We start from the raw sequence: 144,179 nt of genomic DNA, 5'->3' as shown, positions 1-144,179 counted from the left end.
TATTTGACAGCAATCTTTCATTAGGTCACCCCAGCACCTCTCTCATTTTTATAGCTCTTTCCTGGCAATATGGCAACTCCCCTGGCATAAAATGAAAATGTTATCCCCATAGGAGATGTGGAGCCAGTTTATGCCAGGCAGAGCCGAGCATTTTACACCGTCGGTTGTGTGCAGAGCCTGTATATAATCTATTCCTCTGTCCTGGAGACGTGATTACTAATCAATCCTGAGATGATAATAACATTGTAAATACAGTCTCCTGAAAGTCTTTATATATTCTGATAATATAAGCATTCATATTCAAATAACAACAGGGGGCAGATAAGACGATGGTTGCTATTTCAGCGGAAGACTGAGCACTGAACTGTACTGCATGATAAGTTTTACAAATATTAAGTGTCTAGACAATCAGACAGGAGAGAGAAAAGAAATTACCTAAGGAAACAAATTGCAAAGATAGAAGAAAAATATCTTTCTTATTCTAGAAGTCCAACTCGAAAGAGAAAAGGGAGCCGGTTTGCCGTGCACAGTTCTATATAAAAGGCTTATTTACAAGTAGAACAATCGGCGCTCATCGCCAGCTTTCTACTAAACGTTTCTTATAGAGATATTGCTCATTATTTAACCCTCTTCCCGCTTTGGCTACTTTTGACCTTCCTGAGAAAGCCTAATTTTTCAAATCTGACATGTTTCATTTTATGTGGTAATAACTCCGGAATGCTTTTACCTATCCAAGCGATTCTGAAATTGTTTTCTGGTGACACATTGGACTTTATGTTACTGGCAAAATTTACTCGATACATTCAGTATTTAAATGTGAAAAACACCAAAATTTAGCAAAGAGTTGCAAAAATTTCCATTTTTCTCAATTTAAATGTATCTGCTTGTAAGACAGGCAGTTATACCACACAAAATAGTCGCTAATTAACATCCCCCATATGTCTACTTTAGATAGACATAATTTTTTGAACATCCTTTTATTTTTCTAGGACGTTACGAGGCTTTGAACTTTAGCAGCAATTTCTCACATTTTCAAGAAAATTTCAAAAGGCTATTTTTACAGGGGCCAGTTCAGTTGAGAAGTAGCTTTGAGGGCCTTATATATTAGAAACCCCCAAAAAGTCACCCCATTTTAAAAACTTCACCCTTCAAAGTATTCAAAACAGCATTTAGAAAATTTCTTAACCCTTTAGACGTTTCACAGGAATTGAAGCATAGTAGAGGTGAAATTTACAAGTTTCATATTTTTTTGCAGAAATATCAATTTTTTTTATAACACAGAAAGTTTTACCAGAGAAATGCAACTCAATATTTGTTGCCCAGTTTCTGCAGTTTTAGGAAATATACCACATGTGACCGTAGCGTGCTACTGGACTGAAGCACCGGCCTCAGAAGCAAAGGAGCAACTGGTGGATTTTGGAGCCTCCTTTTTATTAGAATATATTTTAGGCACCATGTCAGGTTTGAAGGATTCTTGCGGTGCCAAAACAGTGGAAATCGCCCAAAGTGACCCCATTTGAGAAACTACACCCTCAAGGAAATTATCTAGGGGTATAGTGAGCATTTTGAACACATAGGTTTTTTACAGAAATTATTGGAACTAGGCCATGAAAAATTAAAATCTACATTTTTTCAAAGAAGATTTAGGTTTAGCGATTTTTTTTCTCATTTCCACAAGGACTAAAGGAGAAAAAGCAGAAGATTTGTAAAGCAATTTCTTCCGAGTAAAACAATATCCCGCATGTGGTAATAAACGGCTGTTTGGACACATGACAGGTCTTAGAAGGGAAAGAGCGCTATTTGGCTTTTGGAGCTCAAATTTAGCAGGAATTGTTTGTGGCGGCCATATCAAATTTGCAAAGCCCCTGAGGGGACAAAACAGCGAAAACCCCCCACAAGTGACCCCATTTTGTAAACTACACCCATTAAGGAAATTATCTAGGGGTATAGTAAGCGTTTTGACCCCACAGGTTTTTTGAAGAATTTATTGGAAGTAGGCCCTGAAAATGACTATCTAAATTTTTTCAAAGAAAATGTAGGTTTAGGTAATTTTTTCTCATTTCCATAAGGACTGAAGGTGAAAAAGCACAATAAAATTTGCATGTCGCATTTGCAAAGCCCCTGAGGGGACAAAACAATGAAAACGCCCAAAAAGTGACTCCATTTAGGAAACGACACCCCTTGAGGAATTCATCTAGGGGTGTAGTAAGCGTTTTGACCCCACAGATGTTTCATAGAATTTATTAGAATTGGGCAGTGAAAAGAAAAACAATCCTTTTTATTCAATAAGATGCAGCTTTAGCGCAAAATTTTTCATTTTCTCAACAAATAAAGGAAAAAAAGAACCCAACATTTGTAAAGCAATTTCTCCCGAGTACGGCAATACCCCATATGTGGTCATAAACTGCTGTTTGGGCACACGGCACACGGCAGGGCTCAGAAGTGAAGGAGCGCCATTTGGAATGCAGATTTTGCTGGATTGGTTTCTGGGCGCCTGTGGGACCAAAACAGTGGAAACCCCCAGAAATGACCCCATTTTTTGAACTACACCCTCAATGCATTTACCTAGGGGTTGACCCTGCAGGTGTTTTGTAGAAATTAGTGTGCACTCCATGTTGCAGAGTGAAAATTTTATTTTTTTCCATAGATATGCCAATATGTGGTGCCCAGCTTGTGCCACCATAACAAGACAGCTCTCTAATTATTATGCTGTTTCCCGGTTTTAGAAACACCCTACATGTGACCCTAATCTTTTGCCTGGACATTCGACCTGGCTCAGGAGTGAAAGCGTACCATGTAAAATTTAGGCCTAATTTGTCAATTTACAAAGTATTGGTTCACAATTGCAGAGGCTCAGATAAAAAGATAATAAATAATCAAATAATAAAAAGAAAGTGACCCCATTTGTTAACTACACCCCTCAAGGCATTTATTAAGGGGTGTAGTGAGCATTTTTATCCCAGAGGTCTTTTCCATAAATGAATGCGCTGCGGATGGTGCAAATTCAAAATTTATATTTTTCCCTAGATATGCCATTTCAGTGGCAAATATGTCATGCCCAGCTTGTGCCACTGGAGACACACCCCAAAAATTGTTAAAATGGTTCTCCCGGGTATGGTGATGCCATATACCTGGAAGAAAACTGCTGTTTGGGCACACTCAGAGCGGAGGGAGCACCATTTGGCTTTTGGAAAGCGGTTTTGCTTGGTAGTAGATTTGTTTGAGTATTGCTGGTGTTTCCATTTATATTGTGGGGGTACATGTAAGCTGGGCAGAGTATATCAGGGGCATAGTCAGGTGGTATAATAATGGGGTAAAAAAACAATAAAATGATCCATAGATGTGTGTTACGCTGTGAAGCAATCCTTTCTGCACAGGCCGGTGTCACACTGATATATGGCATCCTTTCTTATGCCCCTTTTGGTCCACACTCCGCACCTTTGCAGTTTGGGGAATTTTGCTGGGAAGTGTTGTCCTAGTATAATACGGGCACCGTCGCTTCCAGCGGACATGTTTGGGCCCTCCCCTTCCTGGTTCCCTAATTTTAGGGCCTTGATAAATCGCCTCCTGAAACAGAAGAAATGTTCCCCTCGGGCCGGCACAACTGCATATTTTTTATTTCCTGACTTATTGGAGCCTTAACTAATTTTATTTTTTCATAGACGTAGTGGTATGAGGGCTATTATTTTGCGGGACGAACTGTAGTTGCTATTGGTACCATTTTGGGGCACATGCGACTTTTTGACCACCTTTTATCCTATTTTTTGGGAGGCCAGGTAAACAAAAAACGCAATTCTGCCATAGTTTTTTTAGGGTTTTTTTAAAAAGCGTTCACCACGCGTTATAAATTACATGTTAACTTTATTCTGCGGGTCAGTCTGATTCCGGCGATACATATTTTATAGAACTTTTTTATGTTTTACAACTTTTTGCACAATAAAAGTATTTTTGTAAAAAGAATGTATTTTTTCTGTCGCCAAGTTGTGAGAATCATAATTTTTTACTTTTTTGTCGACGGAGCTATATGAGGGCTTGTTTTTTGCGAGAGGAGCTATGGTTTATATAGGTATAATTTTTGGATACGTGCGACTATTTGATCACTTTTTATTCCAATATTTGTAGGGCAAAGTGACCAAAAAACAGAAACTCTGGTATAGTTTTTTACATTTTTTTTTTACGCTGTTCACCGTGTGCAATAAATAATATAATATTTTTAAACCTCAGGTCATTACAGTCGCGGCGATACCAAATACATATGGTTTATTAATATTTTTTTTCAATAATAAAGGACTTGATAAGGGAACACGGCGATTGTGTTTTATTTTATTACTTGAAACATTTATTATGTTTTCAAACTTTTATTTTTTTCCCTTTTTTTTTTACACTTTTTTATACTTTTTTTACACTTTTTTTCAAGTCCTAGGGGATTTGAAGGTCCAACGGTCAGATTTTTTTTTTCTAATACATTGCACTACCTACGTAGTGCAATGTATTAGATCTGTCAGTTATTCACTGACAACAAGCAGATTGGGCTTTGTCTTCTGGCCGGGCCTAATCGTTTCCGTAATGGCAGAGAAGGAGGCCATTGTGTCTCCTGTTGCCATAGCAGCAGTCGCCAGTCCTGATTGCCTGTCAGGGCTGACGATCTGCTAGCAACTGCTAAGACGCAGCGATCGCTTTCGATCGATGCATCGAAGGGGTTAATGGCAGGGATCGAAGATAGCTCAGCTTCCTACCATTACAGCTGGATATCAGCTGTAACATACAGCTGACTTCCACCGCTGATGACGCCGGATCAGCTCTTGAGCCGGCGCCATTTTGCCGGCGGCTACGGAAGCCAATCAGGCTCCGCCACCGGGCGGATCTTGACCGGCTTCCGTGCTAAGCAGCCCGGGAGGTCAGTATTAGGCCTCCGGTGTTGCCTTATGATAAAAAACAGATCTTCGTGTGTCATATATGGGCATATGGATGCCATAGAGGGAGTCACTCACTCAGGACCCTCAAAAAGGCATCAGAAAATACACTATCCACCAGTGCGAGATATGACCCACAAAGCCTGGCCTATGCATCAATGAATGCTTTAAAATTTACCATACCCCCACAGAGTTTTAGATTATTTTATTTATACACCCATTCATTTTACAAATTGGCCATTCTAAATTGATTTTTGAAGCTGAGTCATTTTATTTTCATATATTTTTGCCCACTTACTAAAATTTAAAAGAAACCCAAACAAAACTAAAAATTCTCGCTACACCCCTAGATGAATACCTTGAAGGGTAGAGTTTCCAAAATAAGGTCCGTTGGAATCACGGAAATAGCATACTTGAGATAAAAATGAATTTTTTTATTTGACAGCATCATTTCATCTAAATGTAATATTCCTTCAATACATATTTTTTTATAAGTTTACTGAGTTTGCCTATTATTATAACTATGTCCTGCCATATAAAGCTGTTATATAAATTCTTATAAACTGTTTGGTGATATGGGCATAGTTCTTTATATTTGAAGGTTACTCAATTTACGAGCTATTCCTGAATAATACATTATGGGGTTTTTTGTTGTTTTGTTCAGGTTTATGCACAACCTGTTAAACCCGAAAATACTTCCAAGAAAGCTGACAATATCTTAGGGGATTAGTGATCCATCACTGTCCATAAAGCTGGTGTTGGACACTGCCCTTTTATATATATTTTATATATATATATATATATATATATATATATATTTTATATATACACTACCGTTCAAAAGTTTAGGGTTACTTAGAAATGTCCTTATTTTTGAAAGAAAAGCACAGTTTTTTTTCAATGAAGATAACATTAAATTAATCAGAAATACACTCTATACATTGTTAATGTGCTAAATGACTATTCTAGCTGCAAACATCTGTTTTTTAATGCAATATCTACATAGGTGTATAGAGGCCCATTTCCAGCAACCATCACTCCAGTGTTCTAATGGTACATTGTGTTTGCTAACTGTGTTAGAAGGCTAATGGATGATTAGAAAACACTTGAAAATGCTTGTGCAATTATGTTAGCACCGCTGTAAACAGTTTTGTTGTTTAGAGGAGCTATAAAACTCACCTTCCTTTGAGCTAGTTGAGAATCTGGAGCATTACATTTGTGGGTTTGATTAAACTCTCAAAATGGATAGAAAAAGAGAGCTTTCATGTGAAACTCTACAGTCTATTCTTGTTCTTAGAAATGAAGGCTATTCCATGCGACAAATTGCCAAGAAACTGAAGATTTCCTACAACGGTGTGTACTACTCCCTTCAGAGGACAGCACACACATGCTCTAACCAGAGTAGAAAGAGAAGTGAGAGGCCCTGCTGCACAACTGAGCAACAAGACAAGTACATTAGAGTCTCTAGTGTAAAAGGATCTGCCAGGCACAACTTCTGTGTATACGCCCATAGGTAATCAGTCTGCACCTGAGTCTATGTCTTTGAGACTGACTTCAGCTTCCACCACTCAGGATGGCAGGCTTAGGAGTGGGAGAGCCTATCGCAGCCTGGCCAGACGGAGCTAGCTCCCGCCCTCTGTCTATTTATACCTGCCTTTCCTGTTCCTCCTTTGCTTGTGATTCTTCTCGTGTGGTTTCCTGGCCCAGCTACAGCTTCTAACTATTTGATCCTGCTCCATACTGACCCTGGCTTTCTGACTACTCTCCTGCTCTGCGTTTGGTACCTCGTGCACTCCTGGTTTGACTCGGCTCGTTCACCACTCTTGTTGCTCACGGTGTTGCAGTGGGCAACTGCCCCATTTCCCTTTGCTTTGTGTTCCCTTGTCTGTTTGTCTCATGCACTTACTGAGCGTAGGGACTGCCGCCCAGTTGTACCCTGTCGCCTAGGGCGGGTCGTTGCAAGTAGGCAGGGACAGAGTGGCGGGTAGATTAGGGCTCACTTGTCCGTTTCCCTACCCCCGTCATTACATAATCACAAGCCCATATACCTAGTCTACCCTGGTCCCTGACACTACTATGGACCCCCTTGAGACCCTGGCCCAGCAAATGCAGGGTCTCTCCCTACAGGTCCAGGCCCTGGCTCAGAGGGTCAACCAGCCTGACGCTACCATGGTAGTGCCCCTCACCTCACCTCCTGAACCCCACCTCAAGTTGCCTGACCGGTTCTCAGGGGACCGGAGGACTTTTCTCTCCTTTCGGGAGAGTTGTAGGCTCTACTTTCGCTTAAAGCCTCACTCCTCAGGTTCTGAGAGCCAGCGGGTGAGTATAATTATGTCCCGGCTCCAGGAAGGGCCCCAAGAGTGGGCCTTCTCCTTGGCTCCTGACGCCCCTGAACTTTCCTCCGTTCATCGTTTCTTTTCTGCTCTCGGAGTCATTTATGACGAGACTGACAGGACTGCCTTTGCGGAGAGTCAGCTGGTGACCTTACGTCAGGGTAAGAGACCTGTTGAAGAGTATTGTTCTGACTTTAGGAAGTGGTGCGTAGCTTCTCGGTGGAATGACCCTGCCTTAAGGTGCCAGTTTAGGTTGGGTCTGTCGAACGCCCTGAAAGACCTGCTAGTTAGCTATCCCTCTTCTGACTCCCTTGACCAGGTTATGGCTTTAGCGGTACGACTTCACCGACGTCTCAGGTAATGACAACTTGAACGTTTTTGTGTTTTCCCCACTGACTCCCCCATGATGCCTCCCGAGGTCCCGTTGCTTCGCTCTTCCACTAAAGACTCGGAGGTACCTATGCGACTCGGGGCCTCCGTGTCCCCCCCACAACGTAGAGAGTTCTGCAGGAAGAATGGTCTCTGCTTCTATTGTGGGGATGACAAGCATCAAGTGAACGCCTGTCCTAGGCGTAAGAATAAGCAGCCGGAAAACTTCCGCGCCTAAGTGATCATCGGGGAGGTCACTTGGGCGCACAGGTATTTCCCGTAAATATGAAACGTAATAAAATCTTGCTTCCCTTTCAGGTCTCTTTTGGTGGTAGGTCTGCTACCGGCAGTGCCTTCGTGGATTCAGGGTCTTCTACTAATATCATGTCTGTGGAATTTGCCATGTCTCTAGCTATGCCTTTTATTGATTTGCCTAAACCTGTCCCGGTAGTGGGTATCGACTCCACTCCTCTTGCTAATGGTTATTTTACACAGCATACCCCTGTTTTTGAACTCCTTGTTGGCTCCATGCATTTGGAGCAGTGCTCTGTACTGTTGATGCAGGGATTATCGTCCGATTTGGTTTTAGGCCTTCCCTGGTTGCAGTTGCATAATCCCACGTTTGACTGGAATACTGAGGAGCTTACCAAATGGGGTAATGAATGCTTGTCGTCATGTTTTTCTGTTAATTCTATTTCTCCCCCTGAGGAGGTGAACACGCTACCTGAGTTTGTTCAGGACTTCGCTGACGTTTTCTCTAAGGAGGCCTCCGAAGTGTTACCTCCTCATAGAGAATACGATTGCGCTATCGAATTGGTACCAGGAGCTAAGCTCCCTAAGGGTAGGATATTTAATCTTTCTTGTCCCGAACATGAAGCCATGAGAGAGTATATCCAGGGATGCCTGGCCAAGGGTTACATTCGCCCCTCTACTTCTCCAGTAGGTGCAGGCTTCTTCTTCGTAGGGAAGAAGGATGGTGGTCTTAGGCCGTGCATTGACTACCGTAACTTGAATAAGGTCACAGTAAGGAACCAGTATCCCCTTCCTTTGATTCCTGATCTCTTTAATCAGGTTCAGAGGGCCCAAAGGTTCTCTACATTTGATCTACGGGGGCGTATAACCTTATCCGCATCAAAGAGGTGGATGAGTGGAAGATTGCGTTTAACACGCCCGAAGGTCATTTCGAATACCTCGTCATGCCCTTTGGGTTGTGTAATGCTCCTGCGGTCTTCCAGAATTTCATAAATGAGATTTTAAGAGATTACCTGGGGGTATTTCTTGTAGTGTACCTTGATGACATACTGGTGTTTTCCAAGGACTGGTCCTCCCACATTGAGCATGTCAGGAAGGTGCTCCAGGTCCTTCGGGAAAACAAACTGTTTGCGAAAACCGAAAAATGTGTGTTTGGGGTACAGGAGATACCATTTTTGGGTCAAATCCTCACTCCTCATGAATTCCGCATGGACCCTGCCAAGGTCCAGGCTGTGGCGGAATGGGTCCAACCTGCCTACCTGAAGGCGTTACAGTGTTTCTTGGGGTTCGCTAATTATTACAGGAGATTTATTGCTAACTTCTCGCTCATCACTAAGCCTCTTACGGACCTCACTCGCAAAGGTGCTGATCTCCTCCACTGGCCCCCTGAGGCTGTCCAGGCTTTTGAGGTCCTTAAGAAGTGCTTTATCTCGGCCCCGGTGCTGGTTCAGCCCAACCAAATGGAGCCATTTATCGTGGAAGTTGACGCATCCGAGGTGGGAGTGGGGGCTGTCTTGTCGCAGGGTACCAGGTCCCTCACCCATCTCCGTCCCTGTGCCTGCTTCTCCAGGAAGTTTTCGCCCACTAAGAGTAACTATGATATTGGCAACCGCGAACTCTTAGCCATTAAATGGGCATTTGAAGAGTGGCGCCACTTCCTGGAGGGGGCTAGGCACCAGGTAACGGTCCTTACCGAGCACAAGAATCTGGTTTTCCTAGAATCTGCCCGGAGGCTAAACCCGAGACAAGCTCGATGGGCGCTATTTTTTACCAGATTCAACTTTTTGGTTACCTATAGGGCTGGGTCTAAAAATATTAAGGCCGATGCACTGTCGCGTAGCTTCATGGCCAGCCCTCCTTCGGAGGAAGATCCTGCTTGTATTTTGCCTCCTGGTATAATCATTTCTTCTATTGATTCTGATTTAGTCTCTGAAATTGCGGCTAATCAAGGTTCAGCTCCCGGGAACCTTCCTGAGGACAAGCTGTTTGTTCCTCTGCAATACCGGCTAAGGGTACTTAGGGAAAATCATGACTCCGCACTATCTGGTCATCCAGGCGTCCTGGGTACCAAACACCTCATTGTCAGAAACTATTGGTGGCCTGGGTTGCCTAAAGATTTTAAGGCCTACGTCGCCGCTTGTGAGGTTTGTGCTAGGTCCAAGACTCCCAGGTCCCGACCAGCGGGCTTACTACGTTCTTTGCACATTCCCCAGAGACCTTGGACCCATATCTCCATGGATTTTATCACCAATTTGCCTCCATCTCAAGGCAAGTCGGTGGTGTGGGTGGTAGTAGACCGCTTCAGTAAGATGTGCCACTTTGTGCCCCTCAAGAAACTACCCAATGCCAAGACGTTAGCTACCTTGTTTGTCAAACACATCCTGCATCTCCATGGGGTCCCTGTCAATATTGTTTTGGACAGAGGGGTACAATTTGTTTCATTGTTTTGGAGAGCCTTCTGTAAAAAGTTGGAGATTGATCTGTCCTTCTCCTCTGGCTTCCATCCTGAAACTAATGGTCAAACTGAGAGGACTAATCAATCTCTAGAACAATATTTAAGGTGTTTTATCTCTGACTGTCAATATGATTGGGTCTCATTCATTCCCCTCGCCAAATTTTCCCTTAATAACCGGGTCAGTAACTCGTCAGGGGTCTCCCCCTTTTTCTGTAATTTTGGGTTTAATCCACGGTTCTCCTCCGTTTCACCTGGTAGTTCCAACAATCCCGAGGTAGAGGTCGTTCATCGGGAACTGTGCACAGTCTGGGCCCAGGTTCAGAAGAACCTAGAGGCGTCCCAGAGCGTACAAAAAACTCAGGCTGATAGAAGACGTTCTGCTAACCCTTTGTTTATGGTCGGGGATCTGGTGTGGTTATCGTCTAGGAACTTGCGCCTTAAGGTCCCGTCCAAGAAGTTTGCTCCCCAGTTTATTGGGCCGTATAAGGTCATTGAAGTCCTCAATCCTGTCTCCTTCCGACTGGAGTTGCCCCCATCTTTTCGAATACACTACGTTTTTCATGCCTCCCTCCTTAAACGCTGCTCCCCGTCCTTGGCTCCCTCGAGGAAACCTCCTGTTCCCGTTCTCACCCCGGAGGGGGTGGAATTCGAGGTGGCCAAGATTGTGGACAGCAAGATGGTCCAAGGCTCCCTCCAGTACCTGGTCCATTGGAGAGGATACGGGCCTGAGGAGAGGACTTGGGTACCCGCCCGGGATGTTCACGCTGGGGTATTGGTCAGGAGGTTCCACCTTCGTTTCCCCAATAAACCAGGTCCACTTAGAAAGGGTCCGGTGGCCCCTCATAAAAGGGGGGGTACTGTAAAGGATCTGCCAGGCACAACTTCTGTGTATACGCCCATAGCTAATAAGTCTGCACCTGAGTCTATGTCTCTGAGACTGACTCCAGCTTCCACCACTCAGGATGGCAGGCTTAGGAGTGGGAGAGCCTATCGCAGCCTGGCTAGACGGAGCTAGCTCCCGCCCTCTGTCTATTTATACCTGCCTTTCCTGTTCCTCCTTTGCTTGTGATTCTTCTCGTGTGGTTTCCTGGCCCAGCTACAACTTCTAACTATTTGATCCTGCTCCATACTGACCCTGGCTTTCTGACTACTCTCCTGCTCTGCGTTTGGTACCTCGTGCACTCCTGATTTGACTCGGCTCGTTCACCACTCTTGTTGCTCACGGTGTTGCAGTGGGCAACTGCCCCATTTCCCTTTGCTTTGTGTTCCCTTGTCTGTTTGTCTCATGCACTTACTGAGCGTAGGGACCTCCGCCCAGTTGTACCCCGTCGCCTAGGGCGGGTCGTTGCAAGTAGGCAGGAACAGAGTGGTGGGTAGATTAGGGCTCACTTGTCCATTTCCCTACCCCCGTCATTACATCTAGTTTGAGAAATAGACGCCTCACAGGTCCTCAACTGGCAGCTTCATTAAATAGTACCCGCAAAACGCCAGTGTCAACGTCTACAGTGAAGAGGCGACTCCGGGATGCTGGCCTTCAGGGCAGAGTGGCAAAGAAAAAGCCATATCTGAGACTGGCTAATAAAAGGAAAAGATTAATATGCACACAGACATTGGACAGAGTAAGATTGGAAAAAAGTGTTATGGACAGACGAATCGAAGTTTGAGGTGTTTGGATCACACAGAAGAACATTTGTGAGACGCAGAACAACTGAAAAGATGCTGGAAGAGTGCCTGACGCCATCTGTCAAGCATGGTGGAGGTAATGTGATGGTCTGGGGTTGCTTTGGTGCTGGTAAAGTGGGAGATTTGTACAAGGTAAAAGGGATTTTGAATAAGGAAGGCTATCACTTCATTTTGAAACGCCATGCCATACCCTGTGGACAGCGCTTGATTGGAGCCAATTTCATCCTACAACAGGACAATGACCTAAAGCACACCTCCAAATTATGCAAGAACTATTTAGGGAAGAAGCAGGCAGCTGGTATTCTATCTGTAATGGAGTGGCCAGCGCAGTCACCAGATCTCAACCTCATAGAGCTGTTGTGGGAGCAGCTTGACCGTATGGTACGCAAGAAGTGCCCATCAAGCCAATCCAACTTGTGGGAGGGCCTTCTAGAAGCATGGGGTGAAATTTCTCCCGATTACCTACGCAAATTAACAGCTAGAATGCCAAAGGTCTGCAATGCTGTAATTGCTGCAAATGGAGCATTCTTTGACGAAAGCAAAGTTTGAAGGAGAAAATTATTATTTCAAATAAAAATCATTATTTCTAACCTTGTCAATGTCTTGACTATATTTTCTAGTCATTTTGTAACTCATTTGATAAATATAAGTATGAGTTTTCATGGAAAACACAAAATTGTCTGGGTGACCTCAAACTTTTGAACGGTAGGCCTTAATACTGGAAGAAGATATAGATATAGTTGGTGTTGCTGAAACATGGCTGGACTCTTCACATGACTGGGCTGTAAATCTACAGGTTTTTACACTGTTTCGGAAAGACAGGGCAAATAGGAAAGGTGGTGGTGTATGTCTGTATGTGAGAAGCGATATGAAGGTAAGTGTAAATGAGACATTAGAGGGTGAAGATTGTGAGGAGGTTGAAACCTTGTGGGTGGAATTACAAAGGGAAGTAAACACTGAAAAAATTACTTTTGGTGTAATCTATAGACCCCCCAATATAACTGAAGAGATAGAAGGTCAAATATATAAACAAATGGAGCGGGCTGCACAGGCGGGTACTGTTGTGATAATGGGAGATTTTAATTATCGGGATATTAATTGGTGTCATGGTTCGGCTTCAACTGCAAAGGGGAGACAGGAAAATTTTATGTGCCAGTTTGTGGAAGACCCGACTAGAGGTGAAGCTCTGTTGGATCTGGTCATTTCTAATAATGCAGAGCTTGTTGGGAATGTCAATGTCCGTGAAAACCTTGGTAACAGTGATCATAATATAGTTATATTTTACCTATACTGTAAAATACAAACACAGGCTGGGAGGGCAAAAACATTTAATGTCAAATAATGGGACAAATGATAAATGGGAGATTTTCAAATCTACTTTGGGTAATTATAGTGCAAAATGTATTCCTACAGGTAACAAGTATAAACGACTAAAATTAAACCCCACATGGCTTACACCTTCTGTGAAAGGGGCAATACATGACAAAAAAAGGGCATTTAAAAAATACAAATCTGAGGGTACATCTGCAGCCTTTGTAAAATATAAAGAGCTTAATAAAATCTGTAAAAACGTAATAAAATCAGCAAAAATACAAAATGAAAGGCAGGTGGCCAAGGGTAGTAAAACAAATCCTAGGACCCTTAGATAGTGGTAATGGGGACTTGGTCACAGGGGATCAAGAGAAGGCAGAGTTACTAAATGGGTTCTTTAGCTCTGTATATACAACAGAAGAAGGAGCAGCTGATGTAGCCGCTGCCGGTGCTGTTAATATATCAGTTGGTATACTGAATTGGATGAATGTAGTAGATATGGTCCAAGCTAAATTAAATAAAATAAATGTACACAAGGCCCCGGGACCAGATGGGTTACACCCTAGAGTTCTTAAAGAGCTTAATTCAGTTATTTCTGTCCCCCTCTTCATAATATTTAGAGAGTCTCTCATGAGTGGTATAGTGCCAAGGGACTGGCGCAGGGCAAATGTGGTGCCTATTTTCAAAAAGCGCTCTAGGTCTTCGCCGGGTAATTATAGACCAGTAAGCTTAACATCAATTGTGGGGAAAATGTTTGAGGGGCTATTGAGGGACTATATACAGAATTATGTGACAATAAATAGTATTATAAGTGACAGCCAGCATGGTTTTACAAAGGACAGAAGCTGTCAAACCAACCTGATTTGTTTTTATGAAGAGGTAAGCAGAAGCCTAGACAGAGGGGCCGCTGTGGATATAGTGTTTTTGGACTTTGCAAAGGCATTTGACACTGTCCCTCATAGACATCTAATGGGTAAATTAAGGACTATAGGTTTAGAAAGTATAGTTTGTAATTGGATTGAGAATTGGCTCAAGGACCGTATCCAGAGAGTTGTGGTCAATGATTCCTACTCTGAATGGTCACCCATTATAAGTGGTGTACCCCAGGGTTCAGTGCTGGGACCACTATTATTCAACTTATTTATTAATGATATAGAGGATGGGATTAATAGCACTATTTCTATTTTTGCAGATGACACCAAGCTATGCAATATAGTTCAGACTATGGAAGATGTTTGTGAATTGCAGGCAGATTTAAACAAACTAAGTGTTTGGGCGTCCACTTGGCAAATGAAATTTAATGTAGATAAATGTAAAGTTATGCATCTGGGTACCAACAACCTGCATGCATCATATGTCCTAGGGGGAGCTACACTGGGGGAGTCAATTGTTGAGAAGGAACTGGGTGTACTTGTAAATCATAAACTAAATTTCAGCATGCAGTGTCAATCAGCTGCTTCAAAGGCCAGCAAAATATTGTCGTGTATCAAAAGAGGCATGGACTCGCGGGACAGGGATGTAATATTACCACTTTACAAAGCATTAGTGAGGCCTCATCTAGAATATGCAGTCCAGTTCTGGGCTCCAGTTCGTAGAAAGGATGCCCTGGAGTTGGAAAAAATACAAAGAAGAGCAACTAAGCTAATAAGGGGCATGGAGAATCTAAGTTATGAGGAAATATTAAAAGAACTAAACCTATTTAGCCTTGAGAAAAGACGACTAAGGGGGGACATAATTAACTTATATAAATATATGAATGGCGCATACAAAAAATATGGTGAAATCCTGTTCCATGTAAAACCCCCTCAAAAAACAAGGGGGCACTCCCTCCGTCTGGAGAAAAAAAGGTTCAACCTGCGACAAGCCTTCTTTACTGTGAGAACGGTGAATTTATGGAATAGTCACCGCAGGAGCCGTCACAGCAGGGACAGTAGATGGCTTTAAAAAAGGCTTAGATAATTTCCTAGAACAAAAAAATATTAACTGCTATGTGTAGAAATTTTTTACTTCCCCTTTCCCATCCCACTTCCCCTTTCCCATCCCTTGGTTGAACATGATGGACATGTGTCTTTTTTCAACCGTACAAACTATGTAACTATGTAACTATGTAACTATATATATATATATATATATATATATATATATATATATATATATATATATATATATATATATATATATTCTGTATGTGATTGGTTGTTTTGCACACATTATGGTTCCTACTTTGCCGGGCAGGGACCTGTAATGGTGTGCCAACGTCTCTTGGCACGTTCGTCTCTGATATAGAGATTGATGGGGCTAAAGAGACGTTGTATGACCAGTCCCTTTGAAAAAAAGAATTGACATTATAAGCCCTGTTCTTTCATCCTGTGAACATGCTCAAGTTCTAAACTTTTTCCTCCAGTTCTCGAATATATTGCTCTTCAGTCCAATACAGTTCTAATTTTAATTCTCCCTGCTTTTTCTGTACTTAACAGCTATGGACTGACACATTTGTTAGTCATCTGCTTTGTTAGCACGACATAGTGACATACACTGGCAAATGCACTTCTACGGGTTAATATGCTGTGGAAGGCAACTATGCCCCAAAAATAATAGATTTGGTAAAAAAAAATACCACCTAAATCCCATGATTCCTGCTATGAAAACTGCCACACTGTGTGGGCATGCAGCAGATTACAGCCTAATTGGGGATATCTCTGAACACAGGAGAAACTAGGTAATAAATGTTGGGGTGCGTTTGATCAGTTTCATGTACTATGTTGGAAAAATATGTCCTAGAAATGACGCATTTGTGAAAAAAATTAAAATGTTATTTTTCATGCCAGATTTCCACAAGATTCTTCAAAAACACTATTGGGTTAAAAAAGTGATCACACCCCGAGAAATATTCCTTGAGGGGTGTAGTTTCCAAAATGGGGTCACATTGGAGGGGGGGGGGGGGTTCCACTATTTTGGCACCACAAGGCCTCTTCAAACCTGACATGGTGCCTAAAGTATATTCTAAACAAAGGAGGCCCCAAAATCCACTAGCTGCTCCTTTGCTTCAGAGGTCTGTGTTTCAGTATATTAGCACTCTAGGGCCACATGTGGGATATTTCTAAAAACTGCAGAATCTGGGCAATGAATATTCAGTTGCATTTCTTGGGTAAAACCTTCTGTGTTACAGAATTTATTTTTATTACTTATGAATTTTAGCATAAAAAATGATATTTGCTTTAATTCCTGTGACACAGTTAAAATGGTTAAAACACTTTCTAAATGCGTTTTTGAATATCTTGAGGGGTGCCGTTTTCAAATGGGGTGATTTATGGGGGTTTCTAGTATATAAGGCCCTCAAAGCCACTTCAGAACTGAACTGGTCCCTGAAAAAATAGCCTTTTGAAATTTTCTTGAAAATATGAGAAATTGCTGCTAAAGTTTTAAGCCTTGTAACGTCCTAGAAATATAAAAGGATGTTCAAAAAATTATGCAAACATAAAGTAGACATATGGGATATGTGAAATAGTAACTATTTTGTGTGGTATTACTATCTGTTTTAGGGCTGATTCAGACGACCGTGGTGTTTTTGCGCACGCAAAACACGCGGCGTTTTGCCTGCGCAAAAGCCACTTACCTGCTCCGTGAGGCAGCATCATATGATGCGCGGCTGCGTGCTTTTCGACACGCCCTTTGAATGTCTGTAAACAGAAAAGCACGTGATGCTTTTCTGTTTTCATTCATCCTTTTGACAGCTGTTGCGCGAAACAGGCAGTTCGCACGGAAGGGCTTCCGTGCGACCTGCGTGGTTTTCACGCACCCATTGACTTCAATGGGTGCGTGATGCGCGAAATACGGCCAGATATTGAACATGTCGCGCTTTTTACGCAGCGGACAAATGCTGCGCAAAAAGCACGGACTGTCTGTACTGCCCCATAGACTTCTATTTGTCCATGCGAGCCGCGTGAAAACCACGCGGCCTGCACGGACGCAATTCACAGTCGTGTGAATCCGCCCTTACAAGCAGATACATTTAAATTGAGAAAAATGCAAATTTTTGCACATTTTCTCTAAATTTTGGTGTTTTTCACAAATAAATATTGAATTTATCGACCACGTTTTCCACTAACATAAAGTCCAATATGTCACAAGAAAACAATCTCAGAATTGCTTGGATAGGTAAAAGCATTTCAGAGTTATTACCACATAAAGTGACACATGATTTAAAAAAAAAAAAATGGGGCTGGTCATGAAGGCCAAAATTAGCTTGGTCCTGAAAGGAGTTAAAGGCTATGTAAACCTTTAATAGGCTTTTTTTTTTTTTTTTTTAATAAGCAGGTCTGTCAGTGTGTTTGGTGTATCTTTTTAATTAGTGTTTATTATTTTTTTTAAACTTTTTTAGATACAGCTGATCTGTATTCTCTATACAAAGCAGCTTTATGTAGCGCCAAAACCTGTTCCCGACAAGTCTACGGGACTGACTGGTTCAGTGACAGCAGGAACTGCGTGTCTGACACGCAGGATCAACCTGTCATCCATCACATCTAAGTTCATAATTTAGAGGTGATAGATTACAGGTGGATCCTGCGTGTCAAAGACACACAGGACCCACTGACACTGAATCCGTCAGGTCTGCGGGATTGACGGATTCAAGTAATAGTGAAAGAAACAGCTGCTCTGTATAGAGAATATAGAACAGCTGTATCTAAAAAATAAGTAAAAATTAAAATTTAATTAAGACTAATTAAAAAGTTACATGAAACACACTGACTGACCTCTTTCTAAAAAATTTTTTTTTTTTAAAAATGCCCCACAAAGGTTTACATAGCCTTTAATTGGCTTCCTATGAAATTGGCTTTAGTATAAGTTTCATAGAGGAATTATAGACTCTGCACAGTTCTGCAGCATATGTTGGAGCCATAAAGTCAGATGTATTTATGAATTGAATGGTTAATGTCTTTTTCTATATGCATGAGGTGCCTGTTTTCCTTGCTTTTATATATTAGTCACCCCTATGAAACCATATAGGCATCTCATTAACCAATCTTTTTCCCAATTTATCTTAAAGGAGTTTCCCATCTTGGACAATTATGGCATATCCACAGGATATGCCATAAAAAAGTCTGATAGATGCGGGTCCCACCTCTGGGAGCCACACCTATCTCTAGAACGGGGCCACCTTAACCCCGTTCTAGCTTACTAGGCTCCCGCTGCCTCCCGGCCACATCCTGGTTAGGTGGTCGGGAGTTACGAAAACAGCCGAGCTCACTGAACTACGTTGTTTCAGTAAACTCTCATAGAGGTGAATGGGAGTTACGAAAACAGCGTAGCACGGCGAGCTACGCTGTTTCAGTAACTCCCATTCCCTTCTATGGGAGTTACAGAAACAGCATAGCTCAGCGAGTTCTCATCCATAACTCCTGACCACCTAACCAGGAAGTGGCCGGGAAGCAGTGGAGCCGAGTAAGCTAGAACAGGGTTTAAGTGGTTCCGTTCTAGAAATAGGTGGGGGTCCCAGAGGCCCCATATCCTGTGGATATGACAATATTAACAGCCCATCAAAACCCATGTTTTATCACCTCCCTAAAATCCATAAGTTCCTGACATCCCCCCTGGGTGACCAATAGTTTTGGGTATAAACTCGCTTACTAGTAATCTGCCCCATTATCTGGATATTTTCTTGCAAACGTATATGGTGGCTGTAATGTCGGGGTTGGGAGACAGACAGGTGAGCCCTTATCTACCCGCCACTCAGTCCCTGCCTACTTGCACGGCCTGTCCTAGGCGACGGAGTATAACTGGGCGACGGTGCCTACGCTCAATAACTGCACGACAGACAAACAGACAAGGGTACACAGAAGATAAGGGAAATGGGGCAGTTGCCCACGGCAACACCGTGAGCAACAAGAGTAGTGAACGAGCCGAGTCAAACCAGGAGTGTACGAGGTACCAAACGCAGAGAAGGAGAGTAGTCAGTAAAGCCAGGGTCAATTTGAAGCAGAGGTCAATAGTACTAGCAGGTACAGCAGAGCCAGGAAACCAGACAGAATCACAGGCAAAGGAAGAGCAGGAAATGAAGGTATAAATAGACCGAGGGCGGGAGCTAGCTCCATCTGGCCAGGCTGTGATAGGTTCTCCCACTCCTCAGCCTACCAGCCTGATTGGTAGCAGATCGAGTCACTCTATCAGACCTAGGAGCAGATGCAGACTGATTAACCACGGGCGTCGACACAGAACCTGTGTCAGGCGAACCCTTTACAGTGGCCCTACTAAGTTTCCTAAAAGACTCCTCAAACAACTTCTCCAGGAACTATAACAAATATCAATATCATAGACAACTCTATCCTTCTTACCTTGGATGTCACCTCTTTATATAGTAACATCCAACATGATTTAGGCCTACAGTATATCATCTATTATTTCACACAAGATATAAGAATACCTGAAATACAAAAAATTGTTTTCCATGAAGCAATAAACGTCATTTTGCGCAAAAAATGATTTTACATTTTTTTACCAATCAATTTACCACCAGCTCTTCGAAAACTGTGATGGCTACGAAATTGGAACCCAGTTATGCATATCTGTTTATGTAGCACTTTGAGTAAACCATATATATATATATATATATATATATATATATATATATATATATATAGTAATGACACCTGGAAGCAGACTATTGTTTTGTTTCATAGATACATAGATTAACTCTTTATCATCTGGAGGGGCAATGAAGGAACGGCCACTGATTTCTGTACCTCACTAAATAATAACAAATGAGGCATTAACCTCGGTCTAAATAAAACTAATATTGAGTTCCTTGATATTGTTTTCATGTACGAGGGCACAAACTTTATAAGCAAAACCTTTTTTAAAAAAGTGGACACGAATAGTTATTTGGGCTTTTGCAGTGGTCACTTAAAAAAATGGCTGCGCAACATACCATATAGTCAGCTCAAACGAAAAAGGAAGAACTGCACACAACCATCGGACTGAACTCAACAAGCAAAAATCTTGAAAAATCCTTTTAAGTAAAAGAATTACCCCAATCATATAATTTCCTCCGCATGCAGAACAGCCAAAACTCTCACTCAAAAGAAATGTTTAGCAACAATACCCAAAAACACCACAGTCACAGAAAATATTACTTCTATTAAAACCAATCTTATTGCAACTTTTAATTCTTCTAAATGCTCCATACGTAAAATACTAGCTGAGAACTGGCTGGGTTCTGGCACATTCTGGAAAAGGAACTATTTCTGATCCCCTAGTGCAGAAAACGCCACAAGTGACTTTCAAACCATCCCCCACAATAAAGAACCTCCTTGTTCCAAGCCGCCTGAAAAAGCACTATAAGGGCGTGTTCACACATTGCAGAATTGCTGCGTTTTTACCGTCCGGAATTGCGGACGGGAATAATGCAGCAGAATACAGTATACAGTAGCAGCAAAGTGGGTGAGATTGAACAAATCTCATCCACACGCTGCGTGAAAACAGCAGAAAATACTCTCTGAAATTGACCTGTGCTGCGGAAATTTATTCAGCAACATGTCCATTGTATTTGCGTAAACGCTGCTTATTTGTTGCAGGTTTTCCTCATTGAATTCAATGGGGAGCTAATTCCTGTAAGAAATAGCAGGGTTTTTTTGTGGCGGGTTCGCAGCGATCCCGACTCAAAAAACGCAACTCAGAAAAAAAAAGCCCAATACTTACCCAGAAGTCTGAGTTCCTCCCTCCAGCACGGCCTCCTGGGATGACAATTCATCACAAGTGACGGCTGCAGCCAATCACAGGCTGTAGCGGCGGTCACATGGGATGAAATGTCATCCCAGGATAATGACCTGAGTGGCGTCAGAGGGCCGGCCTCCTGGGATGACCCTTCGTCCCAGGTGACCGCCACTGCAGCCAAATCACAGGCTGCAGCGGTCTCCTGGGATGAGACATCATCACAGGAGGCCGACCTGCTAGCAGGCCCGCTGGGGCTACAGTTTTCCATAGCGGACATTCCAGACGACAAACTGCACCACAGTTTGGTGCAGTTTTTCACCCGGAATTCCCTGTGGCACACAGGGTGGATATGCTGTGTGGTTTTACGCAGTGTATCCGTCCCGTGTGAACTCAACCTAACAGAACGCCCCAACCTGAGCCTCTGAATAAAAAAAGAAGCTACAAGTGCTATAATATTCGCTGCCTGTGCTGTAAAACCATCAAACATAACATCCAATCACTCAAATTTATTTCCACAGGAGAAATTTTTTCAATAAAATATTTTTTAACTGACATTGAATGTGGCCGTCACCCGGGGATAATGGTGACCGGGCCAAAAATATGGGGCTTGGGCCCTGGGTGCCTGGTGTTAGCGATGCCATTGCCTCAGACAAGCCCTGGTGTCACGATATTTCCTAGAAAATGTTGGATGCCAATAAGAATCTCCTACTCCTCCCACATTTTACATAATTACATAGTTTGTACGGTTGAAAAAAGACACATGTCCATCAAGTTCAACCAAGGGATGGGAAAAGGGAAGTAAAACATTTCTACACATAGGAGCTAATATTTTTAGTTCTAGGAAATTATCTAAGCCTTTTTTAAAGGCATCTACTGTCCCTGCTGTGACGGCTCCTGCGGTGACTATTCCAAGGATTCACAGTTCTCACAGTAAAGAAGACTTGTCGCCTCTGCAGGTTGAACCTTTTTTCTCCAGACGGAAGGAGCGCACCCTTGTTTTTTGAGGGGGTTTTACATGGAACAGAATTTCACTGTATTTTTTTCTATGTGCCATTCATATATTTATATAAGTTAATCATGTCCCCCCTTAGCCGTCTTTTTTTCAAGGCTAAATTGGTTTAATTCTTTTAACCTTTCCTCATAACTTAACAGGGTTTTAGACAGAACGATTATCGGGCATACAATATAACGCTCGTTGCCGATAATTGGCCTGTGTAAAAAGGGCGAGCAAGCACTCAATCGTCTGCTGGTCATATCGTTTTGAAAAAGTAAAAGATTATCGTTGTCAGCAGCATATCTCCCTGTGTAAACAGGGAGATGCGCTGACGACATGATAATAATTTATGGGGATGAGCGATCGGTGTATTGATCGCTCGTCCTCATTCATAGCTCCATGTGACAGGAGCATGCGAGGGCCGATCAACAATGTTTCGTTAATCGTCGCTCGCTGCACCGGCCAAATTTTGGACAGTGTAAAAGGGCCCTTAGATTCTCCATACGCCTTGAAAGCTTCGTTGCTCGTCTTTGTATTTTTTTCTAATTCATAGGCATCCTTTCTATGAACTGGAGCCCAGAACAGAACTGCATATTCTAGATGAGGCCTCACTAATACTTTGTAAATTGGTAATATTACATCCCTTTCCCCGCGAGTCCGTGCCTCTTTTAATACACGACAATATCTTGCTGGCCTTTGAAGCAGCTGATTGATATTGCATGCTGTTATTTAGTTTATGATTTACAAGTACACCCAGATCCTTCTCAACAAGTGACTCCCCCAGTGTAGATCCCCCTAGAACATATGATGCATGCAGGTTGTTGGTACCCAGAGGCATAACTTTGCATTTATCTACATTACACCTCATTTGCCAAGTGGATGCCCAAATACTTAGTGTGTCCAAATCAGCTTTAATTTACGAACATCTTCCATAGACTGAACTATATTGCATAGCTTGGTGTCATCTGCAAAAATAGAAATAGTGCTATTAGTTCCATCCTCTATATCATTAATACATAAGTTGAATAATAGTGGTCCCAGCACTGAACCCTGGGGTACACCACTTATAACCGAGGACCATTCAGAATAGGAATCATTGACCACAACTCTCTGGATACGGTCCTTGAGCCAATTCTCAATCCAATTACAAACTATACTTTCTAAACCTATAGTCCTTAATTTACCCATTAGACGTCTATGGGGGACAGTGTCAAATGCCTTTGCAAAGTCCAAAAACACTATATCCACAGCGGCCCCTCTGTCTAGGCTTTTGCTCACCTCTTCATAAAAACAAATCAGGTTGGTTTGACAACTTCTGTCCTTAGTAAAACCGTGCTGGCTGTCACTTGTAATGCTATTTTTTTTGTCACATAATCCTGTACATAGTCCCTCAATAGCCCCTCAGACATTTTCCTCGCGATTGATGTTAAGCTTGCTGGTCTATAATTACCCGGGGAAGACCTAGAGCCTTTTTTTTTAACATAGGCACCACATTTGCCCTGCCCCAGTCCCTTGGCACTATACCAGTCACCAGAGACTCTCTGAAATAACAAAACTAAGCTCTTTAAGAACTCTAGGGTGTAACCCATCTGGTCCGGGGGCTTGTGTACATTTATTTTGTTTAATTTAGCTTGGACCATATCTACATTCATCCAATTCAGTATATCAACTGATATATTAACAGCACTGGCAGCGGCTACATCAGCTGCTCTTTCTTCATTTGTATATGCAGAGCTGAAAAACCCATTTAGTAACTCTGCCTTCTCTTGATCCCCTGTGACCAACTCCCCATTACCACTATCTAAGGGTCCTACATGTTCAGACCTTGGTTTATTTGCATTTATATGCTTGAAGAATTTTTTAGGATTTGTTTTACTATCCTTGGCCATCTGCCTTTCATTTTGTATTTTTGCTGATTTTATTATCTTTTTACAGATTTTATTAAGCTCTTTATATTTTACAAAGGCTACAGCTGTACCCTCAGATTTGTATTTTTCAAATGCCCTTTTTTTGTCATATATTGCCCTTTTTACAGCAGGTGTAAGCCATGTGGGGTTTAATTTTAGTCGTTTATACTTGTTACCTATAGGAATAAATTTTGCACTATAATTATACAAAGTAGATTTTAAGATTTCCCATTTATCATTTGTCCCATTAATTGACATTAGTTCTTCCCAGTCTATATCCTGAATTGCAGCCCTCATCCTGGGGAAGTTGGACTTCTTAAAATTAAGTGTTTTTGCCCTCCCAGCCTGTGTTTGTTTTTTACAGTATAGGTAAAATATAACTATATTGTGATCACTGTTACCAAGGTTTTTACGAACATTGACATATCCAACAAGCTCTGCATTATTAGAAATTACCAACATTTTCATGCAACAGGTTGAGGAAATGTCTCCCCTTTGCAGTTGAAGCCGAACCATGACACCAATTAATATCCCGGTAATTAAAATATCCCATTATCACTACTGTACTCGCCTGAGCAGCCCGCTCCATCTATTTATATAGCTGACCTTCCATCTCCTCAGTTATATTCGGGGGTCTATAGATGACTCCAAAAGTAATTTTTTTTCAGTGTTTACCTCCCTTTGTAATTCCACCCACAAGGTTTCAACCTCCTCACAGTCTTCACCCACTATTGTCTCTTTCACACTCACCTTCATATCACTTCTCACCTACAGACATACACCACCACCTTCATATCACTTCTCATATACAGACATACAGCACCACCTTCATATCACTTCTCACATACAGACATACACCACCACCTTCATATCACTTCTCATATACAGACATACAGCACCGCCTTCATATCACTTCTCACATACAGACATACACCACCACCTTCATATCACTTCTCACATACAAACATACACCACCGCCTTCACATCACTTCTCACATACAGACATACACCACCACCTTCACATCACTTCTCACATACAGACACACATCACCACCTTTCCTATTTGCGCTGTCTTTCCGAAACAGTGTAGATTTAGATTTACAGCCCAGTCATGTGAAGAGTCTAGCCATGTTTCAGCAACACCAACTGTATCTATATGTTCCTCCAGTACCAAGGCCTGTAGCTCCCCAATTTTGCCTGCTAGACTTCTGGCATTTGTGAACATACAATTAATTTTGATTCATTTCCTCAGGATTTCGAATTGAAATATCTAATGTTTGTGAGATGATTGCTTTTACTTCAATATGTATGTCGCAACATTGTGTAAACAGAATGTTTCGATATAACGTCACAACTACCGCCCATAACTTTCTCAGTCCCCCGTCCCCTTCACTTTGAGTTTTTTTTCCTTTTAAAAACTCCACATGTCTTCTAGCATACTTAAATGTTTTATTTTTCCCGATCAAGGGACCTTTCCGATTCCGAAACGCATTCAATTCTTTTATTTGTTACTAAATAAATCCAAGTCTGTCTACCTTTGAAAAACAACTGTTGTGAGCAGCCGCGCTGTCTCCTGATACCTCAACTTTGTTCAGCTCAGCTCTGTTGTGTTTTCTAACCATATCCTAAACGGCCCCGTGCATAGGGATCTCGGCGAGGTGACAAGTCTGCAGATGCCCTATATCCACGGAACGCTATTACAGGTGTTGTTCCCTGGTGCACAAACCTACAAGTTGAACAGTAATCTTTAGGGGATATGTCCCTAACCCTAACCAGTGTGTCTGCACTATAAAGCGCTCACCCTTTTTTTCCCTTTCTAAAAGGTTTAGAAATTACTTTTCTATATTGTCATTGGCAAGTGACTAGTCAGAAACAAGTAAAATGTAACAGCATCGGAGTCATCACTTTGTTTCCTGTGCTCTGTAAGTTGAGCTCCGTGTGGCGATATGAAGATCAACCATCCGTGAAATTATATGACTGGTATTTGAGGTTTTCCAGTGAGGGAGAATCTAGATGGTGTGCACTTGCTCGTAGTGCTTCTTCATATGCTATGGCTTTTCCAGCTTTCAATATATACTGACTACTTAAAAATTATTTAACCCCATAGCGACGTCTAATGTACAGTTATTTATTTATTTATTTATTAAATATATCAATGTTACTATTAGTCCTGCCCTTGACAACCCAATATTTTTGTCAACAATTCAAAGGCAACACTTGTATATATATCATGATAATGTCAACCACCAACAATAATCTGACAATATATTGCGCAATTTACCATAAACATATGTGCTACTCACTTGTTGTCGCTGGATGGCCGGGCCGCGGTCGTGGGTCATCTTCCTGTCCGTCGGGGTTCTTTTATTATTATTTTTTCATATTTCCGGCTCTATCTCGGGGTGGACGTCTCCCACTGTGTCGTATTTTCCTTTTTTTTTTGTTTTTTTTTGGACTGCCGAAATATACTTAAAATTAATTGCATTCAATCATGTACGGGACTCACTTTATGTACTCATATGACACAATTATGATCATGTTGATCCCAGTACATTTTGCCCCTACCTTAGGTCTATTCCAATGCGTAAGGATCTCTTTCTTTTGATTTCTTCGAAAATATGCAGTATATGAGTGTAAGAAATGGGCTTACTCTTAGTAATTTCGGTAGTATACGAATAGAGGCAAATTATAATCTCAAATCAATATTGTTGGACCACATACGTGTAACTGTCGTTAACATTATAGTCATTCACCTAACGTTCTCTTCTAAGACGTAACTTACATCAACTATTATGACACGTTATTTTCTTTTCCTCAAATGAGATTTGTGGCGGCGATATATTTATACTGTGGCAGAAGAATGGGGATCAACTTAGTTTACATGTACTCGTTTGGCCATACATGGTCAACTATAATACAGAATTAGGCCAACGAACATGTTACATATTCTTCATTGAATGCGTAATTTATATCTAACTATTGTGACATTGTGTCATTTTTTCTTATATCATACTATTATCGGCTGATAGCCAGCTTATATTATGCTCCTTTCATGAGAAAACGCACTCTATTCCTATATATTATAGGATCCAATTCACATCTACCCCGATGCGTTAATGTCTTTCCCTACAAGAAATTTAAACTATTTACGATTTCGAGATATTTCAATACCCTCACCAGCACATGTAGTCCACATTAATACTCATATCGGTTGTTCACATACAGAAGTCTCCTGCTGTGTTGATGATACGTTTCTAATGTATACACAGGCCAATGCTCTTGCCTTGCGGGTTTCGTTCAGTCCCGGGTCTAGTGAAGGTTTCCTAGTGGATGCGATGTTTCTCTATTCTGATAAGAGATCTATTATCCACTTGGATATTAATCAAGTACTTGCTCTATATGCAATAATATTAACATTAAATACAACCATATCCAACATATTCATAGAACAAGTTACATTAATAGATTAACACACGTTACCCCCGAAAAAAAACAATATTTATCATTCGCTGAGGACATTAGATTAGTATAAACATTTGATACGATAAAATACTAATAAATTCAATTCCAGACTAAGTGATTTACCTTGATACTTATAAATCTCACGATTATAGATTTCGAATAATGAATGCTGTACTATACAAATATATAGTTCTTTCTGTTTTCTTCAATTCTTTTTTAACCTCATCCATATACAAATACTTTTAATTCTTTGATATGTCAACATGTCATGTTTGCTTTTCATGTATGTACAAGTATATGTACAGCCGTGTGTCTCAGTCTTTTCTGTACGAGCTTACCAATGACAAACGGGCTTATTTATTACCACCCATACATAAGTTGTTATATTTATATATTATATTCTAGAATCGCTTTTGAAGAACACTGTACACTTGATGTACACATAATATCACTATATCGATTAGATTTTATGATATATATATCTACTTACTTGCCCACTGGGCGTTAGCCACTCCTTGACTGACTATTTCTACTAATTATTGTCATTTGCATACTGGCTCTAACAGCTGATTATTCAGCATATAAGAGAGCCTCAGACACACGGTCACTATCTTTCTCGCCATGATTAAGAACGCAGACCGCGTTCGAAACGCGTAGGCTTGGGCATATACCCTGACTACTTGCACTTTGGGACTGCGTCTCCCTTTCAATTTTACAAATTTTTTTCCAATAAACATGGGACTCTCATTTCCCTTTTAAACCAACATCAGTGCTGGATCACTCTTCCTTCTACATTGTTGTTTCATACCGCGGGCCGTCGCGGGGATCCGATGGACGCTGTCGGAGACGCAGACCGGTGAGCTGGAGGTTCTCTCCCTGTTTCTATTAATGTACAGTTATGTCAGATGTGCGCTACCCCAACATGGCACGCCCTCAGGAGCTGAGCCTACGCCATACGCAGCAGGCGCCGGCTGTTTTGAACAGCTGTGAGCTGCTTGCAACAGCTGGAATTGGAGATAAGTCTGATCCCGGCCATTTAACCCCTTAGATGTCACTCTCAAACTATGAACTAGTATAGTAAAATATCACATTATTTAACCCGTCGCAGTGAGTAAGAAAAAATATCACAATTTAAGCATTACTATTTATTGGTCATCTCGCTTCCCACAAAAAAAAATTAATACAAAAAGTGATCAAATACTCATATGTACCCCAAAATAGTAATAAAAAAAACAACATCTCGTACCTGCAAAAAAATGAGCCAGCAAAATACTCCATCAACAGACAAATAAAAAAGATATGGCTCTCAGAATATGGCGACACAAATCTTTTTTTTTTTTTTAAATGTTTTTTCTTTGTATAAGTAGTACATCATGAAAAAAATTATATAAATTTGGTACCGCCGTAACCTTTTCTTTATCCCCAATGCATCTTAAATAAAAAATATGATGACATTTTATAAATGTCTTGATTTAATCTTTAATACCCTTTTTGGTATACAGCACCTATGCTAACCTATGTGCGATTGGTCAATACAGCTTCTGCTCTATTGCTGCAGAACACAAGTAAAATCTATTTGTATTTCTATTCTGCTGTAATTTGTTAATCTCCTGCTTTTTGCTGATCTACTCCTGATCAATATAGAGGCATCTGTGGTAATGACAGTGCAGTGTTTTTTACACTGAAATTTCCCTGAGATTGGACCTAGATGGAAAGGAGCATAACTGCCAGATCAGACTACACAGGGTTTATTTGTAGTCTGTTACCATAGACCCATTTAGGTCAGTATATGTGCTGTAGACAAAATAAAAACGATATGAGATTTTTTTAAATTATAGGAGTTTTCCGACTTCAAAAAAGTGGCAGGTGTAGGAGGATGCTTTAAAAAAAAAAAAGAGAAGCATTCCTTACCACATAGATACCCAGCACTCCACGCCACCACTCCGATCCTCCCCACCGCAGTTTATTGACATGGCTGCAGCGATGACGTGATCGCTACTGCCAATCACTTTCCTCAGCGATCCTGTGCCATATACCCGCTGAGACCATTGATTGGCTGCAGCGATCATGTGGGTATACAGGCACGTCATGTTTTTTTAAGCATCTCTCCTACCTTGGCCACTTTTATGAATAAGTCAGAAAACCCCTATAAGACTATTAGATATATTGGAACAATAAAATTGGATGGAAGGTTGACCTGTCCTTTAGCTCCTACTTTGCTCTTTCTTTCAATCCACTACCAATATGTACTTGTCCATACATTTTTTATCGATGTCTTGATTTAACATGTTGTCCCAAATTTTTGGACATATTTAACAATGCAGGATGTAGTCTAGGGGGTCAAGGGTCGTCTACTAACCATCATAGTTATGATGCACTCGACCCAGATTAACACATTGCACTCCAGATGGAACTTACTGTCGATTTTTATTTTTATTTTTATTACAGGCCCTAAATAAGGGGTTGTGCGTCCAATCAGACCATGGGCATTGCTCTAATGTCCAAATGCTCAGTCTACCCTAATAGTTCTTGTTTTCTGTAGTCCAGTACAGTAAGTTGGTTGCAATCATTACCTCTCACATTACATCTCACATATATTTTTACAGATGTCTCCATTGTTTTGCTTCTTCCCAGGACCCCTATTTACTAGATTTCCCCACTCTGATTTAATCCTCAAGTCTTTTCTAACCATTACACATGCAGTCAATCATAGGACCTAAATCCCATTCCGTTCCAAAAACATACATAATTCTAGGATTTCTTTCTTTGAAATAAAATATACATGGTCATTTGCCTTATGTGTATTTATAGTTTCAATACAAAAGGCCAGCTATGGCTTGACCCTGTATTATATAACCCGTATTTACTATCTATGTAGGTATATCATTCAGTTCTATCATATTCCTTTTCGAGTGGACACCAAAATCCCATCCAATGAAATCAATAAAACATTTTCTCACTGTCGAGGATCATGAATATTTTATGAATTAAATTCTAATAAGATACACTCGGACCATGTGTGAGTATTATCCAGTACTTCTACCTTTTGTTACACAATAATATTTTATTCCATATCTCTGGTCATCAAAAGGTCTTCTGACATGGCTTTGTGGAAGAGCTAGTCACAAAAGTCAACTTGAGAGTTGTGGTATCTGTTTTACTTGGTTGCATTATTTATGACAGACCTTTCAATGTATGAATTGTGTGTTGTTTAGATCCCTGTGGTGTAGTCATATGTCACATACTTTATCTAGGTTCCTTATCATGTATTCATAGCTCTTACACTATGCAATCGCATCATCCAGCAATCTTCCCAAGACACAAGACCTCTTGAACTAATCATTTACTCTTCCCACATCTTAACAATGAAGAGGCATCCAGAGAGAAGTCATGTATTCAACAATATTTTCCAACCTTGTCATAAAGTTTGGTATTGTAGCTAAACTTTAGGCTTTGTCTGAGGCTCTCTGTACTAAATATCTAAATGTCACTATTACTAGCGGTAGATGTTATGAGCCTCAAAGAGATCACTAATGTTATTAATTCTACAATAATTACAAATATTTTTAGTCGTCTTCTAAAAATGCAAAAGAGCTAAAAATGTGCCTGGATCACTGGCTCAAACCATGTTGGTCGCTTCTCCATTTTAATGGGTGATGGAGAAGTTGACTTGAGTCATGTAAATAGGAAGGGGACACCAGAACCTCCTATCAATGGTGGTCAAAAGTGTGGTGGTGTCAAGCAGCATGTGAAAAGGGGCTTCATTTTTGTCTTTACTGTTTGCTCCCCCCCCCCCTCGATCCTTTATGCAAACCACTGCTGACCCTGAACATGATTTCAGCTCCGACAGGTGTTGTGATTTATGGGAACTTTTGTCATAGTAGTTTGGTCACATTATTAGTAGAACACCTTTATTCTGGGAATCTGATTGGGTTCAAGCTCAAATATTCCAAGTGATGCATGTTACCTGCTGATATGTTACATGAAAATAGGTAAAAGAGTAAAAATACTTTTTACGTTTGCAATATAGCAATTAGTGTGGTGAAACCTTCTTTAGGGAAGTTTGCAAATTTCGTGTTCCAATATCATGATTGATATGAGACATTTTCCCAGTACTGGTTATGGTCTTAAGACACATAGCCTAATCCTGATCTTCTCAAAAAAAATAAAAAATCTTGGCAATGAAGAAAACTTTGTTTTGAAGACGAACACCAATAGCATTTATTATTGTTTCCTGTAGTTTAACATCTTCCAACTACATATAGGATAGAGTTGGCCTGAAGAGATCCAATCCTGGAGACTTTGGAACTGAAAGGTAAGAACTCATCCAGATAATCTGAAGAGTATGCTGGTACACTAAAGAATTTCAGATTTCTTTAGTAGAGATGAGCGAATTTCCCGAAATTTGCTCCAGGACCGTTTTTGTAATGATGGGGTAGGGAGACAGACAGGTGAGCCCTAATCTACCCGCCACTCAGTCCCTGTCTACTTGCAACGGCCCGTCCTAGGCGACGGCGTACAACTGGGCGACGGTCCCTAAGCTCAATAAGTGCATGACAGACAAACAGACAAGTGTACACAGAAGTTAGGGAAATGTGGCAGTTGCCCACGGCAGCACCGTGAGCAACGTGAGTAGTGAACGAGACGATTCAAACCAGGAGTGTACAAGGTACAAAAACGCAGAGCAGGAGAATTGTCAGTAAAGCCAGGGTCAAAATGAAGCAGAGGACGAAATGTTCAAGCAGCAGCAGAGCCAGGAAACAGACAGAATCACAGGCAAAGGAGGAGCAGGAAATGCAGGTATAAATAGACAGAGGGCGGGAGCTAGCTCCGTTTGGCCAGGCTGTGATAGGCTCTCCCACTCCTCAGCCTCCCAGCCTGACTGGTAGAAGATCGTGTCACTCTCTCAGACTTAGGAGCAGGTGCAGACTGATTACCCACGGGCGTCGACACAGAAGCTGTGTCTGGCAGATCCTTTACAGTACCCCCCCCCTTTTAAGAGGGGCCACTGGACCCTTTCTAGGTGGACCTGGCATATTGGGGAAGCGAAGATGGAACCTCCTGAGCAATACCCCAGCGTGAACATCCCGGGCGGGTACCCAAGTCCTCTCCTCAGGCCCGTATCCTCTCCAATGGACCAGGTACTGGAGGGAGCCTTGGACCATCCTGCTGTCCACAATCTTGGCCACCTCTAAATCTACCCCTTCAGGGGTGAGAACAGGGACCGGAGGTTTCCTCGAGGGAGCCAAGGACGGGGAGCAGCGTTTAAGGAGGGAGGCATGAAACACGTCGTGTACTCGAAAAGACGGGGGTAACTCCAGTCGGAAGGAGACAGGGTTAAGGACTTCAATGACCTTGTACGGCCCTATATATCGGAGAGCAAATTTTTGGGACGGGACTAGAGATGGATCGCCGAATTTCATGAAAAAGTTAGATTCGGACCGAACTAGTTCTGACCGAACCTGTAATTCAAGAAAGCCCCTAAAAATGGTGTATAACACTGTTTAAAAGCCCTAGAAGCCCTGTATAACACTCTTAGGTCACCCATGAGTGTATCCAAGTATTTTTGAGCTGTCTTTAAGGCAAAGTTAGTGTCAAAGTTACGCCAACATGTATGGCTATAGGAAAACGGATGGGACACGGTGATAACTAACAGAAACCACTGCACTTGTGCATGTTGTATGCTTAATGCATTGTTAAAAAAGGTACAAAAATTAACCATTTTTGGCGGCAGATGCCTGCCAGGGTTCATACATATAAGGTGGTAAAAGAAGAAGCAATGGCTTTTGACAAGCCCTCCAAAAATTTACCCTTTTTATTGGCAGATGCCTGCCGGGGTTCATCCATACATGGATGTAAAAGCAACAAGCAATGGCTTTTGACAAGCCCTCCAAAAATGTACCCTTTTTATTGGCAGATGCCTGCCGGGGTTCATCCATACATGGATGTAAAAGCAACAAGCAATGGCTTTTCACAAGCCCTCCAGGCCTGCTTGTAGCAGACGGCAGTGGAGGTGTATTGGTGGTAGTAGAGGTAGCCAACGGACAGCAAGGGTGGTGGTAGTAGTAGTAGCAGCACATTAAAAGAGATTGGACAGTCACAGGACAAAGCCCTGTGGTGGGACAGGCCTGCTTGTAGCAGACGGCAGTGGAGGTGTATTGGTGGTAGTAGAGGTAGCCAACGGACAGCAAGGGTGGTGGTGGTAGTAGTAGTAGTAGCAGCACATTAAAAGACACTGGACAGTCACAGGACAAAGCCCTGTGGTGGGGCAGGCCTGCTTGTAGCAGACGGCAGTGGAGGTGTATTGGTGGTAGTAGAGGTAGCCAACGGACAGCAAGGGTGGTGGTAGTAGTAGTAGCAGCACATTAAAAGACACTGGACAGTCACAGGACAAAGCCCTGTGGTGGGGCAGGCCTGCTTGTAGCAGACGGCAGTGGAGGTGCATTGGTGGTAGTAGAGGTAGCCAACGGACAGCACAGGTGGTGGTGGTAGTAGTAGTAGTAGTAGCACATTAAAAGACACTGGACAGTCACAGGACAAAGCCCTGTGGTGGGGCTGGCCTCAGTCCTGCTTGTAGCAGACGGCAGTGGAGGTGTATTGGTGGTAGTAGAGGTAGCCAACGGACAGCAGGGGTGGAAGTAGTAGTAGTAGCAGCACATTAAAAAAAGAGACTGGACAGTCAGAGGAGGACAAAGCGCTGTGGTGGGGCAGGCCTGCTTGTAGCAGACGGCACTGGGGGTGGATTGGTGGTAGAAGTAGTACCAGCACCAACAGCGGCACATTAAAAAAAGAGTCGACAGGACAGAATCCCGTAGTAGCAGGCGGCAGTAGCAGGCGGCAGCAGCAGCAATGTCAGATCTAATCAGTGGCATCAGGCACAGGGGTTTTAAAATCCTCATCGATCCACGCTTGATTCATTTTCAGAAACGTGAGATTTTCCAAGCTGTTGGCGGACAATCTTGTTCGCTTAGGGGTGACGAAGCCCCCTGCCGCGCTGAATACCCTCTCTGACGCTACACTGGAGGGTGGACAAGACAGTACACCCATGGCAAACTGGGCCAGTTCTTGCCATTGATCCAATCTGCTGACCCAGAAGTCCGTGGGGTCAGGGATCAGGATTTCTGACGGTGAAAGGGCACAGTCCAGGTATGAGTGAACCTGGTTGGTTAGGTGCTGGTGAACATCCCTTTGGTGACTACGATGTGTGTCAGGTCGGGGTATTGGATGTAAAAATGTTGTCATCATATTTTCAAAACTGAATTGGCTGCTGCTGCTGGGGCTGCTGCCGCCTATTGCAGAGGTAGCTCTGCCAGAGGCGGTGGAACGATGAGACAGTGGGGAGCGGAGAGTGGCCCCCCCGGTCAGACATGCTTGCAGCAGGTGTTTGCCGTTTGAAACTCGTGACAAGCTGGCTGCATAGCTTCTCTCGATAATAAGCCAATTTTGCCTCCCTCTCGGAAGGCGCAAAAAACTCCCCCATTCTGGCTTTATACCGAGGGTCTAAAAGTGTGGCTATCCAGTACTCATCTCTTTGCTTCATGCTAACAATACGACAGTCAGCGAGCAAGTAACGAGGCATACAGCTCGCCATCCTGGCCAGCGTTTCAGAGGGCCCGGTTGGTTCCATCTCCGCCCCATACTGCCATGGTTGTCCATCATCAAGGTCGTCGTCAGACTCGTCATCATAATCACTGTCATGTTGTGCGGCTGCCTCGTCCCCTATCCCTTCCTGTGATTCCAGCTCCAAATCCAGCTCCTCTTCAGGTCCTGTTTCCTCATCTTCATCCTCCTCCTCCTCCTCCTCCTCAACATCCATAGCCAGATGTGATCCTTCCTCCATCCTTTGCTGAATCATCGCTGTGAGCGTTTGCACCAGAATGAATATCAGCGGCATAACATCGTTCATTCCGCTAGCGTCACGGCTCACAAATCGTGTGGCCTCTTCAAATGGCCTCAAAACGCGACATGCGCCTCTAACCAGCTGCCAGTGCCTGAGCTCGAAATTACACTGGCTCCAAACGCTGCCCGTCTGCTGCATCAGGAAATCATTCACGGCTTTCCGCTGTTCGTTCAGACGGTCCAACATGTGCAGGGTAGAATTCCAGCGTGTTGGAACGTCGCAAATCAGGCTGTGTTCTGGGAGATTGTTTTGACGCTGCAAGTCCAGGAGGGCGTGCTTAAATGCATACGAATGTCTAAAGCGAACGCAAACCCTCCTGGACATGGCCTGCACAACCTTCAAACCAACATATGACTTTAAAAAGCGTGTTATGACCAGATTGATCACATGTGCTATGCAAGGAGCGTGTGTCAGGTGACCTAGACGCAGTGCAGCCACAACGTTCTTCCCGTTATCAAAGACAACACTGCCCAGTGTGAGTTTCAGAGGAGACAGCCAGCGTGCGATTTCCTCCTTGATGCACAGCAGCAGCTCCTGCCCTGTGTGGCTTTTCTCGCCCAGGCTCAGCAGGTGTAAGACAGCGTTGTGGCGCTTCACCTTGCACCTATGAAAAGAGGAGGGAGGAGGAGTGGAAGATACGCTGCGTCCTGTCGGGGACGGGAAGACCTCCATTGAGGAGGGCAAGGAGGAGGAGTAGGAGGAGGAGGATGGTAGGCGCCTGGTGTCCGGAGTTAAACCAGAAAGATACAAGCGTGGAGGTGGTAATGCCTGCCATTGGTGTATCGGACTGCAAAATATTGACCCAGTGGGCCGTGAAAGACATGTACTTTCCCTGCCCATAGTTGCTGCTCCACGTGTTGACGGTGGCATGTACCCTGCTGCACACGGATAATTGCAAGGACTGGCCCACCTTTTCCTCCACGTGCTTGTGCAAGGCAGGGACAGCTGTTTTGGAGAAGTAATGGCGGCTAGGTATTCGCCACCTAGGCAGAGCGCACGCCATCAATTGCTTGAAGCCGGCGGAGTCGACCAGGTGGTACGGCAGCGACTGCACCACCAACAACTTAGCCAGGTGTGAATTAAGCCGCACGACAAGTGGATGACTGGGTATGTATTGTTGCTTATTGGACAACGATTCCGTAATGGATAACTGACGGGACGTAGGAGGAGTACTAGATGACAGTGATGATGATGACAACGAGATGGTGGATAAGGCCTGGCTACTACTTAGATGACAGGGACTTGGAGCAGCAGCAGCAGCAGCGGCAGAGGGGTCTTCATTAGATGTACATGATGGTGGGGCATGTCTATTGTCCCACATGGCCTTGTGATGCCGCTCCATGTGTTTACGTAGAGCGGTAGTTCCTACATTGCTGCCCTGCCCACGCCTTACTATCTGCTTGCAGATACGGCACGGTGCCATGTTTTCGTCCTCCGGGAAGGTACAGAAAAATTGCCACACGGCAGAGTACCGTAAAGAGGTAGTACCACGTCCACCACCACCACCACCACCACCACCACTCGAGCTTGCCCCTTGTCTGGCAGACTTTTTTCGGGAGCCTACACCAGTAGCAGCAGTGTCGCCGTCACCGTCTCCAGAGCTGTCCCTACCGCTGCAACGTTTTGCAGATTTACTTCTGCCCCTACCTCGGCTTGGCTGTTTATCACTGCCAGTGCCGCCACTACTACCCTCCTCCTCTGACGCCGTCATCACCTCGTCACCTGGTTCCCACGTCCTGTCTAAAACAACATCATCATCATAGCCTTCCTCATCATCCCCGCCACTTCTGTCACTGTGTTGTGAATGTGATGTGACATAATGGCGGGCTCCATGCCCCCCCTCATTACTGCGTCTGCCACCACGGCTACCACCAACACCCCCACTACTACAGCTATGCGTCTCGGACACCGCTTCCACCTCCACCGCCGCAACACACTCCGTTGGCTGACTCGCGGAAAACAAATCATCATCACTATGTTGTTCAGTATCTTCCTTCGCACCCGAGGAGATGTCTCTTAGGACTCTCAGGAAAGATGGCTTCCCGCTAGGAAGGGGGAGTGAAGACATAGATGATGGAATGGAAAAGCTAGAAATACCCATATTACTACTGTCACTGTGCCAAGGAACTATAGAGGATCTGGAATCCAACGAAACCTGGCTTGAAGCCAGATCATCAGAGTCTTCCTGCTGAGATGACCGCGAGCCAGCCAACCAGTCCACAATGGCCGCATTGTCTAAAATAACCCGCCCACCAGAGGAGATGGACAGCCACTGTGCACTCAGGGAATGCTGGGCGTTGTAGTACTACAAAGGCTGCCTATATTGCAAGTTGGATGTTAACCCATGCAACGGGGATGAGCCCCTTCTAAAAGCTTATTCACACACTGGCTTGGCAAATGGCAATGAATGAGAATTTCTATCAGCCACTGTGCACTCAGGGAATGCTGGGCGTTGTAGTACTACAGCTGCCTGCCTGGATTGCAAGAAGGATGTTAACCCATGAAACGGGGATGAGCCCCTTATAAAAGCTTATTCACACACTGGCTTGGCAAATGGCAATGAAGAATGGCAAATGGAGAATTTGTATTGCATTTTGGATGTTGAGAGTAGAGTAGACTCCCGCTGTAGTTGATGAGCCCCTTCGATTGCTGGATTCCTGGCTTTTAGATTCCTAAAGCTTTCCCTTACTGCACAGAGATGCTATCCCTACAGCTCCTGTCTCTAAAATGGCCGCTGAGCTTCGTGCATAGACTTTTATTGCATGCTTGAGGCCGCCCCTATGCTGCCTCCCGATTGGCTGGGAGAGCCGTTTGCAAGCCATTATGGCGTAGCCTGATGTCTGGTGATATTTTGAAATCCTCCATTTTTGATCTAACATGTGGCAGGCGCCAAAATGTAGCCGGGTTCGTTCAAAACGGGTTCGGCCGAACCCGGGGAAGTTCGGATTTGCTGCGAACCGAACTTTTCACGATGTTCGGACCGAAACCGGGTTCGGTTGTCCCGGTTCGCTCATCTCTAGACGGGACTTTAAGGCGCAAATTTTTAGAAGATAGCCACACCAGATCCCCGACCACAAACAAGGGGTTAGCAGAACGTCTACTATCTGCCTGAGTCTTTTGTATGCTCTGGGACGCCTCTAGGTTCTTCTGAACCTGGGTCCAGACTGTGCACAGTTCCTGATGAACGACATCTACCTCGGGATTGTTGGAACTACCAGGAGAACCGTGGATTAAACCCAAAATTACAGAAAAAGGGGGAGACCCCTGACGAGTTACTGACCCGGTTATTAAGGGAAAATTCGGCGAGGGGAATGAAGGAGACCCAATCATATTGACAGTCAGAGATAAAACACCTTAAATATTGTTCTAGAGACTGATATGTCCTCTCAGTTTGGCCATTAGTTTCAGGATGGAAGGCCGAGGAGAAGGACAGATCAATCTCCAACTTTTTACACAAGGCTCTCCAAAACAATGAAACAAATTGTACCCCTCTATCAGAGACAATATTGACAGGAACCCCATGGAGACGCAGTATGTATTTGACAAACAAGATAGCTAACGTCTTAGCATTGGGTAGTTTCTTGAGGGGCACAAAGTGGCACATCTTACTGAAACGGTCAACTACAACCCACACCACCGACTTGCCTTGAGATGGAGGCAAATCGGTGATAAAATCCATGGAGATATGGGTCTAAGGTCTCTGGGGAATGGGCAAAGAACATAGTAAGCCCGCTGGTCGGGACCTGGGAGTCTTGGACCTAGCACAAATTTCACAAGCGGCGACGTAGGCCTTAACATCTTTAAGCAACCCAGGCCACCAATAGTTTCTGGCAATGAGATGCTTGGTACCCAGGATGCCTGGATGGCCAGATAGTGCAGAGTCATGATTTTCCCTGAGTACCCTTAGCCAGAATTGCAGGGGAACAAACAGCTTGTTCTCAGGAAGGTTCCCGGGAGCTGAAACTTGATCAGCCGCAATTTCGGAGACTAAGTCAGAATCAACAGAGGAAATGATTATACCTGGAGGCAAAACACAAGCAGCATCTTCCTCCGAAGGAGGGCTGGCCATGAAGCTACGCGACAGTGCATCAGCCTTAATATTTTTAGACCCAGCCCTATAGGTGACAAAAAAGTTGAAACTAGTAAAAAATAACGCCCAACGAGCTTGTCTCGGATTTAGCCTCCGGGAAAATTGTAGGAAAACCAGATTATTATAGTCGGTAAGGACCGTTATCTGGTGCCTAGCCCCCTCCAGGAAGTGGCGCCACTCTTCAAATGCCCATTTAATGGCTAAGAGTTTGCGGTTGCCAATATCATAGTTACTCTCAGTGGGCGAGAACTTCCTGGAGAAGTAGGCACAGGGGTGGAGATGGGTGAGGGACCTGGTACCATGGGACAAGACAGCACCCACTCTCACCTCGGAGGCGTCAACCTCCAAGATGAATAGCTCCATTTGGTTAGGCTGAATCAGCACTGGGGCCGAGATAAAGCACTTCTTAAGGACCTCAAAAGCCTGGACCGCCTCTGGAGGCCAGTGGAGGAGATCAGCACCTTTGCGAGTAAGATCCGTAAGAGGCTTAGCAATGACCGAGAAGTTAGCAATAAATCTCCTGTAATAATTAGCGAACCCCAGGAAGCACTGTAACGCCTTCAGGGAGGCAGGTTGGACCCAATCAGCCACAGCTTGCACCTTGGCGGGGTCCATGCGGAATTCATGAGGAGTGAGGATTTGACCCAAAAATGGTATCTCCTGCACCCCAAATACACATTTTTCGGTTTTAGCAAACAGTTTGTTTTCCCGAAGGGCCTGGAGCACCTTCCTGACATGCTCAATGTGGGAGGACCAGTCCTTGGAAAACACAAGTATGTCATCAAGGTACACTACAAGAAATACCCCCAGGTAGTCTCTTAAAATCTCATTTATGAAATTCTGGAAGACCGCGGGAGCATTACACAACCCAAAGGGCATGACGAGGTATTCTAAATGACCTTTGGGCGTGTTAAACGCAGTCTTCCACTTATCCCCCTCTTTGATGCGGATAAGGTTATAAGCCCCCCGTAGATCAAACTTAGAGAACCATTGGGCCCCGTGAACCTGATTGAAGAGATCAGGAATCAAAGGAAGGGGATACTGGTTCCTTACAGTGACCTTATTCAAGTTTCGGTAGTCAATGCACGGCCTAAGACCACCATCCTTCTTCCCTACGAAGAAGAAGCCAGCACCTACCGGAGAAGTAGAGGGGCGAATGTAACCCTTGGCCAGGCATTCCTGGATATACTCTCTCATGGCTTCACGTTCGGGACAAGAGAGATTAAATATCCTACCCTTAGGGAGCTTGGCTCCTGGTACCAAATCGATTGCGCAATCGTATTCTCTATGAGGAGGTAAGACTTCGGAGGCCTTTTTAGAAAAAACATCAGCGAAGTCCTGAACAAACTCAGGTAGAGTGTTCACCTCCTCAGGGAGAGAAATAGAATTAACAGAAAAACATGACGTCATGCATTCATTACCCCATTTGGTAAGATCCCCAGTATTCCAGTTAAACGTGGGATTATGCATCTGCAACCAGGGAAGGCCTAAAACCAAATCGGACGATAATCCCTGCATCACCAGTACAGAGCACTGCTCCAAATGCATGGAGCCAACAAGGAGTTCAAAAACAGGGGTATGCTGCGTAAAATAACCATTAGCAAGAGGAGTGGAGTCGATACCCACTACCGGGACAGGTTTAGGCAAATCAATCAATGGCATAGCTAGAGACATAGCAAATTCCACAGACATAATATTAGCAGAAGACCCTGAATCCACGAAGGCACTGCCGGCAGCAGACCTACCACCAAAAGAGACCTGAAAGGGAAGCAAGATTTTATTAGGTTTCATATTTACGGGAAATACCTGTGCGCCCAAGGGACCTCCCCGATGATCACTTAGGCGCGGAAGTTTTCCGGCTGCTTATTCTTACGCCTAGGACAGTTGTTCACTTGATGCTTGTCATCCCCACAGTAGAAGCCTAGACCATTCTTCCTGCAGAACTCTCTACATTGTTGGGGAGACACGGAGGCCCCGAGTTGCATAGGTTCATCCGAGTTTTCTATGGAAGAACGAAGCAACAGAACCTCGGGAGCCATCATGGGGGAGTTAGAGGAGAAGGCACAAAAACGTTTAAGTCGTCGTTCCCTGAGACGTCGGTCAAGACGTACCGCTAAAGCCATAACCTGATCTAGAGAGTCAGAAGAGGGATAGCTAACTAACAGGTCTTTCAGGGCGTTCGACAGACCCAATCTAAACTGGCACCTTAAGGCAGGGTCATTCCAAAGAGAAACTACACACCACTTCCTAAAGTCCGAACAGTACTCCTCAACAGGTCTCTTACCCTGACGTAAGGTCACCAGCTGACTCTCGGCAAAGGCAGTCTTATCAGTCTCGTCATATATGAGCCCGAGAGCAGAAAAGAAAAGATCAACAGAGGAAAGTTCAGGGGCGTCAGGAGCCAAGGAGAAGGCCCATTCTTGGGGCCCGTCCTGGAGCCGGGACATAATTATACACACTCGCTGGCTCTCAGAACCTGAGGAGTGGGGCTTTAAGCGGAAATAGAGCCTACAACTCTCCCGAAAGGAGAAAACAGTCTTCCGGTCCCCTGAGAACTGGTCAGGCAACTTGAGGTGGGGTTCAAGAGGTGAGGTGGGGGGCACTACGAGGGTAGCATCATGCTGGTTGCCCCTCTGAGCCAGGGCTTGGACCTGTAGAGAGAGGCCCTGCATTTGCTGAGCCAGGGTCTCAAGGGGGTCCATAGTTGTGTCAGGGACCAGGGTAGAAAAGGTATATGGGCCTGTTATTATGTAATGACGGGGTAGGGAGACAGACAGGTGAGCCCTAATCTACCCGCCACTCAGTTCCTGCCTACTTGCAATGGCCCGTCCTAGGCGACGGCGTACAACTGGGCAACGGTCCCTACGCTCAATAAGTGCACGACAGACAAACAGACAAGGGTACACAGAAGTTAGGGAAATGGGGCAGTTGCCCACGGCAGCACCGTGAGCAACGTGAGTAGTGAACGAGTCGAGTCAAACCAGGAGTGTACGAGGTACAAAAACGCAGAGCAGGAGAATTCTCAGTAAAGCCAGGGTCAAAATGAAGCAGAGGACAAAATGTTCAAGCAGCAGCAGCAGCAGAGCCAGGAAACAGACAGAATCACAGGCAAAGGAGGAGCAGGAAATGCAGGTATAAATAGACAGAGGATGGGAGATAGCTCCGTCTGGCCAGGCTGTGATAGGCTCTCCCACTCCTCAGCCTCCGAGCCTGACTGGTAGAAGATCGTGTCACTCTCTCAGACTTAGGAGCAGGTGGAGACTGATTACCCACGGGCGTCGACACAGAAGCTGTGTCTGGCAGATCCTTTACAGTTTTGGTCGAATCAGCCGTCCAATTCTAGTCAGTCTGAAACAATTTGTGTCTGACTTCCTGATGTCTTCTAGGACTGTATCTGTAATGATGGGGGTAAGGAAACAGACAAGTGAGCCCTAATCTACCCGCCACTCAGTCCCTGCCTACTTGCAACGACCCACCCTAGGCGACGGGGTACAACTGGGCGACGGTCCCTACGGTCAATAAGTGCACGACAGACAAGGGTACACAGAAGCAAGGGAAAAGGGGCAGTTGCCCATGGCAACACCGTGAGCAACAAGAGTGGTGAACGAGCCGAGTCAAACCAGGAGTGCACGAGGTACCAAACGCAGAGCAGGAGAGTAGTCAGTAAGCCAGGGTCAATATGAAGCAGGGTCAAATGGTTCAAGAAGCTGCAGCAGGGCCAGGAAACAAAACGAGAAGAATCACAAGCAAGGAGGAACAGGAAAGGCAGGTATAAATAGACAGAGGGCGGGAGCTAGCTCCGTCTGGCCAGGCTGTGAGGCACAATTTGTGTCTGACTTCCTGATGTCTTCTAGGACTGTATCTGTAATGATGGGGGTAAGGAAACAGACAAGTGAGCCCTAATCTACCCGCCACTCAGTCCCTGCCTACTTGCAACGACCCACCCTAGGCGACGGGGTACAACTGGGCGACGGTCCCTACGGTCAATAAGTGCACGACAGACAAGGGTACACAGAAGCAAGGGAAAAGGGGCAGTTGCCCACGGCAACACCGTGAGCAACAAGAGTGGTGAACGAGCCGAGTCAAACCAGGCGTGTACGAGGTACCAAACGCAAAGCAGGAGAGAAGTGAACAAGCCGAGTCAAACCAGGAGTGTACGAGGTACCAAACGCAGAGCAGGAGAGTAGTCAGTAAGCCAGGGTCAATATGAAGCAGGGTCAAATGGTTCAAGAAGCTGCAGCAGGGCCAGGAAACAAAACGAGAAGAATCACAAGCAAGGAGGAACAGGAAAGGCAGGTATAAATAGACAGAGGGCGGGAGCTAGCTCCGTCTGGCCAGGCTGTGATAGGCTCTCCCACTCCTAAGCCTGCCATCCTGAGTGGTGGAAGATGGAGTCAGTCTCACAGACATAGAAGCAGGTGCAGACTGATTACCTATGGGCGTGGATACAGAAGCTGTGCCTGGCAGATCCTTAACAGTATCCAACCTCTTTCAAGCTCTTTAACGCCAAACGAGTCTTTAAGGCATTATGGGGAAGCCCACTCGAGGTCATGTGATCCTTTTTCTAATCTGTAGAATTTGGGAAACTGGGACCGAATTCGATTTGTGTAGAACCGATTTGCGTATCTCTTTTCTTAAGTTATGACAATTTGTCCAGGTCCTGAGGCAACAAAACATCACAAAACGATCATGTTGCCTCCACCATGTTATTATACTGCTGGTATGACGTCCTTACTGTGGAACACTGTATTTGGTTAACACCTGACATTGTGAGACCTGTATTATCCAAAGACTCATCTGTCCTTAGAACAGTATCCCTGAACAGCTCAATGTTACTGTTGCATAGCAGTGGTTTCTGCCTTACTCCTACTCAAATTTTTTGTTCTTGTTTAGTCTCATTTAGATTTTCTGTAATTGTCACTACTGTATAAAAACCTAAGATAAGTGAAGAGTAGTATAGAGCTATAGTACAAGCAGGGCCGCCATCAGGGGGGTATTACTGGTACTCCCGTCAGGGGCCCGGCCACATGGATGAAGAAAAGGGGCCCGCCGGGCTGCCGTCGCCCCCCCCCCTCTGACTGTTGCCCCCCCTCGCAACGCTCACGGGCCCCCCCTCGCAACGCTCACGGGCCCCCCTCGCAACGCCCGCGGCACCCCCCTAGCGACACTCCCCTAGGAACACTCGCGGCAGCCCCTGCATACCTGTTGTAGCTTCACTGGACGGGGAAGATGCAGCATGTGCTGAAGCTGCGTGTGGAGATCCCGCCCCCCAGCTCCTCTACACTGCCGACTGGACCTGCAGGCTGGTGAGTATGTTCCCCTATCCATCCTGCTTCCCATCCCCCTGACCCCATTTGTAGATTGTATAAAGTTGGTTAAAAAGTTTTTTGCTATTTTCTCGTTTTCCTAGCGTTTTTTTGCCGCGATTTTCGTAATCGCGGCAAAAATGGCGCAGTTTTGCCGCAATTACGAAAATTGCATAAAAAAAAGATACAAAACATGAAAAGTGCTGTAAGGCTATATTCTCACAGTGCGGTCAAATCACGTTTTTGCAAAAATTGTGGCAAAAAAATGGGATTTCACCGCACTGTGTAACTAGACTAAGGCCTTATTCAGACGGCCGCATTCGGTCCGTGACATACGGAGCGTGTATCGGCTGTATCTCACAGGCTGATCACAATTCATGGAGCCGGACTCCTAGCATCATAGTTATCAGTGTTGCTGGGAGTCCTTGCCTCTCTGCGGGAATACTGTCCCATATTGTAATGATGCTTTCAGTACGGGACCGGGGACAGTATTCCCACGGGAAGGGAGGGACTATGATCATAGATAACTGTGATGCTAGAAACCCGGCTCCCTGAACTGTGGTCGGTCCGGGAAATATGGCCGATACACGGTCCTTATATCACAGACCGAACATGGACATCTGAATAAGCCATTTACTTGCCTCCTATTTTTGGTGCGGATTGCGCACTGAAAATTCACTACAAATTACAATATAAGGCCTTATTCACACGAACGTGTTATACGTCCGTGATACTTATTACGTCACACAGACTTATGTTAGCGAATGGGGACGTTCAGACTCAGTGAATTTCACGCAGCGTGTGTGCGCTGTGTAAAACTCACGACATGTCCTATACTTGCCCGTGTTTCGCGCAGCACGCACCCATTGAAGTCATTGGGTGCGTGCAAATCGTGCACGGCACACGGAAGCACTTCCGGGTGACGCGCGTGATTCGCGCTACAGTAGGTAAAGAAGTGAAGGGAAACGTAAAAGCCCCCCTTCTTTACTGTGTTGTAACATCAAAACAGAGTGTCTCAATGATGCCGGCTGCGAGAAAATCACGCAGCCGCGCACCATATGCTGACGCCACACTGAACTTTTGCTCGGGCAAAATGCAGCGTTTTTTGCGCGTGTAAAACTGACACGTTCGTGTGAATAAAGCCTAAGGCGATATTCAGACCAACGTGTGTGAAATCAGACGTGAAGAACGGCCGTTTTTTGTGGCCGATTTGCAGCCGTGCGGGACCCGTTTTCACACATCCCTCATAGACTTGAGTCTATTGAGGGATCCGTGAAAACGCACAAAAATAGGACATGTCCTATTTTTTTACAGGCCCTTCACACGATCCGTTAGAACAACAATCGTGTGAATAACCCCATAGAAATACCTGCAGCCGTGTGACGGCCATTAAAAAAACATCCTTCACACGGACGATTAACACGTTAGTCTGAATAAGCCCCAACTCATGTGAATGGGGTTTGTCAGAACGTCATGCACGTGCAGCATTTCACCCCACAAATAATTTTTTTTCAGCTTCCCAGTACATTATGCGGTACAATAAATGGTGGCATGAAAAACTACAACTTGTACCGCAAAAAAAAAGGCCTCAAGTAAAAAAAATTATAGCTTTTGGAAGGTGGAGAGGAAAAAACAAAAGTTAAAATCCAAAAAATGGCTGAGGAGGGAAGGGGTTAAATAAGCTGCATGCCTATTAGCCCTTATTCACATGACAGGGTTTCCCGGCCGGGTGACGGCCGTTCATAAATCAGCCGTCACCCGGCTGCAGTAGGAACAATAGACCCCTAAAGGGCTATTCACACAACCAATTTTTTGACGGGCCGGGAAAACCGGCCGTCAAAAAATGGGACATGCCCTATTTTCGGCCGTTTACCCGGCCGCCCGGCTCCCATAGAAGTCTATGGGGCCGGGTAATACACGGCCATCACCGGAATGTGTCCCGAGTGATGGCCGTGTCTACCGTCGCTCGCTCTCTCCTCCTCACAGCGCAGAGTGCATGTGAGGAGGAGGAGTGTATCTCATTCAGAAGAAGCGCTCTATGCTGGAGGTAACACTGTGGGGGTACTGCTGTAGCGACGTCCCTGCTCTGCTATGTGCAGGGGTACTGTGTGGCAGGGCTGGGGTGTACAGCAGGGGGAAGGGGGCGCTGCGCTGGCTCCCTTCCCAAATCGCCCTGGCCCGGCGAATCAGCCTCCTTTCCGCCCTGGCGCTTCTTCAGGCATCGCTACTGCTATAGCAGCCATAGTGGCTGCTAGCGGCGACACCTACCATGGCCGATGGCGCCGCTAGCAGCTGCTGCGGCTGCTAGTGCTGTAGCTTCGTCCCTGCTCTTCTATGTGCTAGCCCCACTTTAGCTCCCCGAAGGAGCGGAATCCCTGTGTGTTCGGGGATTCCGCTCCTGGACAGAGCGCTTGATGTCTCTGTCCATATCTGGGCAGTGACATCAGGGGAAACTCCTGAAGCGGAATCCCCGAACACTCTGTGACCGGGGATTCCACACCAGGAGAAGCCAGTAACGTTCAGTGTCCATAAATGGACACAGACGACAGGGGCTTTTCCTGAAGTGGAATCACCGGCCACATGGGGATTCCCCTTCAGGAGTTGCCCCTGATGTCACTGTCCAGATATGCCCGGCCCGGAACGGATGCAAAACGAATGCAAACCGGCCGGGAAAAACGGCGGGACACTGTCGTGTGAATAAGGCCTTAGGGTATGTTCACACAATTAGCAAAAACAGTCTGAAAATACAGAGATATTCAAGGGAAAACAGCTCCTGATATTCAGAAGTTTTTTTAAGCAAACTCGTGTTTGCTCATCCACTTCTCTTCGTTACCACCCAGCTTCTGGCAGTGCACAGACACACAGCGTGTCCTCGCGAGATCACGCTGTGACGGCACTCACTTCCTCCCACAGGAACTTCATCGCGTCGGATAAGCGAGGACACGCTGTGTGTCTGTGAACTGCCAGAAGCTGGGTGGTAACGAAGAGAAGTGGATGATGCTGATTTGTCAGCATCATACACTTCTATTCACAACGCCCAGCTAGTAAAACAAGTAAAAACGCCCAGATGTTACACACACAATACACGCCCACTTGGACATAACTTTAAACACGCCCAGTTGTACTTAAGAAAGGCTCATTTGCATAAATATAAAAATGCTCATAACTTGGCCAAAAATGCTTGTTTTTGAAAAAAAACAACCTTACTGTTATCTACATTGCAGCGCCGATCTGCTGCAATAGGAGATAGGGGTTGCAAAATCTGGTGACAGAGCCTCTTTAAGGCCCCTTCACATTGTATTGTTGCCCTAAGTTTATCGTGTAGTCAGGAAATCTCCTACCTTACAGTATAAACAACGTAGACGATAATTCACAGGGCTCCATTATGTCCTTTTAGCCTCCGTCGGGCTGGTGGACGTCGGTTTACCTTCTTTTTGAAGGATGAAATGGCGTAGTAAACTTTGTTATTCCGGAGTCCCCAGGCAGCATCTCAAGTGCTCTACCCGTGGACTTTGTCCCTGGGAGCTCCTGACATCACTGTCCATATATGTAAAGTCACATCAGGGGATTCTCCAGGGCCGGAATCCCTGGCCAGAATGTTGCCGACGCTCCGGCCGTGTACTCAGGCTTTGTGCAGCTTCGGACGTCACTTTATGTATATGGACATCAGGAGCAGCGCCATAGTCCCTGGGCAGAGCGCTAGTAGAAGGCTCCAGCCCTGTTCATGGACAGTGACTTCAGTAGTTTCCCCTGGGCCATTCCCCAGGCGACGTATCCCACTATATGCCATACAGTCGGATACGTTTTAGCTAAATAGATCAAAATCCGGAGCATGAACCGGTCACTGCCGGCTCCATGGTTTCCTTCACTGTAATTGACATCAGCACCAAAATCATTTAATGCGAATAACGTACAAACGTGAGCGCCACACTTTCCGTTGCCCACCCCCGGTAATGGAGGGGGGGGCCCAGACATCATGGCTGTATGGGGCCCAGAAATTCCTGATGGCGGCCCTGAGTACAAGTGACTATCAGGCTCCTCGTTCTAGTACAGCACTACATGAGAGTGATGTAGAGACACAAGATATATCTGTTGACTAGTGGGCAAAGTGCCAGTTAGGGAGTGTGCCTTGGAACTCATGGGGCATTGAGTCTTTAACACCTTAACGCCCTATGACGTACTATTACGTCACGGGTGTTGGCCTGTTAACACGAAATGCTGTATTATTTTGGCATCGCGTTATCAGGCTACTGTGTGCAGACACAGTTTTAAAGCAGTGATAGCTTTACACTATAACTGCTGCAAGACCAGGACTGACTAGCCTCCGATCCAGCTGATTAACCCCTTAAATGCAGCGCTAAAAAGCGAGTGCTGCATCTATAGGGTTACTAGATGCGCCAACAGCCGTGGGTGTCAGCTATATGCTAGCTATGCTAGCTCCGATCCCTGCCATTAATCACTTAGATGCCGCGATTAAAAGAGATTGCGGCATCTTACTGATTGTAAACATTCGCATCGCATCGCCTAGTGGGACAAAAAAAAGTTTAAAGAAAGTTTACAAAAAAGTTGTACAAAAGTATAAAAATAAAAGTTAGAAGTTGAAAAAACAAAAACTGCCTTTTTTCCCTATAATAAATAAGTCTTTTATTATAGGAAAAAAATTTAAATGTTAAAAAAAGTACACATATTTTGTATCACCACATTCGTAATGACCCAAGCTATAAAACTATATTGTTATATTTCCCACACGGTGAACACCGCAAAAACAATAAAAAAAAAACAATGCCAGAATCACTATTTTTTGGTCACTACCCCTCCCAAAACATAGAGTAATAAGTGATCAAAAAATCGTATGAACCTCAAAACAATACCAATAAAAACTACAACCCGTCCTGCAAAAAATTAAGCTAATAAATCAGCTTGCACAGTTATTTTGACTGAAAAATAAAAAAGTTATGACTCTCAGAATATGGTGACACAAAAAATTAAAAATAAATTAAAAAAAAAGTGCTTTTATTGTGCAAACGCTGCAAAACTTAAAAATAACTATATACATATGGTATCGCCATAATCATATCGACCCGCAGAATAAAGTAACTTTTCACTTATAGCCCACGGTGACCACTGTAAGAAAAAAACAATGACAAACATTGTCAGAATTGATGGTTCTTGGTCACCTTTCTTGCAAAAAATGTTTAACCCCTTCACTCTTTAGCCACTTTTGACCTTCCTGACAGAGCCTCATTTTTCAAATCTGACATGTGTCACTTTATGTGGTAATAAATCCGGAATGCTTTCACCTATCCAAGCGATTCTGAGATTGTTTTCTCGTGACACATTGGACTTTAAGTTACTGGCAAAATTTGCTCGATATGTTCAGTATTTAATTGTGAAAAACACCAAAATGTAGCGAAAAATTGCAAAAATTTGCATTTTTCTCAATTTAAATGTATCTGCTTGTAAGACAGGCAGTTATACCACACAAAATTGTTGCTAATTAACATCCCACATATGTCTACTTTAGATTGGCATCGTTTTTTGAACATCCTTTTATTTTTCTAGGACATTACAAGGCTTAGAATTTTAGCAGCAATTTCTCACATTTTCAAGAAAATTTCAAAAGGCCATTTTTACAGGGGCCAGTTCAGTTGTGAAGTGGCTTTGAGGGCCTTATATATTAGAAACCCCCAAAAAGTCACACCATTTTAAAAACTTCACCCCTCAAAGTATTCAAAACAGCATTTAGAAAATGTCTTAACCCTTTACACATGTCACAGGAATTAAAGCAAAGTAGAGGTGAAGTTTACAAATTTCATATTTTTTTGCAGAAATAAATTTTTAGTACAATTTTTTTTATAACACAGAAGGTTTTACCAGAGAAATGCAACTCAATATTTGTTGCCCAGTTTCTGCAGTTTTTAGGGAATATCCCACATGTGGCCGTAGCGTGCTACTGGACTGAAGCATTGGCCTCAGAAGCAAAGGAACACCTAGTGGATTTTGGGGCCTTATTTTTGTTAGAATAAATTTTAGGCACCATGTCAGGTTTGAAGGGCTCTTGCGGTGCCAAAACAGTCAAAATCCCCCAAAAGTGACCCCATCTGGGAAACTACACACCTCAAGGAAATTATCTTGGGGTACAGTGAGCATTTTGACGGCACAGGTTTTTTACAGAAATTATTGGAAGTAGGCCGTGAAAATTAAAATCAACATTTCTTCAAAGAAAATGTAGGTTTAGCTAATTTTTTCTCATTTCCACAAGGACTGAAGGAGAAAAAGCACCATGAAATTTGTAAACCAATCTCTCCCGAGTAAAACAATACCCCACATGTGGTAATAAACGGTTGTTTGGAGACACGGCAGGGCTGAGAAGGGAAAGAGCGCTATTTGGCTTTTGGAGCTCAAGTTTAGCAGGAATGGTTTGCGGAGGCCATGTCACATTTACGAAGTCCCTGAGGAGACAAAACATTGGAAACCCCCCACAAGTGACCCCATTTTGGAGACTACACCCATTGAGGAAATTATCTAGGGGTATAGTGAGCGATTTGACGCCACAGGTTTTTTGCAGAAATTATTGGAATTAGGCCCTGAAAATAAAAATCAACATTTTTTCAAAGAAAATGTAGGTTTAGCTTATTTTTACTCATTTCCACAAGGACTGAAGGAGAAAAAGCACCACAAAATTTGTAAAGCAATTTCTCCCGAGTAAAACAATGCCCCACATGTGGTAATAAACGGCTGTTTGGAGACACGGCTTGGCTTAGAAGGGAAAGAGCGCTATTTGGCTTTTGGAGATCACATTGAGCAGGAATGGTTTGCGGCGGCCATGTCACATTTGCAAAGCCCCTGAGGGGAAAAAACAATGAAAACGCCCAAAAAGTGACACCATTTAGGAAACTACACCTCTTGAGGAATTCATCTAGGGGCGTAGTGAGCATTTTGACCCCACAGATGTTTCATAGAATTTATTAGAATTGGGCAGTGAAAATAAAAACAATCCTTTTTCTTCAATAAGACGTAGCTTAATGCAAATTTTTTCATTCTCGCAACAAATAAAGGAAAAAAAAGAACCCAACATTTGTAAAGCAATTTCTACCGAGTACGGCAATACCCCATATGTGGTCATAAACTGCTGTTTGGGCACACGGCAGGGCTCAGAAGGGAAGGACCGCCATTTGGAGTGCAGATGTTGCTGGATTGGTTTCTGGGCGCCTGTGGGCCCAAAACAGTGGAAACCCCCCAGAAGTGACCCAATTTTGGAAACTACACCCCTCAATGCATTTACCTAGGGGTGTAGTGAGCATGTTAACCCTGCAGGTGTTTTGTAGAAATTAGTGTGAACTCGATGTTGCAGAGTGAAAATGGGATTTTTTCCACAGATATGTGGACAATATGTGGTGCCCGGCTTGTGCCACCATAACAAGACAGCCCTCTAATTATTATGCTGGGTTTCCTGGTTTTAGAAACACCCTACATGTGGCCCTAATCTCTTGCCTGGACAGTCGACCAGGCTCAGGAGTGAAAGCGTACCATGTAAAATTGAGGCCTAATTTGGCGATTTACAAAGTATTGGTTCACAACTGCAGAGGCTCAGATGTGAAATAATAAAAATAAACCCCTGGGAAGTGACCCCATTATGGAAACTGCACCCCTCAAGGCATTTATTAAGGGGTGTAGTGAGCATTTTCACCCCACAGGTCTTTTCCATAAATGAATGCGCTGTGGATGGTGCAAATTAAAAATTTATATTTTTCCCTAGATATGCCATTCAGTGGCAAATATGTCGTGCCCAGCTTATGCCACTGGAGACACACACCCCAAAAATTGCTAAAAGGGTTCTCCCGGGTATGACGGTGCCATATATGTGGAAGGAAACTGCTGTTTGGGCACGCTGTAGGGTTCAGATGGGAGGAAATGCCATTTGGCTTTTGGAGCGTGGATTTTGCTTGGTAGTAGTTTTGTTTGGAGTCTTACTGGTGTTTCCGTTTATAATGTAGGGCATATGTAAGCCGGGCGGAGTATATAAGGGGCATAGTCAGGTGGTATAATAATGGGGTAAAAAAAAACAATAAAATAATCCATAGATGTGTGTTACGCTGTGAAGCAATCCTTTCTGCACAGGCCAGTGTCGCACTGATATGTGGCGTCCTTTATTATTCCCCTTTTGATCCACTCTCCGCGCCTTTGTAGTTTGGGGTATTTTGCTAGGAAGTGTTGTCCTGGTATAATACGGGCACCGTCGCTTCCAGCGAATATGTTTGGGCCCTCCCTTTCCTGGTTCCCTAATTTTAGGTCCTTGATAAATCGCCTCTTCAAACAGAAGAAATGTTCCCCTCGGGCCGGCACAACTGCATATTTTTTTATTTCCTGACTTATTGGAGCCATAACTAATTTTATTTTTCATAGACGTAGCGGTATGAGGGCTGGTTTGTTGCGGGACAAGCTGTAGTTATTATTGGTACCATTTTGGGGTACATGCGACTTTTTGATCACCTTTTATCCTATTTTTTGGGATGCCAGGTAAACAAAAAAACGCAATTCTGGCACAGCTTTTTTCATTTTTTTTTATACAGCGTTCACCACGCATTATAAACTACATGTTAACTTTATTCTGCGGGTCAGTACGATTCCGGCGATACCTAATTTCTAGCACTTTTTTATGTTTTACAACTTTTTGCACAATAAAATTACTTTTGTAAAAAGAATGTATTTTTTCTGTCGCCAAGTTGTGAGAACCATAACTTTTTTGGATACGTGCGACTTTTTGATCACTTTTTATTCTAACATTTGTAGGGCAAAGTGACTAAAAAACAGAAACTCTGGTAACGTTTTTTACGTTTTTTTTTTACGCTGTTCACCGCGTGCAATAAATAATATAATATTTTGATACCTCAGGTCGTTACGGTCGCGGCGATACCAAATACATATGGTTTATTATTATTTTTCAATAATAAAGGACTTGATAAGAGTAAAAGGGGGATTGTGTTTTATTTGATTACTTGAAACTTTTATTGTTTTCAAACTTTTATTATTTGCACTTTTTTTTACACTTTTTTATACTTTTTTTACACTTTTTCTCAAGTCCCACTAGGGGACTTGAAGGACCAACGGTTAGATTTTTTTTTTTCTAATACATTGCACTACCTATGTAGTGCAATGTATTAGATCTGTCAGTCATTCACTGACAGCAAGCCGATTAGGCTTCGCCTCCCGGCGGGGCCTAAATCGGCTTCCGTAATGGCAGAGCAGGAGACCATTGTGTCTCCTGTTGCCATAACAGCAGTCGCCAGTCCTGATTGCCTGTCAGGGCTGGCGATCTGCTAGTAACCGCTACGATGCAGCAATCGCTTTCGATTGCTGCATCGAAGGGGTTAATGGCAGGGATCGGAGCTAGCTCCGGTTCCTGCCGTTACAGGTGGATGTCAGCTGTACAGTACAGCTGACTTCCACCGCTGATGACGCCGGATCAGCTCCTGACCCGGCGCCATCTTGCCGGCAGCTACGGAAGCCGATCAGGCTCCGCCGCCGGGCGGATCTTGACCGGCTTCGGTGCTAGGCAGACCGGGAGGCCAGTATTAGGCCTCCGGTTGCCATTGCAGCCACCGGAACGCCGGCAATTTCATTACTGGGGTTCCGATGAGCTGCAAACACCTTAAGTGCAGCGATCGCGTTTGAGCGCTGCGCTTAAGGGGTTAATGGCGGGGATCTAAGCTAATTTCGGTCCCCGCCGTTACAGCCGGATGTCAGCTGTAAGATACAGCTGAGATCCGGTGATGATGGCACCGGCTCAGCTTCTGAGCCGGTCCCAAACATTCGGCGTACATGTACGGCAAGATGCGGGAAGTCAATGCTTTCCATGACGTACATGTACTGCAAATGTCGGGAAGGGGTTAATATAAAGTGATAAAAAAAAGATCGCATGTACCCGAAAATGGTACCAATGAAAACTACAGATTGTCCCGCAACAAATAAACCCTCACACAGCTCCGGTAGAGAAAAAAATCAAAAAGTTCTGGCTCTCAGAATATGGTGACGCAAAATGTGCAGAGCGTTCCAAAAGCGGATAAGATTGGGCGCCATTTATCAGTGCGACACTGGCCACATATCTGCAGATTATAATTTATTTACCGCATTATTATACCCTCTTGTTATGCCCTGATGTACTCCGCACAGATTACATACGCCCCCACATTATAAACTGAAATACCAGCAAAATGCCAAACAGAACTATTACCAAGCAAAATCTGCACTACAAAAGTCAAATGGCGCTCCCTCCCTTCTGAGCCCTACAGTGTGCCAAAACAGCAGTTTAAATCCACAGATATGGCATCGCCATGCCCGGGAGAATCCTATTAACATTTTATGAGGTATTTGTCTTCGGTGGCACCAACTGGGCACAACATATTGTGCACTAAAATGGTATATCAGTGGAAAATTGCAATTTTCACATTGCACCCTCCACTGCGCATTAATTCCTACTGTTTTGGCCCCACAGGGGCTTCACAAGTGAGACATGACACCTGAAAACCATTCCAGCTATATTTGAGCTCCAAAAGCCAATTTGTGTTCCTTCCCTTCTAAGTCCTGCTGTGTGTCCAAACAGCAGTTTATGACCACTTATGGGATATTACCGTAATCGGGAGAAATTTATTTTCAAATGATGGGGTACTTTTTCACCTTTATTTCCTGTAAAATTTTAAAATGTCCACGTTTTATCGGAAAAAAGTAGCTTTTCAATTTCACAGGCTAATTCGACTAAATTCAGCAAAAAACCTGTGGTCTCGAAATGCTCACAATACCCCTCGATAAATTCCTTCAGGGGTGTAGTTTCCCAAATGGGGTCACTTTTGGGGGGTTTTCACTGATTTGGCCCCACAAGTCCTCTTCAAACCTGACATGGAGCCTAAAATATATTCAAATTAAAAAGAGGCCCCAAAATCCACTAGGTGCTCCTTTGCTTCGGAGGCCGATGCTTCAGTCCTTTACCACACTAGGGCCACATGTGGGATATTTGTAAAAACGGCAGAATCTGGGCAATACATATTGAGTTGTGTTTCTCTGGTAAAACCTTCTGTGTTACAAAAAAAATGGATTAAAACAGATGAAATTTGTACATTTCACCTCCACTTTGCTTTAATTACTGTGAAACGCCTAAAGGGTTAGGAAACATTCTGAATGCTGTTTTGAATACTTTGAGGGGTCTAGTTTTTAAAATGGAGTGATTTATAGAGGGTTTCTAATATATAAGGACCTCAAAGCCACTTCAGAACTGAACTGGTCCCTAAAAAAAAAGCTTTTGAAATTTTCTTAAAAATGTGAGAAATTGCTGCTAAAGTTCTAAGCCTTGTAACGTCCTAGAAAAAGAAAAAGATGTTTAAAAAACTATGAAAACATAAAGTAGACATATGGGAAATGTTAACTAGTAACTATTTTGTATTATAAAGTATAAAGTGACACGATTTAGATTTGAAAAATGGGGCTCCGTCCTGAACATGCCAACTAGTCCATGTCCTTAAGGGGTTTAAGACTATGTAGACCTTCGAAAGGCAATTTTTTTTTTCTTATGATAAAAAGTTGTATGAGTGTGTTTGGTGTAATATTATGCATAGCTTTTATTAAAAATTATGTTTACTTTTTGAGATACAGCTGTTCTGTATTCTGTATACAGAGCAGCTGTATCTAGCGCTATTCACTGAATCCGTCAGTCCCGCGGGACTGACTGGTCAGTGACAGCGAGTCCTGCATGTCTCTGACACACAGAATCAACCTGTAATCTATCACATGTAAATTATGAATGCAGGGGCCGCTGTCACTGAACCCATGAGGTCCGCAGGACTGACGGATTCAGTGAATAGCACTAGATACATCTGCTATAGAGAATACAGAGCAGCTGTATCTCAAAAAGTAAAAATATCTTTTAATAAAAAAGTATTTATAAAGTTGCACCAAGCACACTGATACACCTTTCAAAGGTCTACATAGCCTTTAGTAGAGCTTGGATGTTGTGTTACACCCTTACCACTTTTTTACTGGAAAGAAAGTGTTAATTTGTCCCAATGGAACAGTTCTGGGTAGGTTGGCAAATAGCTGATCCAATTCCCCCCATCTGTCTCATTCCCTTCATGGGCATAGTAGATATTAAATAACTCAATTTTCTATTGCACCCCCCAAAACCCTCCACCACTACCCCAGGGATTTTAGTTTTGTAGTTTAGGATGTAATGCAGTAATGTTTTTGTTATACTGGTAAGCTGTAAAAGGGTGAAGAGATTGTAGTGATTGACATGCCTGCAGGGAGTCTGGTTGCCGGCATAATACATTCATTACCAGAAGCATAAAGCTATAAGCCTGGTTATCATTATTCTTTTTTTTATCAAGAACAAATATAACTGTGACTCGACCAAAGGGGCTCCTGCAGGTTTTTATTCAACAGATAATGGGGTTACCGCGAGTTCCAAAGGTAAATGGTAATAACGTCTTACTTGTGATATTTTTTGCTTGTTCATTTCTAAAATGCATTTTTATTTTAACTGTAACACCTCCTGCAGACGAGCCCCTCTCTCCCTGATTGTAGCTCAGTACCTCCACCTTGATAGGAGCTTGCAATGTACGCAGGAGGGATTTCCTCCTCTGCCAATGGTTGACACGGGAAACTCCCACCCAACTCTGTACACACTCAATAACACTATAGAGGGACACACTCACAAAGGGTTAAGGTAAAACCCTTGACCAATATATTTTTTGGGGTAGGAACCAGCAGTGGGCCAAGTGGAATAAAGTTAATTTAGGATAAACGAGCAAAGATGGGTTACATGGCATAAACACAAATGCAATAGCATGCACACAGTCTTCCACATTGATGGCCAATCGACACCACTAATACAAAATACAGGTACCCTGGCAGGCCTGATGGGAGCAACTGCTAAATTTGCTAACCTGACGATTCTAAGACAGTAATACCATTATACCATGACAGACTTAATGCTCCACCGGCAACACCACTCACCCTCATGGAACACGCAAGCACGTGAACACTAACTGCATAGAAAAAACAATTAGGTAGCCATCATAATATCATATGGAAATGTCTATTCATTGGGGTCCAGTTGCTGCGGATGGTGGCGCGCCTTCAGGAACTGTTGGTGCATTTATTTACATTGAAAGGCCAGAGAACTGGAATAGCACTTTAAATGGACAACTCTTTGTAAATAAACTAACAGTCCCTGACTATAGCAGCGCGGCAGCTGCCAAGCACAAGATATATAACCGGCTATTCTCGAATATATTGAATCAGACTCTATGCAGGCATGCAACAGGGCCATTTTCATTTTGTCCGGTTTTTTTTACTTCCCAGTCTTCCAAAAGCCGTAACTTTTTTTTATCTTTCTGTCGACATAGCCGTATGAGGGCTTGTTTTTTACAGAACGAGTTATGGAATTTAACGCCATTATTCTTGGCACCGTATAATGTACTAAATCTTTGAGGGTGAAATAGAAGTAAAAGCAGCGTTTCCTTCTTTTTTTTTTTGGGTTTCGTCATTACTGAATTTTTACGATATGTTCACTTTATTTTGTGGGCCTATATGATTACAAAGATACAAAATGTAGATATTTTTTTATGATTTACCACTTTTACAAAGTAGTACATTTGTTAAAAAACTGTTTTCTGTTTCAGTCGATGGAGTTGTGTGAGAACTTACTTTTTGTGGGGCGAGCTGTAGAGGGACCTAAACATGGTGGCTAAGTGGCCAGCACTGTTCCCCTGCTGCACTGGAGTACCAAGATATTCATCTGCATGGAATTTGTACATTCTCCTTGTGTTCGTGTGAGATTCCTCCAGGTATCAACTTCTCCTCCCAATCTCCAAAAACATAAAGATAGGTAATTAGGATTGTGAGCCCTACTGGAGAAAGCGATGACAACTTCTGTACAGGGCTGTGGAACATATAAGCAACATAAATATATTGCAGTAGGGTATGTTACAGATGACACCATTGCTGATGGCAGTGCAGGAAGGAATTAAAGCTATAAAATGCCATTTATTAGTAAATTAGAAGCGAGATCAGCAGTTATAGTCTACTAATAAGTAAGTTTATCATCTCTTTTTGAGAAGCTACTTCAAAGGTGACAACCAATATGGCTGCACTTCCCGTTGACACTTTTCCAAAATGGGCAAGATGGATGAATATAAAAATATCAATATCTCAGTGAGTAACTTATATACCAAACAAGGGCTGCTGCACTAACTTTTATTAACGTTTGTCCAATTGGGTTGAAATCCTCTTTAAGTTACATAGGAACATACTATAAGGCATCGCTATTTCTTTAATATCATAATATATAATAATTAGCTCCTTCTACTCTTCAGGTATCATGGAGAAATCAAATCAACAAATTATATAGAATGCTACTGACTTTGTTACTCACCTTGGCCTAGTGCAGTGGTGTTCTCCTTCTCGTGGCGTCCAGATCTCTGCTCAACTTTGGGCTGCGGCAGCTCTTCATGATGACGTCCTGCTCTGATAAAGTCAAGTAATCAGCAGGTTTAATCCTGACTCTGCCCCTGACCTTAGACCTTTCGTCTTTGTCCTGCTCATCCGTATTTATCGACTGATACTTCTTGTTCGACCCTCTGTTATTGATCCCTGGCCTGTCTCCTGGTTACATCATTGTCTTCTACTCTTCTTTGTTGCACTTTCTACTGTTGCTCCGTTACTCACTTCTAAATCTATTCCTAACTACCCTTAAGCTGTCCCACACTGAAACTACCGTTAATCTGTGACTACTTTTTGGCCGTGACCTGGAACTCTGACCGGGAAGGTCCATACAACCTTGCGGGGGTTCTAGACTACAGAATGGGGAGAATACTTAGACTCTGCACCTCAGTTTAGCCAGGGCCAATACGGTGCGGTAAAGGATCCACTTATTCGGTAAGAACTGTAAGAAACTATCGAGTGGACAAAAAACTCTAGGTCGCATCCTTGCTCTAGCTGAAGATCGCCCCTCCTACTTGCAGCAAGATCAATTTAATTAATTACCATAATTTAGGAAATTGCAGGTAATGCAGTTGCCTAATATATTACCCTGTCTCAGGACTGGGGCGAGCGATAGGCAAAGTAGGTAGTCGTCTAGGGAGCCGTTAAGGGGAGAGGCACATTTTAAGGATAAAAAAAGTAAAATAAGAAGTATGTATTATAAATAGAAATACTGGGGAGCGGTGGAGACTGGGCAGTCAAATGAATGATTATACATCTGACAACTATTTTTCTGAACTTCAAGGGGCCAAGGGTGGTGGGGTGAATTCTAAAACCACTACCCTGGGCTCCAAGAGTTTTTTCTGCCTCTGCCCTCTGTACCTCCAAACAATTGACAACAACCAAGCAGTAAACGATGCCATGCTCCTGGCAAATCAGCCAATGGACACAATGTCACCAAACCACTAGAAATCGACGACTAGACTAGAAGTGCCCTGATGCCAAAATAGTTTTCCCCACCCAAGTCAACAATTATAAATAATATACCGTAACAAATGTGAATTTTTATTGCCTCTACGGACTGAATTAAAATAAGATGCAATTGAAATGAAGAAATGTGTCTCCATACTTCTTAATTGTCTGAGGAGGTATTTTATCCCCAGGACTTTCTGTTTTCCCAACTGTAAGAATTCTTAGTATAACTAGAAGCTAATAAAAGTGTCCCACAACTTTTCCATTAGCCTTAAGGCACAAGATACTGTATCTAGGTCACTGCTTGTGAGAGGCGAGGTATTCAGGAGAATGCTCTACACTTCTCACAGTTGAGTTCAAAATGTGCCCCATCTCCAATATTACTCCAGTTAAAAAAATATAGTTCATGCATCAGCATTCATACAAATGTCTTATAGCCTGTGGTTTTTGGAGATAGAAAAGTTTAATTATCTTCAAAAATTTATTTTAATGTGCAATAACTGGGAACTTTTAAAAATGAATAATATTTTGTAGCATTTTTGCTACATTTTTTGTTATATATTTCGTTTTTTTAATTTGCTAAATTTATTATACTGGAAAAGTTTAAACATAAAATGTAGCATTTGCAAAAGTTTAGGCACCTTGTCAGTCAATATATCCCCTCAGCACTCCCTTTGTCAGCCTTTAAATGTTCCTTGTAGCTAAAAGTCTTTGCATTCTTGTTTCATTAACTTTTCTACTATTCCTTGCAAAACGCTTCTAGTTTAGATATAATCTTTGGTTGTCTCGCTATAGAGATCTACTCACAGATTTTCAATGATTTTTAACTCTATGGACTGTGAAGACGATTCTTGATTATTGTATCGGAACCAACGAAATTGGCATTTGCACAATGGTGGAGAATTTTTATGCGGAGTATTGTATCAAGTTTACTACTTTAATTTTTACTTAACTTGTCAGAAAATTATATTTCTTAGATTTTACACTAGGTTGTCTTATTTACACTATCACTAATTTAACAAATAAATTACAGTAGATCTTTTTTTGTTTTTGTTGGTTTTTTTTGTTGTTTTTTTTACCAAATGATATGTTATTTTACACCAATGGGACTTTTTGTGCATTTTACTTTGTTTTTATATTTTTTTCTCAATCTTTCACAAAAAGCTGAATCTTGGGTCATATACAGTAGGCCACTACAAATAATGATAGCTCTAATATTGACAGCTTTACCAATGTATTTCAGTTCTACAAAGAGCTACTGTGCTAACAATCTAGCAATGTATCCACAGCTGATGTGGAATTGGAATCACTACCATATACTCAGAACAGCAATAGTAGGAAGTATAACTAACCTACATTCTAAAGTGGATTAACCCCTTCCCAACATCCGCCCTATATATACGGCGCACACCAGGTGGGGGAATATGGAGCGGGCTCATGGGCTGAGACCGCTCCATAGAGCGAGTGTGTTGGCTATGTGTTACAGCCGACACTTCCGGGTAACGAGCGCGATCCCGATCGAGCGCGATCCGGCTTGTTTAACCCGTTAAATGCCGCTTTCAATAGCAATCGAGGCATTTAAATGACTAAAAACAGGGGGGGCGACCCCCTGTAACATCCCAACGGCCCCCCCCGGCGGCGCAATCGGGGGGAGCCATTGGTTGGCACGGCTGCCTGGGGGCCTGACGAAGTCCCCCAGGTCCACCATCTTTGTACTCCTATGAAGCTCTGCCTCTGGCAAGGCTTCATAGGAGACTGTCAGAATCGAGATATACTGCAATACATTCGTTTTGCAGTATACCGTGCAAGTGATCTAACGATCGGTAGTTAAAGTCCCCTAGGGAGACAAGTAAAAAAAGTAAAAAACAGTAAAATAAAGTTTTTTTAACAAATAAATAAAAAGAAAAAAATTAAAAGCTCACAAAAAAAACTTTTCCCATTTTCTCTCAAGCACAATGTAAAAAAAATAAAAAGCTAACATAACTGGTATCCACGCGTCCGTAAAAGTCTGAACTATTACAATATATCATTAGTCCGGACAGTGAAGGCCGTAAAAAATAAAAAATGAAAAACATCAGAAATGCTGTTTTTTGGTCCCTACTTCTCCCACAAAAAATTGTACCAATATAAACTGCAGCTTGCCCCGCAAAAAATGAGCCCTCATACGGCTAAATCGACAGAAAAATAAAAAAGTTATGGCTCTCAGAATGTGGCGACAAAACTCAAATTTTATTTTTAACAATCAGTTTTTTCCTTGTAAAGGTAGTAAAACATAAAGAAAACTATATAAATTTGGTATCGCTGTAATCGTATTGACCCGCAAAATAAAGTTAACATGAAGTTTTTACCGTACGGTGAACGCCGTAAAAACAAAACCACCCAAAAGCTTGAGTAATTGCTGTTTTTTTCCTATTCCACCCCACACATATATATTGTTTTTCTCGTTTCCCACTACATTATATGGTACAAAAAATGGTGCTGTGAAAATCTACAACTCGTCCCCCAAAAATCAAGCCCTCTTATTGCAATATTAATGGAAAAATAAAAGAGTTATGGCTTTTGGAAGGCGAGGAGGAAAAAACAAAAGTGAAAATCCGAAAAATGGCTGCGAAGGGAAGGGGTTAAAGAGGTAATTGCCCCATACCCAGGCTAATTTCAGTCTTAAAAAGGAATAGGCATCGGTGCCTATTCTTATCCAGCATATCCCTAGAATAATTCCTATCCCAGCGCATTTCCTCCTCTTTTTAGCTAAGAATTTCTCACCGGACTCAATTATAATATAATCCAGCAGAACAATGTGTCGCCTTCTGCCAGCTACAGTATGTGTACTTGCAAACTGTGCCCCTTTTCGCTTGAGCCCTCAGCCACTAGCCAATATGGCAACATCATAACTTTATTCCCCATCAACAAAAAAGTTGTCTGCTTGGGTAATCACATTTATTATTTTCCATGATGTTTAGTTGAAATGGGTGAGACTGGTTTCCAAGGGCACATTATGTGTCAGATTCAGGTTTTTTTGTCATGGCACTTCCCAGCTAAATATCAAAAATACCATAGCAAGTTGTAAGTATATTGCACCCTACAGTCTTAAAAGTCTGTTTAACAGGTTCCCGACCGCTGGCCGTAAATATACGGCCAGCGGTCAGGGTCTCTAAAGTCCGGCGTATAGTATATATACGGCCGCACTTCAGAGACTGTGCACGCGCAATCGCGTGCACACAGCTCTATGCCCTGGCTGTTGCTAACAGCCATGGGCACTGGGCAGAATGTCAGGGGTCAATCTTTTGGCCCCTGAACATGTGATCGCTGTGACAACCAATCACAGCGATCACATGCATTTCTGCATAGAAAACAGTGTGCACGCGATCGCGTGCACACAGCCCTGTGCCCTCGCTGTTACCAACAGCTCTGGGCACTGGGCAGAGTATCAGGGACCAATCTGATGGTCCCTGAACATGTAGTCGCTGTGACAACCAATCACAGCGATCACATGCATTTCTGCTTATAAAACAGTGTGCACGCGATCGCGTGCACACAGCCCTGTGCCCGCGATCGCGTGCACACAGCCCTGTGCCCTCGCTGTTACCAACAGCTCTGGGCACTGGGCAGAGTATCAGGGACCAATCTGATGGTCCCTGAACATGTGGTCGCTGTGAAAATCACAGCGACCACATTTGTTTTATTTTGACTTTTCTGGCAGTAAATCTCCTGCCTCTTTTCTTCTCCTCAAATATTGTTTCAGTTTGAGGAGAAAAAGAGACTCGGGAGAATTGCTGCCAGAAGATTACAGTGAAAAAAAAACAAACAGTTACACTATAAAACATTCTCTGTATAGATAGATTTCTATCTATCTATACAATCTATCTATCCATCTATCTTTTTTTCTATCTATCTACCTTTCTTTCTTTTATTCTATTAGAATAGGCAGGTAGGGAGTATATAATTATATATATATCCACATATATATAATATATATAGCAATAGCGGTTTATTTTTTTGTTAGCGGTAGTGTAGATATATATAGCAGTTAGGCCCCATGCACACGACAGCAAAAAACCTCCGTTTTTGCGGACCGCAATTGCGGTCCGCAAAAACTGAGCCATTCACTTTCATTGAACGCTGACACCTTTCAGTAGCACTACGGAAGGGTGTCAGTGCCGTGGAAATGTTCCGGGAATTATGGAACATGTCCGTTCTTTCGCATTTTGCGGGCCGTGCTCCCATACTTTGTATGGGAGCACGGCCCGAAAATGCGGCTGTCAGTCAGCGGCCGGCCGTGCCCGCGATCGCGGACAGCAATTGCGGGCACGGTCGTGTGCATGGGGCCTTAGTTTGTGTGTTTTATAAAAAAAATAAAAAAATAAAATTTGTTTAGTTAGTGTTAGTTACGTTATGGCGAGGAAGTTGTTTAGCGCCGAGGAGGCATACGCCATGCTGTGGTCTGAGTCGGAGACCGCATCAGAGATGGCGTCCGAGATGGAACCTGTTTTAGGTAGTGACGATGACAGCGTCACTTCAGGTTCATCTTCAGGGGACGTTATCCCTGATGCAGTCGAAACTGCAGAACATGAAAGCGCAGGGCCAAGTAGCGCTGTAGCACGGGACAGCCTGGTCCCTCCAGTCCAGGCTCTTGTATGGGCACCTGCCCCATCTTTTGGGCCTAGAATCCACGGATTTACGACCACTCCTGGCATAACTGTGGACAATACAAATTTTGTCCATATGGATTACTTCCATTTATTTATAACGGACGACATCCTAAATCAGATTGTCCACGAAACAAATTTATATGCCACGCAATATATAAGGCAGAGACCTTCATCCACCCATGCCAGAGATTGGACGCCCACCAATTTGCAGGAATTAAAAAAAAATTTGGGGCTCACCCTAAATATGGGTATTGTCAAAAAGCCCTCCATTAGGTCTTACTGGTCAACAAGACCCGCCCAAGCCACCCCAGTATATTCTGCAGTAATGCCCAGGTCTCGTTATGAGACAATAATGAGGTTCCTCCACTTCAATGACAACGCACAGGCCCCCCCAAGTACCGATGCAAACCGGGATCGGTTGTTCAAAATAAGACCGCTAATAAATTCCCTGAATAATTTATTTCTGCAACTCTACACCCCTGAGCAGAATGTAAGTGTGGACGAGCAGATATTTTGGAAGTGTTATAGAAACTCTGTTGAGTTTTGTAAAACCAGCTTTGAAAAAAAGCGATATGTGAAATAATCTTCTTCTATCGTCCGCCCTCCTACATCTCTATGTGATAAATAAGGCCACATATTTGGTATCCCCGTGCACGGGAGAAGTGGCAGAATGTGAACGGAGATTAATTTTGACCGTGGTCTATACCGTGTGTGAAAAATGCTGGTATAAACTGACGCATTTGCTAAAAAATTGCTAATTTTATTTTGATCCATCTTATTCAAGAAACTTTCAGAAGAAAACTGGACTGTCTAAAAATATGATAAACCCCTTGAAGGAAACCTTGTGGGGTCTACTTGTGTGAATGAAGCCATTTATGGGGTGTTTCTAATGTTTCAGCAGCATTAGGCCCCCCAGAAAACAGTATTCGGCTATAAAGTCAAGTGCAGAATTCCTGGACCGAAAAGGCCAAAAAGCCTCCTTTTATGCCAAGCCCTGGCACATGCCCGCACAGTGAATAAGGCACACATATTTGGTATCCCCATGCACGGGAGAAGTGGAAGAACGTGAAAGGAGATGAATTTTGGCCGTGGTCTATACCGTGTGTGAAAAATACTAGCCTAAACTGACGCATTTGCTAAAAAAGTGCTGATTTTATTTTGTTCCATCTTATTCAAGAAACTTTCAGAAGAAAACTGGACTTGCTAAAAATATGATAAACCCCTTGAAGGAAACCTTGTGGGGTCTACTTGTGTGAACGAAGTCATTTATGGGGTGTTTCTAATGTTTCAGCAGCATTAGGCCCCCCAGAATACAGTGTGCGGCTATAAAGTCAAGTGCAGAATTCCTGGACCGAAAAGGCCAAAAAGCCTCCTTTTATGCCAAGCCCTGGCACATGCCCATGAATAAAGCACACATATTTGGTATCCCCATGCACGGGAGAAGAGGAAGAATGTGAAATGCGATGAATTTTGTCCGTGGTCCATTTTGTGTGTGAAAAAGCTAGCATAAACTGACGCATTTGTTAAAAAAAAAAGCTAATTTTATTTTGTTCCATCTTATTCAAGAAACTTTCAGAACAAAACTGGACTGTCTAAAAATATGATAAACCCCTTGAAGGAAACCTTGTGGGGTCTACTTGTGTGAATGAAGTCATTTATGGGGTGTTTCTAATGTTTCAGCAGCATTACGCCCCCAAGAAAACAGTATGCTGCTATAAAATCAAATGCAGAATTCCTGGACCAAAAAGCCTCCTTTTATGCCAAGCCCTGGCACATGCCCGCACAGTGAATAAGGCACACATATTTGGTATCCCCATGCACGGGAGAAGTGGAAGAATGTGAAAGGAGATTAATTTTGGCCGTGGACTATACCGTGTGTAAAAAATACTAGCCTAAACTGACGCATTTGCTAAAAAAAGTCCTGATTTTATTTTGTTCCATCTTATTCAAGAAACTTTCAGAAGAAAACTGGACTTGCTAAAAATATGATAAACCCCTTGAAGGAAACCTTGTGGGGTCTACTTGTGTGAATGAAGTCATTTATGGGGTGATTCTAATGTTTCAGCAGCATTAGACCCCCCAGAAAACAGTATTCGGCTCTAAAATCAAATGCAAAATTCCTGGACCGAAAAGGCCAAAAAGCCTCCTTTTATGCCAAGCCCTGGCACATGCCCGCACAGTGAATAAGGCTCACATATTTGGTATCCCCATGCACGGGAGAAGTGGAAGAATGTGAAAGGAGATTAATTTTGGCCGTGGTTCATACCGTGTGTGAAAAATGCTAGCATAAACCGACGCAATTGTTAAATTCTTGCATTTTTTTCCAATTTTGCCCACTTTAGAGAAAAAAAAAAAAATTATATATACTGACAAATGCCACTAAAACAAAGCCCTATCTGTCCTTTAAAAAGAGTGTAAAATTCAAAGATGAACTTTATTCACCTGCTGAGTTATAGTCATCTATAGAAGCGCATAGCAAAATTGTGAAATTTGCTCTGGTCATTTAGCTGTAAAACAGCCTAGTCCTTAACCGGTTAAAGATTTCTCTACACCAAGTACACATCCATCAGTTCTACAGAACTATTGGGTATAACTAATTCCATGGTGAGAATATTGTTAATGGGCAAGTCTCTAGCAATAGAAAACATCATGTCCACATATCTTAATATGATAAGTATCATTAATTGACCCAGGTACGATTATTGTAAATACACAAAGAACCAACTTTATTTAAAGTGTTACATTTCTCTGCAGCACCATCACAGGTGAAATGAAGTATTACACAGCTCTCATTTAAATACTTGCACTCTCCATATAAAGTAGAGACCGGTCAGGTCCTCCAGAGCAAGAGAGATTCTTTGTAACTACTCTCCACTGAATGAAGGACCCCTCTATTAACTCTTAACCTAATTACCCTTGAAAATAAGTTTTTATACCAGACAACCCCTTTAAAATATAAGTAGTTCATATAGTACTTAGGGAATTCCTCAATAATAATTCTAATACACCAATTTGCGGACCTAACCACGAATTTAGATGTAATGTACAATGTACGGATCCATAATACTGTGCCAAAATGCTGCTGTGGGCTTCTACCTCCTACATATAATCCATAGACTACAATGGAGAACCTCACAAATTGATTCAGTAATGCATTGTAATGGCCGGCAAAACTTTGGAAAAAAAATTAATTCCTCTTCAATTGTATTATTTTAACTGTTATTTATATAGAGCTTTATTATCACACAATACTACAGAGAGAAATTTTCAATTCTTGACCTATTAAAGGGGTGGTCCAGTCCCCCAAAAAATTGATGGCCTATCCTCAGGATAGGTCATCAATATCTGATCGGTCGGGGTCCGGCTCCTGGCACCCCCGCCGATCAGTTGTTTTGAAGGGGCCACAGCACTCGTACGAGTGCTGCTTCCCCTTCATATCCTTCGCTGCTTGTACAGTGCTCGTACAGTGCTCGTACAGTGAATTACTGACACACTTGTACTGGCAGTTCACAGTATTACAACCTTCTCCCATTCACTTCAATGGGAGAAGGCTGTAACACTGTGAACCGCAGATAAAAGTGTGTCAGTAATTCACAGTGTGAGCTGTAAAGGAAATGAAGGGTAAGCAGCGATCATACAAACACTGCGGCCCCTTCACAACAGCTGATCGGCAAGGGTAGCGGGAGTCGGACCACGACCGATCAAATATTGATGACCTATCCTGAGGATAGGCCATCAATTTTTGGGGACGGAACAACCCCTTTGTCCAGTCTCATAGAGAGTAAATGAATCTAACAATAACAAAAAAAATAAAAAATAAATGGGTGTGGGCATATTGTCCATAAAAAAACGCACAGAAACAGAAAATGTATAAATTCTGTGCAGATGGCACACTGGGTATAATGTATGTAGTGGCGGTGAACGTGATTCCAGGTCTTTATACTGGAATATAAAACAGTATACCTTTAAGAATGGTCCAGATTTCCAGGAATTTTCCGCTACAGAAAACCAAAATTAATTACACTATATGAGATCAGGAAACAAGCTGTTCTTTCTGTTCTGTGCTCATCAACCTGCCTTAGTCTTTTCTCTCCAGCAATACATAGACAGACTGGCACCTAATAAACATGATGGCAACTTTCTGACCTGCGTCTTCGACTCTATTATTCTTTCTGCTTAGATTTTTTTTTTTCATCTGTGCGGCTTCCACACTGCAGAGTAGAGAACACAAACCCTGATCCCGGCAAAGTGGAACAAATATCTGATTTAGCAAGTCCAGATGAGATTGCTTTTTTATTTTCTAGTAGTGGGCATTTTGTTTTATCATTGCTGTACTGTACACCATTATGGTAAAAGGTAAACTAATGCACTGTAGAGACATTTATAATGTCAATGATAATAATAATATAAAACAAGGAGGGTGGACAACAGTGTAAGTGCCACAAACTAGTAATTGGTGGGCACCAGGTAAAGAAAATTGTGTCTAAACAATGAGTGTACTTGATGACGCCCAACAACTAAATCAGGGAGAAAAGAGAAAAAAGGGGGCATCTAAATGGCACCTAACCTAATACTTATACTACCGTTCAAAAGTTTAGGGTCAATTTCCTTATTTTTGAAAGAAAAGCACAGTTTTTTTCAATGAAGATAACATTAAATTAATCAGAAATACACTCTATACATTGTTAATGTGGTAAATGACTATTCTAGCTGCAAACGTCTGGTTTTTAATGCAATATCTACATAGGTGTATAGAGGCCCATGTCCAGCAACCATCACTCCAGTGTTCTAATGGTACATTGTGTTTGCTAACTGTGTTAGAAGGCTAATGGATGATTAGAAAACACTTGAAAACCCTTGTGCAATTATGTTAGCACCGCTGTAAACAGTTTTGCTGTTTAGAGGAGCTATAAAACTGACCTTCCTTTGAGCTAGTTGAGAATCTGGAGCATTACATTTGTGGGTTCGATTAAACTCTCAAAATGGCTAGAAAAAGAGAGCTTTCATGTGAAACTCGACAGTCTATTCTTGTTCTTAGAAATGAAGGCTATTCCATGCGAGAAATTGCCAAGAAACTGAAGATTTCCTACAACGTTGTGTACTACTCCCTTCAGAGAACAGCACACACAGGCTCTAACCAGAGTAGAAAGAGAAGTGGGAGGCCCCGCTGCACAACTGAGCAACAAGACAAGTACATTAGAGTCTCTAGTTTGAGAAATAGATGCCTCACAGGTCCTCAACTGGCAGCTTCATTAAATAGTACCCGCAAAACGCCAGTGTCAACGTCTACAGTGTAGAGGCGACTCCGGGATGCTAGCCTTCAGGGCAGAGTGGCAAAGAAAAAGCCATATCTGAGACTGGCTAATAAAAGGAAAAGATTAATATGGGCAAAAGCACACAGACATTGGACAGAGGAAGATTGGAAAAAAGTGTTATGGACAGACGAATCGAAGCTTGAGGTGTTTGGATCACACAGAAGAACATTTGTGAGACGCAGAACAACTGAAAAGATGCTGGAAGAGTGCCTGACACCATCTGTCAAGCATGGTGGAGGTAATGTGATGGTCTGGGGTTGCTTTGATGCTGGTAAAGTGGGAGATTTGTACAAGGTAAAAGGAATTTTGAATAAGGAAGGCTATCACTCCATTTTGCAACGCCATGCCATACCCTGTGGACAGCGCTTGATTGGAGCCAATTTCATCCGACAACAGGACAATGACCCAAAGCACACCTCCAAATTATGCAAGAACTATTTAGGGAAGAAGCAGGCAGCTGGTATTCTATCTGTAATGGAGTGGCCAGCGCAGTCACCAGATCTCAACCCCATAGAGCTGTTGTGGGAGCAGCTTGACCGTATGGTACGCAAGAAGTGCCCATCAAGCCAATCCAACTTGTGGGAGGGCCTTCTGGAAGCATGGGGTGAAATTTCTCCCGATTACCTCAGCAAATTAACAGCTAGAATGCCAAAGGTCTGCAATGCTGTAATTGCTGCAAATGGAGCATTCTTTGACAAAAGCAAAGTTTGAAGGAGAAAATTATTATTTCAAATAAAAATCATTATTTCCAACCTTGTCAATGTCTTGACTATATTTTCTAGTCATTTTGCAACTCACTTGATAAATATAAGTGTGAGTTTTCATGGAAAACACAAAATTGTGTGGGTGACGCCAAACTTTTGAACGGTAGTGTATATAGACCAAACAATTAAAACACAATTAAAATGATCAAAAACCAAAACACATGCCAATAAGACAGTCCACTCCAATTGGTCCCCCTCTAAACATGTATGTGGGCAAGAGCAATATTTCACAATAAAGTTTATAGTGTCACAGTAAAACTACAAAATTTGTATATATATATATATATATATATATATACAAATTAATTAAAATAAATCTTAAAAGTAAAGGAAATACAAAGATGCAAACAACCAAAGTGAAAATGAAAGTGACCATCCTTTGCCTTCAAAGCAGCATCATTTTTTTTCTAGGTACACTTGCACAAAGTCATGGATTTTGTAGGATTATATTCAGGTCTATGATTAACTAATTACACGAAACAGGTGATAATGATCATCATTGAAACTCTGCTACAAAGGTGAGGTTGTGGAAGACTGCTTCATGTCACCATGTAAAGATAGACTGGAGCACTCCGTTTAGATATGCAGATAGGGTTTATTTGGAAATAGGCAAATTAAGGTTTGTAACGTTTTGGTCTATCAGCACAGCTTTTTCAAACACTATTGCTACTGGATAATGGGCATATATGCTGAAATCAAATGGCGCTGTAGTTAGGGTATCTTGTACCAGTGGTGGCCAGTTTCATGTTACCGGTCCACCATGGCAAGACTGAGCATAGGCACAAGAACAAGAGAAAGAGAGGATCCAGCGATGCGTGATATAAGTGGGGAAACTCGGTTTCCACTTTATTGAAATGTAAGCAAACAAAGCTTTAAAGAACACCAGGAGAAATGACAAGGTGGTAGGGATGGCAAGTAGATGAATAGCTTTCATCTACTTGCCATCCCTAGCACCTTGTCATTTCTCCTGGTGTTCTTTAAAGCTTTGTTTGCTTACATTTCAATAAAGTGGAAACCGAGTTTCTCCACTTATATCACGCATCGCTGGATCCTCTCTTTCTTTTGTTCCTATTACCTGCCGTGTGCCGTCGTGGAGATCCGGGCGATATTCGAACACAGGAGCGTGGAGCTGGTGAGCTGGAGGTTTCCTCCCATCCCCTATTTCCCTGCTATTACTACTGCATAGCAACAAGACACGAGTTAGTTATACTGCATCAGCAAGGTCTCTCCCAGGCAAATATTTCAAAGCAGACTGAGGTTTCAATATGTGCTGTTCAAGCTCTTTTGAAGAAGCACAAAAAAACGGGCAATGTTGAGGAGCATAAATACAGTGGTCGGCGAAGGAAACTTAGTGCAGCAGATCAAAAGACACATCATGCTTATTTCCCTTCGAAATCGGAAGATGTCCAGTAGTGCCATAAGCTCAGAAAAGGCAAAAACCAGTGGGTCTCAGGTACACCCATCTACTGTTTGGAGAAGTCTGGCCAGAAGTGGTCTTCATGGAAGAATTGAGGCCAAAAAGCCATACCTTCGACGTGGAAACAAGGCCAAGTGACCCAACTATGCACGAAAACATAGAAACTGGGGTGCAGAAAAATGGCAGCAGGTGCTTTGGACTGATTAGTTAAAATGTGAAATATTTGGCTGTAATAGAAGGCAGTTTGTTCGCCAAAGGGCTGGAGAGCAGCACAATAATGAGTGCAGGAAACAGTGAAGTATGGTGGAGGTTCCTTGCAAGTTTGGGGCTGCATTTCAGCAAATGGAGTGGGGGATTCGGTTAGGATTAATGGTGTCCTCAATGCTGAGAAATACAGGCAGATACTTATCCATCATGCGATACCATCAGGAAGGCGTCTGATTGGCTCCATATTTATTCTGCAGCAGGACAACAACCCCAAACATGTCAATATCATTAAGACATCTTCAGCGTAAAGAAGAACAAGGAGCCTTGGAAGCAGTGATATGGCTCCAAAAGAGCCCTGATGTCAACATCAACGAGTCTGCCTGGGATTACGTGAAGAAACAGAAGGATTTGAGGAAGCCTGCATCCACAGAAGCTCCGTGGGAAGTTCTCCAAGATGTTTGGAACAACCTTGCTGCCAAGTTCCTTCAAAAACGATGTGCAAATGTTACTAGGAGAATTTATATTGTTTTGAAGACAAAGGGTGGTCACACCAAATACTGATTTGGTTTAGATTCCTTTTCTGTTCATTCACTTTGTATTTTGTTAATTGATAAAAAATAAACTATTAACACCTCTGTATTTGAAAACATTCTTACTTTGCAGCATTTTCCACAACTGCCTAAAACTTTTGCACAGTGCTTTGTGTGTATGTATATAAATATATATATATATATATATATATATATATATATATATATAAATAAAAGGCAATGTCTCTGTGTAAATGTACAGATACATAAATGAATATACAAAACTAGTCACATAAGGAAAAAACACAGAGGCAGGGGTATGGCCGTTAAGCATAAATAAAAAGGCACAGAGCAATTGGGTAAGGTGGTCATGTGACTAGGTCATGTGACCACAGGATTTGAAGTTGTATTGGACAAACTGTCACTTGCATTGTTTATGCATAGTCACAGAGTTTAACATATTAGGACAGTGAAGGCCAGCAGAGAAAATGTTAATGAACACTGAATACTTTTAGCAGATTTGTTGGGTCACATATGTAAGTACAGTGTATGATAGGGGAGATGCCGAGGTCAGGGATATTTTAATTTCAATGATTTGATTCAGTATTTCTATCTAAAAATCTGTTAAAATGCTGCCAGGACTCATAGAGAAAGTCCTACTTCCCCCGTCCATAAAGAGTGATTGACAGCTTTTCCGGTATAATCGTATATACAAGGAGAGCTGTCAATCACTGTATGTGGGCGGGGGAAGCAGGACTTACAAGCTTTCTATCCTGGCAGCATTTTAACATGAAAATGTTAATCAAATCAAAGAAAACTATATATCCCCAAGTTCAGCGTCTCCCCCTCTATACTGCTCTGCCATCAGAGAGATCTGCTTTAAAACCTGCATGCTTGTGCTTTTAAAAAATGACACCACATTCCTGGAGATCCCTTAAAAGTAAACACAAGTGCTTGCTACTGTAAGCTAGACTGGTCTATGGTGATGATGAAAAAGGGTTAAAAAGGTAGAAATTGTACCCTTCCCATGTAATGCAACACATAACGATCGGTATATTTTGTGTACATCATTAAAATGGATCAGCATTGCATGGTCTGCCTGCCCTCCGTGTGACCTTCCATATAGTTGTATAGGCAGAGTAACTGTAGTTGCATGGTTTACACCGTATAATATCAGATGTAGGAATTATATATGCCCTTTGAAAACCTGCCCCGTGTAAAAAGGGAAAAATATGAATAAATTATCACTGTTTGCTGAAGGCCAAAAATATATGTTTTCTTGAAACAGATTCCATAAAGAATTGAGATTCATAAAATTTTATATTTCAATGTAACCTGGAATCACAATGTGGCTTGTTACATTCATAAAGAAAGTTTTTTCGCAAAAAAATCTTATTTATAAAATTTCTATATATCCTCTCAGGACATATCCTGTTCATATGTCCTATTAGAACATATGGACTCACTGTTCGGTACCCCCCTTTTTTTATACAAAATTGAAATCCACTTCAAGGAAAGTCTTCTGCTATTTATTTGAATGTATCCGATGTACTACCACATTACTCCTGCAGTGGCCGCTGTAGGAAAAGTGTACAGTAACCGGGAGTTCCCTCCAGCAATGACAACTGATTGCCAGCGTTTTCTGCTGCCAGGCCCTTGATGATCAGCTGATCACCAGTGGGTCCCTTATTTAGGGAGGGGGCTGTCCAGATGGTTAACCCCTTTACTCATATTGTAAAACGTTTAAAATGCACCTTAAATATGCAAACTGTAAGGCCCTGTTCACAGGGATTATTTTGCAGGCAGAAAATTCTTCCTGGAAAAATCAGCTCCGGTTTTTTTTTAAGTGGATTTGCACCACAAGGGTTTTTTGCAGCGTTTTTGCCGCGATTTTTGCCACATTTTTTTAACACTTTCTCTATGGGTTTTTTAACTATTTCTTTAAAAGGCAAAGGACAAAAACGTGCGCGTACCAAAATGCGTAAAAAAAGCATAAAAAAACACGTCGGACGTTCGCTTTCAATGGGGTTTTTAAGGCGGAAAACGTCTGAAGATAGGGCATGTCGTTTCTTTTTCTCGCGGAAAAAAAAAAAGGCCTCCACCTCCCATTTAAAACAATGGGAGGCAATTTCGGACGTTTTTGGGCGTGGTTTTGCCGCAGTTTACGCGTCAAAAAACGTGTCATAAAACTCTATGTGAACAGGGCCTAAGCATGATTATTACCAACCAGCACATTTAGTTTCCTAATACTCTAGAATACCTGATGGTTTGGCAACCAGAGGCATATATAGTACCAAGAGCAACATCTGCTTGGAGTTTGTATGTTCTCCCCGTGTTTGCATGGGTTTCATCCGGTTACTTTTGTTTCCTCTCACATGCCAAAAATTTACTGATAGGTTAATCGACTTCCTATGAAATTAACTATTGTGTGTGTCAGATAGGCTTGAGGACTAAAAGTTGAACTGTCTGTTTATTCAAATCAATATATCAAAACCAATGTGTGAAATGCGTTAGGTTGAAGTTGCAATCTTTTCATTTTTTATCAGTTTTTTTTCTGTTGTTTTTATAATAACAGAGGATGAGTTCAGGAGCAAGAACTAAAAAGAACATAAAACTAAATATTGTATGAAGTCTACAAATAATAAAATTCACAAACTATACAATACAGCTGAGTATTTTTAAGTTATTGAAATGTGAGTGCCCTGGCTTACAGCTCCTCGGATGTTCCGTTACATTTTTTACTTTATTTGCAGTAATAGATTGTTGTAAAATGTTATGCAAAGACATCATCTAGTGGTTTTAGCCTCAGGTACACCCCAGTGACTTTAAGACTTTAGCTCTTCACACAGAGGTGATATCACTTTTATTGGGTGCCTTATGCCATTTCACCGGCACACAAAAGCTGCAGATGTAGTGAGGAAAAATATGTTATACGAAATGTTTCACATTTTAGCCTGTTTTGTCTTGTGAATTATTTATTTTCTAAGGGATTTAGCAGAATGTTACACTTTTATCTTATTTTTCTTTAGTTAGATCTACAATATATACTGATTATCAAAATGTCTACCTTTAGTAAGTCAGAAAGCTTCAAAAATATAGCAGGATAGAAATATACTTTAAAAGGGCTCATGGAAATGTAAATTCTAGGAAGCTCTGAGAGCAAGGATTGCAAGACTTTCTGGAACATGAGCTGTTTTTTTACCAGTCGGTGCCAAGTGGTCTACTAAACACCAACAAGGGCACAAACAACAAACTGCTGTCATTTATCAGAACATTCTATGCAATTTTTTTGGCCCTATTATTCCTGAGAGTAATCCACAAAGATTCACAGTGTGCAAGTCTCAGATGCCCTATAAGTGCCTGCCACAGATGCCCCATTACAGCCTCAGATTCTCCCATAAAATACCACATATGCTCCATAATAGTGTGAGCACCACCGATGCCCCAGAATAAAATGAGGAGTGTGACAGTTGCACCCATGATAGTATGTCAGTTTCATACGACAACTTATTATTATGCTTGCCACAGATATCCCTTTTCTAATATGAGTGCCAACAATTCCCCATGATAGAATGTCAGTCAAAAATGACTCATTAATAGTACATTACTATTAAATAGGTAGTCACAGATGCTTCATAGTAGTGTGTAAGCCAAAGATGCCACCCAAAATAGTACGGCCGCAACAAATGAACACCCACCCTCCTCTTCCCATTCCTGGTGTCAGTGTCTGTGCCACACTGCACAGTCATGCTCTTCAGTATGATAATAGCCACCAATACATAGTGCTTCCTTAAGACTCAGTAGTCGGAGGTAAGACATTGTTATGTATTGATGGTACACTAGGCTCCCGCATGTACCCAGTGTATTGAAGTTCTATGTCTTGGTTATTCAAAGGGGAATGGCCGACCAGTCAATACAATTTACTGGTCACCGATCTGACCAAACCTTCCCCTTGCATCATCTCCGCACCAAGACTTGTGAATTCCCTACGGAAAGTGCAATGCTTCCTTGTAGGATCTATGGAGAAACGAGAAGTTGCAATAGAGTGATCTTCTCAATTCAACCTGAGCAAATCTTTGTAGTTAAATGTTACGATTCTCACTGGAGAAGTGGTTCCGTGAACCTCAGTCAGTTTGGCGCAGTCTAAACTGAGGTTGAGAGTCTACCCTGTTCCTAATTCTTATCCCCCACAAGGAGTTATGGACTTAACCAGGTCACAGGCCCCAGAATAGTCAACAACTGACAGCGGCCAAAGTCAGGAATGGAACCAGAGGTGGTCACTAGGAGGGTGATCAAGATCTGACAAACCACAGAATGAAACAATGGCTTACAGTAATCAGAAGACAAGACAGTGGTCAAAACCAGGAGGTCATACTACAAGTACCAGACAACAAAAATGGAGGAGAAAGATGAAGGCAGAATCCAGGGGGCAAGTCTAAGGTCCAGGTCAGATCCACAGTCAGGACCAACAAACTATCTCAATATATAGCACCTTAACTTACAGGCAATGGTGTCAGACTAGATTGCACTTTAAATAGACAACCAGGTATGTTGTCATCAGATAGCGCTGGTCTCCACGATACCTCGGCACAGCCGGCAGCTAGAAGTCTGTAAGCTGTGTCCGCTAGCGGGAGAGAGATTTTTGCTGGATCGGGGAGAGGTGGGTAGAAGTGCAAGTCACAATCTAGAAGTAAGAAGAACTAAAAAGGATCCACTTAATACATAACACAATTTTTTAACCTTGTCTCAGAGTTGGTACACCTCTGTTTTTAAACTTTACTTCCATACATATTTGCTTATATCTAAGTATAAATATATATATATATCAATCAGCCTGAGTTAGCTAATGCTTCAATATGACAAATCAGAGGAATACAATGTGTAAATACACTTGACGAATTTTTAAAAGCAAATCCAAAATTCTAGATTACCGATTTCCCATTATATACCAATAGGGTCAGTTGATAAATTGGAAAACTGTGGGTTAGAACGACTGATTCACTCACGATTCACCTCTACCTATAATCTCATTCACTACGGGCCATATGTTAGATACAATTTGTCATGTGTTCTTTGGAAGACTATAATGATTAAAGGGGTTTTCCTTAGGATAGGCCATCAATATCACATCAGTGAGGTTCTGACTCCCCCCCTTCGATCATCTGAGTGAAGGGGCCGTGGTGCCTTAGTCCGTGCCACATCCCTTTCATTGTTTATTAGGGACAGCTCCATACATCATGTAGTGGCTGTACCTGGTACTGCAACTCTCTGCAGCTCCATCCCATTCAAGTGAATATGACTGAGCTGGACTACCAGGCACGCCCTCTACCAAATGTATGCAGCTGTGCCCAATAAAAAATTAAGGTGAGCGTATTTAAGGCACTCATCAGCAGGTTGCTGGGGGAGCCAGGAGTCAGACCATCACCAATCTCATACTGATAGCCTATCCTTAAGATAGGCCATCAATATCAATGTCTAAGAAAACCCCTTTAAGAATTAATGCCAACATTAGATGGATATTCTGCTTGTTTAGACGCCCTTATATTGTACTGAATACATGCCACTCTACTACTGCTTATAAGACAGAATTAATGTCGATGACAAGATAAGATAATTATAGGTAGTGAACAAATAGAAAACATGACCAAGTAACAAATTCATTGGAATGTTCTTATTGTATATAATTAGAAATTAAATAACATATCTTGTTTCATTTCAGTGATCTAGACAAGGCTTTCCAGCATATTCTCCTATCATTCATAGTAACCAACACTGCGAATTACGCAAGCTAAAATGTAACAAAATATGAAAGCACAGACTTTCCTGGTGCTGAAATTTTTGTGGCTCAGATTCCCAGTAGATAAGGATGTATGATGGTGGATAACAAAGTGACGACTGCGTATTGTAGCAACCCCCCCCCCCTCCCCCAGCCAACAGTGAGAATGTTCGTCAACGAAGCTGAAAATTTGCCCAAGATTTTAGTGTGTTGAATGCAAAGGGTTTGCATGAAGCATCATGGTTTTGAAATTAGAATCCACTGAAAAAAGAAAAAAGCTTTCAGAAGTAGCATTTAGGAAATACTCTGTAGCAACGCAGAAAATTTTCCACAATTCTCAGGTAATTTTTCAACTAAATTAACCAATATGCCCAATTATCATTTTTCATGTACCACAATTAATGGTTTGCCTAAAAAAGTTAATTTAGGCATATGGACGTAGAAAGGTGAAGGAAGTGCTAGGAATTCCCCTCTATTAGCCAAAGTCAATAGCCACTAAAGGGAATCTCCTGTTCTAGTGGACCCGGCATGGCTAAGTATTCTTCATTTAAATAGGCACCATGTAAAACTTTATTTCCCCTGCAGGAACTTTCCCTGTTTTTCAAACAAAAAAATCTGGACCCATGGCAATCAGCTGATATCAGGGGCAAGTCACCTTTAATAAAGAAGGGGTTGGGTTGTCTTGTTTCAGCTTACAGTTAGGTCCAGAATTATTTGGACAGTGACACAATCTTCATGATTTGGGCTCTGCTGCCACCACGTTGGATTTGAAATGAAACAACTGAGATGCAATTGAAGTGTAGACTTTCAGGTTTCATTCAAGGGGTTGAACAAAAATATCTTGTGAAACGTTTAGGAATTGCAACCATTTTTCTACACAGCCGCCTCATTTCAGGGGCTCAAAAGTAATTGGACAAATTAACATTACCAAAAATAAAACATTTTTTTTTAATACTTTGTAGAGAATCCTGTGCAGGCAAAGACTGCCTGAAGTCTGGAACCCATGGACATCACCACACGCTGGGTTTCCTCCTTTGTGATGCTTTGTCCGACCTTTACTGCAGCGTCTTCACTTATTGCTTGTTTGTGGGTCTTTCTGCCTTAAGTTTTGTCATAAAGAGGCTCTGTCACCAGATTATAAGTGCCCTGTCTCCTACATAATCTGATTTGCGCTGTAATGTAGATAACAACAGTGGTTTTTATTTTGAAAAACGATCATTTTTAGCACGTTTTTTACCAACTGGGCGTGTTTTTCAGTGACCAATCAGTGTCATACGCTTCTCATTTTTCCAGCCCATTGTTACAGTGTGATTGTGCAGTGAAAGAAGCTGGGCTGGAACAATGAGAAGTGTATGACGCTGATTGGTCTGATTGGTCAGCGTCATACACTCCTCTGTACAACGCCCAGTTGGTAAAAAGTAAAAACACGCCCAGTTGGTCATTAAGAAACGAATTAGCATAAATCTAAAATTACTCATAACTTGCTCAAAAATGATCGTTTTTCAAAATAAAAACCACTGTTGTTATCTACATTACAGCGCCGATCAGATTATGTAGGAGATAGGGCACTTATAATCTGGTGACAGAGCCTCTTTAAGCAAGTGAAATGCAGCTCGATCGAGTTGAGATCTGGTGATGGACTCAGCCATTGCAGAATATTCCACTTCTTTGCCTTAAAAAACTCCTGGGTTGCTCTCGCAGAATGTTTTGGGTCATTGTCATCTGTCCTGTGAAGCGACGTCCAATCAACCTTGCTGCATTTGGTTGAATCTGAGCAGAAAGTAAATCCCTGAACACTTCAGAATTCATGCGGCTGCTTCTGTCTTCAGTCACATCATCAATAACCACTAGTGACCCAGTGCCTTTGGCAGCCATGCATACCCATGCCACCACACTGCCCCCACCATGCCACCACACTGCCTCCACCATGTTTTACAGAGGATGTGGTGTGCTTTGGATCATGAGCCATTCCAAGCCTTCTACATACTTTCTCTCTCCCATCATTCTGGTACAGGTTGATCTTAGTTTCATGCTGTTCCAGAACTGGGCGGCTTCTTTACATGTTGTTTGGTAAAGTCTAATCTGGCCTTTCTATTTTTGAGGCTGATTAATGGTTTTCACCTTGTGGTGAACCCTCTGTATTTGCTCTCATGAAGTCTTCTCTTTATGGTAGACTTAGATACTGATACACCTACTTCCAGGAGAGCATTCTTGACTTGGGTAGATGTTGTGAAGGGGTTTTTCTTCCCCATGGAAAGGATTCTGCGGTCATCCACCACTGTTGTCTTCTGTGGATGTCCAGGCCTTTTGGAGTTCACGAGATCACCAGTGCGCTCTTTTTTTTCAAGAATGCACCAAACTGTTGATTTGGCCACTCCTAACATTTGTGCTCTCTGTCTGGTAGATTTCTTCATTTTTTTCAGCCTAACAATGGTTTGTTTCACCTGCATTGAGAGCTCCTTTTACCTCATGTTGTGGGTTCACAGCAACAGCTTGCAAATGCCAGACCTGGAATCACCTCCAGACCTTTTACCTGCTTAATTGATGATGGATTAATGAGGAAATAGCCCATGCAGCCCATTAAATAGCTTTTGAGATAATTGTCCAATTACCTTTGGTCCCTTGAAAATGAGGCAGCTACATATTAAAGAGCTGTAATTTCCTCAAATTAGGATGTGAATACCCTCAAATTAAAGCTGAGAGTCTGCCCTTTAAGCCCATTATGATTATATAACTGTATATTTAATATGTTTTGGTAAACAGCTAAAATGGCAAAACTTGTGTCACTGTCCCAAAAATCCGGGACCTGACATTAGATATGATCGATATTAACTGGATGCTGCATGTCAAAGAAGTGCTTAAAATCACAAAACACATTGATTTAATAAATAATCAATGTTGTACATACCTTCAAGATTGAAGAAAGAATGGATTTGAGATTTTTTTTTTTTTGAGGTAGAGGTGGCAGGATCTGGTAAGAGCTTGGATGTGTAGTTAAAAGGACAGGGCAGAATATAAGGTAAAATAATTGACTGTTGAGAAATAGACCTGTTTAGCAAAAGTGAGTGTGGATTTAAAATTGAGGAGCGCTTGTTTGTATTTTGTAAAGCTTTTATTTGAGTGTAATTTCTTGTAATGCAACCCTAGAAGACTGTCTCAGTTTTCATTTCGTCAGATAGGTGTGCCAGGGCTGCCTATTGATTTGTTGAGATCTGTTGTGTGTGAAAGGAGCAACTGAGTTAGGAGAAGTTAATGTGGTGTCGTAGAAAACAGTGGCTGCTTCTGCATCATAAGGTGAGGATATAGTAGAGGGTAGTAGAAGAGAGTCTGATGTTCTTGTGAACTGAATATCAAGATATTTAAGGTTCCTACAAGGGTATATTCATTTCTGGACTTGGGGGGGAAGCATTGGAAGAGAAGAGGAAAGATAACGTCAGTAAATTGTTGTCAGATAGAAATAGTGGAGAGTTTTTAGAGTTTAGATAGGAAGCATAGGCGGTTGAAGATCTAGCGTGTGTCCCTCCTCATGAATTGCTGAGGAGGACCACTGTAATGGGCCAAAGGAGGAAGCAGTTTAGAGGCAGCTTAATGGCCTATGTTAATGGGGTTATTGAAGTCGCCTATTATGATGGGGGGATGTCACACTTGAACGAAGTGTAGAAGCCAGGCCGTGAAGTGGTCGATAAAGATGGTGGCAGGGCCTAGTTATTGGTAGATCATGGCCAATTGAAGGTTTGAGGGAGAGTAGATGCAGACTCTGTACTTCAAAAGAAGGGACAGAGCGTAGAGGTGGAGTTGAATTGAAAGTGCAGTTCTCCGATAATATAATGCCAAACCCTCCACCATGTTTGCTGCCAGGGCAGGGGGTGCGACTTACCTAAAGAGCTTCATAAGATTGTTCTGCAGGGAAGGCTATGTGGGAGGATGTCTGCCATGTTTTATTTAGACCCAGGAAGGATAGGTTATTAGAAATAAAGAGGTCATGGATGTAGGAGAGCTTATTACAAACAGAGCGTGTGTTCCAAAATGCTCCGCTGAGGGGCAATGGGGTAGTAGGGATCAAGCAAATGAATTTGAGATTCAGAGGGTTACAAGTGTGTATGGAATTTGATTTGTGACAGGAGGGAGACAAGGATTTTGCTGAGAGGGCCCAGAATTTGAACATATGTCAACAGCACTGAGGAGAAGTAGAAAGATAAAGAGTAAGTGCGTGTAGGGTTGAGCATTAAGTGGTTGTGTGTATTTGGAGAGGAAGCTTTTAATGTTCAAAAGAAGGTCTGGATGAAAAGGGAGTGAGCTGCCTGAGGACCCCGTAGATATGGACGGGCATCCTCATACCTTTAAAAGGAAACCCTACTGTCCATTAGACCATTAGATTATATATAAGAGATTGAGGTTATGAATTTTATGGCTCACTATTACTGGTGGATTGGATTAGGCGATACAAACACGGCACATCCAGTCAATACAGGGACAGCCCATAGATTACAGCTGATCACTGGGGGGTCACTAGTATCTTATTGTTGGGGGATAAAAATGGATTTTCCAGAGTGGATTACCATTTTGAGGTAAACAGAAATTGAGAAATTTGCGATATAGTTAATAACTGTCTGTTTTTTAGGACATACTGTATGTATATATATATATATATATATATATATATATATATATATAGCAGGAACAAAGAACAAGTAACGGCACCAGGACTTCAATGTTGGGGAGATGTTGGTTTATTCACCACCAGGTGGAAAGAATGAGCAACGTTTCGGTTCACACCTGAACCTTTCTCAAGCCTTTCTCACCTGAATCGAAACGTTGCTCATTCTTTCCACCTGGTTGTGAATAAACCAACATCTCCCCAACATTGAAGTCCTGGTGCCGTTACTTGTTCTTTGTTCCTGCTATTTCATTCCAAGGAGTTGATTCATCCTTCCAATGGTAACGTGCACATGGCCTGATTTCCAGTCTACATTGAGTGCTGTGTTTCTTGCATCTATTTGAACTATATATATATATATATATATATATATATATATATATATATATATGCAGCAGCTTGTCATAGCCCTTGTGATTGTATAGAGTTTAAATGGTGTTTTGCCCCCAATGACCTTGGCATATCATGCATGTAAAATGTGTATTATTATTAAAACTGCGGCATTGAGGCAAATGACTGGTCACAATTGATCAGTATAGTTGCTCAAGGGTAAAATCACTGAAAATTACATTGACTCTTGAGTGGAGAAATCGATCAACAGCTTAAATGTTCCTTGACCAATATGGCAGATAACAAACAAGTAAAGTGGTGAATGTGCAAATACTTCATTACAAATGTCATGTTTCTAAGGAGAGACCTGTTACATAATAATAGCGTTGGGAATGCAATTTTTATGTGAAGAAATGGTTAATGTCACTGCGTTTCATCTGTCACATGAACACTTGGGTGATGTTGCCATAAATGACTCAATGATGTTTTCTATCTACCTATAATTAGGGGATAAAATAATTACTTGAAGTTGCCTGACAAGCCTAATCCATCAAACCAAGGAACGGTATCATTTTTAGCATATAGCGCACAATAGACAGAAGTGTGACGGTAACGACTATGTTCATAAACAGTTAAATGTAATGTTAGTGTCCCACTGCATCTTGATTTAGGAAAATGCAAAGGCACATGAGATATCACTTTCAGTCCCCCGTTCTCCCTATCGCTGCCAGCGATCACACATGTATCCCCTATCCTGTGGATAGGGGATACATGTCTTTTCACACTGTAGGTCACATTTTTTTGGGGGGTTGGGGACGCTGTATAGCGTTCCCTACAGGGGGGGCTGTATGGCATTCCCTACAGGGGGGGGGCTGTATGGCGTTCCCTACAGGGGGGGGCTGTATGGCGTTCCCTACAGGGGGGCTGTATGGCGTTCCCTACAGGGGGGGCTGTATAGCGTTCCCTACAGGGGGGGCTGTATGGCGTTCCCTACAGGGGGCTGTATGGCATTCCCTACAGGGGGGCTGTAAGGTGTTCCCTACAAGGGGGGGCTGTATGGCGTTCCCTACAAGGTGGGCTGTAAGGCGTTCCCTACAGGGGGGGCTGTATGGCGTTCCCTACAGGGGGGCTGTATGGCATTCCCTACAGGGGGGGCTGTATGGCATTCCCTACAGCGGGGCTGTATGGCGTTCCCTACAGGGGGGCTGTAAGGCGTTCCCTTCAGGGGGGCTGTAAGGCGTTCCCTTCAGGGGGGGCTGTATGGCGTTCCCTACAGGGGGGCTGTATGGCGTTCCCTACAGGGGGGGGCTGTATGGCATTCCCTACAGACCCCCCTGTAGGGAACGCCATACCGACCCCCTGTAGATAACGCCATACAGCCCCCCTGTAGGGAATGCCATACAGCCCCCTCTGTAGATAACGCCATACAGCCCCCCTGTGGATAGCGCCAAACAGCCCCCCTGTGGATAACGCCATACAGCCCCCCTGTAGATAACGCCATACAGCCCCCTGTAGATAACGCCATACAGCCCCCCTGTAGATAGCGCCATACAGCCCCCTCTGTAGATAACGCCATACAGTCCCCCTGTGGATAGCGCCATACAGCCCCCCTGTAGATAACGCCATACAGCCCCCCTGTAGATAACGCCATACAGTCCCCCCTGTAGATAACGCCATACAGTCCCCCCTGTAGATAGCGCCATACAGCCCCCTCTGTAGATAGCGCCATACAGCCCCCCCTGTAGATATCTACAAAGGGGGCTGTATGGCGTTATCTACAGGGGGGGCTGTATGGCGCTATCTACAGAGGGAGCTGTATGGCGTTATCTACAGAGGGGGCTGTATGGCGTTATCTACAGGGGGGCTGTATGGCGTTATCTACAGAGGGGGCTGTATGGCGTTATCTACAGGGGGGACTGTATGGCGCTATCTACAGAGGGGCTATATGGCGTTATCTACAGAGGGGGCTGTATGGCGTTATCTACAGGGGGGACTGTATGGCGCTATCTACAGAGGGGGCTGTATGGCGCTATCCACAGGGGGGCTGTATGGTGTTCTCTACAGAGGGGGCTGTATGGCATTCTCTACAGAGGGAGCTGTATGGCGTTATCTACAGGGGGGACTGTAAGGAGTTATCTACAGAGGGGGCTGTATGGCGTTATCTACAGGGGGCTGTATGGCGTTATCTACAGAGGGGGCTGTATGGCATTCTCTACAGAGGGAGCTGTATGGCGTTATCTACAGGGGGGACTGTATGGAGTTATCTACAGAGGGGGCTGTATGGCATTCTCTACAGAGGGAGCTGTATGGCGTTATCTACAGGGGGGACTGTATGGAGTTATCTACAGAGGGGGCTGTATGGCATTCTCTACAGGGGGGTGTAATGGCAGGAAGGAGGTGAAGGGAAAGTGAGCCCTAATCTACCCACCGCCCTGTCCCTGCCTACTTGCAACGACCCGCCCTAGGCGATGGGGTACAACTGGGCGGCGGTCCCTACGCTGTCTAAGTGCACGGGAGAACAAACAGGGAACACGCAAGGGAAGGGGCAGTAGCCACGGAACGCCACGAGGAAACGGAGCGGTGAACGAGTAGTCAGGACCAGGATGAAGTGGAGTATACCAAAGTGAGCACGGAGAAGGAAGCAAGCCAGGGGCAAAGCAAAGCAGGTTAAGCGGAACTGCAGCAAGGCAGAAGCACGGCAGAAGCAGGCTGGAGCAAGCAGCAGTGAGGCCAGGAATCCAGAAGAATTACAAGCACTGAGGAAGAGAGCACGGCAGGTAATAAAGGACAGGGGGCGGAGCTAACTCCGACTGACCAGGCCGCGATAGGCTCTCCCACTCCTGAGCCTGCCACCCTGGTTGGTGGGAGATGGTGTCAGTCGAACAGGTCTGGCCTCAGGTGTGGATTGATTAATCCCAGGAGTATACCTAGACGTAGTACCTGGCAGATCCCTAACAGTACTCCCCCTTTTATGAGGGGCCACCGGACCCTTACTAAGAGGACCCGGTTTAGTAGGGAAGAGAAGGTGGAACCTCCTGATCAATACCTCAGCGTGAACATCACGGGCAGGTACCCAAGTCCTCTCCTCTGGCCCATATCCTCTCCAATGGACCAGGTACTGGAGGGAGCCCTGGACCATCCTACTGTCCATAATCTTGGCCACCTCGAGTTCCACCCCCTCAGGGGTGAGAACGGGAACAGGAGGTTTCCTCGAGGGGGACCAGGACGGGGAGCAGCGTTTAAGGAGGGAGGCATGGAAGACGTCATGTATACGAAAGGATGGGGGCAGCTCCAGACGGAAGGATACAGGGTTGAGGACTTCAATGATCTTATAAGGTCCAATAAATCGGGGAGCAAACTTCCTGGACGGGACCTTAAGGCGGAAGTTCCTGGACGACAACCAGACCAAATCCCCGACGACAAACCGGGGGTTAGCAGAACGTCTACTATCCGCCTGAATCTTTTGTGCGCTCTGGGACGCCTCTAGGTTCTTCTGAACCTGGGCCCAGACAGTGCACAGTTCCCGATGAACATCCTCTACCTCAGGATTATTGGAACAACCAGGGGAAAGGGAGGAGAACCTTGGGTTAAACCCGAAATTACAGAAAAACGGGGAGACCCCTGACGAGTTACTGACCCGGTTATTCAGGGAAAATTCAGCAAGGGGAAGGAATGAGACCCAATCGAATTGACAGTCAGAGATGAAACACCTTAAATATTGTTCCAGGGATTCGTTAGTCCTTTCCGTTTGGCCATTAGTTTCGGGATGGAAGGCGGAGGAGAAGGACAGATCAATCTCCAACTTTTTACAAAAAGCTCTCCAAAATAAGGAAACAAATTGTACCCCTCTGTCAGAAACGATATTGACTGGGGCCCTATGGAGACGCAGGATGTGTTTCACAAACAAAGAAGCTAACGTCTTGGCGTTAGGTAGCTTCTTAAGGGGCACAAAGTGGCACATCTTGCTGAAGCGGTCTACTACCACCCACACCACCGACTTGCCCTGAGATGGAGGCAAATCGGTGATAAAATCCATGGAGATATGGGTCCAAGGTCTCTGGGGAATGGGTAAGGAACGTAGTAGGCCCGCAGGTCGGGACCTAGGGGTTTTGGACCTAGCGCAAACCTCACAAGCGGCGACGTAAGCCCTAACATCTTTAGGCAACCCAGGCCACCAATAGTTTCTGGTAATGAGGTGTTTGGTGCCCAAGATGCCAGGATGACCAGATAGAGTGGAGTCATGGTTTTCCCTGAGTACCCTTAGCCGGTATTGCAGGGGAACAAACAGTTTGTCCCCAGGGACAATCCCGGGAGCTGCACCCTGATCAGCCGCGATATCAGAAGCTAAATCAGAATCCGTGGCAGAAACGATTATACCAGGGGGTAAAATACAAGCAGGATCCTTCTCGGAAGGAGGATTGGCCATGAAACTACGTGACAGAGCATCAGCCTTAATATTCTTGGACCCAGCCCTATAGGTAACCAAGAAATTAAATCTGGTAAAGAATAGTGCCCACCGAGCTTGTCTAGGATTAAGCCTCCGGGCCGATTCTAGGAAAACCAGATTCTTGTGATCTGTAAGGACCGTTACCTGGTGTCTGGCCCCCTCCAGGAAGTGCCGCCACTCTTCAAAAGCCCATTTAATGGCTAGAAGTTCGCGGTTGCCAATATCATAGTTACTCTCCGTGGGCGAAAACTTCCTAGAGAAGTAAGCACAGGGGCGGAGATGGGTGAGGGAGCTGGTACCCTGGGACAAGACGGCCCCCACTCCCACCTCGGATGCGTCAACCTCCACAATAAATGGCTCCTCTTGTTTGGGCTGAATCAGCACGGGGGCCGAGATAAAGCACTTCTTGAGGGTCTCAAAGGCCTGGACGGCCTCAAGGGGCCAATGGAGGACATCAGCACCCTTGCGAGTAAGGTCCGTAAGAGGCTTAGCGACGACCGAGAAGTTGGCAATAAATCTCCTGTAATAGTTGGCGAACCCTAAAAAACACTGTAACGCCTTAAGGGAGGCAGGTTGGACCCATTCCGCCACAGCCTGAACCTTGGCAGGGTCCATGCGGAATTCATGAGGAGTGAGGATTTGCCCTAAAAATGGTATCTCCTGTACCCCAAAGACACATTTTTCAGTCTTAGAAAACAGATTATTCTCCCGAAGGACAAGGAGCACCTTCCTGACATGCTCCACGTGGGAGGACCAGTCCTTGGAAAACACCAGTATGTCATCAAGGTACACAACAAGAAAATTACCCAGGTAATCTCTCAGGATTTCATTAATAAAATTCTGGAAGACAGCAGGGGCATTACACAACCCAAAGGGCATGACCAGGTATTCGAAATGACCCTCGGGTGTGTTGAACGCAGTTTTCCACTCATCCCCCTCTTTGATGCGGATAAGGTTATATGCCCCCCGTAGATCGAACTTAGAAAACCATCGGGCTCCCTGAACCTGATTAAAAAGATCCGGAATCAAAGGAAGTGGGTACTGGTTCCTTACGGTGACCTTATTCAGGTTACGATAATCAATGCACGGCCTAAGACCACCATCCTTCTTCCCCACGAAGAAGAAGCCAGCACCTACAGGAGAAGTCGAGGGGCGAATGAAACCCTTGGCCAGGCATTCTTGGATATACACCCTCATAGCTTCACGTTCAGGACATGAAAGATTAAATATCCTACCCTTAGGAAGCTTGGCACCAGGCACCAAATCGATGGCGCAATCGTAATCTCTATGGGGGGGCAACACCTCAGAGGCCTCCTTAGAAAACACATCGGCGAAGTCCTGAACAAACTCAGGAAGCGTGTTTACCTCCTCCCGGGGAGAAATAGAGTTAACAGAAAGACATGACATAAGACATTCACTACCCCATTTGGTGAGATCCCCAGTATTCCAATCAAACGTGGGATTATGCAACTGCAACCAGGGAAGACCTAATACCAGATCAGACGATAATCCCTGCATCACCAGTACAGAGCACTGCTCCAAATGCATGGAGCCAACCAGGAGTTCAAAAACAGGAGTATGCTGAGTAAAATAACCATTAGCAAGGGGAGTAGAGTCGATACCTACTACAGGGATAGGATAAGGTAAATCAATAAAAGGCATCTTTAGAGACATAGCAAATTCCACAGACATGATATTAGCAGATGAGCCAGAATCCACGAAAGCACTGCCCGTGGCAGACCGGCCAGCAAACGAGACCTGAAAGGGAAGCAAAATTTTATTGCGTTTCACATTAATGGGAAATACCTGTGCGCCCAAGTGACCTCCCCGATGATCACTTAGGCGCGGAAGTTTTCCGGCTTCTTATTCTTGCGCCTGGGACAGGTGTTCAGTAGATGCTTGTCGTCCCCACAGTAGAAGCAGAGACCATTCATTCTGCAAAACTCCCTACGTTGTCGAGGGGACATGGAGGCCCCGAGTTGCATAGGTACCTCCGAGTCCTCCGTGGAGGGGCGAGGAGACTGGACCTCGGGGAGGATCGCAGAAAAGTCAGAGGGGAGCACATTGAAGCGTTCAAGCTGACGTTCCCTGAGACGTCGGTCAAGTCGTACTGCTAGGGCCATAACCTGGTCAAGGGAGTCAGAAGAGGGGTAGCTAACAAGCAGATCCTTCAGGGCGTCAGATAATCCTAACCTAAACTGGCACCTTAGGGCCGGAACGTTCCACCGAGAAGCTACGCACCACTTTCTAAAATCAGAACAGTATTCCTCAACCGGTCTCCTACCCTGACGTAAGGTCACCAGCTGACTCTCGGCTAAAGCAGTCCTGTCAGTCTCGTCGTAAATGAGTCCGAGGGCAGAGAAAAAACGATCAACAGAGGAAAGTTCAGGGGCGTCAGGAGCCAAGGAGAAGGCCCACTCTTGGGGCCCTTCCTGGAGTCGGGATATGATGATACCCACCCGCTGGTTCTCGGAACCTGAGGAGTGGGGTTTTAGGCGGAAATACAGTCTGCAACTCTCCCGGAAGGAGAGAAACGTCTTACGGTCCCCTGAGAACCGGTCAGGTAACTTGAGGTCGGGTTCTAGAGGTGAGGTGAGGGGTACTACTAAGGCAGCGTCACCCTCGTTGACCCTCTGGGCCAGGGCCTGGACCTGTAGGGAGAGGCCCTGCATCTGCTGGGTCAGGGTCTCAAGGGGGTCCATGATAACGTCAGCGTAGGAGAAATGGTAGACTAGGTAAGGGCTTGTAATTATGTAGGCTTGTAATTATGTAATGGCAGGAAGGAGGTGAAGGGAAAGTGAGCCCTAATCTACCCACCGCCCTGTCCCTGCCTACTTGCAACGACCCGCCCTAGGCGACGGGGTACAACTGGGCGGCGGTCCCTACGCTGTCTAAGTGCACGGGAGAACAAACAGGGAACACGCAAGGGAAGGGGCAGTAGCCACGGAACGCCGCGAGGAAACGGAGCGGTGAACGAGTAGTCAGGACCAGGATGAAGTGGAGTATACCAAAGTGAGCACGGAGAAGGAAGCAAGCCAGGGGCAAATCAAAGCAGGTTAAGCGGAACTGCAGCAAGGCAGAAGCACGGCAGAAGCAGGCTGGAGCAAGCAGCAGTGAGGCCAGGAATCCAGAAGAATTACAAGCACTGAGGAAGAGAGCACGGCAGGTAATAAAGGACAGGGGGCGGAGCTAACTCCGACTGACCAGGATGCGATAGGCTCTCCCACTCCTGAGCCTGCCACCCTGGTTGGTGGGAGATGGTGTCAGTCGAACAGGTCTGGCCTCAGGTGTGGATTGATTAATCCCAGGAGTATACCTAGACGTAGTACCTGGCAGATCCCTAACAGGGGGGCTGTAATGCGTTCCCTTCAGGGGGGCTGTAAGGCGTTCCCTTCAGGGGGGGCTGTATGGCGTTCCCTACAGGGGGGTCTGTATGGCGTTCCCTACAGGGGGGGCTGTATGGCATTCCCTACAGACCCCCCTGTAGGGAACGCCATACAGACCCCCTGTAGATAACGCCATACAGCCCCCCTGTAGGGAACGCCATACAGCCCCCTCTGTAGATAACGCCATACAACCACCTGTGGATAGCGCCAAACAGCCCCCCTGTGGATAGCGCCATACAGCCCCCCTGTAGATAACGCCATACAGCCCCCTGTAGATAACGCCATACAGCCCCCCTGTAGATAGCGCCATACAGCCCCCTCTGTAGATAACGCCATACAGTCCCCCTGTGGATAGCGCCATACAGCCCCCCTGTAGATAACGCCATACAGCCCCCCTGTAGATAACGCCATACAGTCCCCCCTGTAGATAACGCCATACAGTCCCCCCTGTAGATAGCGCCATACAGCCCCCTCTGTAGATAGCGCCATACAGCCCCCCTGTAGATATCTACAAAGGGGGCTGTATGGCGTTATCTACATGGGGGCTGTATGGCGCTATCTACAGAGGGGGCTGTATGGCGTTATCTACAGAGGGGGCTGTATGGCGTTATCTACAGGGGGCTGTATGGCGTTATCTACAGAGGGGGCTGTATGGCGTTATCTACAGGGGGGACTGTATGGCGCTATCTACAGAGGGGCTATATGGCGTTATCTACAGAGGGGGCTGTATGGCGTTATCTACAGGGGGGACTGTATGGCGCTATCTACAGAGGGGGCTGTATGGCGCTATCCACAGGGGGGCTGTATGGCGTTCTCTACAGAGGGGGCTGTATGGCATTCTCTGCAGAGGGAGCTGTATGGCGTTATCTACAGGGGGGACTGTATGGAGTTATCTACAGAGGGGGCTGTATGGCATTCTCTACAGAGGGAGCTGTATGGCGTTATCTACAGGGGGGACTGTATGGCGTTATCTACAGAGGGGGCTGTATGGCATTCTCTACAGAGGGGGCTGTATAGCGTTATCTACAGGGGTCTGTATGGCGTTATCTACAGGGGGGGCTGTAAAAAAAGGCACTATCTACAAGGGGGGTTGTGTGACACCCAGGGGAGGGGGGGGCCCAGTCAAAAGTTTGCTATGGGGCCCAGTCTTTCCTAGTTACGCCGATAGATAGATAGATAGATAGATAGATAGATAGATAGATAGATAGATAGATAGATAGATAGATAGATAGATAGATAGATAGATAGATAGATAGATAGATAGATAGATGATAGATAGATAGATAGATAGATAGATAGATAGATAGATAGATAGATAGATAGATAGATAGATAGATAGATAGATAGACAGACAGACAGACAGACAGACAGACAGACAGACAGACAGACAGACAGACAGACAGACAGACAGACAGATAGATAGATAGATAGATAGATAGATAGATAGATAGATAGATAGATAGATTAGATGATAGCTCGACAAGCCCCAAAAGTTTTATTTATCTGAATAGTGCTGTTATATAGATCCCCTACAAGTTCGCAGCTAAAGCCCGTACTGCCGTAACAATAGAGCGGTGCTTTCATGAGCCACTTCGAGTCAGTGACTCAATAAGGGGCTGGTTGGTGGTCTCAGGTATCTGGAACCATGCTGACTGCATTGCATCCCACATTTACCTGAGGGTGTGAGAAATACCGCCACCCTTGTCCCGAAAGCCAATAATCATCCCTTTTTGCAACTCTGCTAAATCGCCCCTTTTGCCCATGGCAAAAACGAGTGATATGTGTTCACACAGCCTATCGCACACCTTATATACCCACCAAGCCAGCCCACGACACATTGCTTCTTTCATGGGCTGCCGACGTCGAAAGTAGGAGGTGGTCATAATAATCGGACTTGACTGTGTAGAGCTAACGCATATAAACATCATGTGCTGGCTGATTTTTCTTTTCTGACCAGAGTGTTCCTTTAGGAAACATTTTTACTGTGATTTGAATGGTGGAGGCTTTTACATGCCAGTCACTGGAGTCTGGGTTGACAGGAGGGATTAGTGTTTATACCCAGCGATACTGATACCTATGGTCTTTATCTGAATGAAGTTATCTGTTGGCTGAGGAATTCCTGATCTGACAGCCTCGTCACATTGCTCATATTCCGCTATGATTTAAGAAGAGAGATATTTAGGTTCTTTGACATTTAATGCTGACATGTGTAAAGTACTGCAGCTAGTAGATAATATAAGGCAATCCTAGATATTAGATACAGCAAATAGTTGCTAAAGCTATTATTCTATCTGAAAGTGCATTATGTTTAGTAAAATGTGAACATAGAGCACATTGAAGCTCATATCGTGGACCTTGCTGAGGGGGTTCCAGTTGCAGCAGCGTTCCTGCGTGAGGGGGTCTCAATTACCACCTTGCAACATAAGTGGTCAACAGTGCAATAAATGTATATTGCGAAGGGGAAAGAGACAAACTGTACTGAGTAGAAAGATGAGTTTAATAAAGGTAGCAGTAATAAGTTTGTCGCTTGGAACAGATCATTGTGATTTAATAAGGTATTTTATATGGTTTTAGGCTGATTATCTAGGCTCCTTTCCTTCGCAGCCATTTTTTGGATTTTCATTTTCCTCCCGACCTTCTAAAAGCCAAAACGTATTTATTTTTTCGTTGATAAAACAATATGTGGGCTTGATTTTTTTTGTAGGACAGGTTTTCATTTTTAATGGCACCATTTATCGTACCATATAATGTACTAGGAAATTTAAACAAATATTTTTTTGTGGGGTGGAATGGGAAAAAAGCAGTGATTTCATCCATATTTTGGGGGTTTGTGTTTTTAAGGCGTTTGCCGTGTGGTAAATACGACATGTTACATTTTTTTTGGGGTCAATACGATAACGACGATTTCAAATTCATATACTTTTTTTTATGCTTTACTACTTATTTTGTGTCAAATCTCTTTTTATCTAACAATCAATTAGACAGATGTAAAGAAACGGAAAGCATGTGTAAGAAGCCATAAAAAAGTCATCATAACATTAAGAAAACAGGAAAAATAATTCTGATATGCAAAGGATCAATATCATCCTTTCACAAACAGTCAAAAGAATTTGTCATGCATTTCTTTAAATGAAAAGTAGAGGCATAGCTTGCCTTGTAATGTTAAATAAAATACAATTATAAGAATAGGTTCAGTAAGAACCTAAAAAAGTATATATATAAAACAAGTGTAAAAGAACAACGTATCAAGAAAAATTATTAACATCTGCAGACGTATTAGGAGGTAAAAGTAAATAGCTCTGTGAAATATTAAAGTGCAGTAAACATCACATTCTCACATATGTTCATCAAGATGGCTCAGAGAACAATCACAAGTATAGATCAAACAATCAGTGCAATTCAGGTATTAAAACAAGTGTCACGGATGGTCAGATGTCGGTCCTGGAACATCTAACAAGTGTCACGGATGGTCAGATGTCGGTCCTGGAACATCTGACAAGTGTCGTGGATGGTCAGATGTCAGTCCTGGAACATCTAACTAGTGTCACCGATGGTCAGATGTCGGTCCTGGAACATCTGACAAGTGGCGTGGATGGTCAGATGTCGGTCCTGGAACATCTAACTCGTATCACCGATGGTCAGATGTCGGTCCTGGAACATCTGATAAGTCTCATGGATGGTCAGATGTTGGTCCTGGAACATCTAACAAGTGTCACAGATGGTCAGATGTCGGTCCTGGAACATCTGACAAGTGTCACAGATGGTCAGATGTTGGTCCCGGAACACTATCCATGGCTGCCAAATGTTAAGGAAAGATCCGTTTTTGCTTTCCCAGCCAGCTAATTATTTTAACCTATAAAGTTGATGTATTTTAGAGATATGCAAATGTGAAGTAGGGGGTGTAGTCTCTCTCCATTTAGTGGGAATTAACATTTTTACCCCCGAAAGTATAAAAGTAGTGAGGTAAAGTCTTTAATTGGAATCCAAAATAAGCTCTATCGTAAATGTGTAAGAAGTAGAACAGACATCTTGCAGTAAAGATTCTACAGCTTGCCAAAAAGGTTGTATCCGAGGGCAAAACCACCATATGTGTGAGATAGAACCAATACCGCTACCACATCGCCAACAAATTTTAGTAAGTGGGAGATGGATTTTGTAACGATAACCAGGGGTTCTGTACCAGCGTTTGAGTGTTTTGTAAGAATTGTCTGCCATTCGCGCACTCCTAGAGAAGACATGTGAATATCTAAGAGTGATGTACATTTCTTCTGGGGTGAAGGTGGTTTGTAACTATTCATAAAAACTCGGGGGATGTAGAAAGTTCTGCTAGGAGACCTGAATATATTGTAGAGGGTGGTTTCTGCGGTGGAGAGGTAAGCAATATAGAATTGTCGAGCCAGATGGGGTCTATATGTTGTGGGCTATGGGGTATCAAGAATTTCCGGCATGCAGATGAAAAGTCAAAGGTTTGCAAGTCTGTAGCGGGGGCTTTTTTCATATCTTCTTGTAACGTGCATAGATTAGGTACATTGGCAACTGTCAAAATCTTAGCTACTCGTAGAGATTGAATTGGGACCAGATTTCAGGGACCGACTACTCAAAAAAAAAAAAAAAAGGGACCACCAATAGTGGAGCCAGTGGGGATAGTTTATTGTCTTGCATATGTCAAGTTGATGAGGAATGACATACCTTAAGAAGATCTCTAGTCATATCGCTTACCAAAATAAATTTGGACGGTAATGGAGTTTTAACCCACACATAGGGTGCAAAATTCTTTCCCATTAGATATCGTTCTATATCTACATGTGGTGGCGTGATAGCTGTATTTGCTAATTGAGTCCATCTAAGCAGTTGTATAGCTTTATAATAAGTGTGTAGATCTAATAAAAAGAGGCCACCATTTCACTTCTTCTTCTGAATGTTTTACTACTTTTACAAGGAAAAAATGAATTATTAAAAATAAAATTTGTGTTTTGTCACCATATTCTGAGAGCCATAACTTTTCTATTTTTCGGTCGATTGACATGAGACTTTTTGGTCACTTTTCATTCCATTTTTTTTTGTGGGAGATGATGTGACCAAAAAATAGTGATTCTGGCATTTACAATTTTATTTTACAGCGTTTACCATGTGGGTTAAATAACCTTATATTTTGATCGTTTGGAACTTTACAGATGCGGCGATACCAGTTATGTTAATTTTTATATTTTTTACATTGCTTTTTGGGGAAAATGGGAAAAAAAACTTTAACCGTTTTTAACTTTTTTTACCAGTCCCCCTAGGGGACTTGAACCAGCGATCATTGGTTTGCTTACATGATATTCTGCACTACTAATGTACTGTAGTATATCATGTTTCTAACAGGCACCTATTAATCCCTGCCTCTGGGTTTTCCATCTTAACAAAGATGGAAAACCTGAGGGCATTCATTAGGTCCAAAGGCTGCCAAGGCTACCATCGGCACCCCTTGATTGCGTCGCAGGGAACCATTGGAATTTCAGAGGGGATGGCTTCATTCAAATGCCTTAGATGCTGCGGTCGCTAATGACCACGGCATCTAAGGGGTTAAACTAGTGGGATCCCACTCATAACACTGATGTGTCGGCTGTTTCATAAAGCCAACATGCTAGTTCTATGGAGAGAGCTCAGCCAATGAGCACGCTCAATACACCCGCACCAGACCTCTGCCATATATACAGTGAAGGAAATAAGTATTTGATCCCTTGCTGATTTTGTAAGTTTTCCCACTGTCAAAGACATGAACAGTCTAGAATTTTTAGGCTAGGTTAATTTTACCAGTGAGAGATAGATTATATATTTAAAAAAAAAGAAAATCACATTGTCAAAATTATATATATTTATTTGCATTGTGCACAGAGAAATAAGTATTTGATCCCCTACCAACCATTAAGAGTTCAGCCTCCTCCAGACCAGTCACACGCTCCAAATCAACTTGGTGCCTGCATTAAAGACAGCCGTCTTACATGGTCACCTGTATAAAAGACTCCTGTCCACAGACTCAATTAATCAGTCTGACTCTAACCTCTACAACATGGGCAAGACCAAAGAGCTTTCTAAGGATGTCAGGGACAAGATCATAGACCTGCACAAGGCTGGAATGGGCTACAAAACCATAAGTAAGACGCTGGGTGAGAAGGAGACAACTGTTGGTGCAATAGTAAGAAAATGGAAGACATACAAAATGACTGTCAATCGACATCGATCTGGGGCTCCATGCAAAATCTCACCTCGTGGGGTATCCTTGATCCTGAGGAAGGTGAGAGCTCAGCCGAAAACTACAAGGGGGGAACTGGTTAATGATCTCAAGGCAGCTGGGACCAAAGTCACCAAGAAAACCATTGGTAATACATTACGCCGTAATGGATTAAAATCCTGCAGTGTCCGCAAGGTCCCCCTGCTCAAGAAGGCACATGTACAGGCCCGTCTGAAGTTTGCAAATGAACATCTGGATGATTCTGAGAGTGATTGGGAGAAGGTGCTGTGGTCAGATGAGACTAAAATTGAGCTCTTTGGCATTAACTCAACTCGCCATGTTTGGAGGAAGAGAAACGCTGCCTATGACCCACTGTCAAGCATGGAGGTGGAAACATTATGTTTTGGGGGTGTTTCTCTGCTAAGGGCACAGGACTACTTCACCGCATCAATGGGAGAATGGATGGAGCCATGTACCATCAAATCCTGAGTGACAACCTCCTTCCCTCCACCAGGACATTAAAAATGGCTCGTGGCTGGGTCTTCCAGCACGACAATGACCCGAAACATACAGCCAAGGCAACAAAGGAGTGGCTCAAAAAGAAGCACATTAAGGTCATGGAGTGACCTAGCCAGTCTCCAGGCCTTAATCCCATCGAAAACTTATGGAGGGAGCTGAAGTTCCGAGTTGCCAAGCGACAGCCTCGAAATCTTAATGATTTACAGATGATCTGCAAAGAGGAGTGGGCCAAAATTCCATCTAACATGTGTGCAAACCTCATCATCAACTACAAAAAAAGTCTGACTGCTGTGCTTGCCAACAATGGTTTTGCCACCAAGTATTAAGTCTTGTTTGCCAAAGGGATCAAATACTTATTTCTCTGTGCACAATGCAAATAAATATATATAATTTTGACAATGTGATTTTCTGTTTTTTTTTTTTTATATAATCTAGCTCTCACTGGTAAAATTAACCTAGCCTAAAAATTCTAGACTGTTCATGTCTTTGACAGTGGGCAAACTTACAAAATCAGCAAGGGATCAAATACTTATTTCCTTCACTGTATACGGCTCATGTCGAGAAGGGGCCAAACACTAACAAGAACTAAATGAAACTTGACACTGTGCTCCTCAATCCTTATGTGGAGTAACTGGAATCCATCTTCTGCAAGCTCAGCTGTTCTTCAGACTTCTCTTGCCTTCTGGTTCTTGGGCAAGAAGTAGCTGTCTGACAGCAATCATCATTTGCCATATCAGCTCTTATGGAACTGTTTCTTCTGTCACTTCATCTATGTAGTTAAGGCCAGACTTGGGTGTATGTGACCTATCACTAATGAATGGGGCCCACTGGCCTTGATGGCCTAGGCACAAGGGGGCTTGAACCCCTAATCTGGGCACTATATGTTAAGAGGGGCGTCAATAGAAGGTATTGCAAATGGCATGATCCAACCTGGAGAAGAGATCATTTCCTTATACAAATTAATATTCTATGATTATATTATCTCTATACATCTGGACTGCATCATACAGTGTGTTGCAAGAGTATTCCCTCCCTTGGGGTTTTTCCTGTTTTGTTGCATTACAGCCTTGAATTAAAGTTGATTTTTGGGGGTTTGGACCATCTGACTTACACCACATGTCTACTACTTTTTTACTGTGACACAAAAAAATTATAAAGACAAAAAACAGAGAACTTTAATCTGCATAAATATTCACCCCCTGCCAGTCAATACTTTGTGGAGCCTTTTGCTGCAGTTTCAGATACAAGTCTCTTGGGGTTTGTCTCTATTAGTTTAGCAAACGTAGACATTTTTCCCATTTTTCCAGGTAAACTGCTCCCACTCCTTCTAGTTACATGGGCTGTGTTGTGTGCAGCGTCTTCACGTCATGTCACAGATTCTCTTTTGGATTGAGCTCGGGGCTTTGATTCCAAGACATGTAAATGTTTTCCCTTACACCCCATTCAGTGCAGGGTTAGCAGTATGTCTAGGGTCATTATCCTGCTGGAAGGTGAACCTCCGTCCAAGTCTCAAATCCATGGCAGACCAAAACAGCTTTGCCTTAAGAATTGCCCTTTATTTACTGCCATCCATCTTTCCTTCAATATTGACCAATTTTCCAGGCCCTGCCAATGATAAAAGCCCCCCCCCCCCCCACAGTGGTGCTGCCACCACCATGCCTTTCTATGGGAATGGGGTTCTTGGGGACACGGAAAGTGTTGGGTTTGCGCCACACATAATGTTACCCATGATGGCAAAAACGTTCTATCTATCGTGTCATTTAACCAGAGAACCTTCTTCCATGCGTTTGGGGAGTCTACCGCTGTCTACTGGCCACTCTTCCATAAAGAAACCCTCTGTGGAGCGTACAGCTTGGCGCTCCTTCTGTGTTATCGTTGGTGTCTTTGTTGACTCTCTGATTATTGCCCTCCTTGCCCGATCTGGCAGTTTTGGTGGACTTCACTTCTCAGTTTGGTAGTTGTGCGATATTTCTACCATTTTGTTATACTTGATTGTAGTCCCAACAACAATGGAATGTGGTTCAAACTTCGCTCAGATAGAAAACCAACATCGAAAAAAATAAGTCATAGAACCATGACTATTATAACAAATACAATATACATTTTTATTGAAGTACATAATAAATATTACACATGGTTAAAAAAAGATGAAAATAAGTGATGGATAACCATACAACCAGAATGCACACAAAAAATGCTACAGCAACGAAATAGAGAGCTAAAACAATAAAGTACAGATACCACTGGAAGAAATATGTTCTGAAAAAGAGGAATTTGTATAGCTGCCAAGTTGAATATGTAAAAATTATGTAGTATATCCCCCCACAATGAGGCATGTGACCAAACTCCATATAAATGCAACATAATAGTATGCAGAAAGATTTTAATCTATGTGGGAAGCTGAAGCCAACTAGATGATGCAGCTAACAAGATGATGCTGACATGTATTTCTACCAAATTATGTTATACAAAGTAAACACAAAGCTCACCTGGATGGAAGTGATTAGTGTGCCTGGTCGCCTCAACACGCGTTTCTAATTTGTTTTCCTCAGGAGGCGCATAGGTGAAAGTGTTCCAGCCCAAGATATATGTACCAATGGAATGTGGTAGGGACTACCACGTGACATGGAGAGACTGAGTGCGAACCCACGAACACCTGAGTGATGTGGGAACGGGGTGGGACATGGCGCGACCCCCATCCCCGTGCTAGCACAGCCGGAATAAGCGGCGGAAGGCGCTGGAGTCTCGAACCGTGAATACTCATCCACCACTGAAGCCGCACAGTGCACAGTCAGGAGAGACCCGTCCATCTGAAGAAACAGCTGAGAGGGGCATCATCCTGTCAAACACCGTGATGCGGCCCAATGCATGCCAACAACCAACCTAGGTGCGGGGACGGGAGATGGAATGCAACATCCCACAACGGTGCCCTAAATGTCATAACTACTAAATATGTCCAAAGTCATAAAAATAATAATACAAATGGTGTCAATGTGTGAATGTAAACTACTGCTTACGCTATTGCCATGAAATACATACACTCCAAAGAATATATATAATGCATATGTGTGTGAACATAACATCAATGGTGAAAAAAATACCCAAATGGTGTGTGACACTAAATGAATGTTTTTGAATACCCAATAAACAAAAACGTGTCAACAAGGAAAACACCAACACATGAATAATTGTTAAATAAGTGATATATTGGGTATCTTATGATAAAAATAATGAATTACTAGATAAATCCAATATGTAGGAAACAGAACTGCAACCCAAACAGGAATAAAGTGTATAAGTGGCATGTTAAGGTAAATAATATTATTTAGTGTGATTAAAATATGTACATATATAGAACATGAAAAATACTGTTTTTGCAAAAAAGTAGTGTACAGGGGCAGTATCATTGTTATAAATAGCACGACTGCCGGAAAGACTAGTCACAAAACAAAATAAAAAATATAGCCCAATAAGACCCCCAGTAAACATAAAGAACTGGAGGATACATACAAAATACCCAAAAGTGAAAATAAAACTACAAATACTAAATCAAGTGAAAATAAACACTGCAAGGTAACCACAGACGTGGCTAGTAGAACTTAAATTACGGGCTGTATGGCGTTATCCCTGTAGGGAATGCCATACAACCCCCCCCCTGTAGGGAACGCCATACAGCCCCCCCCCCTGTAGGGAACGCCATACAGCCCCCCTGTAGGGAATGCCATACAGCCCCCCCCTGTAGATAACGCCATACAGCCCCCCTGTAGATAACGCCATACAGCCCCCCCTGTAGATAACGTCATACAGCCCCCCTGTAGATAGCGCCATACAGCCCCCCTGTAGGGAACGCCATACAGCCCCCACTGTAGAGAACGCCATACAGCCCCCCCCTGTAGGGAACGCCATACAGCCCCCCTGTAGATAACGCCATACAGCCCCCCTGTAGGGAACCCCATACAGCCCCCCCTGTAGGGAACACCATACAGCGCCCCCTGTAGGGAACGCCATGCAGCCCCCCCTGTCGGGAATGCCATACAGCCCCCCCCTGTAGGGAACGCCATACAGCCCCCCCTGTAGGGGATGCCATACAGCCCCCTGTAGGGAACGCCATACAGCCCCCCTGTAGGAAATGCCATAAAGCCCCCCCCCTGTAGGGAACGCCATACAGCCCCCCAAGTAGGGAACGCCATACAGCCCCCCCCTGTAGGGAACGCCATAAAGCATCCCCAACCCCCCAAAAAAATGTGACCCACAGTGTGTCCTACAAAAGATATGTACCCTCTATCCACAGGATAGGGGATACATGTGTGATCGCTGGCAGCGATAGGGAGAACGGGGGACCGAAAGTCCCCTGAAGTTCTCCATGACTAACCTCTGACTTCCGGCGTCTGCGCAGCTCAATAAAAATGAAAGTAGCGCTGGTCACGCATGCGCACAAGCGCGACCGGCGCTCCATTCATTTCTACGGAGCTGCTGACACAGACCCCGGAAGTCCGAGGTTTGTGATGGAGAACTTCAGGGGACTTTCAGTCCCCCGTTCTCCCTATCAATGCCAGCGATCGCACATGTATCCCCTATCCTGTGGATAGGAGATACATGTCTTTTGTTTAATGGCAGAGCGGGGAGATACCTCCCTGCTCTGCCGTAGTGTTCAGTGGCATCGCGCTGTAGCAGCCATAGCGGCTGCTAGCGGAGCCTCCGGCCATGGTGGGGGCCTGTGCTGGCGGGCGACACGGGCCCCCTCATGCCGCGGACCCCGTAGCAGCCGCTACGGCTGCTACAGCGGTAGTTACGCCACTGCCTCTGATGTTTTTAGCTCTTGTTGCTGATATCTGTGGTTGAGGGTAGAAGCTATTTTTGACAGCTGAATCGGCCAATAAATTTGGCCAATGCTTTCTAATTTTGTTGTAGTGGGTATAATGGTGCTCCGTGGGATGTTCAAGGTTTGGTATATATTTATTTTTATAACCCAACCCTGATCTATACTTTTCCATACTTTGTCTCTGACCTGTTTGGAGAGCTCCTTGTTCTTCATGTTGCTTAGTGATGTTGTAGACTCCGGGGTCTTTCAGAACAGGTGAATTTATACTGACGTCATGTGACAGATCATGAGACACTTTGATTGCACACAGGGGGACCACATTCAACCAATTATGTGACTTCTAATTAATTGGTTTGACCAGATTTCATAGCAAAGGGGGTGAATACAAGGTATTTTATTTCATTCTACTGTTACAATTTGGACTATTTTGTCAGATCCATTAGAAAAACTCACATTTCAAATCCATTTTAATTCCAGGTTGCAATCCAGCAAAACAGGAAAAACCACGTGGATGAATATTATCACATCGCACATTATGGAGTCACATAACATCATTAGCTGATAGTTGGTGGGATCATGTACTGTATACTGTAGTTATTTCTCTTGGTCCAGGAGATGCAATGTAACACTAGCGGCAGGTGACGCTCCTGCTGGCGGTTCCCGTAGTTGGATTACTCACCCCTGCCACAGGTGCTCTGGCTGTGGAGTTGTTTCGGTGGTCCGTGCTTGCCGGCACGCTGCCTCCCTTGGCGGGCACGGACACCAGTATATCTTTGCTTCTAGTACCAGCGCTCCTCCTCTCCCATCTGCTCGCACTCGCTCTGCACTAAATGTCTCATAGGGCGCGCGTGCGCTAACTAAATGTTTCTTAAAGGGCCAGTGCGCATTCATTATCCCCCCCCCCCAACCAATCACTGATGCTCAGATTTTGTTTAAGGCACCTGGTCACCTGATGCCTGAGCAACTTTGCAACTCTTAGTTTGTTCCTGCGAAGGTTCCAGTCCGTATCCTATTACTTTCTACCAGTTTGTATCCGACTACTTGCAACCAGTCTGTATCTAGCTGCTTGCTACCGGTCCGTATTCAGCTACCTGCTATCAGTCTGTGGTCTAATACCTGTTGCCAACCTGTGTCCTGCTGCAAACCGGAGACCTGCTACCTGCTGCGTACCTGAGACCCCTGATCTGTACCAAGCCCGTTATGGTATCACTTGACGGTATACTTCACCGTTGTTCCCTGGTCCATAGGGCCAGCTGCTACTCACACCGGGACCACCTCAAGAGGTAGAGGCCTGGTAGTCTCCCAACGGCAAAATCCAGATCCTCATACGGGATTAAAGGGTAAGTACCGGGGAGACTATTAGAGGTGGCCCAAAGTCAAACCGGTTGAGTACCACAGTGGGTCCACAACTATCTGGTCATTACAAGCAAGCTTCACCTCTGAACTTTGTTCTTGGTGAATAGATGTCTATTACGTTCAACACCTTATGGCTTCTTTATAAGAACTACTGAGCATTCACCTTTATGGGCTCTCAAGGTTTCCACTTAGTATTATCTAAGAATGTTATAGTTCCGAACTAAGAGGTTATTACTATTCAGAGGCTATTACTATACGCTTCCTGTAGCTCACTTATCTGCTTCCTTCCTGTAGTTTACTTGTCAGCTTTGCTGTGTGGACTGGGACAGAATGAGCAGAGAGAAGGTTAGTATTTCTCCTCTACAGACTAACATCTAATGAATGAATGAAACTACAACTAAATACTAATACTGTAGGTGAATTAAAATAATTGCTGTTTCAGAAATATGGTTCTCCTGAGCTTCTTGGAAAAGTCCAAAATGGCTTCCTAAGGGAATCAAGAGTAAAGAAACCTACTTCAGATTGGGCAACTGTATAATTAAATAGTTTCTCCCCTTTTGTTTCCTGTACCCTACAGTGATTGGTTTTACCTCAGCCTTTATATCAAGATGTTTTGGAAAACAACCCAAGTTTAGGAAACAAGCAAAAAAAGAAAAAAAAAATCCAAATGAAGAAGTTATTTTCAATATTAGAATTTTCTGTTTTTGTCTTGACAGCCTAAAACTTTTCAGTTACTTCACCATTATATTTACTAAATCTTAAAATCATTTTCTCTGTCCACTTTGTTCAATGGGTTTTCATCTCTTTTTTTTCTGACAAGACCTGTTGTAAGAAAGTGTTGTGAAAGGAACATAATTCAAAACAGCAGTGAAGCCATATATTACTCTGGAGGGGGCAAAGTCGTATCTGAAAGTACAAAAGAAATGTTTTTAGCAGAATATTCTTATCTTTGCAGGAAAGGATAAGGATTTTTTTTTTTTTTTTTTAAACAGAAGTCAGGATCAGGACCTTTTGCTTTTGGCTATAAAATCTTCCTTCCAATGCCTAAGAGATGCTCTGGGTGAAACTGGAAATAGTGTGGGATGAATACATAAACAGGGAGACAGATACATGTCATGACACATGCTGAGAATTCGCTAAAATTCAGCATTGCAGCAAGGGACCTCAGATCCAGAAGATTAACTTAAGAATTCTATAGACAGCAGAAGATGGGCAAGAAACCTCTGGTTCTCCAGCTCTAGATGGGCCACATGAACTATAAAGGAGGTTCTGAGTGGTGAGAATCTCAGAGTAGCTGTGTTTAAGTGCTTTGCAGAATACTACAGCCCCTACTTCTTGGGATTTTATGGTGCTAACATCTCACGTGTGTCAAGGGATAATTCTGGTTGTTGAAACCTTGGAATTCTCTCGAATAAAGTCCATAGTTTCTTATGGAAAATAAGAGTTAAACAAAAAAAAATTGTTTCGTCTCTACACTGGATACCAGCCCCAGGTCAAATCTAAAAGTTAACAGATTCTTGTCTTACTATTCCAAAGTAAGCAGTAACAAATATTTGGTTCTGGAGTTCAAGTACTTATCCAGGAGGGAAGTTATAGTAGGTGCAAAGGTAGCAGTCACACCCAGGCCCTGATGTCACAGGTGGCCCAAAATCCCCTCTGCCATATAGGAAGACACAAGTTTTATCTATGGCACATGGTTGGTGGGGGTCCTGTTACAGATTACGTATTGGGGCCCAGGATCTTCAAGTTACGCCACTCTGTACATATTAATATTAAAGGAATTCTCTGCTTTGTACAATTCCTAATTAGAAGGCTCCTTTGACAAGAAGCCTTTTTGCAAACAGTTCCCCTAATAGGACCCCCAGCGATCAGCTGTTATTTGTGGGGAAACCCGGCAGTAAGTAATTTTCCTAAAGCGCCACCACAGGGGACTTTAAGTAGTATAGGACAGGTCCTACCGGGCTAGAGACGCTCCTTGTAGCTGCTCTTTACTCTGGCCAAGAGATAAGAATCCTGAACAGAGGACCCCCCTCTATTTACTCAAAATGTACTAATAGAGTATATGAAAATGGGCTCTCTAAATTGGACAACTCATTTAAATCATAAATGGAGTTTTTAAACTCACATCAAACAATTCAAATTGCTTCCATAACTCCTTATGGAGGATAAGGATGAAACATTGATATTACTTTAGACTCTAGACTGGATACTAACCCCAAGACAAATCTAAAAATCAAAAGATTTTTGTCCTCCTATTCTAAAGTAAGCTATAACAAAGTTTTGGTTCTAGAGCTCAAATACTTATCCAGGGGCAAAGCTTAAGTGTGTGCTGAAATAGCAGTCTCAGCAAGGCCCTGGTGTCAGAGGTGGTCCAAAGGCCCATTTGCCACATAAGAAGACACCTGTAATGGTGGGGGTAGGGAAACGGACAAGTGAGCCCTAATCTACGCGCCACTCTGTCCCTACCTACTTGCAACGACCAGCCCTAGGCGACGGGGTACAACTGGGCGGCGGTCCGTATGCTCAGTAAGTGCACGAGACAAACAGACAAGGGTACACAAAGCTAAGGGAAATGGGGCAGTTGCCCACGGCAACACCATGAGCAACAAGAGTGGTGAACGAGCCGAGTCAAACCAGGAGTGTACGAGGAACCAAACGCAGAGCAGGAGAGTAGTCAGAAAGCCAGGGTCAGTATGGAGCAGGATCAAATTGTAAGAAGCTGTAGCTGGGCCAGGAAACCGCACGAGAAGAATCACAAGCAAAGGAGGAACAGGAAAGGCAGGATATAAATAGACAGAGGGCGGGAGCTAGCTCCGTCTGGCCAGGCTGCGATAGGCTCTCCCACTCCTAAGCCTGCCATCCTGAGTGGTGGAAGATGGAGTCAGTCTCAGAGACATAGACTCAGGTGCAGACTGATTACCTATGGGTGTATACACAGAAGTTGTGCCTGGCAGATCCTTTACAGTACCCCCCCTCCTTTTATGAGGGGCCACCGGACCCTTACTAAGTGGACCTGGTTTATTGGGGAAACGAAGGTGGAACTTCCTGACCAATACCGCAGCGTGAACATCCCGGGCAGGTACCCACGTCCTCTCCTCAGGCCCGTATCCTCTACAATGGACCAGGTACTGGAGGGAGCCTTGGACCATCTTGCTGTCCACAATCTTGGCCACCTCGAATTCCACCCCCTCCGGGGTGAGAATGGGAACAGGAGGTTTTCTTGAGGGAGCCAAGGACGGGGAGCAGCGTTTAAGGAGGGAGGCATGAAACACGTCGTGTATTCGAAAAGATGGGGGCAACTCCAGTCGGAAGGAGACAGGATTGAGGACTTCAATGACCTTATACGGCCCAATAAACCGGGGAGCAAACTTCTTGGACGGGACCTTAAGGCGCAAGTTCCTAGACGATAACCACACCAGATCTCCAACGATAAACAAGGGGTTAGCAGAACGTCTTCTATCAGCCTGAGTTTTTTGTACGCTCTGGGACGCCTCTAGGTTCTTCTGAACCTGGGCCCAGACTGTGCACAGTTCCCGATGAACGACCTCTACCTCGGGATTGTTGGAACTACCAGGTGAAACGGAGGAGAACCGTGGATTAAACCCAAAATTACAGAAAAAGGGGGAGACCCCTGACGAGTTACTGACCCGGTTATTAAGGGAAAATTCGGCGAGGGGAATGAATGAGACCCAATCATATTGACAGTCAGAGATAAAACACCTTAAATATTGTTCTAGAGATTGATTAGTCCTTTCAGTTTGGTAATTAGTTTCAGGATGGAAGGCAGAGGAGAAGGACAGATCAATCTCCAACTTTTTACAGAAGGCTCTCCAAAACAATGAAACAAATTGTACCCCTCTGTCCGAAACAATATTGACAGGGACCCCATGGAGACGCAGGACGTGTTTGACAAACAAGGTAGCTAACGTCTTGGCATTGGGTAGTTTCTTGAGGGGCACAAAGTGGCACATCTTACTGAAGCGGTCTACTACAACCCACACCACCGACTTGCCTTGAGATGGAGGCAAATCGGTGATAAAATACATGGAGATATGGGTCCAAGGTCTCTGGGGAAGGGGCAAAGAACGTAATAGGCCCGCTGGTCGGGACCTGGGAGTCTTGGACCTAGCACAAACCTCACAAACGGTGACGTAGGCCTTAACGTCTTTAGGCAACCCAGGCCACCAATAGTTTCTGGCAATGAGGTGTTTGGTACTCAGGACGCCTGGATGACCAGATAGTGCGGAGTCATGGTTTTCCCTAAGTACCCTTAGCCGGAATTGCAGGGGAACAAACAGCTTGTCCGTAGGAAGGTTCCCGGGAGCTGAACCTTGATCAGCCGCAATTTCAGAGACTAAATCAGAATCAATAGAAGAAATGATTATACCAGGAGGCAAAATACAAGCAGGATCTTCCTCCGAAGGAGGGCTGGCCATGAAGCTACGCGACAGTGCATCGGCCTTAATATTTTTAGACCCAGCCCTATAGGTAACCAAAAAGTTGAATCTGGTAAAAAATAGCGCCCATCGAGCTTGTCTCGGGTTTAGCCTCCGGGCAGATTCTAGGAAAACCAGATTCTTGTGGTCGGTAAGGACCGTTACCTGGTGCCTAGCCCTATCCAGGAAGTGGCGCCACTCTTCAAATGCCCATTTAATGGCTTAGAGTTCGCGGTTGCCAATGTCATAGTTACTCTCAGTGGGAGAAAACTTCCTGGAGAAGTAGGCACAGGGACGGAGATGGGTGAGGGACCTGGTACCCTGGGACAAGACAGCCCCCACTCCCACCTCGGATGCGTCAACTTCCACGATAAATGGCACCATTTGGTTGGGCTGAACCAGCATCAGGGCCGAGATAAAGCACTTCTTAAGGACCTCAAAAGCCTGGACAGCCTCAGGAGGCCAGTGGAGGAGATCAGCAGCTTTGCGAGTGAGGTCCGTAAGAGGCTTAGCGATGACCGAGAAGTTAGCAATAAACCTCCTGTAATAATTAGCGAACCCCAAGAAACACTGTAACGCCTTCAGGGAGGCAGGTTGGACCCATTCCGCCACAGCCTGGACCTTGGCGGGGCCCATGCGGAATTCATGAGGAGTGAGGATTTGACCCAAAAATGGTATCTCCTGTACCCCAAACACACATTTTTCGGTTTTAGCAAACAGTTTGTTTTCCCGAAGGACCTGGAGCACCTTCCTGACATGCTCAATGTGGGAGGACAAGTCCTTGGAAGACACCAGTATGTCATCAAGGTACACTACAAGAAATACCCCCAGGTAATCTCTTAAAATCTAATTTATGAAATTCTGGAAGACCGCAGGAGCATTACACAACCCAAAGGGCATGACGAGGTATTCAAAATGACCTTCGGGCGTGTTAAACGCAGTCTTCCACTCATCCTCCTCTTTGATGCGGATAAGGTTATACGCCCCCCGTAGATCAAACTTAGAGAACCATTGGGCCCCCTGAACCTGATTAAAGAGATCTGGAATCAAAGGAAGGGGATACTGGTTCCTTACAGTGACCTTATTCAAGTTACGGTAGTCAATGAATGGCCTAAGACCACAATCCTTCTTCCCTACGAAGAAGAAGCCAGCACCTACCGGAGAAGTAGAGGGGCGAATGTAACCCTTGGCCAGGCATTCCTGGATATACTCTCTCATGGCTTCACGTTCGGGACAAGAAAGATTAAATATCCTACCCTTAGGGAGCTTAGCTCCTGGTACCAATTCGATAGCGCAATCGTATTCTCTATGAGGAGGTAACACATCGGAGGCCTCCTTAGAGAAAACATCAGCGAAGTCCTGAACAAACTCAGGTAGCGTGTTCACCTCCTCAGGGGGAGAAATAGAATTAACAGAAAAACATGACGTCAAGCATTCATTACCCCATTTGGTAAGCTCCCCAGTATTCCAGTCAAACGTGGGATTATGCAGCTGCAACCAGGGAAGGCCTAAAACCAAATCGGACGATAATCCCTGCATCAACAGTACAGAGTACTGCTCCAAATGCATGGAGCCAACAAGAAGTTCAAAAACAGGTGTATGCTGTGTAAAATAACAATTAGCAAGAGGAGTGGAGTCGATACCCACTACCGGGACAGGTTTAGGCAAATCAATCAAAGGCATAGCTAGAGACACAAATTCCACAAACATGATATTAGCAGAAGACCCTGAATCCACGAAGGCACTGCCGGTAGCAGACCTACCACCAAAATAGACCTGAAAGGGAGGCAAGATTTTATTACGTTTCATAGTTATGGGAAATACCTGTGCGCCCAAGTGACCTCCCCGATGATCACTTAGGCGCGGAAGTTTTCCGGCTGCTTATTCTTACGCCTAGGACAGGTGTTCACTTGGTGCTTGTCATCCCCACAATAGAAGCAGAGACCATTCTTCCTGCGGAACTCTCTACGTTGTCGGGGGGACACGGAGGCCCCGAGTTGCATAGGTACCTCCGAGTCTTCCGTGGAAGAGCGAAGCAACGGGACCTCGGGAGGCATCATGGGGGAGTCAGAGGGGAAAACACAAAAATGTTCAAGTTGTCGTTCCCTGAGACGTCGGTCAAGTTGTACCGCTAAAGCCATAACCTGGTCTAGGGAGTCAGAAGAGGGATAGCTAACTAGCAGGTCTTTCAAGGCGTTCGACAGACCCAACCTAAACTGGCACCTTAAGGCAGGGTCATTCCACCGAGAAGCTACGCACCACTTCCTAAAGTCAGAACAACACTCCTCAACAGGTCTCTTACCCTGACGTAAGGTCACCAGCTGACTCTCGGCAAAGGCAGTCCTGTCAGTCTCGTCATAAATGAGTCCGAGAGCAGAAAAGAAACGATCAACGGAGGAAAGTTCAGGGACGTCAGGAGCCAAGGAGAAGGTTTCACTCTTGGGGCCCTTCCTGGAGCCGGGACATAATTATACCCACCCGCTGGCTCTCAGAACCTGAGGAGTGAGGCTTTAAGCGAAAGTAGAGCCTACAACTCTCCCGGAAGGAGAGAAAAGACCTCCGGTCCCCTGAGAACCGGTCAGGCAACTTGAGGTGGTGTTCAAGAGGTGAGGTGAGGAGCACTACCATGGTAGCGTCAGGCTGGTTGACTTTCTGAGCCAGGGCCTGGACCTGTAGGGAGAGACCCTGCATTTGCTGGGCCAGGGTCTCAAGGGGGTCCATAGTAGTGTCAGGGACCAGGGTAGACTAGGTATATGGTCTTGTGATTATGTAATGGTGGGGGTAGGGAAACGGACAAGTGAGCCCTAATCTACCCGCCACTCTGTCCCTGCCTACTTGCAACGACCCGCCCTAGGCGACAGGGTACAACTGGGCGGCGGTCCCTACGCTCAGTAAGTGCACGAGACAAACAGACAAGGGTACACCAAGCTAAGGGAAATGGGGCAGTTGCCCACGGCAACACCGTGAGCAACAAGAGTGGTGAACGAGCCGAGTCAAACCAGGAGTGTACGAGGTACCAAACGCAGAGCAGGAGAGTAGTCAGAAAGCCAGGGTCAGTATGGAGCAGGATCAAATAGTAAGAAGCTGTAGCTGGGCCAGGAAACCACACGAGAAGAATCACAAGCAAAGGAGGAACAGGAAAGGCAGGATATAAATAGACAGAGGGCGGGAGCTAGCTCCGTCTGGCCAGGCTGCGATAGGCTCTCCCACTCCTAAGCCTGCCATCCTGAGTGGTGGAAGACGGAGTCAGTCTCAGAGACATAGACTCAGGTGCAGACTGATTACCTATGGGCGTATACACAGAAGTTGTGCCTGGCAGATCCTTTACAACACCAGTATTATAAATGGCACATGGTTGGTTGGGTCTGGTTACAGATTTTGTATTGGGACCCAGAAACTTCTAGTTACGCCTCTTTACTTAATAAATTAAAGGAGTTCTCTGCTTTGTACAATTCCTAATTAGAAGGCTCCTTTAACAATAAGCTACTTGCAAACAGTTCCCCTGATAGGACTTTCAGCGATTAGCTGTAATCTATGGGGAAACCTGGCAGTATGTGTTAAATTTTCCTGCAGCACCACCACAGTGGACATTAAGTAAGACAGGATAGGACCTCCAAAGTGAGAGACGCTCTTTGGAACCGCTCTCCACTCTGACCAAGAGTTTACGTATCTCAGCCTGAATAGGGTATTTGAAAATGTGTTCTCTAAACTGGACATCCTCTTTAAATCATAAATGGAGTCTTTAAACTCATATCACTGGAGGGCAAACAGTCCAAATTGCTTCCAACTGATTCTTTGATGTTAGTGGCATGAATCCATGAGCATGCCAACTACAGAAAGTGCCTTTGTCTAAACTTCCATCATAACGCACCTCGTAATAAATCTCTGGTCGGCCATGAGCCATAAAACCAATTCTACGTCAGTCAGGAGAGCTGGCATAGATTTGTGATATAATTTATGCCAGTTTTCTGGTGTAAATTTATTCGGCCTCTGTGTTCCTGTCCCTTACCGCTAAGCCACGGTGATATGAAGGAGGAGTCGGCGTATAAAATGAAAAAGTGGCAACATTTTGGTGCCGAAAGCCGTTTTCTGTTCAAATTGCAGAAAACTAGAGTAGATAGTTTAATAAATTCCCCCATTATATTTTCCCATCTCGCTTCTTTTGTGGGGCGAGTTGTATTTTTCAATGGCCCCATTTGGATGTACATAAAGATTATTGATTACATTTTGTTATTATTTTATTATGATATTTAAGTGGATGGAAAAAAATCATTGTTAGTGAGATTGTTTTATGATATTAATAACATGATAACTTTCTTCTATGGCTCATTATGATTACAACAATACCAAATAAGTATAGTTTCTTTTATGTTTTACTACTTTACACACTAAAACTCATTGGAAAGTTTTTTTGTTTTTTTTACTTTGTTCCTTTTCTGTTTATTTTTTTTCTTGTTCTTATCATTGCAGCATAACTGTGACATATTTGAAATAAACAGAGCAATTTTGCCACAATTTCAAGTGCGGCAAATAATGTACCAAAACGGCAAAAACAATTGCTTATGTACATACACACTTATACATTGCAATATTATTGTATTGTAATATACACCAGTCAGCCTAACATTAAAACCACTGACAGGTGAAGTGAATAACATTGATTCTCTGGTTGCAATGGTGGCTGATAAGGATTGAGATATGTATTAGGCAGTAAGTGAACAGTCGGTTCTTTAAGTTGAAATATGTTGGAAACAGCAAAAATGGGCAAGCGTAAAGATCTGAGCAACATTGACAAGGGCCAGATTGTGATGGCAGCAGGTCTTGTGCCTGGTATGCAGTGGTTAATACCAAAAGACATATGAGGAAAGACAACCATCAACCAGGACATGGGCGCCCAAGGCTCATTGATGCACGTGGGGAGCGAAGGCACGTCTGATGGTCCGATCCACAAAAGAGCTACTGCAGCACAAGCTGCTGGAAAAGTTACTGCCAGCTAAGATAGACCAGAGCGCCCACGCTGACCCCTGTCCACATACGAAAGTGCCTTCAATGGACACGTGAGCGTCAGAACTGGACCACGGAGCAATAGAAGTAGGTGACCTGGTCTGATGAACCACGTTTTCTTTTACATCATGTGGACCGCGTGTGTGTGTGTGTGTGTGTGTGTGTGTGTGTGTGTGTGTGTGTGTTCATTGCTTACCTAGGGAAGAGATGGCACCAGGACGAACCAGGACGAACTATGGGAACAAGACAAGCCGGCGGAGGCAGTGTGATGATCTGGGCAATGTTCTCCTGGCATTCATGTGGATGTTACTTTGACATGTACCACCTACCTAAACATTGCTGCATGGTAACTGTATTTCCTAATGGCAGTGTCCTCTTTCGGCAGGATAATGCTCCTGCCACGCTGGAAAAATGTTCCAGAAATGGTCTGAGGAGCATAACCTCCAAATTCCCCAGATCTCAATCCAATCGATCATCTGTGGGATGGTGTGTCTTGGTGGAGTCCACGAGGAAGGGCACTTACTGTAACGCACCTTGTGTTTTTACGTTTGTGGCCCTGATGTATAATAAAGGTTTTGTCCCCCTATTGAAGTGGAGGTGAGCGCCTTTTTTCAAATGCCCGCTTTTCTCTCCGTTTGATTGTTGCCTAGCGGGAACCCTTGTGATCAACTAATTGTCGGGGCCCTGCTAACAAAAAGGAATGGTATAAAGCAAACCTTTAAAGAATCTACCAGTATGTGACCCTGTTCCACATTAGACCAGTAGGTTTCAATATAGAGAAGCTTTCCCTACAACTACATTTTTAAGCAATGTCCTTTGTACATTATATTAGGTGAAGATCATAAATTGTGTGATATCATTGTATTTTTACATGCAATTAATTGAGTAACCTCAAATACTGTAGTTCGGTTTCAGCAAACTAGGATTATTCATTTTATAATGAAAAGTTATAAAATTTTACCAAATAATTATTTTTAACAAAGCCACATGGTTGTTAAGATCTCTGCTTGCTGTCATTAAACAGGGAACGTTAGCTGCAGAATAGGTACCTTTGCTTATAAACGAATCCAGGATGCAGATGTGAACAGGTCCTAAGAAATTTTGGGTGTAACCCATCTGGTCCCGCATCCTTGCTCACACTTAGCTTGGACCAGATTTACGTTCTACCAATTCTGTATATTAATCGATATATTAGGAAAACTGGCCTCGTCTACATCATCGAATCTTTCTTCTCTTGTATATACAGAGCTAAAATAACAAACAATTTAGTAACTTTTCCTACTTTTTATCTCCAGTGATCAACTCCGTGCTTCCATTATTTAGGGGTCCGACATGCTCTGACCTTGTGTTTTAAGGGGATTTCTTTTACTATCTTTGGCCATCTGCCTTTCATTTAGTATTTGCTGATTTTATTACCTTTTTTACAGATTTTATTGAGCTCTTTGTAATTTATGTCATTATACTTATCACCTATAGGAATACATTTTGTAGTATAATAACCCAAAGTAAATTTATAGCGGGAATAATAAAAAACGTTAAATAAGGTTTTTTTATGTACAAAATAATTAAAACATTAAAAGTTCAAGAAACCCCCTTTTTCTATTTTTCCCAAAAAGCAAGGTAACAAAAAAAAACAAAATGAACATAACTGGTATCACCACGTCCGTAAAAGTCCGAACTATTACAAAATTACATTATTTGACCCACACAGTAAAAAAAAAATATTTAAATCCCAGGATCCTGTTTTCTGGTCACCTCATCTCCCACAAAAACATGGAGTAAGTGATCAAAAAGTCTTATGTACCCCTAAATGGCAATAATAATAAAAACTACAGCTCGTCCTGTAAAAAATAAGCCCGCATACCGCTGTACCAACGGAGAAATAAAAAAAGTTATGGCTCTCAGAATATGGCGTCACTGAACATATTTAATTTATAACCATTCGTTTTTGCCTTATAAAAGTAGTAAAACACAAAAATACTAAATAAATTTGGTATGATTATTGTGTTGAACCGCAGAATAAAGGTAAAAGTTTTGTTTTTACTGCACGGTGAACGCCGTAAAAACAAAACCCAAAAAACTATTGAGGAATCGCCATTCCCCCCCCCCACATATAATTATTTCCCCAGTGCATTATATGTCACAATAAATGGTGCCATAAAAAAACTACAACTCTTCTCGCAAAAAATAGCTCTGATACGGCTATACTGACAAAAAAATAAAAAAGTTATGGCTTTTGGAAGGTGGGGAGGATAGAGTAAAAGTTAAAAAACAAAAAATGACTGCGGAGGTTGGCGACATTGTAATGAAATTTTTGAAATGCCCTAAGTTGCTGTGTACTGAGAAAGGAAACTGTGAATACCCCCATCACTGCGCTTCATCTCAGGACCCTGTGCTCCCCCTGCAGCGGTTTAATAAACAGTGGATGGCACTATTATCCCGTCCATAGCTTTTAGGATAGTGGCGGTCCGGTGATTTGGCGTCGTGACCGGCCCCCCGGCTGCCTGCTGTTCTGTGTCGGTGCTACAAGCTTTTAGCCCATGCACAGATACAGAGGAGTCTGACTCTGAACATGTTCAGCCATGGTTTAAGCACGGCGCAGAAAAGTAGGCAGTCAGGGAGGCGGTCACGTGGCTAAATCACCTGACCACCGCCATCTTGAACACTATGGACGGCAAAACCGCACTGTCCACTGTTTACTAAGCTGTTTTAGGGGGAGCAGGGGGCCTTACAATAAACACAGGGGTAAGTAATAAGGGCATTTAGAGTTTCTTGTGTCCGAACACAGCAACTTGCTGTTTAGAAATGTCATTAGAAGTGGCCAACCTCTTCAAGTTGTTCCAATTTTGCACATTTAGTATGAGGAATGTGATTTCTTTAATTTTTGCGGGCACATTTGTCTTCAGTGTTGGTTTGTAACTCAAGGATCTTCTTTTGAACTGCCTTAATCCTCCCCCAAGAAGGTCACGTGATGGACACACAGGTACACGGCTCGTTACAGTTACCGGAGCTGTGTCTTGTAACGCGTCGAGCGCCTGCGTGATCATCACGTGACCAGGAGAGATTTGTATTCACTGGAAGTAAGCAATAAAGGTTCCTATTGAATGACTGCAAGCAGAGATCTTGAAAAACATAAATTGATACAGAAGTATTTTGGAAAATTAGGTTACATTTCATTATACAATATTTTTTGACAACCATGAATATCCCTGCAAACACGAGACATATTATTCATATCATTAAGTGTATGGGTCGAAAAGAGGCAATAAAAGCTCAGTATTCGCCTCTATGGTAGTTGTTTTTACTATGTTTTTATGGTTCCTCAAAACCTTTCAAAAAGTCTTGCTCTTGCTTCTGGATATAAAGACTCTTTATTTTATGTGTCACTTTTATGTGTTTCAAGCCTTTTATTACATTACTTCATTTGCGCCCGGCAATGTCATTTGGAAGGTGGAAAGTGCATTCTGTTGTAAATAGAAAGATGAGGAGTTCGAAGATGACTGAGAATTCAGGGACTTTGAAGTAGGAAAAAAATTATGTTCCTAATTTAACAAAACCAGGTAACTCCCTTTCTGTGTGCCCTGTGCCCAATAGTGAGTACATTAATGCGGCCGGTCGAAACTTGGCATCCACACCCTCAGACCACTTTGTCCTTTAAATAGTTAAAGGTGCACCCAGAGCTCAGCATCAATCATCAGAAAACTGCATTTCATTGAACGCACCGTACATCTTATCACTGTTATTATCTTACAAATCCTGCATAATAAGATTGGCTTCATGTGACACACTCAGGCATACCATACGCTATGCAACATCTGTTTTCGGCCTGATAAGTGAAGAATATAATCGCTATTCCTGTGCATATTGATGGGTAACATTCCAATTATTAGGAATTATTTAAAAATAATCGTCAGAATAAATCAGTAACTACAGAAAAATTGCAGGACTCATAGAAAACTGGGATGAAGAACTAAGCCGAATTTCCCTATGTTTGATGACTTGCCCACCTTTGGGGATTATGTAAAAATGTGAAATCTTACTAATGCCCTCATTCACACATGCCATGCCGGTGCAGTTTTTTATGTATTTTTGTCAGCCAACACGATAATTGGATCTAAAAGAAGAAGATCTCAACCTACGAAGGTCAGCTATGGAGTGGGCAACAAGTAGGAAAGGGTAGGTGTGGCATAATTTGGATGGGTGTGTCTAAATAAGAGTGGGTGTTACCAAATATTACCAATATACAGTACATTGCCTAAATAATACTGCCATATGTAAACCAAATTATGTAGGCACTGATATTTACTCCTCCTGCTCCTTTCTTTAATCCACGTTATCTCCCCTCCCATGGTTGAACTTGATGAATATACTGTATATCTTTTTTCCACCGCACTTTACCTATATAAGTAGAGTTGCAGAATAAATGGGCTATAAATGGGCATTAAATGAAAATATTCTCACTTCTATCTAGACCAATGAGTGAGTTGATACCTTTGCACCTAGTGGTTTAGGGTGATAAATAACTTTTTTGGTGGTCTGGGCTTGTTTTTTATACTGATGACTTGAATAGGAGCAGAGTTGCAGTATTGGAGCACGGCCGCTATACTATGACCGGAGCTTCCTGCACCAACCCCTGCATAACTTCTGGTGCCCAGGGGCAGCCGGAACAGCTGATTGGTGCGGGGTCCGGGTGTTAAACCCCCACCGATCATATACTGATAGGATAGGTTATCAGTATGAAAAACCGCCCAATGCCCTGGCAACCCCTTTCAGGTAACACCCCTGCATCCCTGGCATAGAGGTAGGCCACATCATTGAAGGGGGGTTGAGTACTGACACAGAATTCCCAAAATGCTGACTCCCATTTCCATTTATTGCTACAGACAGGTTTGTGTTTTTAGATATGCATCTGTGTCAACAATATAGGGACGGTGTAACATAAATCTACTGACTTTATTGGGAGGCCCAAAGGCACCAGGATGGGGAGGCATTTTCTGCCCCTCTTCTCTTTGTACACTCTTAGAAAGTCTATGATCCCATACACCAATTGCTCGGCTTTCCGAGAAAAGCCGATTAGAAACTAAGCCACTCAGCGCTCACCCGAGCACATCTCATGCTTCGTTTTAGCGATCAATGGGGGTCTCAGTGCTCGAACCCCCACCGATCAAAACTTCTGACATGTTACTATGACATGTCTGAAGTTTTTTGAAAGTTTATTTAAAGAGGCTCTGTCACCAGATTTTGCAACCCCTATCTGCTATTGCAGCAGATCGGCGCTGCAATGTAGATTACAGTAATGTTTTTATTTTTAAAAAACAAGCATTTTTGGCCAAGTTATGACCATTTTTGTATTTATGCAAATGAGGCTTGCAAAAGTCCAAGTGGGCGTGTTTAAAGTAAAAGTCCAAGTGGGCGTGTATTATGTGCGTACATCGGGGCGTTTTTAATACTTTTACTAGCTGGGCGTTCTGATGAGAAGTATCATCCACTTCTCTTCAGAACGCCCAGCTTCTGCCAGATCACGCTGTGTCGTCACTCACAGATCCTGCATCGTGTCGGACGAGCGAGGACACATCGGCACCAGAGGCTACAGATGATTCTGCAGCAGCATCGGCGTTAGCAGGTAAGTCGATGTAGCTACTTACCTACAAACACTGATGCTGCTGCAGAATCAACTGTAGCCTCTGGTGACGATGTGTCCTCGCTCGTCTGACACGATGCAGGACCTGTGAGTGACGTCACAGATCTGCACTGTCAGAAGCTGGGCGTTCTGAAGAGAAGTGGATGATACTTCTCGTCAGAGCGCCCAGCTAGTAAAAGTATTAAAAACGCCCCGATGTACACACACAATACACGCCCACTTGGACTTTTAAACACGCCCACTTGGACTTTTGCAAGCCTCATTTGCATAACTACAAAAATGGTCATAACTTGGCCAAAAATGCTCGTTTTTTAAAAATAAAAACGTTACTGTAATCTACATTGCAGCGCCGATCTGCTGCAATACGAGATAGGGGTTGCAAAATCTGGTGACAGAGCCTCTTTAACCTTTAAGGTGCACCCCATTTTGGATATAGTAGGGCTACACAATTGAAAACTGTAACTATTTGTATCATCTTTGCTCATTTTATTATATATATATTTAAAAAAAAAATATTATTTTTTTAATGGACCTCAACTTTTTGGAATGTTTCAGCACCAAATGGTCAACATCGAGTCTAAATTTTTTTCAATGTATGATACTTTTGCTCTTTGCGTTCCTATCTGCAGACCCCTCTTCTGTTTACTCCACAAATTAAAGTCTTTGTTTTTCCTAAACTTTTTTTTTTATTGAGTAAAAGCAAATACATCTCTTAAAGCACCGTACATGCAATCTTAAGGCCTTTTACATAGGTCAATGATTAGGCAAACGAGCATTGCTTGCTCCATACCATTGCCCTTTGTATACAGGGCAACTATCAGCCGATGAACGAGCAAACGCTCCTTCATCGGCTGATCTGCTCGTTTATGCTGCCAATAATAATGGCCGCTAGTGGGCAGCACATCTCCCTGTGCACTTATACTTATTTTGAGCTGCATGTATTTATTCTCCTTTCACATCTAAAGCTAAATTCAGAACTCATTTGCTCGTTTTCTGATAACAAAAAGCAATGCATTATGGGTTGTCAGATGAGAGTCATACAGTTAAAGCTAAACTCTAAGGTCACACGCTCTGTCAGCAAATTTCCCACAATACACCGTTCTCTGGCAATAGGGAATCAGCAGAATTAAGAATTTAGCTTTAGATATAAATTGAGAACAAACTCACTGAAACTCAAAGTCACCACAAGATAAGGAAAGCTACATTTTTGTAAAGTAGCTCAACATTAATCTAAATTTTATTTTTGGATTTTTGCAAATAATTTTTCTAAACTGAATTTTTAAACAAAACTGCTTGTTTATGGGTTTGGGTTAATTCTTCATGTCAATTAAAGGGGTATTCCCTTCCCAGACATCTTTGCCGTATCCACAGGATATGCAGGTCCCACTCCTGGTATGTTTGCTCGTCTGTTTCTGTGACACACATATGTTACCAGCTGGTTCTTATGATATCCATAGTTAGAACCTCATGGGTGGCACATTTCACTTATCGCCCCCACTTTTCCCGCAAATACGGTTGAGGTTTGAGGTACTCCTTGGCACCAAATGCCACTAAGTTGCCCAGTGGTTGAATCTTTAGATATGCTTTAGCGATTGGTGAACCAAACCAAGTAGGGAAGGTTGGAGATACGGTGGCTGTGAGTTACAACGAAGAATAGTCAATATACATACCAGGAGTATGATGTAGCAGAATAGCAGGGCTGAGGATGTGGTACTGGTGCGGCAAATAGTCAGGAAGTCCAGGGTCTAGCAAATGAGATTTAGCAGAGCTGGGTAGTCGGTACAGAGGCAGCGGACAATAGGGTAGTCAGAAAGACCAGGGTTCAGTAATGGTATGCAGTAGAGCCAGTTATGCAGTACAAAGTATAGTCCAAAAACGTAGTCAGTAACAGATCGGGTCAACAGAGTAGATAAATTTCAAATGCTGAGTCAAGTACAGGAAAAAACACATCCAGGTTACAGATAAAAATTCAAGAACTGGAACTGAGGCCAGTATACCAGAGATTAAAAAAGAGCGCCCATCGTTCTGATTGGCTGGATGGCGCTGGAGCACGGCGTGTAAAGTATATGACATCATAGAAGTTGGTGGAGAGAGTTGTGCATATGTGCAACCACCTCTTCATTCATACTCCACCTGGAGACAAAGTGGTCAACGGCCACCTCACCAGGCAGAAAGGGGATTTGGGGACCCTAATTCTCGACATTGGGACCCCTTGGATCTGCACCTATCTTATAAGACATTTACTGTTTGACATACCACATGGATATGTCCTAAATGTTGGCGATGGGAATAACGGTTTAAGACACAATAGACCATAAGCAAATGAAGCATAATATATTTCATTGACTTTGTGACTAAAAGTCTCATTTTCCAAAAAGTAGCTATTAAAAAAATAGGGAGGTGAAATTAAAGGGAATGTCATCGAATATGTTTAGAGGAACTCAATAATAGAAATTGGCTGTAGTCAGAAGCCGTAATGACATTATAAAATAATTACTTACACGCACTTAGAATAATTGTTTTCATTGACTCTCTGTGGAGAATTGTGAACAAAAACGTTTTCAATTATTGTAATTGACCAGTTATTATGGATTAATATCAAAAGGTCCCATGGAAAATTTAGCTTAGTCCCAGGGGCAGGCGACGGGAAGTCATGAGCTCAGTCCATATTACTCATACATCATTCCGCACTATTACTGTACTCCTGTTACTATGGGCAGCTCGATGGCTGGGGCTATAGTACGGCTGTTTCTATAGGTGCAGGAGAAACCCCCCATAACCCACAAATTAAAGTTTTTGCTTTAGTGTCTATAATTTATTTAGGGCCAACTTATCCTGCAACGGTCTACACTAAATGCACCTACATCAGTCCCTGTTCCCAATAGACTCACAATCCAAATGCACTATCTCAAGCAAACACACATACACAAATTCCAGCTTCATTGAAGATGCCAACTAGTCCTCATGCACACTGCCATCATACGAATTTGTGTTGTACGAATGCAGAATTTGGCACCCATAGCCTGTTCTGGCCATCAAGGCCTATAGAAGTTTTTTTCTCATAAATTTATATGAAGTTTGTGAGAAAAATGGTGGCATGCTTTATCACAAATTATATTATAGAGCTATTGCTTCTAGTGGAGAACATCGGCCTCATTGAGCTCCTATGCCTCCATAATCTGGCTAGCATGGACTCAGTGTACTGGCCCAGACGATATTTACAATGGAAGGCCAATGCCAGTAAAAGTGGCAGTAATTTTGTATATTCAGACAATGCGTGCAAAGTCAGGTTACTTACTATTTAAATTGGATACTACTTATTTCTCAGGCCGCTTAGCCCCAGGAACGTCAGCAGCGCCAAGACTAGGTCAAGTGTGGGGTTGGTGTCTGTGGGAGATGGCAGCAGAGAGCCTGAGACACTCACATATTGCAGTCTGACATGTTCACACTCCGAGAATCAAGAACCGAGGTCGGAGGAGGGTGGAGATACTGACAGTCTCATTTGTTTGTGTAAGGCTCCCAGTCCTAAGTGGCAAATCACACTCAGTGGGAAGTCACCCCCCAAAACCACACCGACTTTTTACCCATGTTGGGGTATATTTACCCATGGCAGTTTTTGTGTTTTTATCGCACAGTGATTTGCACAATTTAAGAAAAATTAAAAAATAAAGGCCATGAAACTGGCATGAGTAAATAAACTGTAAACCTTTGGGTGGTAAAAATGGCAACCCTACATACAGAGTCCATCCGTATGGCTGCACTGGGTGCATGAGCCCTTCAGATAAGGCTGTGTTTTGTGGCAATTTTTGGAATGCCGGTAACATTTGTCAAAAAGAGCCCCTTTGACTTTAATAGTATTCTAATTTGGTAAAAAAAAAAAAAATGCAGCAATTGTTGTATGACATCCAAACCATCATCCTGTCCATTTTAAGGCCGGGTTCACACGTAGCATAAATACTGCGGATTTTCCGCAACGCATTCCCTTCCGGAAAATCTGCAGCATAATACAGTAGCAGCAAAGTGGATGAGATTTGAACAAATCTCATCCACACGCTGCATAAATGATAAGCGGATAAAAACGCTCAGAAATTGACCTGCGGTGTGTTTTTCTGAATCCACAGCATATCAATTGGATTTGCATTATCGCTGCTTTTTTGTTGCAGGTAAAACTTGCAACAAATAGCAGATGTTGCAATTTAGGCGGCCAAAAAACGTCACTTCGCAACTCAGGAAAAAAAAAATCTTATACTTACCCGTGAATTATGTGCTTCCTCGTCCAGGCCAGTCTCCAGGGATGATGTTTCATCCCATTTAACTGCTGCAGCCAATCACAGGCTACAGCGGTAACATGGGCTGAAACGTCATCCCAGGGCTGCAGAACGTCAGGATGTCAGTACGTCGGAGGGACGCGTCGCTATGGTAAGTATATAAATTGCAGGATTTCTGCAGCAGACATTCCAGACGAAAAACTGCACCACAATTTAGTGTGATTTTTTTCGTCCGTAATTCTCTGTGGACAACAGGGTGGATATGCTGTGTACCTTTACAGCGTATCCGCCCTGTGTGAACTTACCCTTATAGGTTGTAAATCCCATAAACACTATGGGGCAGATTTACTAAGACTGTTTTTTATACGCTAGTCTTGGCCTTCTGCTCCGCTGGAGTAAGATGCAGCAAATTTATTAAAACATTTCTTATGCCACGGTGGCCACGCACCATTTGGTAAGCCATGGTTTCTTTTCCCAAAAGTGGTGAGAGCGGGGTCAAATGGCCAAAATGTTTGCAAGTTTCAACGCAAGTTGTGACTTGGGCCTATTTGAGACTTTTCTTTGCGTAGAAAAGGTTGATCAATTCCCCCCATCCAATGAAAACTGATGTTTTTCCATTAATTGAAGAGAATGGGATGTCAGATGGAAAAAGTCATGGGATTTATGACAACTTTCGTTTTGTTAGTCATTTGTCATCTGTTCCATGACAGAACAGAGGTCAAACAGGTGTATACAAACCCTAAACATTATATATTATGTCCACTCAACGGTACCCAAAACTCCAGTACAAAAACTGGAGCAATATGCTAATTATGAAGCCTCCCGGACAGATTGAGAATGGGAAGAGGAGACAATTCCAGTCATATAACTGTATCTGGGAGTCGATGGTTATTCAATTCTCCATTATATTCGTGCAGGTTCACTGACGGTGAACTTACCCTTTAAATTGGCTCAAATCGCGTGTGGAAACCCGGTGACTCTTCTTTCATCCTGCTCAATTGTATTGTTGTTTTCCACTGATAATTCAAGTGCATTTCTGCAATTTCATTATTACTCCTTTGAAATCTAAAACAGAGACCTTTTGATCTTTATTTCAAATCTAAACCCCAAGGTCTGTCTAGCAGAACAAAGCTCAGTGGATATATACAAGGGTTATGACTGTATGGTAAAGCTGTAAAAATTATAGGTCCCCAGACACTCAGTTTATTTGATATCTTTAACTTCTCATTTTTAATTATTATACTTTTTTTTCGTACAAAAGTTTTAGAATTTTTGGATTTTATATTTCTTTTTTGCTTTTTTTTTATTTAATAAAGTGTAGTCTTAATAATTGTAAGGTTTAGATCTATAAACCGACCTCCTATTTAATGGGAATTGTGAGCTTCAGATATCCAGTAGAGGACATTGATTTACAATACAATTTAGAACAAAAGCTTGCCTGTAGCCATAAGGATACGACAGCAAGATAATAATAGCAAGCTGGATATCAGAAACCACTCAAGTGACTTGGCAGAGTATACACAACACCTGAACAAATTAAGATTATCACCGTATCGTGCCACTAATCCCTAACTATCTAGCCCATTTTAACAATCTATACCTGTAAAAAGAAAAAATTGAAATAAAATAAAATAAAAAATAACACAGCAGCAACATCACTTGTCAAAAAATAATAGCCTGCAGTCATAAAGAAGCATAGCAAGACTAATAATGACCGTACACTCGGCAGACAGCACCTGACTACCGGTAAATTATTCTTACTGCTGATGACCACATTAAATAATGGATGGTATATTAGATTAGGTCATGACGGAAGTGATGACATCATTTTTTATCATCGTTTATTCTGATTCAGTCATGGCATATTTCACCAAAGTATATTGATTAAGTCATATTATTTAAGATGATGGTTGCCTGGTGGGGGGCAGGGGGTCTAGTCTCATAGTGTAATTGTAACAGCACAGCAGCTTTTAGTTGTAATTCAGACAATTTATTAATTTATGTGAAAGAAAAAACCAAAACAAAAGCATAGGCATGGGCATATAGACCATGTATCTACTATAGAACGAAAGGAGAAGGGAAAGAGACAATGTCATGTCGGCTTAATCTCACTGAACATTGTGCAAAGGGGCCTCCCAGGTCAAAGGAGTGGGGGACCGGTCTAAGGGTCACACCCCGAAGGTGGATGGGGGATCACAAAAGCTTAAAGGGTTATTCCCATCTTAGACATTAATGGAATATTCATTGAATATGCCATAAATGTCTGATAGATGTGGGTCCCAGCTCTGAGACCCACACCTATCTCCAGACTGGGAGTCAACCGACCCCATCCACCCAAGCTGGTTCGGCTGTTTCCGTAACTCCCATAGAAATCAATTGAGAGCCACATCTCCATTCATACTCTGTCTGAATGCAGTGACTGTCAGCAACCTCTCCGGGCAGTACAGGAGTCTCCCGTTCTGGGAATAGATGGGAGTCCTAGAGCTGGGACATGTATCTATCCTCGTAGATGTGCTATAAAACTCTAAGGTGGGAATACCCCTTTAAAGTCTGCACTGGACAAGATGGGCGTATAGTGGTGAGAACAAGAGGGTGTCACATTATTTTTTTTTGCTATATGGCCACCTCTCAAAGGCCCGGCAATGTAAAATTTAGTGAAACCCGGTGTAAGGTAGCACAATGCTTCGCTGCCACCTACTCAACAAAATAGGAAATTGCTTTTCAGTTCTTAGACACCTAATGCATATTTCTGAACATTGTGTATTTTTAGCAGTAACTACTATAATATTGCACCTATGAATCTAAAGTGGTAGGAAATTTGCATAACTGCTGAAGAGTTGCTGAATGTCACATGACACATTGATATTTTTAATTTCTATGTTGTAGAGTTATTGGACCGCTGAGAGACAGAGCCACCATTCTAACTTACTGGGCTCCCTCCCGCCATACAGCCACTTTTCACAATTAAGAACACAAGACACAAGAATTTCTTGTTGTCGGGACAGCTATAGTTATTATTAAAACTTCATGAAAGTTTAACCAAAATTTGTAAGGCACTACTATTAATTAAATCCAAAAAGCTTTGAAACAGGCAATGGAAGCTTCAAAGCTCCTCCTCGACATAACCAAAAATTGTGAATTTAAAAAGCAGAGAATATCAGTGCCACATTCAATGTATAAAATATATATCAAATATGGCTGTCACGATCTGTGGGTTTTTGGACCCACTGGGCCGTACTGCCATAGCGGAATAGCAGCCAAACAGGGTACCACGACAAAGTCTATAGTCCAAGCACAAGGCTACCTGTGGTAGTTCAGACATTAGTAACGGCTAGGCTCAGATGGGACTTTGGCAGCAGACACCAGATGCTGTGTAAGGCCTGATTTACACGAGCGTGTGCGTTTTGCACTCAAAAAACGCTGCGTTTTGCGCGCGTTGGTATTGCGTATGCACTGCGTATACGCAGCGTTGTTGCGTTTTAAACGCGCGCACGACTAGCGTTTGCATCGCGCGTAAAAAACGCAGAGGGGATTACTGGGACGCCAGCCTACAAATAGGCCAGCTGGCCCAACCCCTGCTTGCTGGGAGAAGCCTGTTTAGAACCTTATTTCCGCAGCTGCAGAAACCACAGTGTGTGTTTTTCCCTTCACGTTGGAATCGCCTTGACACGCCACAAATATGCCTTCGCCATCGCTGGCGCGTGTGCTTCTTGTCTGGATGATCTCACGTCGGTTTGGGGAGCGCCGACACATGCTGCAGCACCAGATGCCTGTAAGAAGACGCATTTGGGTTCATCCACTTGTGGCCCAACGTACAATAAAAGGCCATTTCCATACCCTGTATGAGGACTTACGCCGGCATCCAGAAAAATTTCGAGCCTTCTGCCGCATGTCTGTGGCCACATTTGACCTTCTGCTTGAGCAAACGCGCTCTGGTCTCACCTACCAGAATACCAACATGAGACGCTGCATTTCGGCCGAGGAACGGCTGCTTGTGACCTTGAGGTATATGTGCAGCTGCTATTACTTAGTCCATGACGCTGTCTGCTTCACCAGCCCCCCCTAACATGTGTTCTGCCTTTCTTTTTCTTTCTCGTTGTTTTCTAGATTTCTGGCCACAGGCAATAGTTATCATTCGTTACATTTTGAATTTCTTTTGGGAGTGACCACCATTTCGTTCATTGTCACATCCACCTGTGTCGTGTTGTGGCAGAGGTTAAAGAGCACGGTCATGCCTCAGCCCACGACAGAACAGTGGCTAAGTATTTCAGAGGGATTTCTTAGAGCTACTGAATTTCCAAATTGCATTGGTGCCCTAGACGGCAAACACATTCGTGTGAGAAAGCCCCCACGCAGTGGCTCGCAATACTATAACTACAAGCAGTATTTTTCTGTGGCATTGTTAGCCTTGGCGGACACTAATTATTGTTTCACTATTGTTGACATTGGCTCTTATGGAAGCTCGGCAGATGCACGCATATTCCGTTCATCAAGAATGGGGAAGCGACTCGTGAATAATCGACTGGCGGTGCCGGAACCTTCCATCCTCCCGGGCTCCAGCGGCCCCCCAATCCCGTATGTAATCGTGGCGGATGAGGGGTTTGCACTCACAAGGCAAGTCATGCGTCCCTTTGCAAGAAGGGGCTTGGATGACCGTCGGCGCATGTTCAATCTCCGCCTCGGCCGAGCTCGGCGATGTGTGGAATGTGCCTTTGGCATTATGTCGAACAGGTGGCGTGTCTTTCTGTCAACAATGCAATTGTCCATGCAGAATGTCACACGTGTTATAGAAGCGTGTGTAGTTCTGCATAACTTCTGCCGCATTAATGATGCTACCTTTGATGCAGAATATATCCTAACACATGCAGGCACCAGTGACATTGGCCCTGTGATTCCTCTCGGCCGATCTGTCTCTTCCGGCCTTCGAGTGCGGGATACTTTGGCGGCATATTTTGAGTGCCCATCTGGAACCGCACCGTGGGGGGTTGATGACCTTTGAAGGGGTGTGTGTTGTTTGGCTGCTTCACTACACACGTCACATGTGACCAGTTTTTTCGTGTTTTTTTGGGGTTGGTGTTGGGTTAGGGACTCGCAAAACATGAGGACCCTTGACTCGGGTTGCGAGCTTACATCTGTCGGGGTTTGAGCAGGACTTTAGACAGTTGGCGACTTACTTTCCCGAGATATCATGTTGTGCGGCCTAAAGTTCGGAAAGTCCAATTGCAAGTGTACTTAGGTTGCTTCGGGGCCCATGGCAGCACCTAAACGTTGCCACCGCTTGCAATCCATGTCAAACCCCGAGAGATTAACTAAAACCTCATATCACGTGTGTATGCATTGGACCAAAAGGCCAGAAGTGTGTGAGAGTGTAGGCAAAGGAAATGTGTGTCAAACCTTGTGTTGTGTGGTATCAATGAATAACAACACGAAATCCAACCATTAACCATGAAATTTTTTAATGCTGTGTTTGGGCACAACACAAACTTTTTGCATCAAAAGAAAAACACCAACATGGTGTATATTAATACACATCCAACAAATGATACCGAAATAAACGTTGGCAGGCCTGCATCACACACAACTGTGGCGTCCTAAATTCTTGGCACCAACACACTCATAGGTGTTGGTATTGTTGTCCCAGGGAGGCATACGCCTGCATTTCAGCACCACTATGCTGGACCTGGAGCTGGCTAGGTTGTTCCTCGCCAGCATAGTGGTGCTGATGTTGGGGGTGGAATGTTGGGCCAGGGAAGTGGGGAGCCATAGGGTGCATGTACGGATGCGGGCGTGCCATCTGGGGGACAGGGTGGAATGGGGCAGGCACCTGGGGCGTGGTGGCCGGCATGTATGAACTGCGCCATTGCTCTATGGCCGTGAAGCAGATGTTAGGATTGTGGGGCGGTCTGGAAGCGTCGATCAATGTGACTATCGACGCCTGCAGACGGCCCATACGGTCCATGGGCACCAGCCGTAGGAGGGGAACTATGCTTCGCCCAAACGCGTCATTCCCGTCCTCTTCAGCGGCTCGCCTTAGATACTCGAGGACACGAGTATCTACCTGGGCAGCTGTGGAGGGCTGTGGAGCACGGACACGGCGATTGCGGGCACGCACGGGGCGCTCCTCTGTTGGAGAGGCGACGGCCCCTGCAGACTGGTCAGGTGCCGGCTCCTGGGGTGTCGGCTCTGGGCTGGGTGGCAGGACATTGGGAGCAGGAGGTTCTTGCTGAGACTCGCCGACGTCAATCTCCTCGGCGGTGTCCTCCAAATTGTCGGTGGTTCTACAAGGAGAAAAAAAACGTAAGAATAGAATATTGAACAATGCCCACACCAACACGTTGGCAAACAGGACATGGGCAAACACACATTAGACACATGCAAAGGCATAAACTCTTACGTGCGCATCTCCATGATGTCCTTCAAGAACATCAGCTGCTTTGTGTAGATATAGGGGCGTTTGCGAGAAGCGCCATCTCCGCTGCGTCCACTGTCACCCATCTCTCTGCGAAATTGATCACGGCAGCTCCGCCACCGTGTTTTGATATCTTGGACTGTTGGATTTAACAAACACATAACACGCCATCAGAACTATCACCTCTCACTTCTAACTGAAGGGCCCTGCAGTGCCAATGACGTGGGACACGGTGATGCGCCTGCTCCACCAAAGTTCCTCGTGCTAATGCGCGGAATACACATACAGGGCCCCAGGTCTTCTATAGGGATGACAGGCATTGACAGAAAATGCGTGGTACTCACCCAACCGAGTGCGGTCCCGGGTTCGGCCACTCTCCCACTCCTGCTCAAAAAGGTTCTGGGCGACGACCTCCCAGGCGTCCTCCTTGACCGTCCTGTTGTGGTACTCCTCTGAGCGCGTGTCCCAGATTGCAGGATGGTCCTGGACAAAGAGGATGAGGCGCTCTACGTCCATCCCGCGCGGCATGGCAGTAGATTAGTTCACAAACAGCAAGCAACCTTGACAGAGTCTCCAGGCACTGACTAGGCTTGCCCCCTCGCACTGGAAACGCAGGCACTTCCTGGTTTGGGTTCGCTTTGTCTAGCTTTATAGACTCTTTTGCATGGACATAACAGCTCTTGCGTGATTTTTGCGCATGCAACGCAGGAGCGTCCGTGTGGCATGCGTTGTTTTCACGCACCCAATGAGTTCAATGGGTGCGTGTTGCGCGAAAAACGCACGATTATAGAACATGTCGTGAGTTTTACGCAACGCACTCACGCTGCGCAAAATTCACGCATCGTCTGCACTGCCCCATAGAGTAATATAGGTGCGTACGACACGCGTGAAAAGCACGCGCGTCGCACGTGCGTATATTACGCTCGTGTAAATGAGGCCTAACACAGCAGGCATGGACAGAAGCAGCACATGTCTCCAACTCTACACTGACACGAAACCAGGTATAGCATGGGATACAGGTAGCAGAGGACAGGAACACTGGGAACAGGAAAACACTAAGGGACTGTTTGCAAGACTAACAAGGGTAAACACAACAATGCTCAGGCAATGAGTGAAAGGGCAGAGTCATTTTTATAGTCCAGGGGAATTATGGGTTAATTACAGAGTACTAACATGTGCGTGTACTGGCCTTTTAAGGCCGGGCACAAACGTGCGCGCACACCCTACGGGAGCCAGTACAGTGATGAGGAAGTGAGTGCCGGTGTCTCTCAGGAGGGAGATGCCGCCCAGCACTTACTCATCCATGGCCGCAGCCGTCAGGCGGGAAGTTAGAATGACGGTCCGTGGCTGTGGACGTTACAATATCCCCCATCTTATGCCCCCTCTTCTTGGGGCCAGAGCGAGAGAGAAACTTCTTAATGAGAGTAGGAGCATTGAGATTCACTTTTGGCTCCCAGGACCTCTCAACTGGACCAAACCCCTTCCAATCCACCAAATAAAAGACTTCCTCTTATCCTCTTGAAGGCCAAGATCTCCTTGACCTCGAATACCTCTGATGAACCGCTGGGGGCAACTGCAGGACTAGGAGTCTTGGTGTAGCGGTTCAGCCCCACAGGCTTCAGGAGGTAAACATGAAAGGAGTTGGGGATCCTGAGGGGGCAGCCGAAGCTTGTAGGAGATAGGGTTGATCTGTTGTAGGATCTCAAAGAGTCCAAGGAACCTGGGAGCAAACTTGTATGATGACACCTTCAGCCGGATATTCCTAGAGGACAGCCAGATCTTGGTACCCGGACGAAACTGAGGGTCTCTCTTCTCCTTCTTTCTGCCTTTCACTTCATGCGGTCGACCGCCAGAAGAATAGAGGATCGGGTTTGGTGCTAGATCTGCAGGAAGTCCCTGAATGCAGAGTCAGCTGCGGGCAACTGGGACGTATCTGACAATAGGAGAGGAATTTGTGGATGGTGGCCGTAAACAATGAAGAACGGTGTGGCAGCAGTGGACTCACTTGTGTGGTTGTTATAAGAGAACTCGGCCCAAGGAAGAAGCTGCACCCAGTCATCATGTTAGCCAGGAGATGAAGTGTTGTAGATAGTTCTCCATGATTTGGTTGATCCTCTCAACTTGACCATTGGACTGGGGATGGTAGGTTGAGGAAAAGTCTAACTTTACATCAAGGAGTTTACAAAGGGCTCTCCAGAACGTTGTGGTAAACTGAACCCCCCGATCAGACACGATATGCAGGGGTAAGCCATGCAGGCGAAAGATGTGTTGGATGAAGAGGTTGGCCAGTCAAGAAGCAGAAGGTAGGCTGGTCAGCGGAACAAAATTAGCAATGTTCAAGAATTGGTCCGCCACCACCCAGACCATACTGCATCCAGCAGAGGGAGGCAGGTCCGTGACAAAGTCCATTGCTATATGCTGCCAGGGAGCATTGGGCACAGGCAGCGTTTGAAGCGCACCAGCAGGCTTGGAGTGAGCAGCCTTGTTAGCAGCGCATACCGTGCAGGACGAGACAAAGTCCCCAATGTCTTTTGGCACCGTGGGCCACCAAAAATGACAGGCAATCAGATCTCGGGTCTTACGGGCACCCGCGTGCCCCGCCAGTTTGAAGTTGTGTGCCCAGCGAAGAATTCTCCCTCTGTCTGCCAGGCGCACAAAAGTCCTCCCGGGAGGGTTGTCTCCCCAACCAATCCTAGGCATTGGAGGTTTTTGGCTTTTGAGGGCACAAACGCACAACATGGCCTATGAGGCCGCAATACAGACAAATTCGAAAGTGCATCTGCGTTGTTTCTCCTGGTTCCACAATTTGTGCTGGTCCACTTGCTCCTCTGATGGAACCACTGGTGAGGGCAACAGGGATTGCTGGAAAGTAGGAGCCAGTCTAGGAGATCTTCTCTCCCGACGAACCACTTGGGATCGCTCCCGGATCCTCATGTCAATCCGGGTGGCTAAAAGAATGAGGTCATCCAGGGTAGATGGCAGATCACGAGCGGCAAGTTCGTCTTTGATCTCGGAAGATAGTCCCTGCCAGAACGTAGCCACCTAGGCCTCGTTGTTCCAAGACAACTCTCCTGCCAGTGTGCGGAACTGAATGGCGTATTCGCCCACGGTGGTGTCTCTCTGGCGAAGGGCCAACACGGAGACAGCTGCTGACGAGACTCATCCAGGCTCCTCAAATACCCTGTGAAATGTCCGTAGGAAACCCTGGAAGTCACGGGTTTCTGGTCCCTGACGTTCCCAGATAAGATTTACCCATGCTAGGGCCTTGCCAGTAAGCAGAGACAAAATGAAAGCGATCCTTGTGCCATCAGAAGGGAAAGCCATGGCATGTAGCGTGAAGTGGATCTGGCACTGGTTCAGAAATCCCCTGCAGGTACTTGTGTCTCTGTCGTAACAAGGCATTAGTGGCAGTGAGAATCGCGGATCAGCACTGGTAATGACAGGAGGTGTAGCAGGAGGAACAGCTGGGGTAACAGGAACAGGAGTTGTGGAGACTGCAGCTTGCGCATCTAGCCAATGTGCAATGATGTTCACTGCCAGGAGAAGTTGATCCTGTCGTGAACGAAGGACTAGCAGATCCGCTTGCATGGCTTGCGACATCGTCAGTGTCTTGGGTTGACCAACGGGGTCCATGGCCTGAGCGTACCGTCACGATCTGTGGGTTTGTGGACCCACTGGGCCATACCGCCGTAGCGGGATAGCAGCTGGCCAAACAGGGTACCACGACAAAGTCTATAGTGCGAGCACAAGGGTAGCTGTGGTAGTTCAGACAGTAGTAACGTCTAGGCTCAGATGGGACCTTGGCAGCAGACACTAGGCGCGGTGTAGCACAGCAGGCATGGACGCAAGTGGCACACGACTCCAACTCTGCAAGGACACAAAACCAGGTATAGCACGGGATACAGGATACAGGTAGCAGGGCACAGGAACACTGGGAATAGGAAAACACTAAGGGACCATTTGCAAGACTAACACGGATAAACACAACAATGCTCAGGCAATGTGAAGGGAGAGCCCTTTTTATACTCCAGGGGAATTATGGGTTAATTACAGATTACTGACGTGCGTGTACTGGCCCATTAAGGACGGGCACGAGGGTGCGCTCGCACCCTACGGGAGCCAGTACAGCGATGCGGAAGTGAGTGCCAGCAACTCTCAGGAGGGAGATGCCGCCCAGCACTCACTCATCCATGGCCGCAGCCGTCGGGGGGTAAGTTAGAACGACGGTCCGTGACTGTGCACGTTACAATGGCAAAGACAAATTGCATTCAAAATACCAACCCGTAGAACTCAATTGAAAAATTCTCAACTTGCCACCAGGACCCAAAGTGGAAGAAGAAGAGGCCGGTGTGAGGAAGGTATAAATAACATATTTTAGCATAGGGGAAAGGAGAGGACCAATTTCATCGGCCCACAACAAATGCAAAATTATTGTAAAAGAGGCACAAACTATAATGGTTGGACAGATGCCTAAAAATCACCAATTAATAATAACGACGCCAGCTGGCCACAAGATGGCAGATCTAGGCTTCACCTAAGGCAATGCCAAGACTACAGGAGGGCCGAATTGTAAACCATCCGGACAGTCAAAGGGAAAGGCATTATGGGGTATGTATCACAATACTGACAGGCAACAGGAATACTAAAAACAGGGACTCACCGATTGAGGACAAGGATGGAACAAGATGATGATATCAAATAAATTATGGGAACAACGGATGATGAGTGACGATAACAGTCAGATGATGGAAACCAAATGGAAGATAGTAGATGAGAACAAAGTAACCCTAACTAGTTTTTCCTATATCTATCCCTCAATCTGTTCCTAAACACTGACCCGAACACCACAACACTAACCCTCACTGTACCGAACACTATCCCTAATGTAGTTTCTAATCTGCAGAAACTGTCCCTAACACAGCCCAAGAAAAACACTACAAACCAAAAACAAAAAAAAACAGTGCAAACCGATCGCAAACTCAAAGAAACCAGGCAAGCAGGAAAGAAAATAATAAAACAGGAAAACTAACTTACAGTACTAAACAAAGAAGCAAACACTGACTGAGGAAATACTTAGGCAGAGCAGGAAAACACAACATAGCAAGAACTATAATCAATGCCCTCAATCTGAGGCCAGGCAATCTTGATAAAAAGCAGACCAATCAGGTCACTCTCTTTAAACGAGCCACAGGCTGACATCAGTGTTGTTATCTGATCTACACTGATGATTCAGCTGTATAGCAGTTGCCTCAGCAACTATCCCAGTTACTGTTCAATAGCTTGAATATAATGAGCATGCAAAAATTTAACTGCTGCTTGTAATATTTATGAATTAAGTGCCCCCATCAGTCAGTGCACACCCTACCTACACAGTCGGGTGAACCTCAAAATGTTCTACATAACACCACCATTTACCATCAGACAACTATTTTTCTAAGCTCCCCCTATCATTTAAAACAATAACATCCCTACTCATTACTGTAGCGTCCATGGCCGCGGGCCATTGGGTCTACTCACCTCCTGACGCCCGCAGCCATGGATCTGTGAGCGCTGGTCCCCATCTCCTTCCTAGGAGACGCCATTGCTCACTTCCCGCTCCGGTTCGCTGTGTCCCGTAGGGTGCGCACACGCACTCGTGCCCGCTCTTAAAGGGCTAGTGCACACATGAAGTCAATCTTAATCATCAACTCACATGATTTCCTGGACTATAAGAAGGCCCCAGCCCTTCTGATCCTTGCCTGAGCATTGTGAGTATATCCCAAGTCTGTCTTGCAAATGGTCCCTTAGTGTTTCCCGTTCCAGTTGTTACCCGGGCCCTGTTACCTGTTCCTGTATCCCGTGCTGTGTTCTTGTTCCTGTGCCTACTAGTTGGAGTCGTGTCTACTCCACCTGCTGTTGTTTCCCACGTCATGTGTCATCCACCACGTCCTGTGTCATCTGCCACGTCCAGTGGGAATTCGCCACGTCTGGCGCAACTTGCGGCACCTGCTGTCGTCCACCACGTCCGGCGTTACCTGCTGCACCCACCTTCATCCGTGCCAGAGCTGCGGCCACTGTCTGGAATATCCAGGTACCCTTGTGCGGGACTTTGTATTGCTGGGGTTCCCTGTTGTTTGGCCAGCTGCCTCCCTGCTACGGCGGTGCGGCCTAGTGGGTCCACATACCCACAAACCGTGACAATTACAGAAGATTAAATAAAAGGGGTCTTCTCATTCAGACAACTCCTTCTCTTATTACAGGCACCAGTTGCTCTCGGAACACCTGCTCATCAGCTGTTATGGCCTAAGGATGCTCCCACTGGTCATACATTTCCTCTGCATCGGCCACTGCAGGGGAAATAAAAAATGACATGCTGGCCATTCAAATGTATTGTCATCCATATAATACATGATAGGGTCGGGTCCCTCCATGCAGGAGCCACTCTTTATTAGTAACTTTCCACTGTGGCTTATAGAGAGGAATCTCAAAGCGAGGGACCCCACCACTAGGACATCCATATGCCCTAACAGGGCATATCTGTTTAAGAAATAAAAACACGGTTCTCCATAGTGAAGAAACCTTTTGGTATGTTGAGAATGGACAGAGGGAGATATAACTGCTCACCTGGGCTACGCATTTCAACATTAAACAGGTGTCTTCCTAAGGCAAGTGTTGAAACGCGTAGCCCTATGAAATAACAGAAAAACTCTTTTTTAAACGGATTCCAGTCTATGTCCTTCATCTAGCAGCATCCCTGATATTGTCATGATCTAGGGGTATGTCGACCCACTAGGCTGCTCCGCAGTAGCGGAGTGGCAGCTGGCCAAGTCACAGTCTATACAAAGTTCGTAGGACAAGGGTATCCTCAGACAGTCCAGACAGTAGCAGAGGCTTTGGCACAGATGGGGCTTGATGTGGCAGGTAGCACCATACGTGGTGGATGATACCAGGAGTGGCAGATGACACCAGACGTGGTGTGTGACAACAGAAGTGGCAGGTGACACCAGACATAGTTTTTAACAGCAGGCGTAGTGGATGACACCAGATGTGGTGTATAACAGTGGGTGTAGCAGATGACAACACGGACTCCAACACTAAAAGAACTCAGGAACAAACACAGCACAGGATACAGGCAGCAGGGCACAGGAACACTGGGAGCAGTATACAACTAAAGGACCATTTGCAATACAAACATGGGTAGACCACAACAACGCTCAGGCAATTTGTGGAAGGGCGGAGCCCTTTTTATAGTCCAGGATGATCAGGGATAGATTAGGGAACTAAAACATGTGCATGCTGGCCCTTTAAGGCCAGTACCGAGCGCGCGCACACCCTAATATTGAGAGCAGGACTGGACGGCCGCGAGTGCCAGCGTCTCCTAAGGTTGGCAGGTTGCCAACTGTCTGTGGTCGCGGGCGTCGCAAGGTATGGAACAGCGGCGGTCCGTGACCACGGCCGTGACAGATATCCTTGTTTTTTAACTTTTTGTATGCATATGGCAGGGGTTGATTTCATTAGAGCATTCCTTTAATGTGGAAAATAATGCCCAGAACTAAAGAAACGTCATAATCTTCAGATATTTGGCTGTATTTTATTTCAATTCATGTTTTCTTCATGAATTCCTGCTGTGACTTCCTGCTGGGATAGGGAAATAGAGAGCTGCACACATAACATTTTCCAAGGGACTGAGAGTACATTACTTTTTTAAGGTATATATAAATGTTTGTTTGTTTTTTTTAAATGAATGAATGAATGAATGAATGAAAACCTTACAATTTAAAGTACTCTATGTCAAAGTTTGGTCATCAATCCTAAACTCCACTGGCCATTTTTTTATTCCATAAATAAGAGTTTTCCTAAAAAAAAAAATAATAATAATAATTCTCTCAAAACATACACAATTAAGAATACTTTTACAGAATGATTTTCATCTAAGCAAAAATTCTTATTAAATAGCTTTTATCTAGAGGGTACTCGAGGTAAACTCAATGGAGAATAAATCAGAGAACTCTTAAAATAATTGCACCCAATTTATTTTTAAAAGGGAATAAGAACATGATAATCATAATATCATAATGATAGACACGTAGTGAGAATGGGGAAGTGAAAATAATTTTCTAAATATTTTTTTATGAGAAGCTTCACATACAGGTAAAATGAATGGCTATTGTGTCTAAAAGCAAGTGTAAACAAAAATGGAAGCAATACTCTTAGAAACCAACAAGTTTCCAGGTTTCATCTTTCTCTAGTTCAGGTTATAAAAGAAATTAGTGATTTTACTGATTGTTATTTTAGACATGATATTATTCCATGTACACTCCAAAATTTCTTCTGGTAAAGGGGTTGTACAGGGTTGGAAAAAAGAGTCTGCTTTTTTTCTTGAAACAGCACCACCCTACTTTATGGTTTGTGCATGGTATTGCAGCCAAACCCCATTTACTTTAATGTGGCTGAGCTGCAATACCTTACACAACCCATGGAAAAGGGGTGTGGTGTTTCTGGAAAACAAGCAGACCGTTTTTTGAACCCTGGACAACTTCTTTAGTCTCACTAGCATTCAATTGGCCAATCATGTAGGAACCATTTCTGGTAAAGGCAGATGTGCTATTTGTTATGTTTCCCACTAATAAATTATCTGTCCAGAATCATTATTTTATACACACTGAATGTCTACTCTATTAGGTCCAAGTGAACACCTCCACGTTAATGCAAATATCTCATCAGCCAACTATTTGGTAACAACTCCACTCAATACAGACATGACCAAGAGGCAGGAATGGTGTCCAGTACAATATTTTCTGTTGCCACTTTCCCATATGGAGTACGGTTATGCAGTGTACAAATGACATAATATAATAAAATAAATAACAAAAGTAGTAGTGATACATGATGCCTAAGTATATACCACCTAACGGCACTCAAATAATACCAACATACAAGGACCAAGTAGCTCTATATATAAAGTAATCTAATAATAGTGCTATAGCGCCATGTATGGTCTGACTAGTGATTTGTATAGAGGCAAAACTATGTTCTTGTCATGAGCATCTATGCCTCTTTTGATGTACCCCATGATTTTATTTGCCTTTGCAACAGCTGCCTGGCACTGGTTGCTAAAGGTAAATGTACTGTCCACTAATATCCCCAAGTTTTTTTCAGTAGCAGTTTTATCCAGTGTTTTACTATTTAATGCATAATTGTAAAATTAGTTTTCTCAACTCAAGTGCATAACCTTACATTTATCCACATTTAGATTCATTGTGATCGCATGTCTTAGGTGCAGGAGCATCGATGACGCCACCTTCAACTGGGTTGGATGCTGAAGATGTCAAACACCTCTAAGGCCAGCCCTGCCAAGAGGTTTGATTGGTTTTCAATTATATTGATCGTGGTCAGAAACTGCTGATATTCTGAAAATGTCATACACAACAGTCTCTAGAGTTTACAGAAGATGGAGCACAAAGAAGTCAGTGGCAGTTGTGTAGGTGGAAATATCTCATTAATCAGAGCGGTCAGAAAAGAGTTATCAGACTATTTCATAATGACAGGCAGGCAGCACGATCCCAACCATGAGTCACCAATGATTTGCAAAAGAGCATATATATGATCAGTATGTTGAACCTTGGAGTGGATGGTTTAGTGGAGCAGAAGACCTCACTGGGATCTATTCATGTAAGCAGCACATTGAATTTTGATTCAGTCCGATCGCAGCTTGGAATCCGGAAGGATATTTTCCCTTTAAGGGCAGATTAGCTCATGCCTTAAGAGTTTTTTCTTTTGTTTTTTTTTGCCTTGCTTTGGATCAAGGGGTAACAAAATTAAAAAAATTAACATTACCCCTTCCCTTAATCCAAGTTCTCGCTCCTTGGTTGAACTTGATGGACATGAGTCTTTATAGTAATGCTGTAACTATAACTATATGCTCTCTGAACTGCACCCATGTACCCCGGTAGGTGCGTCATCATGCTCCCTCAACCAGAGCAACCCGGGATTTGGGGCGTGGTGACCACCTGTCGCTTGAGTTCTGGCTGGGCAGTTAAATACCCCATTAACAAGAGATCATAGGAGTGACAGCATAAAAGGGGTGTTCTACAAAGCCGATAACATCATCACCCACAACCCTTGGGAAATGCAAAACGCACATCAGGGTTCGCGTGACCACAGGTTCAGTGGTCTGTTTATCTCGTCTTTACTTGTGCCCTTTGGTAAATATATCAAGTGTTATTTGTATATATATATATATATATATATATATATGGCTTATATATCATCCATCGTTGTTAATTCTTTTAGCGGTATCTGTAGTTAAGTAATAATTGGGATGCTGCTGATTATTTATAACACACCAGCTAGTGAGGTATATTAATTCCTATTTTCTATATTTGAACTTTATATCCTGGGGTTTTGTCTATTGCCTGTCATGTTTGATTACTATATAGACTTATAGTCTTATATTGTATTGTCTTTTATGATTAGATCTTAAAGGGGATGTCTGGTTTCAACAAATTAGGTCCTGTTCACAATGGGTTTTTTTCAGGCATAAAATTGTGCCTGGAAAAATCAGCTCCGGTTTTTTTTAAGCGGTTTTGCAACACAGGCGTTTTTTGACGCGTTTTTTTTTTTAAAATGCGTCAAAAAACGAGTCAAAAAATACTGCGGCTGTTCGCATAGTTTTTTTCCATCTCCCATTGATTTCAATGGGGTTTTTGAGGCGGGAAACACCTCAAGATACTGCATGTCGCTTCTTTTTCCCGCAAGCTTCTTTTTCCGCTCATGGGAAAAAAACGCCACCCCCTTCCATTGAAATCAATGGGAGGCAATTTCTGCGGCAAAAACTGTGTGAAAAAAACTCTGTGTGAACAGGGCCAGGTAATTTTTTGTATAATTAAAAGTTGTACAATTTTTAAATATACTTTCTGTATTAATTCCCCATGACTTTCAAGATCTCTGCTTGCTGTTATTCTGTAGAAACATTCATTGCTTACTTCCAGTGGATAAAATTCTGTCCATAGTCACATAATGTTCACACAGGGGCATAGCTCATTACAGTTACAGTATGTGTATCAGAGCTGTGTCTTCTAACATAATTTTTCCAGAGAAATTCACACCGTCTGAACTAAGCCATAAACAAAATAAGCGCATCTGTGTCAGTTGGGCATGACCATGGATTGTACCAACATAATACAGTAGGTTGAGTAAATACATACAAAGCTTTCTGAGCGAAACGTGCGTCGGGTTGGGTGGGTATGCAGGGTCACTGGTCTGGGGCACTTGCCTCTTGAATATTGATTTATCCCGCTTTACTTATTCAGGAATACCAGGTTATTTACCCTGTATCCTATACTATATGCATGTTACTGCTTCATCTATCTTGATTTGCTGATTTCAGTTATTTAACTGTGTCTGGTGGTTTGTGAATACTTTTTTCCCCTTTTGTTTGCGACCATATTTTTGCCCTTCATACTCGCCATCCTCTTTTATTTGTACTGTCTTTTTTATACTATGCGTATTTGGCTTTTAACATATAACCATAAAATTCATGTTACATTTATTCCTATGGGTTAAGCATGCAGGTTCACTATTGGTGCTATATTTTGATTTATACGAGGTTCTTTTGACCCGTGATACTCTAAACATATCCTTTTGATTGGATTAGTGTTTTGCATCGGTGCTAAAAGCTTTTTATATCAGCAAGTGACGTTCTCTAAATAAAGGACCATTAAGGTTGGGGAGGGGAGTTGGTTTTGTCTGAAAAATGTGAACTATGAAAATCCTTGAGCTAGTTGACGAAGTTGTGTTCTATTATTTTCAATTTATTGTTTAAGAATAAGTCAAGGAAAGACATCCTTTTTTTAAAAAAAAAATAAAAAAAAAAACTTTTGAATAAATTGCAATTTAGCCTTGATTCTGTTTTTGTTTCATTGTATTCATCGGATATAAGTCATGGTGGAATGGAAAGAAAAAAGAGTAACATTGAGTCTTATAGCAAATAATTAGTCTTCATCAATGTCCACCAATTCCACTAAATCCTGAAGACTCTTCAAGCTTACCTAACCATTCAGGTTACTTTCCTGGATAAGCTGTCCATATGTGTGCACATGAGGAATAACACTATGTCTGCCCATTATATGGCTTATATTCTACTTTTTTTTAGCAGTTTTCCCCTCTGCAGGGTCTATCTCTAACTCTCAGTTTTCACTGAGTTTGTGGATGCTATCATGTCTCCGATACACTGCACACATAGAAGAGAACATTCTGCTCTCCTATCTCTATCTATCAAATATATGTAGAAGCAACAGCAACATAGAAGAGATTATACAGCAGTAAGGAGCAGTGTAACTGTGAATTCAGCACTGGGTGGAATATAACACTTACTAAAAGCTGCTGCAGCATCTCTGTCTGTGTGTGTGTGTGTGTGTGTGTGTGTGTGTGTGTGTGTGTGTGTGTGTGTGTGTGTGTGTGTGTGTGTGTGTGTGTGTGTGTGTGTGTGTGTGTGTGTGTGTGTGTGTGTGTGTGTGTGTGTGTTTGTGTGTGTGTGTGTGTGCATGTGTGTGTGTGCATGTGTGTGTGTGCATGTGTGTGTGTGCGTGCGTGCGTGCGTGCGTCTGCCTCTCTCCCATCCAGCTCCCTACTCCCCTTCCTCTCCATAAACTTCTATAGGCAATATGTAATCTGATCTCTCTGACCTGATGATCCCTCTCCTCTATAAGGTTGTATTTTAGAAGTAAATGTAGAGGTAGGGAAAGGAGGGGTGGGGGCTGATAACTAGGAAAAAAAGGCATTTTTCTCTAATAGGATATATTAAAAAGTTTCTTATATCCGCTTGTACTATTGATTTATGCAAAATTTGTTGAAAAGTTAGTGACCATTTAAGATGGGCTCAGGGGGTTTGGCCTTTAGAAATCCTGTCTCTCTAAAAACAAAAACAACAATTGCATTAGGGCCAAAAAGCTTTAAACGACACTTTTGAGGTTACCATTTATTCAAATGTGGTATACCCTGCAAAATCACATCTGTCTTATAATAATATCCATCCTATTGCTTGGAGAAAATTGCATTGGGACCGGGTCTTTAGATGTGAGTCAAACTCACAGTTATGAAGCCGAGTGGGGCCGCACATTAAATCAAAGGGCTTCTATCATGTCCATTCAATTCAATCTTTGCAGTTCTCAAAAATACAAATCTGTAGTGGATGCAGCTCCTGTCGTTAGCTAATAGAGAAATCCTCATCTCCAATAGTGCTGACCCCATCCTCATTCACACATTCCCATACTAAACAACAATCGAGGAAATATAATAACAATTTGGACAATGCGCCAAATACATTGAGACAGAATAGTAAATCTACGCCTGCTTTGTGTAGGTGTCGATATTTGCCTTAGCTTATGCCAGTTTCTGATGTAAAGTATGACGAACCTGTCGTTCCGGCAGAGGCCTCGTCCCCTTTGTCTAAGCCACACACCCTTTTTTGCCACTTTGAGGTGGGGGTAAAACGACACAAATTTTTGCTCTACTATGGCATGTGCCTAAATATGCGTCTTTTTTGCAGCAGCAAATTGGCGTAAATCTGTTATATTTCCCCCAATGTCTCTCCAGAAGGGGGGGTTGGACAAAGGTGTAGGAGACTCCTAATGCCAATGCAGAGGCGGGACAAGGTCTCTTGATGCCCAAGGCAGGGGTTCAGAATGCACTCTACTCGAAGTTTGAAGTTCAGCATGATAGATGTCGGATGCGCAATCATTTATTTAACCCGCCACTTCCCTACAAATCTTCTTAATAATTGTATACACTCCTGCCGGGAATCTGTCATTGTTGCCTGCCACCTTCCGCATTATTATCGGACTTAATACAGCGTGAAATTGATTGTAAAATAAATATTTATTTTTTTAATCCATCATTTGGGAAGCAGTGTGTCTGTGTATTG

Source organism: Rhinoderma darwinii, chromosome 4 (assembly GCF_050947455.1).
Source record: "Rhinoderma darwinii isolate aRhiDar2 chromosome 4, aRhiDar2.hap1, whole genome shotgun sequence".
In the NCBI taxonomy this organism is placed as follows: domain Eukaryota; kingdom Metazoa; phylum Chordata; class Amphibia; order Anura; family Rhinodermatidae; genus Rhinoderma; species Rhinoderma darwinii.
This window is presented reverse-complemented; position numbering follows the sequence as displayed.